The following is a 124,533-nucleotide window of genomic DNA, read 5'->3' as shown; positions in this document are numbered from 1 at the left end:
ATTTCTGTTCGTATTTTAGTTATACATTAAAAAAAAATGAAAATAGGGTCCAGGTTGGGGAAAAAACAGAATTATCTTTTAACAAGCAACACAAACCTGTGCAAGCTCTTCTCTATCTCCCTCCCTCCATCCCTGTCTCTCTGAGGCTGCTGTCTCCCTAAGCCTGTCTGTCTCTCTGAGGATGTTGTCTCCCTAAGCCTGTCTGTCTCTCTGAGGCTGCTGTCTCCCTAAGCCTGTCTGTCTCTCTGAGGCTGCTGTCTCCCTAAGCCTGTCTGTCTCTCTGAGGCTGCTGTCTCCCTAAGCCTGTCTGTCTCTCTGAGGCTGTTGTCTCCCTAAGCCTGTCTGTCTCTCTGAGGCTGCTGTCTCGCTAAGCCTGTCTGTCTCTCTGAGACTGCCTAAGCCTGTCTGTCTCTCTGAGGCTGCTGTCTCCCTAAGCCTGTTTGTCTCTCTGAGGCTGTTGTCTCCCTAAGCCTGTCTGTCTCTCTGAGACTGCTGTCTCGCTAAGCCTGCCTGTCTCTCTGAGACTGCCTAAGCCTGTCTGTCTCTCTGAGGCTGCTGTCTCCCTAAGCCTGTTTGTCTCTCTGAGGCTGCTGTCTCCCTAAGCCTGTCTGTCTCTCTGAGGCTGCTGTCTTCCTAAGCCTGTCTGTCTCTCTGAGACTGCCTAAGCCTGTCTGTCTCTCTGAGACTGCTGTCTCCCTAAGCCTGTCTGTCTCTCTGAGACTGCCTAAGCCTGTCTGTCTCTCTGAGACTGCTGTCTCCCTAAGCCTGTCTGTCTCTCTGAGACTGCTGTCTCCCTAAGCCTGTCTGTCTCTCTGAGACTCCCTAAGCCTGTCTGTCTCTCTGAGACTGCTGTCTCCCTAAGCCTGTCTGTCACAATAAGCCCTTTGATTCCTTAATGACGGGAAAGAAAGCAAAATGAGGAGGAGGTGGGGAGGGGGACAGAGGGATGGGCTCCTTTAAAAAAACACACACGTGCAATCTGTCTCAGAAAGAAAGGAACGCAGTGTGTGCCTCATCAACTCCTCTTGTGTGCTTTGTCTTTGATGCACTGCATATACTACACTCACAATCTTCTGTTCATCTGTCTGTGTGTGTGTGTGTGTGTGTGTGTGTGTGTGTGTGTGTGTGTGTGTGTGTGTGTGTGCGTGCGTGCGCGCGCGCGCGTGCGTGCGTGCGTGCGTGCGTGCGTGTGTGTGTGTGTGTGTGTAAGTGAACTCCAGCCAAAGAAGGCCGCTAACATCAAGAACAAGTCAATTAGAAATGGATTAAGCTAAGGGATTGGGAGCCGTGAGCGTTCTCCGACTCCTGACAGACTGAGTGTGTGTGTGTGTGTGTGTGTGTGTGTGTGTGTGTGTGTGTGTGTCTGTGTGTGCGTGTGTCTGTATGTGAGTGCGTGTGTGTGCGCGTGTCTGCGTGCGTGCGCGTGTGTGTGTGTGTGTGTCTGTGTGTCAGTGTGTGTGTGTGTGTGTGTGTGTGTGTGTGTGTGTGTGTGTAATCGGACAGGAAAGTGAGAGGCTGCTTGTCCGTCCATCTGAGCAGGCAGACAAACAGCAGAGGCAATAGAGTGCGTTCTAATATTAGCTTTCATGAGGCTACATACTTGTTTTGGTCACCAGGTCAAAAAGGAGACACACATGCTTTGATATTGTGCTTAGTGCGTATGGAAACAAACAATTAAAAAGGCATGTCAGTCGTTTATTTTTCAAGTTGGAACACATTCTCCATATCATTTATGACACTTTCAAGCATAACAACCAAATAAATCTGACAAATCTCATACATTTGAACATTAAGAGTAAACTCGATTGGTCATGAATAACTTGGTTCTTCATATAGACGGTTTTGCTCCCTTATTTATTCAGCACTATATAAACTTTGAAATACATAAATAACATTGACTGTGCGTCCTCATATCAATATATAGACATTCAGTACATAAATACATGTGTACAAATGACACAGCATAGAAATATAACTTGATGCATTATGAAACAATGGAAAATATACACATTCCTTGCTCAACCATCATAATAAGTCTTGAATTTCTCACAAGAGAATTGCACAGACCTCTCATTTGAATACATAACGAGCCCTCTGAATATGAGCGAGAACTGAGTGGGCTGTAATTCACAGTAGATAACATTCAGTGCATCCGAGACCTTGTAATACAAGCCATGAACACAAGTCACATGTTCTCCAGATGAACTCGGAGAGCTTCACAGGTCAGAATGGGAAGACGATCATCGAGTAGGCGAGGTGTGTGTATGAAGTTTGTTTGTATGGCTTGGGTCCGCCAGCCGTGTCCTCACACAGCTTATTAAAGTCCACCACATCAAAACACACAACATGCTGATCCATGCCACTGTAACATCCCAGATGCATGAAATCATGAAATTGGTTTTATCGTATCATACGAAAAGTAATATCTGCTCATAATGGATGGTTATCACAAGTGTTGCAGTATCATCACACTGCCAAAGCCCACATATCACTCACTATGTGACCCTACTATCAGAGCAGGTGGGACTGGACCCCATCCCTGCATCTTCATCAACCTCCTATAGCTCAGGTGTGTGACCATGGTTCTGATTCTGGAATAGTGTTGCCAGATCTCATGAGAGAAACAAGCAATCAGGTCTTTATGGGTGGCTTGTCTTCTTCGAAGACCTGGATGCTTGTTTCTCTCGCGAGGTCTGGCAAAACTGCTCTGGAAGTAGGACCTTCACCTACACTCTCAAAACAACATGTAGGACCTGCACCTCCACTCTCAAACAACATGCAGCTGTTCTGTTCATCATGGACCTGCCTGACACTGCCTACACTGACAGGAGAAAGTCCAGACCCCCCCCCCGCCCTCACCTCCACTCGCCCCTTTCTCAAACTAACTGCTGACCAAGTGGCCGTGAATGTTCACCTGACCTGAAACCAAACTGCTGACTCCTTTGACCGCTGGCTGGCACAACGGAGCTTATTTGTGACTCACGTCTACTATTAATAGCTCGGTGCCATTCACATGACCCGTGAAGAACGTCATGTCATGTTCCAGGTCACAAGGCAGACATCGGCACCCCCGAGCGGAAACCAGCCATATTGTCCTTTAAGCAGAGACTACATTGACTTGACATTGGACAAGGTGGAGGAGGTCTAAAGTGTGCGAGGCCCTGTGATGAGCTGTAGTGGTGTGCTGGTGTCACAGGTTAGGGCACCAGGAGTCTGAACTCTGTTGTTTTTGTATCTGTCAGTGTTTGGCAACCATTTGGCAACATTTGGATTAGGATTCGGAACACCTGCTTTATGGCACAATCATAATGCTGAAGTAAGACCTACATAAGAGCTTCACTACACATGCACGAGAATGCTGATCTCACCCTTACGGCATCTCTCATAAGGCGTTCAATCAGAAAAAACACCTTTGTCATTTGTGTCGTAAGGGAGGTACTACAGTACGTGGTCGGTTATTTTAGCAACCATGCGATGTAACAAACCGGGTGGGGGGGGGGGGGGGGGTTCAGTTAGAAAAGAGTGTTGCAAGAACTGATTGTGTTCACGGATGTTGGCAGTGTGGCACGGGATGTCTCCATCTAGTTGTGCCGGGACAGTCCCAAGGCGGTGGCAACGGAGGCCATGAGAAGGGTGGCGCCGGCCAGGACCGCGGTGGCACCCGACCGATATACTTTCTGCCCGTTCAGGGGCTGCACCGGCCTGAACGTCCCCACCATCGGCTTCCCATCGTGGAACTGCAGTGTGGAGAACGCCCGCAGCTGCAGGAGAGGAGGACCAACCCAAGTTTAGTTTGCAGATCACGCTCATCGTATGGAGCAGCAAGAAAGCTGTTTACAGATTAACTGAAGTGTTTCCTAATCTGTTGTGTCATACCAAGGTTTGTGATGTGAGGTTTGTGTTTCTGAACTTGTACTTCCAGATAAGATTATGGATGATGGACATGCTTTTAATTTGAAATCAGAAAACATTTGCAAGCTGAAACATAGGAAATGACTTTTTTTTCCAGCAGGCCTCGTCGGGGCCAGAAGATGGAAAAGTCAGGACACTCAGTCACTCAGTCACTCATGGACGTTTGGCGAGTTTAGTGGATAGGGGCCGTAGCTACTGTAGGCATACTGTAGGAAGGTGGTAGAGAAGCTAGGCATACTGTAGGAAGGTGGTAGAAAATTGGGATTTGAGGGGTGGGAAGGGCGAGTGGCTGGGGGGGGGGGGGGGTGTTGGGAGGGGGAAAAGAAGAGGGGGCAAGCGAAAAAGGGCAGTAGCTATGGATAGGAAACTGGTAGATAGTCGGGAATCAAGGGGTGGCTAGGGGGATGTGGGTGGTGGGAGTGGGCCTACTGTCATAATGCTGAATGCCCACACCACTGTGCCGTGGGCTTAAAGGTTTGCGCTTGTTGGGCATAGAGATAACATATTTTGAAAATTAAAATTCAGTGGTGTTACATCCTGACCTGGTCTTTGCTCAGAGGGATGGGAGTCTCAAACACGGTCCAGATCACAGACTCGGTGCAGGGAGGGGTGGTCAGAGAGCCCTTGTAGCGGTAGTAGTTGGTCAGATTCTGCGGAGATGGGATCAGCTGCCCCAGGGAGATGGGGGCCAGAGATGTGTTGCCATCTGAAGACACACAGGACACAGAGGAAGCATTCAGACACTGGGATGTAAACCCTTTTGGGATTGGTGAATATCTGTAACAACCTACTTGTTGATTTGACGCTTGGCAGGGCACTGATGATGGGGTCGTATTTTTTGTTAGGACTGTTGGACTCCTGCAAATGGAACGTTTGGACACATTGGACACATTTCAACATGTTGTTTCACCTTTCCATCTCACACTCAAGCCAATTTCAGTGTTTCTTATTCAACATCAAATACTGAATTGGTCTGGCACACAAAAAACACAAATATTTACCTCATAGAAAAACCCAAGGACTGCAACTCCAATTGGGTCTAATAGCGCTGCTGCCAGATCGGTGTACTTCTCTTTCATGTGAACAATGTGCAGCTGCAGAGACAGGCAATAGAGAATATCACTGACGCTACCATTATTACAAAGGTCATCTTTTTCACAATGGCTGTACACCCCCATAGTAAATGGGACTTCAAAAATATCATGTTTTTTATCAAGCTTTATGGCCACTGCACACATATTTGTAAAGGAGATTTGGTGCTCTAACAACAGGAGCAGAGGAGATTTGGTGCTCTAACAACAGAAGCAGAGGTGTAACCATGAAATGCTCTGAAATTCAAAGTTGATACAGTGGCAGCAATCTTCAGCTGGTGCTCCCAGCTGAAGGCGTTTCAGCTGCCAGCCACATGCAATTTAAATTTAATTGCAATGCAATCTGCAACATTTTATGTGATTTTTTTGCTGTAAAATTGCGGGAACTGGCAAAAATTGCAAGTTGAGTAAAAACAAGACTAGGTTGAACGTAGTATATGTTGTGCTGTCACACCCCCTCTCCTCTCTGTGTGTTGCTGACTCTCTCTCAATTCAATTCAAAAAGGATTTATTGGCATGGAAAACATATGTTTACATTGCCAAAGCAAGTGTGAAACAAAACAAAAATGCACAATAATAATATAAGACTTAACATATAATATAATAATAATAACATATAATATAATAATAATAACAACACAATTATAAACAAAAATGTAGCACAACTATAATGTTACCCTGTTTTAATACGGAGATGTGTAAACAGAGCTATGTATTTCGATTTTGCAAACAATGTATGTGTACATAAGGCTAGGTAAGAAAAGTTTAAAAGTAGGATATAGGCAGATGAGTTAAAGATATCTGTACAGTATGTAGGTATGTAGGTCTCTGATGAAGACGCTGTCGTGTTGAAACGTTAGTCTGCACCTATTAAATTAATTTCCAGTGAATCGAGTGCTCCAGGTTCTTCTTGGGTTCACCTATTTATTGCTGTTGTTAATAGTCCTGTCATGACAGCACCGACCTCCCTCTGTGGAGGGGCTGAAGGCAAGAGACTCCTTCTACCTCGTTAATATAAATGTTGAAGAGGGTTGGACTCAGGCTGCATCCTTGTCTAACCCCCCCGACTTTGGGGAAAGAAGTCTGTATGTTGTTGTTTTTTCAATCTTAACAGCACACTTGTTGTTGGTGTACATTGAGTTTATGATGTCATAGGTTTTTCCTCCAATACCACTTTCCAACAAAACAGGAGAATAGTTTGCTTTTGTTTTTGTTGATTTGATAATTTGGTAAGAATCCAATTTGGGATTTGCTCAGGACTTTATTTTCGGCAAGGAAGTGAAGGAGTCTGTGGTTGATGATCATACAGAAGATTTTCCCGAGGTTGCTGTTAAGACAGATTCCACGCTAGTTGTTGGGTCGAGTTTGTCCACACTTTTATGGAGCAGTGTTATCAGTCCCTGGTTCCAGATATCGGGGAAGATCCCGGAGCCAAGGACGATGTTAAAGAGTTTTAATATGGCCAGTTGGAATTTGAGGTCAGTGAATTTTATAATTTAATTTAAGATGCCATCAACACCACAGGCCTGCTTGGTTTCAGGTAATTTTATTTGGTCTTTATTTCTTTTTGTGATTGGGGAATCTAGTGGGTTCTGATAGTCTTTTATCGTTGACTCTAGATTTTGCAGTTTGTCTTGTATGTGTTTTTGCTGTTCGCTCTTCTCTATTGGGCCAAAGAGTTTTGAGAAGTGGTTTAACCATGCATCTTCATTTTGGATGGGTAGATCCTTGTGTTTTTGTTTGTTTAGGGTGTTCCAATTTTCCCTAAATTTGTTTGTTTTTATGGATTCCTCAATAACATGTAGTTGGTGTCTTAACATTCTCTACATAACGTTCTCTGTTTGTTCTTACTGTGTTTTTATACTGTTAACAAGGATGTTTCACCATAGTGAGGCATGTGTTCTGTTATCGGGGTCTCTATGTTTTTGGTTGATAAGTTCCTTAATTTCTTTCTGAGGTTTTTGCATTCATTATCAAACCATTTGTCATTGTTGTTAATGTTGTTTTTGTGTTTTCTGTTTTTGATATTCTTTTTTTATATATATATATTTTTATATTATTGAGGCTTTCTACTGCCTTGTTTACCTCTTCACTGTTGCATTGGAATGTTTTTTCCAGGAGCTGGTCTAAAAGTGATTGGACTTGTTGTTGCCTAATCGTTTTTTGGTATGTGTCTACACTGTCTTCCTTCTATTTGTAGTGTTTCTTAATGGTTTGTAGTTTGGTTTGCTGTGGTAATACATGGTTGGGTGTTGATCTGTTCAGATAGATTGTGGTTTTGCTGTGGTCTGAAAGGGGTGTGAGAGGCCTGACTGTGAACGCTCTGAGAGACACCAAGCTAAGGTCAGTGATGAAATAGTCCACTGTGCTGTTACCCAGAGATGAGCTGTAGGTGTACATACCATACAGTAGGAGTCACCTCGGAGCCTGCCATTGACTATGTACAGGCCCAGTGAACGACCCACGTTTGTTTGTGGCTTTGTCATAGTTGTATCTGGGGGGCATATTGGAGAGGGAATGTCTCTAGCTCCTGGTATGTGTTTATGTCCCTGGGTGCTGAGAGTGTCTGGTTCTTGCCCTATCCTGGCATTGAGATCGCCACAAACTACGATGTGACCACGAGTCTGAAAGTGATTTATTTCCTCCTCTAGTGTGGAGAACATGTCGTCATTAAAATAGGGTGATTCAATTCATTTGATTCAATTCAACCCTCGCTCTCTCTCTCTCTTGCTCCTGTGTGTGTGTGTGTGTGTGTGTGTGTGTGTGTGTGTGTCAAAAGCAGAGACTAGTAGAGTAGTTTCCGCGCGTGTATGTGCGTGTGTGTGCGTAGACGCACACTGCAGACAACCCCTCCTCCCCTCCCCTCCTCCCCTGTGTCTGTGTGAGCAGTCTGCCACTGGTTTACCACTGGTTTATACAGAGCAGCCTTCCTTCAGACAAAGCCAGAATTCCCGTCCAGCAAAAATGTGACCCCCCCCCCCGCCCAACTACTACCTAATGGAAACTTTTATCAAAAATTCCAATGCAATTTGTGATGTTTTATGTGATTTTTTTGCAGTAAAATTGCAGGAACTGGCAAAAATGGCAAGTTGTGGAACCTGTTTTGTCGTTTTTGTGGCGAAATCGCGGGAAATTTAAAAAATTGCAAGCCCCCGCAGGAGATTGTTTGAATTTCCATTCATTATTGTGATCGCAAAATCGCAGTTTCCTGGAGGGACTGTTTGAGTTAACTTTCTGTTTCATCTTTATTTAATACGGCAGCCGAATGACCCAGGTGACAATTGAAGATTGTTGCATCTGTATGTGCCATACTTTCTCCACTAAAGATATGTTTGTTTGCTATATTTAAAAAAGTTTCAGCAGTGGAGACATTCACTGGACAGTAAGTGGGGTACAACATGATTATTAATAGACTCAAACAAAAGGTTTGACCTCTGTATATGTGAGGGTTCAATGTCTTTTGACTGATTGAAGTATGTCCGACTGCCTTTGTGTGACTGGTGTGACCGCGTGAACCTTCATTCAGTCATTGTCACAGACAGTAATAATTATGTGACCCGGTTTGACCCGGGCTGCATGTGTGCTCCATGGTGTCAGGTACCTCCATGGGGTACTGCTCTCCGTCGATGGTGTGTTCGGAGCCCGGCCCTCCATTCTTGCCCCAGTGCAGGTGGAACTGCACAGCCTTGTAGCCGGTCACCAGGTCTCCATCTGAGATGGTGGCCAGGTGGGTGACTGCAACCTGAACTGGAGTGGACAGACACCAAGCGTAAAGCGATCGCTGCAGAAGTCTCAAAGCATCGCTGGCTGTCTTTCCCTGATGAAGACCTTGTGGTCCCCAGTCATCATGACAATAAAGCCTTTTTCAATTTCAAGCTTTTAGTCTCTTCTCTCCTTACTGGATTTTGAGTGCCTTGGACGTTGTACATACTTTTTTTCCTCACTGGATTCTTTCAATTCTTAGAGCTAGTATCTCACTTCTCTACAGATTTGATTCCTGTTGCTATTCCAGCTGTAAACCTAATTACTTTGTTTTTCTTAAAGGGCCACTTTGCCGATATCCAACCAGCTTTGTATCATTACAAAATCAGTAGTATTATATATGCAAATGAACAATGTTTAACTTCCCTCCATCTTGTCTGGACCGAGAGCTCCCGTTCATTTGCAGAACTTCCTGGTCCAAATGATGTCATAAAGATGTAATTTGGTTCAAGAAGTTCTGCGAATGAATGTAGAGATACCAATAATCATAGTGTGATAGTGACAGTAATAGTGACAATTGCAGCAGGGAATAGCACGCACAACTCCTGGTTTTTAAGCAGCTTAAATAATAGTGACACCATGGAGTAATAGTGACACCATGGCAAAACTGCTCCAAATGACATCATTATGACATCATTTTGACCAGGAAGTTCTGTGAATGAACAAGGAGCACTCGGTCCAGGCAAGATGGAGTTAACATTGTTCCACAGTACACAATGTCAATATAAGAGGAGCCTACTGGAGTGGCCGTTGTTCTTCAGGGTGCTTCTGAAGCTGTGCTGGTAGTTGCTGAACTGGAAAGGAGTCAGACGTTCGTCTTTCACAGTCTTTCTGGTGACGATGTTGATGGGTGACTGGCCTCGTCCCCCGCACGCTCGGTAGGCGTGGTCCCACTTCTCTGGTGCTAACACAAGAAAAGCAGAGGCGTTAAGAAGCCAGACTACGCTTCACCCTCACTTCCTCCTCCAGCTCTTTCATATTACAACAGGTTTTACTTCTTGTGTTTGACAAATTCACCATTGCACTGATGATCACAGGCGAACGCGGACTGGTAGCACCAATCTGAAACACAGTGAATACAATCAATGAATATGTTGCTATATGAGTACTTCAAAACATACGGATTTTGATAGAATACAGGCTTTTTGTTGGCAAGACAACACTGTCTGTGTGTCTGTGTGTCTGTGTGTGTGTGTGTGTGTGTGTGTGTGTGTGTGTGTGTGTGTGTGTGTGTATTAATCAAATCTGGCTTTTTATCAATAGTTGGTTTATTTTTTCTTCTTGCAAACAGTGAATTGTTTGCGTGTCAGCTGTCCCGGCCATACAAATACGCTAATACACAGGATTTGTCTTCCTATTGTCTAAAGAAACACAGGTTGGCGTTAGTGCTTTATCTTTCCGTGCTATCAGGATAAACACAGACCCAATCTTTTGCATCAGTGAGGTCACATTCTCACATGTTTGTCTGGGGGTTTATTAATATTTCACAATGGGTTTGCATGTGTCCAGCCCATACTCTGAGACAAATATCTACAGCTATCTCACAAATCAAATATTTATGAAAAACACACCATGCCATTGAAAGAAATACGGGAAGGGTCTCCTGGCTCTGTTAGTAGAATTGTATGATGACTTGCCATGTTGGTAAGCTGTTTCCTCCTGCACTGGCATGAAAATAAACTATTATTGAAAATAATGGCTATTGAAAATAAACTGGGCAGGGGGTAAACACCCGGGTGGGTTCAGATTGCATTCAGCTGTGCCATCATTTATTATATTGTTCTCAATAAATAAAGAGAAGCTCAATCAAAAGCTGCCATCTTGCAGCACAGAAATTGCTTATAGTAGCCTATACTGTCTAAAGAGCGCTGGGCACGTAGTCAAGCTTTATACAACATGATTCAAGCCTTAACTCAGTTTCAGCTGTTGATGGCTGCATGGCAACATGGGTGTCACCATGTGGCAAGGTCTTGTAGATCAGTGGTTCTCAAACTTTTTCAGGTCAAGGACCCCTAAAAACGGACACAAATTAGACCACTGACCCCCATTTGATAAGATTTTGTCCCAAGCTCCCCCATCTGATAAGATTTTAGCTTTTGTGACTACCCTCCCACTCTCCTGGCCGTGTCTTGCAGGAGCATGGTGTTGGGGTCGTTAGGCTAATTGGGTGCACCATGGGCCCCATGTACTAATTGAGCTAAGAGGACCTTCAGACCATTCAATCTCTCTCCCTCCTCACCAATGCACCATTTGTTTTGTTTGTTTGTTTAATGTAGTTTGTGTTGTATTTATTTTCCCTTAGTTTTAATTAATAAATTGTTTTAACTTTTACATTGGTGTATGACTCCCCTCAATTGTTACTTCCTTGAGCTGTGTTGTAACATGAGGTGAGTCCTACACCAAAAAATAAATAAAAAATAAACATTAACAATAATTTATTAACTAAAACTAATGGAGAATAACAAGACAACACACACAAAACAAAGAACAAAAGGTGCATCAGTGAGGAGGGAGAGAGACTGAATGGTCAGAAGGTCTTCTTATTTTTTTTTAATTCTTCTGGCCCAGGTAACTTGACCCCAGCATTAGGCTCCTACAAGACAGGGTGGGAGGGTTGTCACACTTCTAGATGTTTTATTACAGGATGTGTATGAAACCCATGACCAAAATAGTCGTTATGTCATTGTGTTTCTTATGTTATTGGTTGGAATATAGAGAAAATAAATGATTAACCCTTTTGATGGGGAACCCCTGGAACCCCCTCAAGGACTCCTTGGGGGGCCCCTAGCTGGCCCCACTTTGAGAACCATTTGAGGATTATAGAATCGAAAACAAATACCAAGCAAGTCACCTGAAATCTGATATAAGCCCCATTTAAAAATAAATCACAGACATCACATGAGCATTCAGTTGAATCCGTTCCCTTTAAGATGCAGGTTTGATCTCTAATAATGTCTCACATTGAGTGGCTGGTATAGCCTATAGGTGCTATGCCCTCAGTATGCCTCATGGGCCATGGCTTCACTTTGGTATGGCAAATGATCATATTAGATCCCCAGAACTTCGCCGTTCTTTGGGTTATTCCTACCCCTTATTGCCTCACTAATGTTTCTACAAAAAGATAGGCTATATGCCTACCTCGGTAGCCTACCTCTTGCACCTCAAGCAAATTCTGACCAATTTCACGCTCGTTTCTGTTGTTAAGATACTGAAACCAGTTTAATAGCCATATTCTGTTTCGGCGTGTATGGCCAGTGGCCACTCACTGGCCAGTCGCTAGCTTTAATCGCAGCCAATCAGATTTCTGTGCGCGCCATTATTCCCTGTCTGACCAATCGGCGCTTTGATCTTTTGTGTCACACATTAACAATTGACACATAACAATGAACGGTGGGCCTGAGAGCGCTGCTGGGAGCCGACTGAGTGAGGAAACTGTCTAGGAAAAAAGGCAATCAAAGGAAAATAAATATTGCCTGCGTGGACCAAAGCCCATATAGGCTAGGCCTATGTAGATAGCCTCCTACCGAGTTACGCTAAACAAAGACAGCCTAGATCTTTCATGTAGCCTAATTGTATAGCATCAGAGCCTCACAGCAAAGTAGCCTACCGGACATCATTGTATAGTCTACTCTAACCTATAGCCACTGCATGACAGCGCAACGCAATTAAGTGAACTCAAAAAGAATAAAGACTTGAAATTCTCCCATAATCAGACAATCAGTCACGTCTGCAGCCATTCTCTCACTGTGTTACCTCCTGATTTTCACTAGAAGAAACACAATGATGAGAGAATAAAAGAGTGAATATTGGTCCTATAAAATATCTCCCCCGGCCACGGGGTCCATATGTCCAAGTGCAGGATGCTGATGAAACAGCGCTGTTCAACAACAATCAGTTTGGAAGGTGCTGCTATTCTTATAGGCTAAATCACATAGGATAACATTCAATAATTGTATTGCCTCCAAATGTGTATTTATGATTTGAGTAGTCACATGACCAAACAGCCTAACGCCTGGGACACACTGGAGACTTTAGTTGGTAGCATATCTCTTCAATCATCATGGCTCGCTTGTCCCAGTTCATTAGTCTCGCCTGTCAAATTATCTCCCCACTTCACAGTTCAATATACGCAGATTTTTGTGGCAAATGATAGAAGCGGTGACTTCACCAAATCTCGACGGGGCTGTTTGATGAATTAACGCCTCTAGCTGCTTGCATTCAGTTTGGAGACAGTGCGCAAGCAGTTCTCTCGATGCGTCTCTCTGCGGCAGGCAGCGGGGACGCGCCGCGCGTCTCTGTCATTGGCTCAGCGTGCTGTGTGCTGAGCTGGGAACAGGTGCATGTGAGAGAATGAGCCGCCCGCCTGAGCTTCGATCCGTGTCCAACCGAGGCGCAGCCCGCCAACTCTGGACAGATAGGCTACTTGAGAAATGTTACCTTTGACGTCCCAGCGTCCCAGCCTGTCCGGCCAGCCAGATCAGCGTGGCATAGCCTCTTTTTGTCTTTGGCAAATTGGCACGGATCGAGCGCGCTGGTTTTGTTGATACTCTATCCCTGCTGTGTCGTGCTGTGCCCTTGAGCAGGGAACTCAGTGGCGAAAGTGCGTGCGCAAGGTGAAGATGTATTACATGTCGCCAGCATGGAGGAATGCCTGGTATCAGATCAGTGTGTGATGGACAGGGCAGGTGTGTATGGCGAATGTACGCAGGCGTTTTGGCGCTGTTTTGGTGCGAGCAGAGCGTCTCTGACTGCCATTAGGAGCTATGTGTCTCTGCTCCTGGCTCACCTTCCTAAACATGCCCGCATCAATTAGCCTACTTCATTTTCTCTGTAGAATATTTTTGTTTTTAATATTTTTAGATTCCAGATTATTTTAGATCCTTAGGATTATGCAGCAGATCAACTTTCTATTGATTGAATTGCCTAGTAGGTTGGAGAGACTGGTGAAAACCAACTTCACAAGCTGTTCTGTTGGAGTGGCTTGTTTATTTATGAATTTACTGTAGCTAACTGTTAAAATAATCGATGTATCTTTTGTACAAAATTAATAATATAATAATTGATCAGCAAGTGGGATGGCTAAGCATGCAATCCACCCATTTGCATTAGATTGATCTAGGCTAAAATAACCTCGCCTCATTAAAAAAAAATCACAAACATTAAGGAGCTCTTCAAGACATCTATAAAAAAATCAATAGAAAAAATAATTTCCAGATAATATTGGCACCGTTAGATAATACATATATCATCATTCAGTTATTCATTCATTTTCTCACAAATAGCCTACAGAACCTGCACATTGGAAATATAATTGTTTTGCATAATAGCATATAAATGGAAAGAGACTCACCACCTGCTCCTGTGCAGACAGTGCAGAAGGATGCCAGGAGAACGGGCAGAATTAGATGCTGCTGCATTTTGGAGCGTCTCTGACTCGACCGAGGGAGGGCAACACAACGACTTGATTTTGCCAATGTGATCGCATTCTTTCTTGCAGGGGGGTCTTCTACTTATCTATCACCATACCCGACACAGGAAAGACACGGTGGCCCCTCCCCCTTCGGGCATTACCTCTAATAAATCTCCTTCACTCATAAATACCTCAAAAAGGGTCTATCAATTATAACCAGTGTGATCATTTAATCAGCCTTCTCATCATGTGGAGGGTATTTAACACGAGATTATCACCAGTGCCTTTTTTCTTCCAGGGGCCACAGGTAGCCAAGGTCAAGGCTATAGCAGCAGACATTTGGCCACCAGAGTATTAGGTGTGGGTAGGGAGTGCTATGTAGCCTATCTGATCGGCTCCCAGAGGTATTGACTAGTCTTTTCCTTTAAATGAAAGGATTGCTGGTAGATTGACTCCCTTCACTTGACCCTTAATCATTCAATCAATCATGGACCATTGAGTCCAAGTCCCTCTGGAAGCTCTTTTAGTTTTACTGAGAGAGAACACACACACACACACACACACACACACACACACACACACACACACACACACACACACACATTTCAGAACCGATGCAGAGAGGATATCGGGTGATATTTTTTAATTTAAATAAAAAGCTTAGTTTCCAGCGCAGTTAAACTTGTTCAGTCAGTGCAAAGTACAAAGTACATGCATGCATACATACATACATACATACAAACATAGGCCTACATACATACATACAAACATAGGCCTACATACATACATACATAAAAATCTGTAATAATCTGTAGGCCTACCTCTTTCGTGAACTTTTCCAGTGAAAACTTAGTACTGCTGGCTGTCACCTTTATTTTTATTGATCATTCTGAATATTGTGAGGGACATTTGGCAAAAAATAAATAAATACTATTACTAATAATAACAATCTTCATACAAACATTAATGAGCTCATTTGCTCATTTTTGCGCATTGCTTGCTTGTTGGTGCTCCTATGCAGCCAAAGGCTGCCATAAAGACGTGAACTTCGTTACACATATAGATAGATGGATAGATGATAAGATAGATGATCGATCGATAGGTCTCCTTTAAAAGATAAGATAAACACAATTAAGAATATAAAATATTGCACAAGATTCAAACAGGGATTGCACAGGATATTCAAGAGTGATGTGTGTTTTTACATGATACAATCTCTCCTTCCTTCTATGGTGCGATGGCATTGCAGGCAGGACAATAGCTCTCAATTAGCCTACATTTAAACATTCTTCATGTTGTGGATTAGGATAGTAATCATATATAGCCTGGTGAGCCTCTGACTGAAACTATGCTCATGATTTTATATCTAAAAGTGTCTTTAAAATACTAGATCCACAACAGTAAAATGATGCTTCTATGTGCACCTGATTTGATTTTGTGCTGGGCTTACTGCAGTGGCGCTCACGTTAAGTTTATCTTGGTAAAATAGCCCCATCTAGTGGACAAGCGGAAGGAAAGGAACAGTGCTTCTCCAGAGATTCAGAGCACAGCATCCGCTGTACAGCCTGTCATGTGAGGGCAGCATCAAGTAGGTGAGGGCATCATTGAATGAATTAAACCAGCTTTAACAATCCTCGACAGGTTGGTGTGACATTCATCCTTTCTAACAAACTCATTTTGCATATGGCAATGCAACAGAAGCTATCATTTTAATCAGATGTCCTCCATGCTTTCCATTTCAAAGTTTCATACTTTCCCCCCGAACGTAATTTCTTGACTGGGCTTGGATTTTGGTGTTACATAATATGACGTATGCTCATGGTGGATGGGCAGTATGACTATCAGCTAGGCTTATACGGCTCTGGGCTCCATCACTCTATAGCTGAAGGTTATTCATAACAACAAATGTGAAATGACAATGAATCTGCAACTGTATCAAATGTGTAGCCATGTGTATCAAGTCAAAACATCCATTCCCTCACACATTATTTTCTAAAATGTACAATTTCCCCAATTTCCTGGAAATTTCCAATTTATTTTTCTAAGTATCCAGACTTCCCAGACCTGCATAGGAACCCTGTTTAAAGTGTTCAAAATAACAGCAATGGTGAGAAGCAGATCCACGATATAATCTTTTATTTCAACCCATAGGATTTAACTTTTACAGTGCATTTCTTTACAACAATTATTAAGTGACATGTTTTAGCCACCACTACAGATCAGATAACTATGTATGTTACATTTCTGGTTTCCTCTTAAAAGATTTTGACTTCATGAACACCGCGTGAAAAGACCCAAAATATTAGACAATGGATAACCACACAGGTTAAACTAATTCAGTGACATTATCCGATCATCCATTGAAATTGTTAGCCTCGTTATCAAACCGAACTGTCGCTGTTAATCTTTAGTTGTCTCCATGTTATTAAGCAGCTAGCTATCCGTACCATTCAACTTACCAAGAGGTGGCCAATTAGAAACCTGCTGCCATTCAAAAGAAAAACAAAGGCTTTAAAAATAGAGAAAAGAACAAACAAAATATGGCACTATTGTCTCAAGGAACAACCAGCAGACACAAACACACATCTTTTCACAATAGAACAATTAATGGGGACCATGGCTGAACTCCCCTATACAGGAAAATAAACTCCAAGCTCTTTGTTCCGTCCTTTAGGACCCGTTAGCATTAACCATCTGAGGAGGAGTCAGTCAGATGGACATCAAGCTTTTATGTGGACATCAAGCCATCCATTCACAAGCACCTCAGCAGACACATGTCACTGAAACTCCCTCTGTCCATCACAGAACACCCACTGTACGTTCAAATGACCTTTTTTCAAGACGGGTGACAACATCGCAGAAACCCAGTAACCTGGTGAAAACTTGCCGTGTCCTGGTGCCTTGTCGTTTAGTATTTTCTTCCTCTTATCACGTCACGCACACATGCCACAAAACAAACAATATGCAGCATTGTATCGACTTTTCCGTCCACACAGATTCCTCAAAAATTCAAATGTTGCAACCTGGCTATACTTGAGAAAAGCATTGATAAAGACAGAGCCACATTGACTGTGCATATACATCATTTTGAAAACACATTGCAGCAATGAACACGTAGACGACCCACCAAATGCACATGAACATAAACTCAATCTTCCAGTTACCCATTACATATTACATTCAGGCTCCAAGAAAAAGATACCACGGCAAAGTAAACAGCAGATGTCTCCCTTTTGCTCAAGTTTGGTCTCAAATTCCCTCCAATACACAACAGCTTGTAGTGCACAAAATAAGAATATAAAATTAGATTTTAAATACTGTAGCAGCAATTCTTTTCTTTTTAAAGTTGAAAGCCTCCAGTAGAACAGGTAAAGGCTTTGGAGTCCCCAACACATAGAAGGGTGACAGATTGTCCTCTGAAGTGGGAGACAGTGTCTATGAGGGGGTGTGTGGGTGTTTGGTGGTGAAGGTAGGTGATCTTGCTGGGGGTGGACAGGGTTGAGATGCAGCCCCTCCCCTGAGGTTGGGGGGCGAGGAGCGTCTCGGACGGGCCGCCGCTAGAGGACACAGTGACCCCGGGGAGGCAGCAGGATGCAAAAATGTCTTTAACCACAAGGGCTTGGTTCTGTTGGAAAACTCCCTCCCAGCTGTCACTTCTCCATCTCAGTCTCTCAGTTCACACAAAGCCTTTTCTCCCCTCAGCTAGACAGACAGTCTCACAGTGCATCTCCACTTTCAAACTAAGCCTCTCCAAGAGTAACTATTCCTCCTCATCGCCCCCCTCCGCCACACGGCGGAGGCCACGGCAGGTCGGGGGTTACGACGGTGGCGCTCGGCTCGTCGGTCCGAGACGGCGAGGACAGAGCCGAGGCGCGGCCATGCTACAGGACGGCTCTCTCAGCTGGAGACTGTGGTGCTCTCAGCTGGAGGCTGTGGCGATTGGCTTCTTCAGCTGCTGGCTGCGGATCTCGCGGTTGCGGGACTCCAGTAGCAGGTCATAGCAGGTGACGCACACCAGCACCTCGTCGTACAACTGTTGGTCCGGGATGGGCAGCTTCAGGTGACAGCAGTCTTTACAGAACACGTTGCCACAGTTCCTGAGGGAGGAGACACAGCAGGTAACATCTGTTAAGAAGATAATAGGAGTCTATAAGCAATAGACCATGGCTATCCATAGGCTATCCTCAGTGTCATCTTGACACTGAGGATAGCCTACGGCTAAAATGGATGTCTTGTTGCTGCTATGTAGAATAAACTTTGTGTAAATCTACTTGTGAGTGCTGCCATGGTCTATTGCTTATAGACTCCTATTATCTTCATGTTCTACTGGGCCGGCACCCTAAGGATTTAAAGACAAGAGTTGAGCGCACCATTTCTTGGACTTGATAACATCTGTTAAGAATACATCATACAAATGTGTTCATTAGCAGAATGGACAGAAGCAGTGTTTCAAGACCTTCCCCAGCCAGAGCCACAATGTTAGTCTGCTAATAAAAGAAACAGAACTGCACCCACGTCCCTTTGTTTTGTTAAGATCGATGAAGACAGTTTGGGAGGTTCTGTCAAGAAAGGCAGCATCATTTGTTTTTCTCCCTCTCTTTATGTACACACACGTTACTTCAATGCTCAGTGTATTTTGCTTGCATAAAACCTTGGAAAAAAAAGTAAAAAAAGTTTTTTGAGTATTTGTCATGAAGTGTGTGTGAGTTTGACTTTATAGAGTGGGACATTTTTCAAAAAACATTTATTGTAAACACCAGCCCCTGAAACCCTTCAATGGTTTTTGAAAGGTGTTAAAAATCAGGTTTTTGCAACTGCCTGACAAATATGAATTTGGCTTTTTTTTATGAGTGTTAGATGCCTCATATTAAATAATAAATAAATGTTACAGTAAACAGAGGATAAACTATCATACTGTATGTGCAGATTAACAGCAACAACATCGAAGCAAACCATGCTAAAGCCCCACCTGCAGTGGTGACGCCTCTTGGCCATCCAGAACTCAGTGTCACAGTTGAAACAGTGGGAGGCCATGTGGTCGGGCACCCACCTTGTGACCTACACACACACACACACACACACACACACACACACACACACACACACACACACACACACACACACACACACACACACACACACACACACACACACCTTTATCAGAACAATGTGTGGTATTTGGATCGTGGCCATAAAGGTGAAATGGAGAACGCAGAGTGTAATAGGGGTTTTGTTTGAGAGGGAGTGGAGAGAGAAATCAAGCTAGAAAGGTCGCTGACCTCCATGTCTTTACGCTCCACTCGATCCCAGCTGCCCTCAGAGAGGCGGTCCTCACTGTGCGTCGACAGAGAGTCCTCCTCATTGCTGTTGTCCGACTCCCGCAGACACGTCTGGAACAGAGAGACCAGGGGAAGGTCAGAAAACAGACAAGGAGCAGGAAGAGAGAAAACCTTTCCCACGGCTAATCAAAAGTCAACATTCACATACACTGCAGACAGCAAAGAGGCATCTAGCACCTGCTGTCTAGCACCTGCTGTCTGACTCCAGTGTCAATACAGAGAGAGCTACTCACAATGTCGTCCTCGTAGTCGATGTCGGGCTCGGAGGGCGGGCTGCCGTACTGTTTGCTCTGCAGCCTCATCTGCAGCTGCCGCACCTGCTGCCGCAGCACCTCCACCTCCTGCTTGTAGCCGGCCTCGATCTGCCGCAGCCGCTGCTGCACAGCATCCAGGGGCACCGGCAGCCCGTCGTCATCCAGGTAAGCCGGGGCCTGGGGCGGGGGAGGGGAGCTGGAGGGCGAGGAGCTGGACGCCGGCAGCAGCTGATGGCCGGCCAAGGAGTAGCTGTTGAGGGCGGCGGCCGGCCCACACAGGGCGGTGTAGCCCGCGCTCTTGACGGCAGACAGCCAGCCGGGCTGCACAGGGCTGCCGGGGCGACGAGCGGCTTCCCTCCGGCAGCACGGAGCTGCGTTGGCGACGGCCAGGCCCTGCGAGTGGAACAGCTTGCTGGCCAGCCGCCGGCTCTGGTAGGAGCTGGGCTGTAAGGCTCGGCTAATGCCCGACTGGCCGGCGCTGCTGCAGGCGGACTGCACCAAGCCCTGCATGCTCTCCCAGTGGGAGCCGAGCAGGGACAGCTCTGACAGCTGGCTCTGGGAGATCAGGTGACGCGCCGCTACCTGGGCACAGTCGACAGAAGCTGCTGCCACAGTGAATACGCTGTCTCTTCCTTTCACTATATCTGTCCTCATCTCCTCTTTCACCTTCTGGGGTTGGACTTGGGGCTGATACGGAGCCTGCTCCTCATCCTGAAAATGATTCTGGCTGATGATTTCTGTCCCCTCGCTGGAAGGCAGGGCCGGGGGGAGTTCTCCCTCGTCTGTCAGCGTCTCTGTCGAGTCCTCCATGGGAAGGAGCGGGGTCAGCTGCTTGCAAGCCAGCAGCTCCGCAGATGCAGGGAGGCCATTTGCTTGGCCGTGGATGTGGCCATTAAGGAGCGTGGTGGGTGCGGCGGCCGTAGGCAGTGTGCCGTTGCAGGGAAGAGGTAAGCATGCCTCTGATTTATGAGTGGGTGATGCAGTGTTCTCGGCAGTCCTGCTGGGGCTCTCGGCCTCCAGCGGAGGTGGCGGTGGTGGGAGTGGAGGGTTAGTCATCTGAGGCAAAGCTTGGTGGAGGATAGGGGGTGGGAGCCTGAGGTCCTTATTGAGAGGGACAGGAGGGAGGGGCAGGGAGGGTAAGGGCTGTGTGGTGAGACAGGTCTCCTCTACAGTCTCTTCACATTCCTCTGCACCTGGATCTGCCTCTGGGGTTGCGGTGGGACTTTGAGTGACAGGTTCCATCTCCGACTCGCTGCTGTCCAGTCCAGTGTTGGGCGTGACCTCATCAGGGTTATCTGCAGAGGCTCCTCCCACAGCGGGTGCGGGCTCCAGGGCAGAGCGACCCTCTTGACAGTGCTTGTTGAGATTGGGATCACTGGAAGTACGCGTGAGGGGCACCCCGTTCTCACAAGCCGACACCAGGTTGTCCATGGAGCGAGTCTTGGGAAGTCTGGCAATAAGAAATAAACCAGGAATTGTTTTTTACACCTGCAGTGATGACAATGACGCAATTCTCTACTTGTGGCACTAGAGGGCAGGCTTGGCTCTCAGTAACACAGATGCTATACAAACATGGCAATGAAAATTTCTGCTCTGTTGACAGTCGAACAGTTTGTGGAGGCTGCACTGTCTAGACAGTACGTAAACAGCTCTGCAGCAGCAAGTCAAGTCAAGTTTATTTGTATAGCCCTAATTCACAAGCATGTCTCAGAGGACTTCACAGAGAATATGTCTAGCTAAATCTAGCTGACACAACAATAGCAATTACAGTAGTAATAATGACAACATGATTGAACAATCATATGATAGAGAGAGCGGCATGCAGAGCGGCCAGGCCAAATGAGCAGCAGCCTAGACAATCTGACTACTCTAGCCGTTAACCTGAACTAACTAGCACACAAGGAGTCTAGCTAATCTACAACCTAGTCTGCCCTATCCTACTCTACTCTAGTCTAGTCTGATCTTAGCCTGAACACTATAACACTCCAGTTTGGAGGATTCCAAAGTGGGAGGTGGGCCCCCCAGGGGGGCTCAAACAGTTTGAAAAAAAGCTGCAAATAAAGCAGGCATGTCCAAAGTCCGGCCTGGGGGCCAATTGTGGCCCGCGGACCAATTTTACTGTAAGTGGCCCTCGGCTTGTCTCTCAAAATATACTATATGTGGCCCTCCACACAGTATTGGTTAATCAAGCAAGTTCAATTTGCATTTTTTCCATTCACCTAACAATGACAGCACTATCATACAGTTTGTAGACAAGCACCAAGTAGGAATAATGCAGGCAGAACTAATGTTTTCAGATGGCAAACAAAATCATTAATTTAATTGTATGTGATTTCTTTTTAAATAACCCATACGATGCGAGAAGCAGCTAGCTCAAAGCCCCCCCCCCACCCCCCCGATATTTTTGGTACGTTTGGACACCCCTGAAATAAAGGTACCTGTCCAGGGAGCGGGAGGAGAGTTCGTCTCCTCCAATGCCGAGGGGGAGGTAGAGCTCCATGGCATCGTCGACAGCTGTGCACGGGGAGGAGGTGGGCAGGTACACAGCACTCCACAGCTGTAATGCCCGTGTGTGACACACTGGCTGCAGCACCTGCAGACAAGGACAAACTCTCAATACAATCATAATGGCACCTACTGTATTACACTATTACTACTGTCCTACTAGTACTAAGGCAGCCTACTACAACTGTCCACATCTATACTTTTCTTTGTTAGAGGCAGTGTTGGGCAAGTCAAGTTGATTTGTATAGCCATAATTCACAAGCATGTCTCAGAGGGTTACTTTCAAAATGTAACATACTGTATTACATACAGTATCACTAGTTACTTTCATTTGAAAGTAATACGTTACTTTACAATATTACTGTCTGTGTATGCATTACTGTGTCTGTGTTTGCATTACTTTCACCAAAATAACAGCAGTAGCTGAATGACATCGCCACCCCGGAACCATCCCGTCAAATCATTTCAACCGTCTTGAAGTCAGTGTAAACCATCAAAAATTCTAAATGTTATCCCTTTCCTTAATTTCCTTAATTACTGTACGAAATGATTGTATCTTCACTTAAATTGATAAAAAAAAAGATCAACTTGTAACTTGTGTTACTTAACAAAGTAACTGGTATAATATTACTGAAATCCTATTGGTAAGTTATATTACTGAGTTACTGCTAAAAGTAATATATTACATTTTTGTAATGAGTTACCCCCAACACTGGTTAGAGGAGATCACTTCACACAGAAGTGATAGAAACGAGCCTGTGCTTAAAGCCCTCAGTTCCCACTGTACTTATAAGGTGAGACACCTAATCCCTCACCAATTGAGCAGCTCATTGGCCAACAGTACAAGGCAATATAATAGTTGTGATGTGCATCTTCCAAGTGGTCGTGTGTGTTAACTTGCTATTCTGAAAAATAGCAGCAACACTATATATAGACAGGTATCAAAAGTGCTAGATACCATGTCATGACTAGGGATGTAGAGAAAGTTCTGGAAGTTCTTGTTCCCGGTGCGAAGCAGAGACCAGACAGAACATGTGCGTTTATAGATGTTTCGTGCCTCCCTCTCCCGAGCATTGTTACACAGGAACGTGCCGTAAAGACACGAGTACGTGTGCTGCACCAGCTTGACCTGGACCACAGGGAAGACATAAGACATAAAACATAAGGAACTCTTTCATCTCCTTTATCATTTGTATAGCACACTCCCTTTCAATGCAACAGCTGATTCATCTTAAAGATTACAACCTGACATCAAGTTTAGCTGACATAATGGATATTTGTGGCACTCTGCTCTGATTGGCTGAGGGACATTCAAGGCCAAATGTAACACACACATTTGACTGTGTAACTGTGTCAATCTAAATATTAACTACTATGCTAACAGAAAATACCACTCATACCACCACTTATGTCTTAGCAGGGGTTCAAGGACTATATTGCATTTTCTAAAAGTGTGGCTTCATGTTACCTAACATGGCCTCCCTCTTCTGGCTTCGGGCTTAATAAGTCATTGGAAAATGTGTACTGTCATTACTAAGAGTGTCAGAGAGAGGTCTACTGCGACTATGAGACTGTAGAAGGGATTTGTACAACACACCAGCCACCTACCAGGAAGGCCTCGTTGAACTCAAAGAGGCAGGGGAACTGTTTGAGCAGCTGGTGAACACAGTCCAGCCACTGCAGGAAGACGGGGCACTGCTCACTCACATCTTCAGCGTTCTCTTGGTGGCCGCAGCGGTCCCCAAACTTATGACCATAGTCCAACCACTCAGTCTCCACCAGCACCTGAAAACCCTGTGGACATGTGTGAAGTCAGTGTCAGAGACACATTTCACACAGCAATGTTAAAGTCAAACAATAGCTATACATGAAACTACATTTTACAACCATGAAACGACGAGGATACTGGTAAGCATTATCTTCATCCAAATGATATCAAGTATCAATATACTGCATTGTAGACTCCCACCTCTAATGTCCTGTAGAAGGGGTCCAGCAGGATCTTGGAGAGGGCCACGATCTGGGGGGTGCGGTCCCACCCGTCCGAACAGTGCACCAGTACAGGACGGCCCTCCCTCTCCACCGCGGAGCACACCAGAGTGGCTGCCTTTAGCATGACGGACAGGTGCTGCAGCCAACGAGTGCTCTCCAGCGCTGAAAGCCAGCTGGACACATCAGAGGGGACCGATTAGATTACTACAAAATCTAGAAAGAGCCCCTCCCTATTGATGAAATGATCCAGAGCCAAGATATACATATAACAGACTGGATAACACCGCACAGCCCTGGTTAACTAGATATACATATAACAGACTGGATAACACCGCACAGCCCTGGTTAACTAGATATACATATAACAGACTGGATAACACCGCACAGCCCTGGTTAACTCGGGGTTAACTAGATATACATATAACAGACTGGATAACACCGCACAGCCCTGGTTAACTCGGGGTTAACTAGATATACATATAACAGACTGGATAACACCGCACAGCCCTGGTTAACTCGGGGTTAACTAGATATACATATAACAGACTGGTTAACACCGCACAGCCCTGGTTAACTCGGGGTTAACTAGATATACATATAACAGACTGGATAACACCGCACAGCCCTGGTTAACTCGGGGTTAACTAGATATACATATAAAAGACTGGATAACACCGCACAGCCCTGGTTAACTGAAATTTTCCAGAGCCTAGATATACATATAACAGACTGGATAACACCGCACAGCCCTGGTTAACTCGGGGTTAACTAGATATACATATAACAGACTGGATAACACCGCACAGCCCTGGTTAACTCGGGGTTAACTAGATATACATATAACAGACTGGATAACACCGCACAGCCCTGGTTAACTCGGGGTTAACTAGATATACATATAAAAGACTGGATAACACCGCACAGCCCTGGTTAACTGAAATTTTCCAGAGCCTAGATATACATATAACAGACTGGATAACACCGCACAGCCCTGGTTAACTCGGGGTTAACTAGATATACATATAAAAGACTGGATAACACCGCACAGCCCTGGTTAACTGAAATTTTCCAGAGCCTAGATATACATATAACAGACTGGATAACACTGCACAGCCCTGGTTAACTCGGGGTTAACTAGATATACATATAACAGACTGGATAACACCGCACAGCCCTGGTTAACTCGGGGTTAACTAGATATACATATAACAGACTGGATAACACCGCACATCCCTGGTTAACTAGATATACATATAAAAGACTGGATAACACCGCACAGCCATGGTTAACTCGGGGTTAACTGAAATGATCCAGAGCCTAGATATACATATAACAGACTGGATAACACCGCACAGCCCTGGTTAACTTGGGGTTAACTAGATATACAGTACAGATAACAGACTGGATAACACCGCACTGCCCTGGTTAACTCGGGGTTAACTGAAATGATCCAGAGCCTAGATATACATATAACCGACTGGATAACACCGCACAGCCATGGTTAACTCGGGGTTAACTAGATATACATATAACAGACTGGATAACACCGCACAGCCCTGGTTAACTAGATATACATATAAAAGACTGGATAACACCGCACAGCCCTGGTTAACTTGGGGTTAACTAGATATACAGTACAGATAACAGACTGGATAACACCGCACTGCCCTGGTTAACTCGGGGTTAACTGAAATGATCCAGAGCCTAGATATACATATAACAGACTGGATAACAACAGGGGGCGGCTGTAGCTTAGGAGGTAGAGCGGGCCGTCCACTAATCGCTTTGGACAAAAGAGGTTGGTGGTTCGATTCCCGCCTCCTCCAGTCTGCATGTCGAAGTGTCCTTGGGCAAGACACTGAACCCCAAATTGCTCCCGATGGTGTGCCAGCACCCTGCATGGCAGCTGCCCGCCATCGGTGTGTGAATGGGTGAATGTACCTACTGATTGTAAAGCGCTTTGGATAAAAGCGCTATATAAATGCAGGCCATTTACCATTTACCATATAACACCGCACAGCCCTGGTTAATTCTGGGTTAACTGAAATGATCCAGAGCCTAGATATACATATAACAGAGTGGATAACACCACACACTAGCCCTGGTTAACTCGGGGTTAACTGGGATTGAGTGACCTGAGGTAAACTTGGGGCTAAGAGGCTGAGGACGGGTGAGCCCCTGACCTACATGTATATCCCTGGAGGCCCCCCTGTGTCATTCATTACACGCCTCTGTCAAAATACCAGGAGCAACAAGGCCCAAAATAACATGACGTGACATCACAGGACATTCCAGCTGCCATGTACATACAGCCACACATGACACATACCCCGTGATGTAAACACACTAGCAAACAAACAGGGGACACATACCCCGTGATGTAAACACACCAGCAAACAAACAGGGGACACATACCCTGTGATGTAAACACACTAGTAAACAAACAGGGGACACATACCCTGTGATGTAAACACACTAGTAAACAAACAGGGGACACACACCCTGTGATGTAAACACACTAGTAAACAAACAGGGGGCACATACCCGGTGATGTAAACACACTAGCAAACAAACAGGGGACACATACCCTGTGATGTAAACACACTAGTAAACAAACAGGGGACACATACCCTGTGATGTAAACACACTAGTAAACAAACAGGGGACACATACCCTGTGATGTAAACACACTAGTAAACAAACAGGGGACACATACCCTGTGATGTAAACACACTAGTAAACAAACAGGGGACACATACCCTGTGATGTAAACACACTAGTAAACAAACAGGGGACACATACCCTGTGATGTAAACACACTAGTAAACAAACAGGGGGCACATACCCGGTGATGTAAACACACTAGCAAACAAACAGGGGACACATACCCTGTGATGTAAACACACTAGTAAACAAACAGGGGACACATACCCTGTGATGTAAACACACTAGTAAACAAACAGGGGACACATACCCTGTGATGTAAACACACTAGTAAACAAACAGGGGGCACATACCCGGTGATGTAAACACACTAGCAAACAAACAGGGGACACATACCCTGTGATGTAAACACACTAGTAAACAAACAGGGGACACATACCCTGTGATGTAAACACACTAGTAAACAAACAGGGGACACATACCCTGTGATGTAAACACACTAGTAAACAAACAGGGGACACATACCCTGTGATGTAAACACACTAGTAAACAAACAGGGGGCACATACCCGGTGATGTAAACACACTAGTAAACAAACAAGACAGCTGGCACACTGGAAACACACACACACACACACACACACACACACACACACACACACACAGTGTACAGACAGACAGCTGGCCAGCCCAGCAGGAACAGGGCAAGATGGTGGCTGTGAGCCTCTCTGTGTGGTGTAGCCTTACTGAGGGGGTGAAGGCACGAAGGGGGAGAGAGGGAAAGTGAGGCAAACGAGCGTGGAGCCGATGATCAGAGAGAAAGGTCAAACGCATCGACTTACTTTCCCGGATCGGGGATCTGGCTGCAGACGGTTCTCAGGGCCTGGAAGCTGTTCCGGATGGCGTGGATGTTGGCCATGCCCATAAACATCACCTCACAGTTGGGGTAGTACTCTAAACAGAAACAAACAGAAACAACACTGAATAAAGGTCACAGGGCATGCTAGGCAAAGAGCTAAGAGATTACTGTGTAAGGCCGTGTGTCGACCTAGCGTCTTTTCATCAGCTCCAACGTCTTTTTTCAGTTGTTTCCAATGAGGAGCGAGCGTATGCGGGCGCACTCGGATGTCTAGAGAAAGTGCGCTGCGCCCAGTGTCTATTTTCACAGTGCTCCAGCGTTTTTGTGGGCCGGCTCCCAGCGCTCCCAGCTGAAAATATTTTAACTTTTCAGAAAGACGCTGGTGTCGGGTGCTCCTTTTCAGGCAACTAATCATATGGAGAAACTATCACAACCGAGACAGAAAGGCTCAATTGTGGGAGCAGATTGGCTAGACACTTAATATTTCTGGTGAGTGTTGAGCTAAATCCCTGTATGTGTGTTGTTAGCTAATGTTAGCTGTCAGCTATCAAGCTAGCTACCGCACTGAACTAAAGTTACACTGCTTCCTTGTATATTGTGCGCTGAGATCAGTGCTCCCCAGCGTACTTCCAGCGTTTAACGGTCGGAAAAAGACGCTAGATGGACACATGGCCTTAGACAGTGCGTGTATTGTGATGGTTTTGTTCGATAATACAATAATGTGGCAATACCTATTGTGTGTGTGTGTGTGTGGGGGGGGGGGGTCACAATATTACATTTTATCCAACTGTAGTAATAATAATAATAATAATAATAATAAATTCAATTTATATAGCACACTTTAAAATCCAAGGACTTCACAAGGTGCTTTACAGATGCATGATAAAAACAATCAAGCAATCAAACAGGGAAAAATAAAAAAATATAAAAAATAAATATAAAGGAACAGCTACTAAAAAGAATAAAAAGATAAAAGGATAAAGACATAAAAATATAACACGTGTAAATGGAGAGGGAGGACCCTAGGGGAAAGCTAAAATAAATACCGTAAATTCCGGACTATAAGACGCACCGGTCTATAAGCCGCGGGACCAAAATTGACTATTTTTTTCTTCTATAAGCCGCACCGGTCTATAAGCCGCGGGTGTTTTGATGTTTAATTACCATATGAAAGGGTTCGTGCACAGAGAGGAATGTCGGGAAAGCGATGGCTGTTTGGGGAAGCTCCCATTTATTAACATTTCAACAAAACAAAACAAAAGTCAGGTCACTAATCCCCAGACAAAATCACACAACAATAGGCTATATGTGCAGCAAACCTGTAACCAGAGAAGTCAAGTCACTAATCCTCGTCTTCCTCTTCTTCCTGCGTACTGAAACCACCAAAGTCCTCATCTTCAGTGTCGGAAACGAACAGGTTCAGGGTGGCTTCGTCAACCACTCTCCTCTCTCCTTCATTGTCACTCAAAACCAACGAACTCCTCTTCATCACTGTCGGCATCGAACAGCCTCTGAAGCCTCTGACGGCCCTCAGCGCCAGCTGTGGCGGCGTCATCCTCTTCATCCCGCAGCAGTCCAGCGTTTTGGAACCCGTTGGTGATTGTGGATGTTTTCACACTCCTATAATATTCCGTGCTGAGACAGTTCCTCCTGCTGCACCGTCCAACGCCTCACCATTGACTCATCGATGCCCAGGTTACGCGCGGCTGCTCTGTTTCCCTCTTTTAATGCGAGATTGACTGCTTTCAACTTGAAAGCTGCGTCGTGTGAATTTCTGCGTACCTTCCCCATGGTAAGTGAGAGTGTTGCTTCTACTGCTCGTTCTCATGCTGTCGAGAACGAGCAAAGCTTTTTTTTGGTGAAAGAATCCTCCAGGGCGCTTCTTGTTAACAGTCCGAGTGAGTGGCAGGTCGAACGTCAAAGGCACTTCATCCATATTTATGATCTGCTCCGGTTCGATGGAATATTCCTTGATCTTCCTTTGTGTGAATTCGCCGAAGTTTGTGATTTTCTCCTGGTAGTCGGGGGAGGGAGTTGATGGCCGAGTGGCCGTTTGCTTACCGTAATTACCATATGTAAGTGGTCACGCACAGAGGGGATTGTCGGGAAAGAGATGGCTGTTTGAGGAAGCTCCCATTTACCGTATTACCGTAACATTTCAACAAAACAACATAACACAACACCACCGTTGTTTATTTTTACAGTGCACACAGTGTCCGCGGTGTGGTGAAAAGAGGGCAAGAGAGGAAATTAAAACAGAAGTGGATTTATAGTTAGAAAGAGTGCTAAAAAAGAGAGATTTTATTTGTATTTTTTTTTTTTTTTTCTGAAAAAATCCATAGATAAGACGCACCGTTATATAAGCCGCAGGGGCCAAAAAACGGGAAAAAAGCCGCGGCTTATAGTCCGGAATTTACGGTAAGTGGGTTTTGAGTTTTGATTTAAAAACGTCAAAGGAGTCTGTAGCCCTGAGTGGTCCTGGGATCTGATTCCACAGCCGGGGGCCCAGTGAGGAGAAGGCACGGTCACCCATGCTTGTGAGTTTGGTCCTAGGGACAGAAAGGAGGTTGGAGCTGCATGATCGGAGTGTCCGGAGTGAGGATTGAGGGGTAACTAGATCTTGGAGGTAGGTTGGAGCAGTGTGATGGATGGCCTTGTATGTTAACAGGAGAAGTTTGTAGGTGATGCGGTGGTTAACTGGGAGCCAGTGAAGGGAGTGCAGAACCGGGGTGATGTGCTCTGACTTGCGTGTTTTTGTGAGAATCCGGGCGGCACAGTTTTGGACATATTGAAGTCTCTGGATGGTTTTGGAGGGAAGGCCAGCGAATAGGGATCACAAATGAGGCGGCCTGCACATCACATTTTCATAAGCTCTCCATCCAAATGATATTATTTACACCTTGCAGTTTGCAATATCATTTGTAAATTGTTGTTTACATTCTAGCAAGTCGTTGCTAGAAATATTTGTGGCTCAGAATTAAACATAATTCTGCACAGTCAAGACTTCATTGTCACTGAACCTTTATTTATTACATTATCCAATCATGAGCCCCAATCATATCATGACTTAAGCATATCGTCCCATCCCTCGATCTTTGCATCAGAGATCAACATGATTGATTAATCAGAGCTAAACCCAATAATAAATAGGCTTGGTAGAGACTGACAGAGATAACAGTTTGTTAAACCTAATAATAAATAGGCTTGGTAGAGACTGACAGAGATAACAGTTTGTTAAACCTAATAATAAATAGGCTTTGTAGAGACTGACAGAGATAACAGTTTGTTAAACCTAATAATAAATAGGCTTTGTAGAGACTGACAGAGATAACGGTTTGTTAAACCTAATAATAAATAGGCTTGGTAGAGACTGACAGAGATAACAGTTTGTTAAACCTAATAATAAATAGGCTTGGTAGAGACTGACAGAGATAACAGTTTGTTAAATCTAATAATAAATAGGCTTGGTAGAGACTGACAGAGATGACAGTTTGTTAAACCCAATAATAAATAGGCTTTGTAGAGACTGGCAGAGATAACAGTTTGTTAAACCTAATAATAAATAGGCTTGGTAGAGACTGACAGAGATAACAGTTTGTTAAACCCAATAATAAATAGGCTTGGTAGAGACTGGCAGAGATAACAGTTTGTTAAATCTAATAATAAATAGGCTTGGTAGAGACTGACAGAGATAACAGTTTGTTAAATCTAATAATAAATAGGCTTGGTAGAGACTGACAGAGATAACAGTTTGTTAAATCTAATAATAAATAGGCTTGGTAGAGACTGACAGAGATAACAGTTTGTTAAACCTAATAATAAATAGGCTTGGTAGAGACTGACAGAGATAACAGTTTGTTAAACCCAATAATAAATAGGCTTGGTAGAGACTGACAGAGATAACAGTTTGTTAAACCCAATAATAAATAGGCTTGGTAGAGACTGACAGAGATAACAGTTTGTTAAACCCAATAATAAATAGGCTTGGTAGAGACTGACAGAGATAACAGTTTGTTAAACCCAATAATAAATAGGCTTGGTAGAGACTGACAGAGATAACAGTTTGTTAAACCCAATAATAAATAGGCTTGGTAGAGACTGACAGAGATAACAGTTTGTTAAACCTAATAATAAATAGGCTTGGTAGAGACTGACAGAGATGACAGTTTGTTAAACCCAATAATAAATAGGCTTGGTAGAGACTGACAGAGATAACAGTTTGTTAAACCTAATAATAAATAGGCTTGGTAGAGACTGACAGAGATGACAGTTTGTTAAACCTAATAATAAATAGGCTTGGTAGAGACTGACAGAGATAACAGTTTGTTAAACCTAATAATAAATAGGCTTTGTAGAGACTGACAGAGATAACAGTTTGTTAAACCTAATAATAAATAGGCTTGGTAGAGACTGACAGAGATGACAGTTTGTTAAACCTAATAATAAATAGGCTTTGTAGAGACTGACAGAGATGACAGTTTGTTAAACCTAATAATAAATAGGCTTGGTAGAGACTGGCAGAGATGACAGTTTGTTAAACCTAATAATAAATAGGCTTTGTAGAGACTGACAGAGATGACAGTTTGTTAAACCTAATAATAAATAGGCTTGGTAGAGACTGGCAGAGATAACAGTTTGTTAAACCTAATAATAAATAGGCTTGGTAGAGACTGGCAGAGATAACAGTTTGTTAAACCTAATAATAAATAGGCTTGGTAGAGACTGACAGAGATGACAGTTTGTTAAACCTAATAATAAATAGGCTTGGTAGAGACTGGCAGAGATGACATTTGTTAAACCTAATAATAAATAGGCTTTGTAGAGACTGACAGAGATGACAGTTTGTTAAACCTAATAATAAATAGGCTTGGTAGAGACTGGCAGAGATAACAGTTTGTTAAACCTAATAATAAATAGGCTTGGTAGAGACTGACAGAGATGACAGTTTGTTAAACCTAATAATAAATAGGCTTGGTAGAGACTGGCAGAGATGACATTTGTTAAACCTAATAATAAATAGGCTTTGTAGAGACTGACAGAGATGACAGTTTGTTAAACCTAATAGTAAATAGGCTTGGTAGAGACTGGCAGAGATAACAGTTTGTTAAACCTAATAATAAATAGGCTTGGTAGAGACTGGCAGAGATAACAGTTTGTTAAACCTAATAATAAATAGGCTTGGTAGAGACTGGCAGAGATAACAGTTTGTTAAACCTAATAATAAATAGGCTTTGTAGAGACCGGCAGAGATGACAGTTTGTTAAACCTAATAATAAATAGGCTTGGTAGAGACTGACAGAGATAACAGTTTGTTAAACCTAATAATAAATAGGCTTGGTAGAGACTGACAGAGATAACAGTTTGTTAAACCTAATAATAAATAGGCTTGGTAGAGACTGACAGAGATAACAGTTTGTTAAACCTAATAATAAATAGGCTTGGTAGAGACTGGCAGAGATAACAGTTTGTTAAACCTAATAATAAATAGGCTTGGTAGAGACTGACAGAGATAACAGTTTGTTAAATCTAATAATAAATAGGCTTGGTAGAGACTGACAGAGATCACAGTTTGTTAAACCTAATAATAAATAGGCTTGGTAGAGACTGACAGAGATGACAGTTTGTTAAACCTAATAATAAATAGGCTTGGTAGAGACTGGCAGAGATACCAGTTTGTTAAACCTAATAATAAATAGGCTTGGTAGAGACTGACAGAGATAACAGTTTGTTAAACCTAATAATAAATAGGCTTGGTAGAGACTGACAGAGATAACAGTTTGTTAAACCCAATAATAAATAGGCTTGGTAGAGACTGACAGAGATAACAGTTTGTTAAACCTAATAATAAATAGGCTTGGTAGAGACTGGCAGAGATAACAGTTTGTTAAACCTAATAATAAATAGGCTTGGTAGAGACTGACAGAGATAACAGTTTGTTAAACCCAATAATAAATAGGCTTGGTAGAGACTGACAGAGATAACAGTTTGTTAAACCCAATAATAAATAGGCTTGGTAGAGACTGGCAGAGATGACAGTTTGTTAAACCTAATAATAAATAGGCTTGGTAGAGACTGACAGAGATAACAGTTTGTTAAACCTAATAATAAATAGGCTTGGTAGAGACTGACAGAGATAACAGTTTGTTAAACCTAATAATAAATAGGCTTGGTAGAGACTGACAGAGATAACAGTTTGTTAAACCTAATAATAAATAGGCTTGGTAGAGACTGACAGTGATAACAGTTTGTTAAACCTAATAATAAATAGGCTTGGTAGAGACTGACAGAGATAACAGTTTGTTAAACCTAATAATAAATAGGCTCGGTAGAGACTGACAGAGATAACAGTTTGTTAAACCTAATAATAAATAGGCTTGGTAGAGACTGACAGAGATAACAGTTTGTTAAACCTAATAATAAATAGGCTTGGTAGAGACTGACAGAGATAACAGTTTGTTAAACCTAATAATAAATAGGCTTGGTAGAGACTGGCAGAGATAACAGTTTGTTAAACCTAATAATAAATAGGCTTGGTAGAGACTGACAGAGATAACAGTTTGTTAAACCTAATAATAAATAGGCTTGGTAGAGACTGGCAGAGATAACAGTTTGTTAAACCTAATAATAAATAGGCTTGGTAGAGACTGACAGAGATAACAGTTTGTTAAACCCAATAATAAATAGGCTTGGTAGAGACTGGCAGAGATAACAGTTTGTTAAACCTAATAATAAATAGGCTTGGTAGAGACTGACAGAGATAACAGTTTGTTAAACCTAATAATAAATAGGCTTGGTAGAGACTGACAGAGATGACAGTTTGTTAAACCTAATAATAAATAGGCTTTGTAGAGACTGACAGAGATAACAGTTTGTTAAACCTAATAATAAATAGGCTTGGTAGAGACTGACAGAGATAACAGTTTGTTAAACCTAATAATACATAGGCTTGGTAGAGACTGGCAGAGATAACAGTTTGTTAAACCTAATAATAAATAGGCTTGGTAGAGACTGGCAGAGATAACAGTTTGTTAAACCTAATAATAAATAGGCTTGGTAGAGACTGACAGAGATAACAGTTTGTTAAACCTAATAATAAATAGGCTTGGTAGAGACTGACAGAGATAACAGTTTGTTAAACCTAATAATAAATAGGCTTGGTAGAGACTGGCAGAGATAACAGTTTGTTGCGGATGTGTTGGGAGACACTGACCCTCACATTCGCAGCCTCCGCCCTTGGCCCGGTTGGCCACTGCAGCGGTGTAGGAGCGAGCGTCCAGGATCAGCAGCTTCTGTGGCACAGTGTTGTCATCGGAGCCAGAGCCTCCGGTCAGCGACGAGTCTGGGAGACACAGACGGGAGGATGGAGAGAGGTGAACTGACGGTAACGCGTGGGCAGAGTTAAAAAGGATGTGGGGAAGAGGAAGTGTGAAAGGGGGACATGATGTAACAGTACTGACTCTATTTGTCCCCCTACGGAAAATCAATATCTTGTCCTGATGACACGGCCACAGTATTACAACTGGGAACGATCACAAGGCAGAGGCCTCACTCTTGCCACCGTGAAGAAAGACAAGTAATTACTCCAAGACTGGAGCAGAGCTACTGCCCAGTGCCCACTCCACTTTACAGCATGTTGATGTGTGCCCAGTGACAGTGTCGCATTTAAGATACCACTACTTGACTCTGCGGCATGCACTTGGGTCCCCACCATACGATATTATCATAATACTTAACTCACAATACAATATTATTGCAATTGTAAAAATATTGCGATATATACCAATTTATTACCTTTTTTCCCAACTGCAAATTATGTCACCAAAGGAAAAAACTTAGTCAACATCTGTTTGATCTAATAAGAAAGTTTCCAGTCTGTTCATCTCACTTCAATCGTTTTCATTGCAGCAAAATGTGATTGTCAAGCTGACAGCTCAAAAAATGCCAAGGGGAATGGACTGCATGTTTCCCAGGACACAGGAAAGTCATGTATCAATGTAGGTATCGTGATGAAGGCTCCTTGCAAGCTCAAATGTTAAATTTATATGTATAGTATATTTTTGATCTTTGCCTAGCCATGTTTAAAGTGTAACTAACCCCCAAAACATTTTTTTCAGCTTTTAACCAATATATATGGCTTTTGGTGTGGTGTGTGAAGGATTCTGGTCAGAATCTCCACATTTGAGACCAAACCTTGTTGTTTTTGTACAAACTGCATCATTTTCAGGCAGCAAAGTGCACTCTATGGGTTCAAACCTGCTTTTTTTGCCCTCCAAAATGCTCAAAATGTGGTACATCCTGACGTCACGGTGTACTCCCCCCTTTCCCACTCATGTAAAACATGTTTTTTTCATGTGATCATTACTGTAGTTCACGCCAGAGCCATAATAGGAGAGTTGCAACATCTCCATTTACTCCAATGGACCCGTTTTTAGTACTAGCCCTTTAACAGGGCAAGGCATCGTGGGTAATCAGCTACTGTGGCTAATGTTAGCGGCTAGTTAGTTATGTTACATGGCAGTAAAACGCCACTGAATGATCAAATTGATACAACTTTTAACCTTCGAGTAACACTGTTTCCATACGGACCACCAGCGTTACTTGTTTATAACGTGGCTATATTTATAACGTTCTCTATCTCTGATACACTGAAAATACTGCCTGTCATACAAAAAAAAAGAAAGAGGGGTTGGGAGGCGGGCCATAGCGTCTCTGTCAATGATTTGATTTGACAGTTCTGGACACTGGAGTTGGTGTTCGCCAATTCTATCGTCTTCCGCCCCCAAATTTAGTGCGTTCTGGCGCTAAGCGAGTGGGTTCCGGGACAACCAGGCTCTCTGAGGCACGTGCCACCTACGTTAACTTTAGGAGCACTGCGGTAAATACAGGCTCTCTCTCTTTCTACTGTGTTATTGTTATTGTGCTGTATGTTACTGTTTCTTGTTTGTGTATCTGTACTCGCTCTGGTGGCAAACCATGTTTCCCCTCTGGGATTAAGAATAAACACCATACCATACCGTACCATACAATATTCCTTGAATGCGAGTTTAACGAACCATTTACATGTCCTCTGCATTCTACATCAAATGAAGACATTACTGTTTGTTTCATTTTGTATGTTACATACTTATTGGCCAAGTTATTAGTTAGTTTATGGACTAGAAATTCTGCCAGGGTACAAGGGACTATAGGCGGCATGAAAAGGAATGGTAATCAACGTTTATTATACCAACATTTATATTTTTCATATTCAAATTGAGTAATTCTTCCCTTCAGATCACACCAGAAACTTTGCTCTAGCTTTAAAACAGCCCACTACAGCAATGTGATGGGGTACATCACCCAAATGTCATATGTCATATTAATCAGATTAGTAATGTTGCATGTGCAATGTGCATCCTGGATATATTTTGTTACAATAGCGTTAGCTCAAATGCTAACATTAAACATTATGTGGATGGACAATGCTAATGCCATTAGTGTCATGTTCTGGGATGTACAGTAAAATGAAAACAGATTTGGGTGATCTAACCTAATCAAAAGCATCCGAATAAAAAAAAAATGAAAAGAAAGTGACCCAGGGGCCGCACTGAGTGAGGTCGGGGGCCGTCAGTTGCCCACCCCTGGTCTATATTGTGTGTAGACTTTGTGCCTCAGAAATGTCAAAACACAGTTGGGGCATAGTTGTGTGGCAAGCTTTTGTTCTCCAATCTGCAATCATGTAATTTGCAAACAAAGGCGTAAAGAGAAAGAAACACTCACTTCCTAAATAGGAACATGTAAACAATGCAGAAAATAAAAGCGCAGTTGTGATTTAAGCCTAATTAATCTGCTCTAAATTGATGACAATCTAGTCGCTGATCAACCACTTTCAGAGGAGTGGAGATACACACTCCCACAACACTAGAGCCAGTACTGCTGACTTGCGTCTACCTGGCTTTAAAACAAACCTAGGTAAGTGCTCTTTTAAATTTATCTGGGCCAAAAATTGGAACATGTTGCCCCTCCACTTAAAGTGTACAAGCAGTCAAGGTGTTTTCAAGAAGAAGGTAAAATTGTGGCTTCTTGATCAAGTCCATGTCTAGGCTATGATGTACAGCTTCTTTTGTGTATTTTGATATGTATGTTTTTTATCTCTCATTGAATAAACCTACAGTATTGAATGCTTATGTTAATTATTTCATGTTTATATTTGTTGTTTTTTATATCCACCTGTTTTAGACCAAGGACCACAATGGAAATAAGTCTTGACTTTATTGTGCTTTATCCTTGATGTTATTATTTGAGATCCGTGTCTGTACTTTGTTCAGTATATTGTATTTCAATTTGTAACCGTCAAATAAAATCAAATCAAATCAAATCAAACCACAATGTATTCAGGCATCATCATCATACATAAAATTGCCAAAGGTGAGTTTTCCATAATTGAAAATTGTGTATTCCTAGCCACTTTTATTTTGTTTAGATTCTTTATTTGTTGCTAGTTCTCATGGACCTAACTGGGTTCAGTTTGGAGGTAGGGAAAATAATAAGTTAGAGCTACTAAAGCAAATCCATAAATACTAGAAGTTTTTTCTTTTTGAGTCACAAGGACAGACAAAAAAAGCAAATGTTAGGATATTTCCACAAATACTCGACTAAGCTTGGAAGCATTCATGAGAGGTAATAAAGTTTGCAGAATCAGATATAAATCAAACTATTGCTTTACCAAAATCACTATCTGAGGAGTCAGGGCCATCCCCGCGGGGTCGGCAGGCTGGTGCTCCACAGGTAACCCTGGCCCCGGGGTCCATCTGACAGGCCTTGGCGATGGAGGTCACCAGGTACTCATCCTCCGTGTTCCTCCAGCCCCACCAGCTGATCTCAGGCTGGCTGCAACGGGCAATCACCACCCCGTTCCTCTGGTGCCTGGGATCCAAGGTGAGGGATCAACAAGAAAGATGATTCCTAACATTTAGAGTTATTAATCCACACTAGATAATAAACAAGGAAAACAATTTGAAGAGACAGATGGTCATATGTCTCTAAACCCACCTGTAGACCACCACCGGGATCCTCTTCCAGGACCTGAAGGAAGCCACACTCTCCAGCTCCTTGTCAGTGATCCATACTGGGACCAGCAGCTTCTGGGGGTAGCTGGAGCAAAGCCTGGAGAGAGGAAGACCAGGAGGCATTTCAAAATAAATACAAATAAATATATTGCTGACTATCCAGCTAGTTAAGGCCAACTTCAGCTAAGCGTGTAAGAAAGAGGGTCTTTTATGCTGTGCTGAGAACCAGATAAAATGGAGCTCTGTAACAGGCGTACGGAGACGTACCCCAAATGTCCTGCTTTTCAGGGTCACTGTCTATCGTATCCTCAATTTGTTCTGTTAACGTGTATAACCCTCAGCGACCATCCCCATATCTTCTCTGCTTTGGGCGCTATTGCCTCACTCCATCTGTCTCTCGTCTCCTCTCCTACACACGTACTCTCTCCTTTCTCTATTCACCTGCTGACTGTCTCAAGAGGGAGGGAGGGAGAGAGAGAGGGGAGAAAGAGATAGAGGGAGAGAGAGGGGGAGAGATAGGGGAGGGGGAGAGAGATAGAGGGAGAGAGAGGGGGGAGGGAGAGAGAGAGGGGGGGCGGGAGGGTGAGAGAGGGAGAGAGAGTGAACTACTGTGCTGAGTCATGGTCCTCAGCAGGCTGTGGCTGGTTTAATTAGCCAGTTGTCCTGTGTATCTCTCTCCCTCTGCAGGACCCGCTCTCTTAGGTGTTCAGGGCAGACTGCCCTTTTTCCGGAGACACACAAGGGCCTGATACACATACACATACTGTACATACACATACATACACATACTGTACATACATACATACACATACATACTGTACATACACATACATACACATACTGTACATACATACATACACATACATACTGTACATACACATACATACACATACTGTACATACACATACATACACATACTGTACATACACATACATACACATACTGTACATACATACATACACATACTGTACATACACATACATACACATACTGTACATACACATACATACACATACTGTACATACATACATACACATACTGTACATACACATACTGTACTGTACATACACATACATACACATACTGTACATACACATACATACACATACTGTACATACATACATACATACATACACATACATACACATACTGTACATACACATACTGTACATACACATACTGTACATACACATACACACATACTGTACATACACATACTGTACATACACATACTGTACTGTACATACACATACATACACATACTGTACATACATACATACACATACTGTACATACATACATACATACATACACATACATACACATACTGTACATACACATACTGTACATACACATACTGTACATACACATACACACATACTGTACATACACATACTGTACATACACATACTGTACTGTACATACACATACATACACATACTACATACACATACTGTACATACACATACTGTACATACACACACTGTACTGTACATACACATACATACACATACTGTACATACACATACATACACATACTGTACATACACATACATACACATACTGTACATACATACATACACATACTGTACTGTACATACACATACATACACATACTGTACATACACATACATACACATACTGTACATACATACATACATACACATACTGTACATACACATACTGTACATACACATACATACACATACTGTACATACACATACTGTACATACACATACATACTGTACATACACATACATACACATACTGTACATACACATACTGTACATACACATACTGTACATACACATACATACACATACTGTACATACACATACTGTACATACACATTCATACTGTACATACACATACATACACATACTGTACATACACATACATACACATACATACACATACTGTACATACACATACTGTACATACTCATACTGTACATACACATACATACACATACTGTACATACTCATACTGTACATACACATACATACACATACTGTACATACACATACTGTACATACACATACATAGACACATACTGTACATACACATACTGTACATACACATACTGTACATACACATACTGTACATACACATACTGTACATACACATACTGTACATACACATACATAGACACATACTGTACATACACATACTGTACATACACATACTGTACATACACATACTGTACATACACATACTGTACGTACATACACATACATACACATACTGTACATACACATACATACACATACTACATACATACACATACTGTACATACACATACATACACATACTGTACATACACACACACCTGAGACAGCACATTATTTGTGCTTGGGTAAGTGCTACAATGTATTTATTTCTGTGTGTGAGTTAAGGAATGGGCATAGTAAGAGGGTTGCTGGCCTGAGAGGTCAGACAGGGGAGAAGCACACACGCGTACACATACACACGCACGGACACGCGTATGCGTATACACACACACGCCGGTATTTTGGAGGGCATTCAAATTTTTCGCATTCCCTGAAGCCTAACCTCACCACCACTATGTCCCAAAATGTAACCATGATCAGCACAAATTCAAATGTCTGCTTCCCCACAGATGTCTGACACATATTTGACTACCATACCAGGGTTTTTATTCCAGTCCTGTACAGACATTTGTACCCCACAACACAGTACAAGACAGTACAGAGATGTGCAAGTTTGCACACAAGCTGTCCTTCAGACAGTCTGTTCAGTCTGGCCACATTGGGGTGACATTGTTTCTAGTCCTGCATCATGATTGCAGCCCTGCTCTCTCTCTCAGAGCCGTCATACTGCTCTTTGAAATGGCATCACTCACTCACTCACCCTTCACTTACTGTCACTCACTCACTCACTCACCCACCCTTCACTTACTAAGAAAACCTTCTGACACTTTGCACTTTGCAGTGCTGCAGCTGTCTACAGAGAGCGTGTCTTGCCATTTATGGTAAAGAGGATGGGCCTGTGACATACTTGAAGTTGCAGTTTATGTCCGACACTCTCCAGGCGTTCTGAGTGTCAAAGCCCATTCTCTTGACCTCCATTTCCATCCTCTGGCGCACATGATCACCTGCACGAGCACGGAGAAGAAGCATGAATGTGGCGAGAATGCAAAGAATAATAAGCTATCTCAGAAGTCTTAATTGTCCTCGCTGCTCTGCGTATGTCTTGGGCGTGGTGTGTGTGCGGACCTGGGCGACAGAGGTGAACGTGCTGGTCCTCGTCGTCCACATTGCCTCCCAGACACCAGGCGTGGTAGGCGAGGGCGAACAGGTCCTCCAGTCGTGACGGGTGAGCTATGGCCCGGTTCAGACGCTTCACCCACTCCTGGCACTGCTTGAACGTTGCAAAGTGGCATCTGTGGAGAGCCCAAAGTGTACCGATTAGGAAGATGAGTGGGAGCCAACAACAAACTGTCTTCATGTGTTCAAACACTAACGGATTCAGATGTCGAGTGTTTCCCCCGCCTTCAAACAGGGGTAAACGTTTGATGAGTGTGAACATTGCGAAAGCTGACCAGCGGGGGAGGGGGTACCTGGCACATGTGCTGCTGGGAACCTGGGACTCTAAAGCTTCCCCTGGCACATGTGCTGCTGGGAACCTGGGATTCTAAAGCTTCCCCTGGCACATGTGCTGCTGGGAACCTGGGACTCTAAAGCTTCCCCTGGCACATGTGCTGCTGGGAACCTGGGACTCTAAAGCTTCCCCTGGCACATGTGCTGCTGGGAACCTGGGACTCTAAAGCTTCCCCTGGCACATGTGCTGCTGGGAACCTGGGACTCTAAAGCTTCCCCTGGCACATGTGCTGCTGGGAACCTGGGACTCTAAAGCTTCCCCTGGCACATGTGCTGCTGGGAACCTGGGACTCTAAAGCTTGCCCTGGCACATGTGCTGCTGGGAACCTGGGACTCTAAAGCTTCCCCTGGCTGGCACATGTGCTGCTGGGAACCTGGGACTCTAAAGCATCACCTGGCACATGTGCTGCTGGGAACCTGGAACTCTAAAGCTTTTTAATTCCATGAGTTAGGAACGCTTCAGATGTCTGCGAGCAGATGGCGATTTCACCCCGCTTTATTCATTGCAAGTGGGTTTTGTTCTTTGTTGCTTTAAACTGTGTTGTTATTGTTGCTGTTTTTTAAACATGTGAAAGCTAGGTTTGTGCTGGTTATATGCTTGCCAGCTGCAAGCATGGCAAATTAAAATATAACAATGGAAAATTAAATGAGATCACCATCTTACTACAACTCAACTAATGTGATTACTAGCTTACACTTAGAAAGGCCTCCTACAGTAGATTTACATTCTCAACAATTCATTAAGACCATTTCTAACGAAGAAGTCCAACAAACAAACGTAGGAGTTCATTTGAAAAACATCAAATCAAATAAAAAACAAAACAATTATACAAACCGCATGTTTATATTAGGTATAGTGCAAAAGTTATAATGCTTTCATCTGAACATATTCAGTTGAAATTACCAAATTAATTCCATTGCTGCCTGCGCAGATATCTAGGCGTATCTAATCTAAACTACCGTATACATTGCAAGTATACAAAGCATTACATAATTAGTTTCTGCTTTTCAACCCATATCAATTATTTATATGGACAAACCGATCTTACCTCTGAAACCAATGGAAAAAAGAAAAAACAAAAGACAAAGTTGGATATAGTTTGTTTTCCTGCTTAATATACCAAGAAAAAAAATCATAGGCTCAAAGGTAGCAAAGATTACACTAAGACGTCCTAGCTTTGCAGAAATAAAATCATTGCTGATGTCTGATGATATCTCTGTTATCCTGGTAAAGCCTGAGCATCAGAATAATATCTGGGGCACAACACCATTCAACTCTTAGTAAACACTAGCAGGCAACATTTAGCGAGCATTGCCGTGATTAGTCCTGCCTCCATGATATTGTCTCCAGCAATATAATAATAATCGTATTTATATAGCACTTTTCATAAACAGAGTTACAAAATGCTGTACATACATAATACTGTAGTAATTAGTTTGGTCGTAAAGGGAGAGGAGCTCGGAGATATAGGTGGATGCCAAACCAGACAGAGCTTTAAAAGTGATTGAAAGTAATTTAAAATGAATTCTAAAAGACACCTGAAAATTGGTGTAATGTGGTCAAATTTTTTGGGAAGCAGTTAAGAACATAATATGAAAATATGACGTCTTTAGTGGGCAAGTGAGGTGCTCTCCTCCTTACCTGACAACTTTAGAGTCCTTGCAGATGATGTGCAGCTGGAACATATCTCTGCTCTCCACACTCTCTATCAGCCTGAGAGGCACCTGTAGGGGGAGACAGAGAGCACACGTGATCAGGCTGACATGCCTCTCAGAAGAAGTCTGTAAAGAGCTTTAATAACCATACCACCCCCTGGCCTACACACGGCACTGTGGAGGAGAAAGAGGCCTGCTGGACTATGTTAACCCTTTCTATCATTAGTTTTCTGTTAAGTATGAGAAGGCACAACAACCAACAGCTACAACCCTGGCTACTAGGTCCACTAGATTGGTTATTCTGCTTGTTATGCTCTGCTTTGTACACAAGTGGAAGCTTTTAGGTGATATTGTGGTGCTGTGGTGTATGACGGCACTCTAAACAGTTACAAAACCATCCACCAAGCTTTGATCTTTGGCCTAGCTCTTCAGCAAGAGCACAAAGTGCACCTTGTATATGACTCACTCACTAAACAACAACCATTTCATGTCAGAACAGAGAATGACTTTGGCACTATAAAGTGCACATAGTGGCACTGTATGTGTATACCACCCATTTTCTCCATAATTGTACTTTGCCAATTCCCCCTGCTGTCCCGGTCGTTGCTCCACCCCCTCTGCCGATCTGGGGAGAGTTGTAGACTAGCACATGCTTCCTCCGATACATGTGCAGTCACAAGTCGCTTCTTTTCAGCTGACAGCGACAAATTTCACCGGCAGGACGTAGAGCATGAGAGGATCACGCTATTCGCCCCCAGCCCAGTGCCGTGCCTCCCCCCCCGGGCAGGTGCCCCGACCGACCAGAGGAGGCGCTAGTACAGTGACCGGGGCTGATACCCCACCCGCAGACATGGCCAATTGTGTCTGTAGTAATGTCTGACCAAGCCAGAAGTACCGCTGCTGGGAATTGAACCCGGGTCTCCACGGTGGTAGGTGAGTGCTTTTACCTCTACACTACCCAGACACAATAGAGTAGTAGTTTATATTACAGTTTCTACAGTTGACTAGCTGCGCCTACAATTGTACACCAAGGTGGCTTTAAAGGAAGTTAATAATAAAATGCAGAGATACAAGCAGAGATTCAACTAAAGGTAAATTAGGATAGTTGTCCATGGTGCACCTTATTCCTGGAGCAGTGTAAAGAACAGCTGAATGATGAAACCTGTCTAGACTGTGGCAGAGGGTGGCGTTATGGTACTCACAGATATCTCATTGTCCACACCTGGGTAGGTCTAAAACACAGTGACACCATGGAGCACACAGAGAGGGGGAGGGGGGGAGGGAGACACAAGACAGGAGGAAATGGAAAAAACTATTAAACCAAAATTCAAACACAAAAGGAAATGAAGAGTTAAAAGGAAGGAGAACATCAAAGAGGTTGAAAGATGAAAGATAGCTGAGGCGGAGTGCATCACACGGTGTGCTACTTGTCGCACATGACCAAAGCCAAATGGAAATCGCGGAGAGAAAGACAAACATGGTCGGGGGCAAAGGGCAAGAAAACAGCTTAGAAGTAGGGGGGTGTGCTGCATGAATGGGGCGGAGGGGGGGGGGGGGGGGTATGGGAGAGGGGTTGTGGCTTGCTGCCGTTCACAGAGTTCATCTGTGCGGCCGGGGTCAAGGCAGGACTCTGCACTGCAAAATATCACTCTGAAATGAGCGGTTAGCTGCTGACACTTGAACTCAGTGCCCTGATCTGACACTCCTCTGGTAAGAAGAGCCAAGGTAAAGTGGCCTGCACATTCGGGTGTCGATATACAGTCTGAAAACAGATTTGTGCTTGCTTTTTTTAGCTGTGTCTTTCTGGAAAAGATGACTGGGGTTTGGGAAGAAGAAGGAATTTCTCTGCCAGTGAATGCAAACAATTAGCCTGTTTGTGTTTGAGCGAGGCCTGACGTCAGTAGGAGAGGGCTGCCGTGCAAGAAGTGCCAGCGGGGCTCGGGCCCGCACAACCAGGATGTCACGTTAAAGGTCTCCTGCCTGGAGATCAGAAGCCCCGCCACTGCTGTGCTACGAGCCAGGTACAAACAGCTTCATGCCAACTTAGAGGGGATCCAGTAGCCCGCCAAGCTGGGCTATGACTAGCAGGAGTTTATAGCTACTGCACCTCATGTCAAATACTACTAGGTTGATTTGCCTTGTTAGTGGCAGAATGCGATGTATAAAATGGATATGGGGGAAAGGGAAAAGTCCACAGCATGGCCTCCTCAGCATGCTATTGGTTTCTCTAGTGGCGTGGCACAGCAGCTGTTGTGATCACACTGACCAAACTGAGCCTCTACTGTTGTGCTTCTTCCAGACTCACATATGTTTACTGTCTTTGATGTGTACAGTACTTACATTGATGACAGAGTCCTTGAACTTAATGTGGAGCCTGTAGTTAGAAATGGCGATGATGGCTTCATCCGCATGGCCGAGATACTCCACCCCTTCCCCCTGAAGAGCTGGGAACGGCACCTATAGGGAAACAAAACAAGCACATTGAAATGCAGTATGCACTACAAAAACATTACACTAACTCTTTCCATGTTATTCTCGGGATTTTTTTGATAGGGTCAGCAGTAGCTCAGGAGGTAGAGCTGTCGTCTGGGAACCGGAAGATTCCCGGTTCGAGGCTGGCTCCTCCTGGTAGTGTGTCCAAGTGTCCTTGAGCAAGACAACTCCTAACTGCTCCCAACGAGCTGGTTAGCTCCTCGATAAGACTAGAAAAGCACTCTATGAATACAGTCCATTGAACATTTATTGTCAACTGGAATTATGTAATCATAACAACTACAGTTCTATAATGAAGCTCTCAATGTTGTCTAAGCTTTTTTTTATGAAAATTGCTTTAGATCTAGCGCTCACCTCAGTAAAAGACCATGTTAACTGGGTACAATGAAAGTTCATGCTTGCATCATTGAAATAAGGGAGTTGAACTGCCTGCTAGGCTGCACAGCTAGTCTCTCAAGTCAGTTGTGTTAGCTCCCGCAATTGACAAATGCCCCCCCTCCTACCCGTCGGTACTTCAGCAGCTCTCAAAGTTGGTCCAAAAATAAGGCGAGTATCAACTAATTTCCCCACTTCCGTGTTCCCTGTGCAGTCGCTTAATAACTCAGACTGGAAAACAAACTAGTCAAATCATACTGTAGCTAGCTACAGTATTTCTGCTGAGCAGAAATGGAAATTGGTTGGATGTTTTTGATTCGGTTTCCGAGGGGAATGCATTTTCGTGAATACCATCGAACTTTCTTCCGGACAGAAGCATTTTTCTTTCTTTGTAAGAAGACGACTTCCTCTGTCCAAATTGTAATGGGCGGAAGTACAGACTGTCTCTGGAGCATTCGAAGATCATTGAAGAGATAGACTGGCTTGAGAGACTAGCTAGCAGCTAAAGTCAGTGCGAGACTTGGCTTAAGTAGAACCTGGACTAACAGACTGAGTGTCCCGCCATCATTACAGAGATCTGAGAGAGGGGACATGGGGGGGAACAGTCCAATTAGCATGTAGTGTTATTATAGAAGGATCATTGTGAGCGTGGGGGCTTTTGGTTGAGCCTGAGCGAGCAGGTAGACAAGAGGACGGACTGGAGACTATCTACATGAGAGCCGACGGTGCAGTGAGGGCTCTCAAACTGTCCATTAACATTCCTAGATGTGTCCATGTGAATACAGGCAGAACCTTCACCCAGGCTCTGGCTGGAACCAGACCGCTGCATTAAGATCATTGGTTCCCATCAGAGGATAATAGAACACCTTTTTCATCTCATTCTGCGGCAGGCCATTTAAAAGCCAACCATGGTGAAGAGACGCACAGCCGCAGTTGCCCACTTCTAAACGATGTCTCAATTCATATATAAAATGGAAGCATCCTACTCAAAGCAAGCCCAACAACCCCACATTAACCAATTCATTATGGTTCAGCAAATGTAATTCGTCTCTTTACGGCTTCTTACTCAAAAGATTTAAATGAAGAGTGACAAACAACATGATATTGAATTGACTTGCTTATCCTTCCATCTAGGGAACATAGACTTAGAATCATCTATATGTGACAGATATCTCCTGAAAGTCTTTATGGCGGCGAGTAAAAAGGCCACAACAAGGCGGTGGCTCTGTCGGGAATCTCCTACTATCAACCGATGGATGGACATCATTAAAAACATTCAACATATGGAACGTATGACCTTCAGTCTAAGGCTGCAAGGACAAAGGTGCTCTCTGGGTAAAGTGGGAAACATACCTGTCACAAAGAGGCTGACAACTTGTCTGGTATTTAATAAATCAATGAAGGGAAACAATGATATAATCCTGTTATAGTCTCCAGCCACCATACTCGCACCCCATCCCCCTTCCTTCCCTTCTCCTTTTTTGTGTTTACTACTTTTATTATGCACTTTACTGTCTATATTGTATTTTTGCTTTTCATGTGCACATGTCACTTTACTGTTCAATGTACCTTGTTTGCATACTTTCTTGAAAGAATAAAGTAAACAAAGAGTGACAAACAAGGATGTCCTTCAATTCAGTGAACTGGAGAGTAATATCTTTATTGTGACTGCTGTTGATCAGTGGGACTTATTGCTATGCAATTGTGTGGGAGAGGCAAAATCATATTGAAAGGCCATTCATAAAACACTCTTCGTGCTGACCGATGAGCAAACAGCAAAGCATGATGGGAGATCAATTACCACTCAAACATCACCGTCTCTCATCTGGCAGATTGAGGATCACATCTAGTCATCACTTCTCCTGAAGGGCCTGCCAGCACTAATGTTGTGTTTGGTTGCTTTACTGTAATCCGTCATTGGGGACACCAAGGTACCATACAAGGTGCAGAGTCATTCAATTCCTAATAGGGACACTAGAGTCTTGCCTAGAGACCGCACGCTGCATTACCTCATCCTGCTTTAGCATGCGCTGCTGAGTCACGAAGAGGAGGACCCAGTGATGCATGGGAAAACAGGGCACGCAGCACAGCAGATGGGGGATTATGGTAAAATAACTAGTAAAAAGAAATCAAGTCCACACACTGGGTTAAGTGTGGAAGTAGGAGGAGCACTCATATACATCACAAAACTCAATCCAATTGGTGGAGAGAAAACAAAGGGCAGGAGAAAAGACCGATGCCACTGATACCTTCCTCTTCATTGGATTATGTAAGAGGTCAGAAAAGCAGGCCTACTTGATTGAGTGACTGGCATATGAGTAAAATCCTCCCATTCAACGTCTACTCAGCTTCCGTTTTATTTCAAACGCAATTAATATAAAACATATTGTACACAGTAATAAAGTCTTATTTTTTTCTTTTTAAAATAGAAATATTCTGGTTTGATGAGTTGTCAAATGCATCAGAGCAGTGAAGGCTCATGGCCCAGAGATTTTAGTTGACATTGCCTTGACATTTATCACTGTCCGCAGGTGTCCAGACAGGATAGGTCATGGCTGCGCTGCACCTGCTATAATGTAGCTCATCTCCTGAAAATGTGAAAATGTGAAACTGTGTGGGTGAACTGGGCCAGGGAGCGCGACAAGGGACATGTGTGGGTGAGCTGGGACAGGGAGCGTGACAAGGGACATGTGTGGGTGAGCTGGGACAGGGAGCGCGACAAGGGACATGTGTGGGTGAGCTGGGACAGGGAGCGCGACAAGGGACATGTGTGGGTGAGCTGGGACAGGGAGCGTGACAAGGGACATGTGTGGGTGAGCTGGGACAGGGAGCGCGACAAGGGACATGTGTGGGTGAACTGGGACAGGGAGCACGACAAGGGACATGTGTGGGTGAACTGGGCCAGGGAGCACGACAAGGGACATGTGTGGGTGAGCTGGGACAGGGAGCGCGACAAGGGACATGTGTGGGTGAGCTGGGACAGGGAGCACGACAAGGGACATGTGTGGGTGAACTGGGACAGGGAGCACGACAAGGGACATGTGTGGGTGAGCTGGGACAGGGAGCACGACAAGGGACATGTGTGGGTGAACTGGGCCAGGGAGCACGACAAGGGACATGTGTGGGTGAACTGGGACAGGGAGCACGACAAGGGACATGTGTGGGTGAACTGGGACAGGGAGCACGACAAGGGACATGTGTGGGTGAACTGGGACAGGGAGCACGACAAGGGACATGTGTGGGTGAGCTGGGACAGGGAGCGTGACAAGGGACATGTGTGGGTGAACTGGGACAGGGAGCACGACAAGGGACATGTGTGGGTGAACTGGGACAGGGAGCACGACAAGGGACATGTGTGGGTGAACTGGGACAGGGAGCACGACAAGGGACATGTGTGGGTGAGCTGGGACAGGGAGCACGACAAGGGACATGTGTGGGTGAACTGGGCCAGGGAGCACGACAAGGGAAAGGGTGCAGCGTATGCAAATTAAACGTGTAGTACTCTGCAGTCAGTCACCAAGGTGAGCCAAATGTAGGGGCACCTTGGACTAGGGGTTCTAAAAGACAGAATATTTAAAATTTCACCAGGTAAATTCAGCATGAATGTTTGAACTTTGGGGAACTTCCATCCACCTTAAACAGTGTCAGTAGTCCGAATAAATAAGCCTAATCAAGCTATAACCATAGCTTGACTTAACTGTGCATGTAAACGTACTGAGTGACAGGCGAGGAGGCCTGATCCAACAAGACTAAGGATGAGATTGACACTCAAAAGAGCGTAGCTGATAATTGTGTAGAAGTTGTTTACGGCTTATGAAATAAGCTGTATTATATTGTTTCACAGTGTAAAAGGGGAGACAGAGAGCCTAAATCATTATTGTATTATTTCTTCCAACCCGTCATGACTCTGGGGATGGAGGCAATTTGCTTTCAGCACTGTCTTAAAGGGACACTACCGATAAACAATGCTGCTTTATTTTACACATGATCTCACACATATCCGAAAATTGTAAACGGTTTTGCAGGCATTCATTCAGTTTGACAGTTATTGAGAGTTGATTTGAGTTCAGTTGTGGACCAGTGATGTCATTCAATAACTGTCAAACTGAATGAATGTCTGCAAAACGGTTTACAGTTTTCAGGTATGTGTGAGATTATGTGCAAAATAAATCCTTTAACAGAAGAATAGTACGCAGCAACGGTGTTCACTGAGTTCTGTTAACTATGAATTAAGTGGTTGCTAAAGTGCTGTACGTCTGTGCGCTGCTCCGCTGTGAAAGGAACTCAGCACCTCCTGCTGCGAGTGCCATAGTTAACATGCTGTGCAGCCGGGGAGCTGCATCAAGCAAGCTGCGTTCCAAAAGTAGGTGCATGAGTCATGGAGTCACTGGCAGGCAGCGAGTGCAGCACAAGATACTGTCACGCTTCCTCTGTGCAGCCTTCAGCAGTGCCATTTCAAAAGACAGAGAGAGGGAGGGTGAGCAAAAAGACCCGTGAATAACATTCTCTGACTTGGCTTGTGAGTCGTGACTTCCGGTCTCAGCAGCCTGCCTGCGAGCACAAGCACGTGCGCGTGCGAATGCAGAGCGGCGCGGGCATTCAATATGGCCAGATAGGGATTGGCCGTTATTTGCTCTGCAGAAAGATCTGGTGGGAGACAACAGCTGTCAGCGAAACCACCAGGGGACGACCAGCGCACAAAGACTAATACAAAGGCAGAGAGAAAATGTGTGACTCCATGTGTGAAAGCTAAAGGGGCGGGGTTAGAGGGACGGGAAGCAAAGAGCAGCTATGATGTGTCCTGCCTCCTGTGTGGGGAGACACAGCAAGACCACAAATAACAGATCTCAACTCCAGTCAAGACACTGAAACAAAGAAATCTTTTAAAAAACCTTGTGGGCATGGGCAATTTTTCTATTGTATTTTTGTATTTAAAACATGTCCCCCCCCCCCCCCCCGACCAACCCCTCCTCCTTCCACTTCTCCAGACAGAGGCATGCTGAGCTCCATTAGCCACCAGACTGTCAGCAAGTGCAAGGCTACAATTTAAGTTGCTCATCACAATCTGGCCACTGGCATCGTCATTATGGAAAAGTTACCAAGCCATTCCTTCATTTATAAATGTGTCCTCTGTAATCGTGTAGAACAAGACAGGAATCAGGATAGTGCATGTATTCCTCCACAGCCCCCATATACATAGACAGACCTCTAAATTCAAATCTGAATTGAATCCAGACAAGTCAACTCACCATGAAGTGACTGACAGACAACCAATCAAGGAGAGTAATCTTTGGGGTGGATCATAAAAAGTCAAATGTAAATTCTGTTCATTACAGAAAAGTTGTAAAACAAAGAATGTTTGGTTTCGATCATCACTGATACTGAGGCAAGGATAGTGTTGTATAAAATTGAAGTTCTATTGATTGGCATTTAATAATCAATAAGCTAGGGCTACACATGGAGGATCTAATTTAGAATAAAAGTGTTTTGGCTGATATAAGGTAAAATAATAATTCGCCCAATTAAATTTGGAAACAGTGGATGTTAAGATGATGCAATCTGATTTATTATGTTTTTGATTTTCATGGTAAAAACACTGCTCAGTGTAACTGAATAGTTCTCTTGGATTATTGCCACGCTCAGATATCTGATGACAAGTTCTAGAAAAGGACTGAGGGAAAGGTGAGAGTGATGCTATTGATGCATCTGAGCATTGAGCTGATCCTCTGCATTAGCTTGCTCCATGTGCATCAGCACATCCAGTATAACAAATACAGAAAGGCCTGAGCCAGACCTTTTTCCACATTATTCAAACACCTGCACAAATCTTCAGACAAGACCGTTGAAAAACACCCGGCTACTTCCTGCTTTCAAATGTGTCCTTCTGTACTTCAAAGGCCTTGTCTAAATGTGGCAATGCACATTTTAAAGACTAAACAATTTGCTACGGCTTCGCCCGCCCTGCAACTCCCTCGCTGCGTGGGCTCGCCTGCTCTATTGGCATGTGTAGCGTGCAATTGCTCAACTTCGTATCACTGATGACAACACAATTGCTCGAGTGACCATCACTGATCTCATCATGGAGTGCTCGAGTGACATCACTCAGTGCACAATGTGCGAAGTTGAGCAATTATTGCTCAACGTCGCATCACTGATGACGTCAGTGAGTGGTCAGTAGTGAGAGAAAAGTAGAGTCCGCGCATTGACTGATGATGTCATAGACACTGACATTGAGTGCTCGAGTGACATAACTGATGATGTCATAGACATTGTGACACCATCAGTGTCATTACTGACCAAAATCATCACAAATCTCACAATGTGGGACCAGACAGACAGAAAGACAGACAAAGCCCACTTCCTCTTTATATGACGATGATTGTTTAACTCAGAGAGCCATATCTGACTAAATACTCAAGGCCATTTGTTGCTATTAAAGTCTGATGTATTACTGGTCAAGTGCGGGCAGCCACTGTAATCATTGCAAATGTCAGTGCCTCGTTAGCCACCAAGTTGTCTAATTAACTTTTGTGTTGAACACTGATAGAGGGGAGGCTGAACGGTTGATAAAAGTTGTCTAATTAACTTTTGTGTTGAACACTGATAGAGGGAGGCTGAACGGTTGATAAAAGTTGTCTAATTAACTTTTGTGTTGAACACTGATAGAGGGGAGGCTGAACGGTTGATAAAAGTTGTCTAATTAACTTTTGTGTTGAACACTGATAGAGGGAGGCTGAACGGTTGATAAAAGTTGTCTAATTAACTTTTGTGTTGAACACTGATAGAGGGAGGCTGAACGGTTGATAAAAGTTGTCTAATTAACTTTTGTGTTGAACACTGATAGAGGGAGGCTGAACGGTTGATAAAAGTTGTCTAATTAACTTTTGTGTTGAACACTGATAGAGGGAGGCTGAACGGTTGATAAAAGTTGTCTAATTAACTTTTGTGTTGAACACTGATAGAGGGAGGCTGAACGGTTGATAAAAGTTGTCTAATTAACTTTTGTGTTGAACACTGATAGAGGGAGGCTGAACGGTTGATAAAAGTTGTCTAATTAACTTTTGTGTTGAACACTGATAGAGGGAGGCTGAACGGTTGATAAAAGTTGTCTAATTAACTTTTGTGTTGAACACTGATAGAGGGGAGGCTGAACGGTTGATAAAAGTTGTCTAATTAACTTTTGTGTTGAACACTGATAGAGGGAGGCTGAACGGTTGATAAAAGTTGTCTAATTAACTTTTGTGTTGAACACTGATAGAGGGAGGCTGAACGGTTGATAAAAGTTGTCTAATTAACTTTTGTGTTGAACACTGATAGAGGGGAGGCTGAACAGTTGATAAAAGTTGTCTAATTAACTTTTGTGTTGAACACTGATAGAGGGGAGGCTGAACAGTTGATAAAAGTTGTCTAATTAACTTTTGTGTTGAACACTGATAGAGGGAGGCTGAACGGTTGATAAAAGTTGTCTAATTAACTTTTGTGTTGAACACTGATAGAGGGGAGGCTGAACGGTTGATAAAAGTTGTCTAATTAACTTTTGTGTTGAACACTGATAGAGGGAGGCTGAACAGTTGATAAAAGTTGGTCTTCTCGTCCAGTCTCATCATCTCTCCTCCAAGCTCTGGCTCCAAGTCCGCTGAGTTGTGACTCTTGCAGTAATATCTTGTAGGGCTGGGCGATATGACTTCAAATCAATTAACACCATTGTTTCCACCTTTTACCTCGATTACAATTAATTACGATTACGATTATTTATTTTATAGACGCAACGCTTTTTTAACACTGCCTTCTAGGGCTGGGTTTAAAAAATCGATATATCGATATTGAATCGATATTCATGTGAAGGAACAATTATCGATACATAAATCCCAGTATCGATCTTTTAAAATGCATTTTACCCCGTTATTTTTTTTTTTTTTTTTTTTACCCGTTAGTCTCGCGTGGTTTAGTTCTTAGCGCAACGTGATCGCAGCCAGATCTCGCAAGATCTCGTTGTGGCTTCAGACTGAAAAAACAAACATGGCGGAGGCTGCTCTACTGAAGTCGCCGCCACATCTCAAAGCAGATGTCTGGCGGCATTTCGGCTTCAAAAAGCAGGAAGGCAGTGAAGAGCTGGACAAAAGCAACGGCGTACAAAGATCTGCGGCCGTACAGCGTTGTAGAAAATGTTGGCTTCAGTTCCGAAGCCTCGTTAAGTCACTTGAACCACGCTACGTGCTACCGTCATGCAAACAACTGAGTGAAGTGGCAATCCCAAAGCTGTATGAAGAGGTGAAAAAGAACGTCTCAACTTCACTGAAGTCAACAGAGAGAGTCGCTATAACTTGCGACAGCTGGACATCCAGAGCTACGGATTCGTACCTGACAATTACTTCTCATTACATCAACAATGACTGGAGGTATGCTTATGCTTACTTAACGTGTGTGTGTGTGGGGGGGGCTAGCTGTAGCTTTGATGGGTAGAGTAGTAGACGAATACATTGAGCTTTGTTTATACAATCTAATGGGTTTCCAGCAAAGACTAATTTGTAACCCCTGTGCTCGGTTACTATTTTGTATTATAAAATGTTAAAATAGTTAATACACTGGGGTGTGTCTGTGCATGTGTGTGTACTGTATACACACTGTATACCTGTATGTATGTATGTATAGCCAATGTAATGAATCAATGATGTATAAGTGATTTAATTATATGAAATCTCTTTTTAAAGATATGTGGCACTGAAAGAGACGCTGTATGAAGCATCAGCTTTAGATCCTCGCTTCAAAGCTCTGCCCTTCTTGTCCGATCGGGCCCGTGATGACACCTTGGAGAAGCTGCTTGTCTGGAGCAAGTGGAGGCATAATGTAAGTTATAGAAATAACTGAGTGTTCCTGTACACTACAGTATTTGTATATGATGGCTTATTTATTATCCTGATCATGAATATTTATTTTATCTTTCAACAGCAACAAGCTGATGGTGATGGAGCTGCTGTGCCTGTAAAGCAGGAAGACGACTCCCTTGGACCAAAGAGATGGAAGGAGCCTTCTTGTGCACTGATGTCTCTCCTGGGTCCAGCCTACAAGCCAAAAGCAGCGGTACCAGCGAGAAGTGCAGCTGAGGAGGCACAGGATGAAGTCAACAGATACAGAGAAGTAGATCCTGTCCCACTCTCTTTGAGTTGTTGTTTACACACTGAGCAAGGGTCACTGCCACACGCTGGTGATAAGTGTTAAAACCAGGTTGAACACTGTTTACAACATGCTGCTGTTCAATGATTCTGTTGTATAGTGGAAATCTAAATTTGTTTGGCTTCTCACAGGAGACTGTAAAGAAAGAGACAGAAGACTGTAAAGAAAGATAAGATGTTGAATGACTATGTTAGTGATGTTTAAATAAAAAATAATTACATGATGTAACTGCTTGCTTTATGGTCAATTCTTAATGTAAATATTAATATTTTTTAATACTGCACCAGGTTAGAGGGTTCCTTGTACAATTTACAGCATTAGTTCTTTGAGAATCTCTTCCATTATCAAAGCAAAACTGGTAGTGTAACTAAAATATCGATATCGAATCGTATCGTATCGGAAATCGTATCGACTTGGGACCTTGTGTATCGGAATCGTATCGTATCGGGAAGTCAGTGGCGATACCCAGCCCAGTGCCTTCATAGTTCTCTGACAAGGTACTGTACTGTTTGTTTGCTCTGTGATTTCACTCGTGCCATGCTTCATGTTGTCAGCTTCACTTTGAGTGAACGCCTGTTAGTCGGATGGGGCGGAGGCACGTAACTGAACATAACACAGTATTCTAAAGGGGACAGTTCAAGAAGGCACGCATTGGGGAAAGTATGAACCTAATTAACAGTAATTAATTGAATTAGTGAATTAATTGAATTAATTGACACAAGCAAGATTAAGCCGGTTATAATTGAATTGACACAAGCAAGATTAAGCCAGTTAGAGGTTCTAAATGTGGGTTTTGATACATTTTCAGTTAATTGCCCAGGGCTAATATGTTGGCAGTCAAAGGGATGCCACTCGACACAATGGCGGCCTGATGGCGGTCTTCACCAGGCTGCTGCAAAGGAATGCTCCAGGAGCCGGGATTAAAGATGAGCTCACAGTCTGGACCAGTGCCACACGCAGCCTTTCAACTCATCCTCGTCTAATCCACAGACTCATGGCTGGGTGTCAGAGCAGATGGAGCGAAGCTCTGGAGCTCACCTGAAGGCTTTCATCCTCCTTCACCAGCTCCTTCTGGGGGAACAGGTCCTTGGCCTTGATGTACTCCAGACTGGGAGGCCCCTCTTCACCCTGTCAGACACAAGCAACACAGAGGTGCTCAGATACATCAGGTCCACAGAGCAGGATGGCACAGCCATCCTATAACCTAGGATAAATCTCAGAAAATGGCTTATACGTACGCACCCCCCCCCACCCCCCTTCCTACACACACACACACACACACACACACACACACACACACACACACACACACACACACACACACATATTTAATTAACATAAAATAGAAACAGGAGAAACACACAGAAGACAAATGATGAGTGAAACTTAGTTTAACCACTGCAATGTCAAATCATGTGTCAGAATACAGGTAGGGCCAATGCAAAAAAACATCAATGAAAACAAACAGCGGTCGACTAAGTACTGTTTGTGTGGTTAACCTCTGATGTCCCTCTGAGTCGAGGCCAGGTGCGATTTCACAATCCTAGCAAGCGTATTCACATGCATCACGTAGGAGGTTAAATATTGACCATGAGAGATGTAACATTCACCTCAAAGAGGCAAAGATCAATCTCACCATAACTTTATCCGATACAATTAGTACTGGTGGTGCTGTAGGAGGAGTTGCATTTTGCAATCCTGGTTGATTAGACCTTTGCAATCAGTTAATTCAGATATCAAAGATATCCCGGATCAGTTAATTCAGATATCAAAGATATCCCGGATCAGTTAATTCAGATATCAAAGATATCCCGGATCAGTTAATTCAGATATCAAAGATATCCCGGCCACCTAATGCCAAGAGTTGCAGGCTTGGACATAGAGTGCCACAGTCACATGAGTGCCACAGTCATGAGCAAACAAAGATACTGGAGCTTTGGAAAATATCTGAATGCAGTTGAATGCAGTTGCTTTCAAAATAAAGTGCACTTTACTTTACAGGCCTAAACATGTACATTAACATACATGACAAGAATTTATTTTACAGATGAGATGCGACTCAACACAATAATTGGCAAACCCTATCAGGTCTGGTCGAGCATATTCCTCCACTAGAGACACTTGGCTAAAAGCCAAGCCATCCCCGCTGTGTCAGCAGCAGTTGGTCAGCTCAGGTGGTCTAAAACGTTTGTGAATATATACAGTATAACATAGGTTATGAGAAACACAAAGCTTGGAAATTTCCTTCGTTATATTGAATAGTTTGAATTGAAAGATAGCCTTTATCTGTGTGTAGGTGGTGGGGGTCCTTTGGAGGCAAGTAAGTGGTATCTACCTAACAGCAGACAGTCTTGTGTCCCTCCCTGGACAAACAACACAGCACACACAATATCATAAGCCATGGTGGGAAACCCCCTGATGGCGGATCATACAGACCTCCAACCATGTGAGTAGTCATTACATCTGCCATCCTCCACTCTCAGCCAGTCATTAAAGCACACGACAAGCATACCGCCCATTGGGCTGGCTGCTAACAGATGGAGACATTGTGCCAGCCATGGTAGCCCCTCCTTTCCAAGTCACCAAATTTGTCGCCCATCTGATTTCAAAGGCATAGAGACCATAGGGATATGATAGCCATTAGCCAAAGCACTAGGTATCTGTGACAAAGATATGACATGAGGATTGAGGACTAACTTTGTAAACAGAAGATGAATAAATGGTCCCAATATCTGGAATTAGCAAAAGGGAATGTCTTATTGCTGCTGACAATTCATTGCTTCAGATATCCTGGCTATCACAAGCCAAGCCAAATATCAAGCCAAACACGAACATAATATGCAATCTGCCATACCTAAGCCAAGAAGCAGAGATGAAACACAAAGCAACTGAGGGGTCACTACATAAGCCTAGTGTACCTACTTCTACATTAATAAAAGGCACTTCTGATGGCAACCAGGAAGGGCTGTGCCATACTGACAAGATGTCAACATCCCTTATGAGATGCAGCAGCATCATTACCCTCTACACCAGGGATGTCAGAGATACAGCCCGCGGGCCGGATCAGGTTTCATCCGGCCCGCGAGATGTTTTGGAATATAAAAAAACAAAAACAAAAACAAAAAATATTATTATTATTATTAAATTCGCACCCCATTATCATGAACTACGTGTGGCTAATAAGCAAGCTAAGAGTTCATTCATAAGTTAATTAACCTGCACTACAAGGAAGTATGTCAGTAGGTCATCAGGTGTAAACAAAGCCGCCATGATGCCACGCTGGAATTGAATCGCGCATTCAGCTACCTACCAAAAAACAAAAGAATCAACAAGATCAGGCGCGGACTGCATAATCGGGCACGTCGGGCAAATGCCCGGTGGCCTGGCCTGGCCTGGCCTGGCCTGCAAAAAAGAAAAAGAAAAAAAAATTGTGCCCGCAGTCAGGCCACTCACTGAACAGCAGGCCAGGCGCCGCCTACTGGTTTACTAGTGGTTTTATTACTTTATTCAGGGTTAAAGTGGGTGCATCTCATTGTAAAATTGGACTTGGCCCAAATTGGGCTTCAAATTACTATGAGCTCCATGCACCAGCATCATTAGGCTCTACACTGATATTACTATGAGCTCCATGCACCAGCATCATTAGGCTCTACACTGGTATTACTATGAGCTGCTCCATGCACCAGCATCATTACGCTCTACACTGGTATTACTATGAGCTGCTCCATGCACCAGCATCATTAGGCTCTACACTGGTATTACTATGAGCTGCTCCATGCACCAGCATCATTAGGCTCTACACTGGTATTACTATGAGCTGCTCCATGCACCAGCATCATTAGGCTCTACACTGGTATTACTATGAGCTGCTCCATGCACCAGCATCATTAGGCTCTACACTGGTATTACTATGAGCTGCTCCATGCACCAGCATCATTAGGCTCTACACTGGTATTACTATGAGCTGCTCCATGCACCAGCATCATTAGGCTCTACACTGGTATTACTATGAGCTGCTCCATGCACCAGCATCATTAGGCTCTACACTGATATTATTATGAGCTCCATGCACCAGCATCATTAGGCTCTACACTGGTATTACTATGAGCTCCATGCACCAGCATCATTAGGCTCTACACTGGTATTACTATGAGCTGCTCCATGCACCAGCATCATTACCGTCTACACTGGTATTACTATGAGCTCCATGCACCAGCATCATTACCCTCTACACTGGTATTACTATGAGCTCCATGCACCAGCATCATTACGCTCTACACTGGTATTACTATGAGCTCCATGCACCAGCATCATTAGGCTCTACACTGGTATTACTATGAGCTCCATGCACCAGCATCATTAGGCTCTACACTGGTATTACTATGAGCTCCATGCACCAGCATCATTAGGCTCTACACTGGTATTACTATGAGCTCCATGCACCAGCATCATTAGGCTCTACACTGGTATTACTATGAGCTGCTCCATGCACCAGCATCATTATGCTCTACACTGGTATTACTATGAGCTCCATGCACCAGCATCATTATGCTCTACACTGGTATTACTATGAGCTGCTCCATGCACCAGCATCATTATGCTCTACACTGGTATTACTATGAGCTGCTCCATGCACCAGCATCATTACCCTCTACACTGGTATTACTATGAGCTGCTCCATGCACCAGCATCATTACGCTCTACACTGGTATTACTATGAGCTCCATGCACCAGCATCATTACGCTCCTGCTAATGCGTGGTTCCATCCAGCAGGCACTCAAGGTGTAAGTGAGGGGGAGGCTATTTTCTAACATAATGTGGTGACACTGAATTCAATATTTCACCTGACCTTGACAAGAACAACAAAGCTGCCCACAAGAAATGTAAAATGTGAAATATAAAGCATTTGAACATTACATTAATTGGACTTTAATTTCAATTAGCTACTGTAGTCTAGACTAAAACTAAAACCTCAATCTCAGATTGGTAAACTTGTCTGAACTCATCCAAATCCCTTTGCTGTGCAATCCCACTAATCTCCTGACTTTTGACAGAGGTCAGCCTTCAGCATGGACTGAATTAGAGCTGGGTATTGGTTCAAATTTCAAGAATCGATTCGATTCCGATTCACAAGGTTGCGAATCGATTAATTTCGATTAGATTCCGATTCGATTAATTTCAATATCGATTTGGTTAGTGATACCAAAACGTGTTTTTTGAGCTGTACCCTGAATTACATGACTGTCCAGTTATGTAACACAGGGGTTCCCAACCTTTTTTGCGTCAAGTAGATACATGGGGAAAAAAAGTTGGAGACCTGTTGTCAATTTTAATGGTTTTAGTAACACATATATTTACTCACCAGGTGGTGACAAAGGGAAAATAACAGCCTTTTCATCTGTCAATAAAGACACTTTCACAATTATGCAGTGATTTGATTTCAGCCTATATAATTTCTAAAAGTAGATATTAATGATCAAACATTTCCATTCATGTAGCCTACAGTATTTATGTTTTTGTTTCAACTACAAACATAAATAAACGTCAACTTGAAACTATGTTTCAACTACCACACACAGCATAATATTTTAGCCTGTTTATTATTATTTTTTTTATTTTTTTTATCGATCTCTGGACATATGAATCGATAATCGAGGATTAAAATAAAAATCGATTAAAAATCAGAGAATCGATTTTAGGAACCCAGCCCTAGACTGAATGACGAGGCAGCTTTCTTCTGAGACTGGGTGGAGTGGGAGGACCATGACAGTGTGAGGCGCCCTGTGAGAGTGAGAGTCAGGTCATGACAGATACATCTCACACACTGTTGCCGGGCAGTCTAACACCAGCCTGCCATCCGGGCGGGAACAAACTCATTTGCTATTCTTAGGGAATAAGTTTCGCCGGGATGGGCCAGACTGAGGCCATAAATTAGATGGAACAGGTATTGGTATAGAGCCGCTCCCTCCAGAAATTCAATGCCAGTCATTAGAGAAGAGCATAATTATACTCCGTCATCTGAACGCACGCGCAGTCACACACACACACACACACACACACACACACACACACACACACACACACACACACACACACACACACACACACACACACACCTCCTAGGTCAATAGCCCATCAACTCCCCTGGTTCACATTTTCCTGTCCACTTGCTTGGTAGATGACTTTGCACCATTTGCTCAATACTCTGTTGCACTCCTCTTAACTCATTCACCGCCAGTTTAGGACTGCCAATATTTAGCACAGGCCAAAGATTTTCATAATTGTTGGTCATCTTTCAAGACCCACAGTAAATTATCTATTAGCACCAGAGTGATTTGCAATACCTCAAAATGAAGATGTACGTCTCTGGGTTCACCAGGAAAAAAAAGTGAGCTTTTAGCATGTTCTGTACTCTACTTATAGCCATTTATATACACCCTGTTTTCCCCCAAAATGTCTCTCTGAGAAAAGAAATTGCAGAAAATGGCATTTATGTATTTATGCACACAATCTCATGCAGAACTCGCTCTCAATTATTTTATTTTGAACTGTATTGACATCAGACATGTAAATATTATTTGTTAGGACACAAATGACAAAAAAAAAATATATATATATATATATATACACATGAAGTGCTTTTTTTTTACATTCAACAATACAGTTTACTCGGTGTGAGTGAGTGTGCAGACAGACAGACAGACAGACAGACAGACAGACAGACAGACAGACACACCGACAGACAGACAGACAGACAGACAGACAGACAGACACGCACACGCACACACACACACACACACACACACACACACACACACACACACACACACACGATCCCCCTTTTAGATTTCTAACCCCACATAGGATAAGCAATAACCACGCCCTGTGGCGCTGGGATTGGCCAGGAGCAACACTGGAGGGCACGCAGCCCAGCGATTACATGAACCAACTGAATAGCTCTTGAGAAAGGACAGCGGGCTGCTCTGACTCCCGCTTCTGCCTTGTGCCTTGCTGTTGTGTGTTTATTTTTGCACCCGTCCTCGTCCATGTCTCCCTGTCATATCTTCCCTGCTATCTGATCGTTCCCGTTTTCCCCTCGGCTATTCAACACGTCCTCACCGCCCTCGCAAACTGATCGATCATTTCCTCATTCCTCCGATGATCAAACACATCTCTTGATTACTTTCTCCCGGCTGGCACAGAGGAAGTCGACTCCAGCTCGTGCAGCGCGCCGAGGCGCGTTTCAATGGCGTTTCTCCTGTCTGCACAAGGAAGCGTTACCAGTTTTCTGCTTTTCCTCCTGCTCAATTTCAAAACAACAGCTGCGGTATGTGTTTGTTCACGTGTTGTCTTAGATGATAGGGACCTGATACCATGTGACAGGCTGGGGAAGTGTTTAAACTACGCCCTGCAGTAATAAAAACAAAAACACGTCAAACACGTCATTGGCGGGGAGGGCTATTTCTGATAACACGTCAAAGACGTCATTGGCGGTGAATGAGTTAAGAGGCCTGCTAGAACAGAGTGTACTTTTAAAGGAACAGCTAACCCTAAAATCCAAAATACATATATTCCCTCTCACCTGTAGTGCTATTTATCCATCTATATCGTTTTGTGTTAGTTGCCTGAGTTTTGGAGATATCGCCCGCAGAGCTTCTGACTTCTCTCCAATACAATGGAACTGGATGGCACTCAGCTTGTGGTGCTCAAAGTGCCAAAGAAATACAGTACATTTGAAAAACTCAACAGTAATGTCTCTTTCCAGAAATCATGACCCCATTACTCAAGATAATCCACAGACCTTGTTATGAGCAGTTTCAACTATTTTCTTTTGACCGAACTACACCCACTAGCTGCTAGCTAGTTCCTACATGAGACTGCAAAAGAAAATAGTTCCTACATGAAACTGCTCACAACAAAGTATGTGCATTATATTGAGTAACCGGGTCATGATTTCTGGAAAGAGACATTGCTGTTGAGTTTTTCAAATGTATTCTTTTGGTGCTTCGAGCACTACAAGCCGAGTGCCATCCAGTTCCATTGTATTCAAGAGAAGGCAGACATCTCTGCGGCCAGGCCGATATCTCCAAAACTCAGGCAAATATCCCAAAACGATATAGATGGATAAATAGCACTACAGGTGAGAGGAAAAATATGTATTTTTGATTTTAGGGTGAGCTTAAAGGAACACTCCGCCCATTTTCAACCAGCTTTGTATCATTAGAACATCAGTAGTATATCAGAAAACTGTAAACGGTTTTGAAGTCTGTCATTTAATTTGACAGTTATTGAGTGTTAAAGTGTGGACCAGTGATGTCACTAACTCAAATTAATAACTCATTAACTCAAATCAACTCTCAATAACTGTCAAACTATTCATCATTCATCTAGTTTGACAGTTATTGAGAGTTGATTTGAGTTAATGAGTTATTAATTTGAGTTAGTGTGGACCAGTGACATCACTGGTCCACACTTTAACAGTCAATAACTGTCTAATTAAATGACAGACTTCAAAACCGTTTACAGTTTTCTGATATACTACTGATGTTCTAATGATACAAAGCTGGTTGAAAATGGGCAGAGTGTTCCTTTAATCTCTCGAGACAGACTTTCGACTTGCATGGGAAATCTGTCGGCAGGCTCTGTCAAAAGGGGTGTAACAGCGCTCGCACGCATGCTGCGCTTCACTCAATCAAAATTAAGTGGATGTGACCGGTGTGTAGATGGTAGATCTTGCAGGGAGCGGAAAGGGATTTTCTTCCGCTGCCGACCGTGCCTCTTGAGTTCCTGTTGCACCACATTGAAACGGGGCTGCCCCCAGAGGTTAAGAGAAAAAAAATAGTTTTTTTTGTTTGTTTAACCAATGGGTTCCCAGATTGGGGTGAGCTGTCTCTTTAAGAGGGGAAAATGGCTGAGCAGAACTACTCGAGATGTTGTACCGCTCGAATAACATACACAAATAGTGCAGTAGTCGTACCGTACCGTACTGCAGCTGCTACCATTATGTATGCCTAATGTTTAATTGTATGTCTAACAAGGTACATGCTATTTGCACCTGTATGTCAATTACGTCGAATTTAAAATGTCTGAACACGTCTAACGTATGCACAATGCCTAATGTTTAATTGTATGTTTAATAAGGTACATGCTATTTGCACTGTATGTCAAATACGTCGAATTAAAATGTCCGAACATGTCTAACGTATGCACATAACATGTGCACCTATGTGCAATGAATATGCCACTGACTTGTCTTATCGCTATTCTGCCTCATTGCCTATTGCTGCTTAGTATTGCTTATTGATGCCTATTTCTTATTGCCTATTGCTCATTGCTTGTTGCCTATTTGTACTATGTCGTAAACGGAGTCCACAGCACAAGAATTTCACACGTGATACTTGTACCATGGAGTGACAATAAAAATCTTGAATCTCTTGAATCTTGAATCTCTTGAATCTTGAATCTCTTGAATCCATGACAGACAGACAGACAGACAAACAAGACAGACAGACAGACACGCACTCTATATTATACGCCATGACAAACAAGCCATGGCTGACCAAAATGAAAAGTTAAAGAGACAAAAATAAGGACAGAAAATGACAGGGGTATAGAATATAGATTGAGTTGTGCCTGTGTTTGAGAGTACAGGCATAACATCAGCGTAGCAGTGCTAGGCTAGGAGGACTTTTAGCAAGTGGCACTGAAAGCTGTCCTGCAGAACAACCCCTGATTGATGACACAGTCTGGTGTCTTCAGCCACACAGTGACAAGTCCTGCGTGACAGACAATTCACAACAGTGACAAGTCCTGCGTGACAGACAATTCACAACAGTGACAAGTCCCGCGTGACAGACAATTCACAACAGTGACAAGTCCTGCGTGACAGACAATTCACAACAGTGACAAGTCCTGCGTGACAGACAATTCACAACAGTGACAAGTCCTGCGTGACAGACAATTCACAACAGTGACAAGTCCTGCGTGACAGACAATTCACAACAGTGACAAGTCCTGCGTGACAGACAATTCACAACAGTGACAAGTCCTGCGTGACAGACAATTCACAACAGTGACAAGTCCCGCGTGACAGACAATTCACAACAGTGACAAGTCCTGCGTGACAGACAATTCACAACAGTGACAAGTCCTGCGTGACAGACAATTCACAACAGTGACAAGTCCTGCGTGACAGACAATTCACAACAGTGACAAGTCCCGCGTGACAGACAATTCACAACAGTGACAAGTCCTGCGTGACAGACAATTCACAACAGTGACAAGTCCTGCGTGACAGACAATTCACAACAGTGACAAGTCCCGCGTGACAGACAATTGAGAACAGTGACAAGTCCCGCGTGACAGACAATTCACAACAGTGACAAGTCCCACGTGACAGACAATTCACAACAGTGACAAGTCCTGCGTGACAGACAATTCACAACAGTGACAAGTCCTGCGTGACAGACAATTCACAACAGTGACAAGTCCTGCGTGACAGACAATTCACAACAGTGACAAGTCCCGCGTGACAGACAATTCACAACAGTGACAAGTCCTGCGTGACAGACAATTCACAACAGTGACAAGTCCTGCGTGACAGACAATTCACAACAGTGACAAGTCCTGCGTGACAGACAATTCACAACAGTGACAAGTCCCGCGTGACAGACAATTCACAACAGTGACAAGTCCTGCGTGACAGACAATTCACAACAGTGACAAGTCCTGCGTGACAGACAATTCACAACAGTGACAAGTCCTGCGTGACAGACAATTCACAACAGTGACAAGTCCCGCGTGACAGACAATTCACAACAGTGACAAGTCCTGCGTGACAGACAATTCACAACAGTGACAAGTCCTGCGTGACAGACAATTCACAACAGTGACAAGTCCTGCGTGACAGACAATTCACAACAGTGACAAGTCCCGCGTGACAGACAATTCACAACAGTGACAAGTCCTGCGTGACAGACAATTCACAACAGTGACAAGTCCTGCGTGACAGACAATTCACAACAGTGACAAGTCCTGCGTGACAGACAATTCACAACAGTGACAAGTCCCGCGTGACAGACAATTCACAACAGTGACAAGTCCTGCGTGACAGACAATTCACAACAGTGACAAGTCCTGCGTGACAGACAATTCACAACAGTGACAAGTCCCGCGTGACAGACAATTGAGAACAGTGACAAGTCCCGCGTGACAGACAATTCACAACAGTGACAAGTCCCACGTGACAGACAATTCACAACAGTGACAAGTCCTGCGTGACAGACAATTCACAACAGTGACAAGTCCTGCGTGACAGACAATTCACAACAGTGACAAGTCCTGCGTGACAGACAATTCACAACAGTGACAAGTCCCGCGTGACAGACAATTCACAACAGTGACAAGTCCTGCGTGACAGACAATTCACAACAGTGACAAGTCCTGCGTGACAGACAATTCACAACAGTGACAAGTCCTGCGTGACAGACAATTCACAACAGTGACAAGTCCCGCGTGACAGACAATTCACAACAGTGACAAGTCCTGCGTGACAGACAATTCACAACAGTGACAAGTCCTGCGTGACAGACAATTCACAACAGTGACAAGTCCCGCGTGACAGACAATTCACAACAGTGACAAGTCCTGCGTGACAGACAATTCACAACAGTGACAAGTCCCACGTGACAGACAATTCACAACAGTGACAAGTCCTGCGTGACAGACAATTCACAACAGTGACAAGTCCTGCGTGACAGACAATTCACAACAGTGACAAGTCCCGCGTGACAGACAATTGACAACAGTGACAAGTCCCGCGTGACAGACAATTCACAACAGTGACAAGTCCCACGTGACAGACAATTCACAACAGTGACAAGTCCTGCGTGACAGACAATTCACAACAGTGACAAGTCCTGCGTGACAGACAATTCACAACAGTGACAAGTCCTGCGTGACAGACAATTCACAACAGTGACAAGTCCCGCGTGACAGACAATTCACAACAGTGACAAGTCCCGCGTGACAGACAATTCACAACAGTGACAAGTCCCGCGTGACAGACAATTCACAACAGTGACAAGTCCTGCTTGACAGACAATTCACAACAGTGACAAGTCCTGCGTGACAGACAATTCACAACAGTGACAAGTCCCGCGTGACAGACAATTCACAACAGTGACAAGTCCCGCGTGACAGACAATTCACAACAGTGACAAGTCCCGCGTGACAGACAATTCACAAGAGTGACAAGTCCCGCGTGACAGACAATTCCCAACAGTGACAAGTCCCACATGGCAGACAATTCGCAACAGTGACAAGTCCCACGTGACAGACAATTCCCAACAGTGACAAGTCCCGCATGGCAGACAATTCACGACAGCACTCCAAACTCTGTCATTAGATGTGCAAATAAACACTAGGTGAGCCACCTTGTTTGTTATTTTTGATTCACTGCGTGCTGTCCACAACCAGATACGACCAGCTTACAACCAGATACAACCAGCTTACAACCAGATTCAACCAGCTTACAACCAGATTCAACCAGCTTACAACCAGATACAACCATCTTACAACCAGATAGGACCAGCTTACATTCAGATACACCCAGTTTACAACCAGATACAACCAGCTTACAACCAGATACGACCAGTTTACAACCAGATACAACCAGCTTACAACTAGGGATGGGCGGGAGTACTCGGGTACTCGAGTACTCGTTCATAACGTCAGTACTCGAGTAACGTTTACGCTGTTCGGGTACTCGCCCCACTCCCCAGTAACCCTTTAAAAATTGTCTAAATCTACGCATGCATCGTTATGTGGATCTGGCAGCATGAACTGCACGGGCGTCAAGTCAGCCAGAATGTACAAGTATGTCATCCGCTTTGTTGCTTTCAAAATAAAAAGCTTATTGTAACGTAAGTTGTAACCTTATTTATTTTGAGTAATGCGTTACAGCCATAGTTTCACATGATATAACATCACAACGAGTATTTTGATACAAGGTTTGCTGCGTCGTTCGTTGAAATACCCTTTTCTCCTCCAACGTGCATAAATAAGCTATTTACTTTTGTTTAAGTAACGTTATTTTGAAAGTTTTAACCGGAAGTTTTCCAGCTCATCCCGAAAATGGTGGCTGAGATGCACGCTTCTTCATAGCGCATGCCCGATAAAACTCATGCAAAACTTTGCAGTAGTTTACTGACTACACTGTCGTTTCCCATAACGTTAAGTCACAAGAAATGTGGAGAAAGAATCACTTTTTGGGAGACAATCGCTTCATGGTGATCACTATTTAGCTGCAGCTGTAACGTTAATCACACTGGTCAGTGGTCAGTTTTCACTTTTTGGCAGAACACCGGACCTTGTAATCCGTGGATTTACGTTAGTGTAATAGTGATCATAAAGTAAAATGGATGATACTGGACAATGGACATGTAGTGGAATTGAGCCTTCACTTGTTTCACAACACTATTGTCCGCTCCGAAGTGCTAATGCCATCTGTCCAACCATCGGAGATGCTGTCTGAGGTAGGCTTTAGACGTTCGCTTAGCGCGCCGTCACCTCACCTAATATCACAGTCAGTCAGTCCCTCTCCTCACATGCTCCAGGTAACGGTTTCTCCATGCAAAAATGCAAACGTTATGTGTGAACAGCCCCACACACAGCAGATTACCCCTGCTCCGTCATTACCATAGTAATCACACAGACCAGACAACCAGTCTGGTTGTAAACTGGTCCTATCTGGTCCAGATAGGACCAACTTACATTCAGATACACCCAGTTTACAACCAGATACAACCAGCTTACAACCAGATACGACCAGCTTACAACCAGATACGACCAGCTTACAACCAAATACGACCAGTTTACAACCAGATACGACCAGCTTACAACCAGATATGACCAGTTTACAACCAGATACGACCATCTTACAACCATCTTACAACCAGATACAACCAGCTTACAACCAGGTTACAACCAGATACAAATACAACCATCTTACAACCAGATACAACCAGCTTACAGAAGATCAGAGCAAAAGAAAAACGCTCTCGCTTCCAACAGAGACAGGAAGATGGAGAACATCGTGTCCTGTGCCCAACACGTTTTTGCTTCGTCACTGCTGAAGGCCTGCACACCCTCCCCCACCTTTGTCCAACAAGCAATCAAAATTCTGGATCTGACTGGTGCGTGCACGCACCTACACACGCACGCACGCACCTTCACACGCATGCACGCACCTACACACGCACGCACCTACACACGCACGCACCTACACACGCACGCACCTACACACGCACGCACCTACACACGCACGCACGCACCTACACACGCACGCACCTACACACGCACCTACACACACACGCACGCACCTACACACGCACGCACCTACACACGCATGCACACAAAAATAGAGCACATAGGCTAAATTCTCCTGATAACATACATTTTCATAATATTGATACAGGTATGAACTGACTGAACTGGTCTGACATGGCAAAGTTAACACTGTACAGGTCAAAATGCTCTGATCCTTTCCTGAAAGCATGTGTGTGAGGCGCTCTTCCACAGGGATTACTGTGACTGTGTGGAAAATAGAAAAAGGTAGACAGTAGGACAGCAAGGTAGCCAGTGCATGTGAAAATTGTTTCAATGGTTGGGTCTAAAAGAAAGAGCCTGGTCTTCTACCTGCTCTATTTGTAAAGCGCCTTGAGATCAATCTTGTTATGATTTGGCGCTATATATAAAATGTATTGATTGATTGGCTGATTGACTGATTGATAGCATACATTAAGTAGAGGAATTGAAAAATACATTGGCTTCATGTATAAGAGTGTGGTTGCCATGGATACAACAACCTCTCTCTTCTTCCATAATGCCATTGGAAACAATGTGCTGCCCTTACTCCCCAGATTATTTCCTTAATCTGACAAGGGTTTTGTCCTAGATTTGGCCAGATTAGAGAGCAACTACGTGCTGCAGAGATGACCTCTGTGGAGGGCCTGCACATTCACTTCCGCTTTGAAGGGTCTTCTTATTTACACATGTTTGGTCTTATTCACTGAGGCAGACAGGATCTGAAATGTGACAATAGCACAGGGGTGGATGGAAACAGAGAGGCAAAGAGCACATTGAAAGGATAGCACAGATTGAAAGGCTGCAGAGATGCCCGCCGATAGAGAAAGAGAGACTTCAACAAAGAGCAAGCGAGACAAGGACGTTTTGAGAGGCGACTTGTCCAGTGCAGCCTAACTAATGGGTCTAGTCTGGGATGACAGATTATGATAAATCCTTCTAAACATATCTCTCCCCTGTGCACCCTCTTTCCCCTCCAACTACCTTATTTATAGATCACCATGTTCTAAATGATCAGTCCCAGTTTAGTTTTAAGAATGAGTCGTACTCCCAAGAGCTGGGAATATAAGCCTGGGTAGGGTTTTCTATAAGGAAAGAGCTTATGTCTCTTGTCAAATACAAAGATGTAGAAGTAACACTCTGTTGTACACCGAGCGGTATATCTTTCTCTGTAAACATGTTTAAGACACCTAGGATGAAGACATGCTGCAATTACCTGCTTAGTAGGAGGAGCAAAGGCATACACGACAAGCAAGGCAAATGCTTGAACAAGAACACAAAACAAGCGGACAGGTGACAGTTCAAGACATTGAGACAGCTAAGAGAAATGAACAAGCAAGAATATATCTGATACTTTAGCAGGGTGAGTAAACACTACAAATAAAGAGAGTCCTGAATTTGGGGCCTAGAAACTGAGAATAGAGTCCAATGTGCCAGCTCAATGATTCCCTAGTCTAGTGCAATGGAAAGTTCATCCTTTTATCATCTTGTTGCCTTTGAACCTCTATCAGGAGGCTGGTGATGACTGAGTCAAATACTAGGGCTGTGCAATTTATCACATTTTTATTACAATTTTGCCTTCCCACAATTATGAAACGAAGATAATTGAGATAATATTTTTTTATTTTTAGCCCATTTTTTCCCATTTTTTATGTCTTTGTTTTTCAGTTCAAATATATTTAAAGTTTGAAGAAATCCAGTATTAAAAAGACAAGTTTTTTCAAGTTCAATAAATGCATGAGTCAATGGGTAATCGTGTTAAATAACCGTGATCTCAATATCAGTCAAAAGATAATTGTGATTATGATTTTTGCCATAGCAGCATAGTGATCCTGCCACATAGTGACAGGATCTTGGGTGCGTTTCTCCCTTGGTGCCAGGCAGCCTGGGTGGCATAACCCAATAGAAACAACAAGGGATGCAGAATAAAAGACATCCCCAAAAAGCTACTGGCTCTAGTTGCAGAAAGAATATAAGAGAGGGCTACGACGCTCTGGATCAAAGTTGAAAACTTAAAAAAGAAGGTGCTCTTTGGAACTCAAAAGGGGAAAGTCCATATACAAATTGAAAAAAGTCCAAGGCAACTCTTCTTATGATTAAAAAGCCTTTATTCTATCTTGGCTAGTTCAAACACTCCAACATGTTTCGGCCTAAGCCTTCATCACGGACAATCAAGCTCTAGTTGCACTTTTGATTAATTTAGCCAGTAGCTATAATGTATCGGAGTCATGGAAAAATCTTCAGCAATTAAGACTTTTTCTAGTTCGATTTGGTGCATCCAACATTGCAGAGGGAAACAAATATGCCATGTGGAGGATAGAAGAGACAGTAGCTGAAGATGCCTTTTTTTCCCGAGTCTCGCCACCTTCAAAGGCCAGTTGAAAATATGGCTCAGATCAAACCAACAATGTGATCACAATTAACATTTGCCATGTTTTGCAGCATGCTCTGTGTGTTTTATTTATTTTACTTATTTTAGGTTTCACTAACCTTTTATACTATTAATTTTTTTTTTGGTACTATTAACTGTGTGTTTTAATCATTTTTGGTTTTACTAACTTTCTGTACTTTTAATCTTTGTTGTATTATTAATTTTTCTTTCGCTTTCATGATTACACCAACCTGCCATGGGACTACAGGTGGAAACTAGCCCTTGGGCTACAACCTGGCATATTTACTGTACGGCTGTACTGTTCATCAATGTGTAAAGTCCCATTCTTTAAATAAATGAATCTGAATCCACAGCTGGAAAACAGCAGTGGTGATGATGCAAGAGCAGGCACAACACTGCACCCAGCCCTGTTTGACATGGGCAGATTGAAAGAGCTGTGATCCACCGAGGTAACAGAGGACGTTGATTCTAAATTATACAGACACTGAGAAGGAGGACCGCCGACTCAGCTGGAGTACAGGCAGTAAAACACATTAAAGTGAGGTCATAAATTGTGTAACGCCTGGCCAGATCTAGAGAAAGGGCTATGGAGAAGAGGACCAGGCAGCCATACTGTCCTTCATCCACCTGACAAACAGCACACGTTGTTCAAAGCACCACATGATGAGGGTTCATTCATGGCATGGAGAAAAGTGAGAAATGGCAATGCTAATTAAAGGGGACTTATCCAAAGATTCACTTACATTCTTGCTGGGTTGAAGGGTTAGCGTTGAACAAGTTGCAATAGTGTTAGCTTTACCTTCTGTTAGCAATGCCTTGTGTTAGCATTACCTTGTGTGCTGCTAAAAAGCCAGGAATCCCTCACTAAAGGTTGTCTAGATAAGTTTGAATATGTACAGTTGAATGGCAGAATTTTGGCTGTGGTGAAGATTCCAAAAGGCCATCTTTTTAAGGGTTAGGGTTAGGTTTCATTTGTCCTTTTTTAAACCTGTTTTTTGTACTTGTACTTTGTACTTGTTAAAGGGGCCATATTATGCATTTCTTAATTTTGTATCATATATATGTTGTTACAATCTTGGATGGTCATATTAAACGTGAAATCTCGTAGACGAGATGGTATGGCATTTGTGCGAGAGCCGGCGGCGCACGTTACAAGTTTCAGAACTTTTTGTAACGTTAGTCCAACTTGCTGACTTCTCCAAGTCCTCATTTTTGTTTGGTCCGTGTAGCCTTTGCTAGGAGAGGCCCAGCTATAGTCACAAGCATTTGGGAAGTTAGCTAACTAGCTAACGCTACGTTAGCTGTTGTTGCGGCTTGAATGATGTACCGACAGCCTGCAGTGCCGACAGCCCGCAAGCAGAACCAGCTGAGCGAGGTGGCGTGCAGCGTGTCGGTGGGCCGGATGGAGCTAACCTCTCCCAGCCCCCACACCTAAACCTAACCTCGCTCAGACCCTAACCCTAAACCTACCTCTCCCACCCCCACGCCTAAACCCAACGTCGGCATAGCGGGTGGACCCTGGGGCGTAACGTTACGGCGGCCGTGGTAAATGATGCCCTGCTCGGCCACCCGCCGAAGGAAATGTCCCGGCGCAGCCCAGGCCTAGCGGAGCTGTTGATAGCTAGGGGGATATTGATATATCAATTGATAGCTTGCTTGTTGTTACGTCCAATTCACATTTTTCATCAATGGTCAAATTTGTTTTGACAATCCGTTGCTCGTTGATATAATTGTTTTACAACTACCAAATTTAGTAGCCAAAGCAGAGATCGCCTGTCTGTTTCTGTTATGCATGACTATCTAGATAGATAGATAGATAGATAGATAGATAGATAGATAGATAGATAGATAGATAGATAGATAGACAGATATTGTAGCTTTGCGTCTGGCTATAACGTGTAGGAAGGAGGAAGACTGGAAACGACGAGCGGGTTTATTCCCTGCTGCACCAAAACACAGAAGAAGACTAAAATTCCCTGCCACAGCAAAACGCAGAAGAAGACTAAAACAGAGCGTTTCAGACAGAGGGTGAACTGAAGGGGGCCGTGAGAGCCAGTACAAGATAAACAATGAGTTTTTTGAACTATGAATGATGCAATAAGCTACTCTAGTGGAGGCCAACAATAAAATAATAATACATTGTATTAGCAAAATATGGGCCCTTTAAAGTTTTTACTGTCTCTAAAGCATACTAGAAATATCGGCACTCATTTCTAGCGTGCATGCTCACCTGTAGCTCACACGTGAAACAACTGTGCGCCGCGGAGCAGAACCCCCGGCCACCTTATTATAGTAGTGAGATTATAACCATTTTCAAAAGTGCTATACAATTGAACACTCGTGAGGACTGAGGATTCCGAATAGTAGCGGATGATTTGGATGGCTATTCAAAGCTTCATAAAATAGCAGTCCTTTCAAATAACAATGCTACTCCTGATGCTACAGATTCCATTTGCAACCATAAAACCCTGTTACCTGTTGCTAACTTATTGTTAGGAAATTAAAAACTGCAAAAATCTGCACTTTTTCAGACAACAATGTAGAAGTAGCAAAACGTGTTTTTATCCTGCGTTTATCCAATTTGGAAAGTCCCGTAAAGTATTTGGGAAAAATAAAACTCATAGGCAAAATAAACTCATAGGTAGGCTGGCAGGTTAAAGTGAAAGATGTGGGTTGTGAAGCAGAAAGTGGCTAATTCAAATTGGAAAGTTAGCCCTAACTGTATATCCAAGTAACATTATCTGCCTTAGTTTCAACTATGGGATGGGCTCAGGACCATAGGATGGGTTGAAGACCTTACTTTGTGGTGGAAGGAAGGTGTGGCTGCTGATTAGGAGGCCTTGTTGAAAGGTCAGAGGTTGATGTGGACCAGACGGGACGGGAGACTGAGACCACCCCGTCTGGTTCCTGAACTGTCTGCCAGAGCACCTGCTGCACATCACTCAGTCTCTTATACTGTATATAGCCCCTGTACATCCCAATAGCAGAACTGCTGCTGAACACAAAGTCCTCTGCTGCACTGAGCATACAGCTAACAGCCACTGCACAGCTCTCAACAACGCACGTGTTCCTCCCCCTGCCTTCCTGCTCACACGCCCTCTCTTCTCTTCCCAGAGCGGACAAACGACAGCAAAGGCAACACAGTAGCTTTTCATCATCTTACGCATGAGGAGAAGCCCAGCTAATTCAATGATTGCCATGTGGTACGGGGGTCGACGTCGGTTACTTAATAATAACTGCAGCGCTCACGTGTGTCGACCAACACCCCTCCCACCTCCCCCTCCCCCCATCCCCCAGTGATTGGCAGGCAGGCAAGGTAGAGAGTAGGGCATCAAAAAGGCAACCAAAAAGCAGCCATCACAAAGCAGACACACAAACATGAAAATAAAAGGCTGTTGACTTACAAAGCAGTTGAGCATGGAGCAGTACACCCTTCCTGCCAGGCTCATGACGAGGAGAGGCAGGGCTGTGCCTGGAAGACACACAGCCTGTGGAGCAGGAGCACGAGCAGAGCACGCGGAGCCGGCATAACCATTCTTCCCCCAGCCGGAGCCTCTCCACCCCCCCTGTCTGCTCCAACCCCCCCGCGCCTACCACCCCCTCCCCCCACCTTCTGCAGGTTACCCACCCCACCCAAGACCTTTTGCACGTTAGCCCCCCACCCAAGAGGGACTAGAGCTATGGGTTGGCAACAACAGTCCCGACTCTCATTCAGGAACCCCCCGCCCCCCCCACCATCCCTAGGGAGGGGAGCAGAAAGCGAGAAGAGTGCACACCGGGGTCCCTGTTGCACTGCTGAGAGGAAAAGGATAGTCCATAAAGGTACAAAATAAACGCAGCGGTCCAGCGGATCAGCTGAGGAAGAACTGCCGGGGAGACTGGAGTGAGGAAACGGCTGCAGATGTGCCTTCTGAACTGGAGCAAATGGATGTGGGGGGGGGGGGGGCGTGAGAGAAGAGGAGAGAGCAGCACAGAGACAGGGAGGCAGAGAGACCATGAGAGAAGAGGAGAGAGCAGCACAGAGACAGGGAGGCAGAGGGAGCTGCCTGATGCTAAGCTCCACCCTCTGCATGCGCATCAGCCTCTCTCTCCCACATTCACGTGCTCCCTCTCATCCCTTACTCCTCCCCCACTCCGCCTTCCTCGTTCACCCTTCACCGAGATCTCCTCTCATAAGCATGCGGTTGGGCACACAGTGTACTGCTGGCAAACGGAGGATGCTCCGGCCGACATGGACACGATGCCCCATCTAACAGCGGCACTTTCTAAAGCGCATGCCATCTGCTCGCCGCTGTCTGCACATGCCTAAGCAAGCATTATGCTTACGCCCCACCCAGGAGGCTCTCTTTGCGAGGGTTTACTTGCTGTGTTAACATTGCTGGCTTAAGCAAAAAAAATAAACTCATGCACGCAGACAGAGGCACAGAGCATCAGAGAGAGACACCCCATCCAATGGTTTTGGTCGGTCCTCCATCACAGAGCCGTGGCTGTGAGTGATCTAGTGCAGAAGGGAAATACGTGGCAAGGCAACAGAGGGAGGGAGGGTGCTGCGAGCGGAGCGTGTCTATGCGGAGATCTCCAGTGACACAGCATTCTACAGCCGAGCATTCTCCCTCTCCCCTTTCTCTGAGCAGGTCTTTGGCAACGTCTGATTATCTGCAGCACATCGTCGCACTGAGCAGGGCTTGCAGCACCCTCTTCTGTATGTGTCTATATTGTGTATAGTCAGTGTCCCCCACACCTAAGAGAAGGGGAGGGTATGTGTCTATGTGGTGTATACAGTCAGTGTCCCCTACACTTAAGAGAAGGGGAGGGTATGTGTCTATGTGGTGTATACAGTCAGTGTCCCCTACACCTAAGAGAAGGGGAGGGTATGTGTCTATATTGTGTATAGTCAGTGTCCCCTACACCTAAGAGAAGGGGAGGATATGTGTCTATATGGTGTATACAGTCAGTGTCCCCCACACCTAAGAGAAGGGGAGGGTATGTGTCTATATGGTGTATACAGTCAGTGTCCCCCACACCTAAGAGAAGGGGAGGGTATGTGTCTATATGGTGTATACAGTCAGTGTCCCCTACACCTAAGAGAAGGGGAGGGTATGTGTCTATGTGGTGTATACAGTCAGTGTCCCCCACACCTGAGAGAAGGGGAGGGTATGTGTCTATATTGTGTATAGTCAGTGTCCCGCACACCTAAGAGAAGGGGAGGGTATGTGTCTATATTGTGTATAGTCAGTGTCCCCCACACCTAAGAGCAGGGGAGGGTATGTGTCTATATTGTGTATACAGTCAGTGTCCCCCACACCTAAGAGAAGGGGAGGGTATGTGTCTATATTGTGCATAGTCAGTGTCTCCCACACCTAAGAGAAGGGGAGGGTATGTGTCTATATTGTGTATACAGTCAGTGTCCCCCACACCTAAGAGAAGGGGAGGGTATGTGTCTATATGGTGTATACAGTCAGTGTCCCCTACACCTAAGAGAAGGGGAGGGTATGTGTATATATGGTGTATACAGTCAGTGTCCCCCACACCTAAGAGCAGGGGAGGGTACTGTATGTGTCTATATAGTGTATACAGTCAGTGTCCCCTACACCTAAGAGCAGGGGAGGGTATGTGTCTATATTGTGTATACAGTCAGTGTCCCCCACACCTAAGAGCAGGGGAGGATATGTGTCTATATTGTGTATACAGTCAGTGTCCCCCACACCTAAGAGCAGGGGAGGGTATGTGTCTATATTGTGTATACAGTCAGTGTCCCCTACACCTAAGAGAAGGGGAGGGTATGTGTCTATATTGTGTATACAGTCAGTATCCCCCACACCTAAGAGCAGGGGAGGGTACGTGTCTATATGGTGTATACAGTCAGTGTCCCCTACACCTAAAAGAAGGGGAGGGTATGTGTCTATATGGTGTATACAGTCAGTGTCCCCTTAGTCTCACTGGCCAGCCTCCTCTCCCTTCCGTCCGAGGAGTCTGGCGCCGCAGGTCTCCATAGCGGGATTGCGATGGGCGGCGCTTAGCGGCAGTGCACTTGGAAAATAGTTTCCAACAATCCAATTTGCCGTTTTCACCGTGTAGCAAGGAGCTAGCGTGTAGGTTTCTGCCGTTAGCTTGCTAGCTAGTTAGCGTTGTTGTTTTCACTGAGGCGGCAGGGCACTATTTACAGCGACACACAGGGAGGAGGGAGCGGAAGCCGCTCTGATTGACATGGTCGGAGCCAATGACAGAGTTTGTAATAAGCCGGGAGCGGACATCCGGCTGCCACCGAAACAGTCGCTCCAATGGGGAGCAGCTGTAGAGCAGGGGAGGGCTTATCCCTGTTGCCTGTTTCCGTGGCGCCAGACTCCTCGGAGGGAAGGGAAAGGACTCTGGCCAGCGAGACTAATGTCCCCCACACCTAAGAGAAGGGGAGGGTATGTGTCTATGTAGTGTATACAGTCAGTGTCCCCTACACCTAAGAGAAGGGGAGGGTATGTGATGTGGTGTATACAGTCAGTGTCCCCTACACCTAAGAGAAGGGGAGGGTATGTGATGTGGTGTATACATTCAGTGTCCCCCACACCTAAGAGAAGGGGAGGGTGTGTGTCTATATGGTGTATACAGTCAGTGTCCCCCACACCTAAGAGAAGGGGAGGGTGTGTGTCTATATGGTGTATACAGTCAGTGTCCCCCACACCTAAGAGAAGGGGAGGGTGTGTGTCTATATGGTGTATACAGTCAGTGTCCCCCACACCTAAGAGAAGGGGAGGGTGTGTGTCTATATGGTGTATACAGTCAGTGTCCCCCACACCTAAGAGAAGGGGAGGGTGTGTGTCTATATGGTGTATACAGGCATTTGCCCCTTAAACCTAGAGGGGGGCACACAGCTCATCCTGCCTCTTACCCCAACCTCTTCCTGACGGGAGGGTTCACTCACCTCTGGTTCCCATTTCAACCATTTGGTGTCTCACAGGATTAATTTAGCCAGGGTAGGAAGGGTAATTGTAATTATTACTGTTAATTGTAACTCCATCCAGAGCAAGCATGTCAGTGACCCCATCCCCCACAACACCTAAATTAATTTTGGCCAGAATTAATTTTGACCAGAATTAGCTACTGTTTTTCAGCGCACTTATAGGTGATCTGATAATTTTAGTCCCGCTCAAAGAGACTTGATTTGGGTGTCAGTCATGCTGCTTTTTGTTTGCCAGTGACTATGCAGTTTGATTTGTGTCTGTGAAAATGAATATGGGATGACATGGACCAATTTGACTACGCCTTTGCTCATTTAACTGCCATACTGCACACTCCTTTGGAGTCAATAAGACGAAGGCAGGGGCTTCCGGGTAGTGTAGTGGTAGATTCCCTGCCTACCAACACAAGGGGCGCAGGTTCGAGCCCCAGTGTTACCTCCGGCTTGGTCAGGTGTCCATACAGGCACAATTGGCCGTGTCTCTGGGTGGGAAAGCTTAGCTGGATTAAGGGTATGTGTCCTGGTCCAGGGATGCAAACTAATGGAGAGTTAAAAAGGTGACAGATACCAAGGCAGACAAAAAAAAACATTCATTAAGTGCCCTATTTTGTGATCATAAAGAGGACTAGTTTATATCCCTGCCTGGTCGCCGCACAAGTGCCTCCTCTGGTCGGTCGGGCACCTGTTCAAGGGGGAGGAGAACTCGAGGGAATGGCGTGTTCCTCCCGCGCGCTACATCCTGCCGGTGAAACTCCTTGCTGTCAGGTGAAAAGAAACAGCTGGTGACTGCACATGTATTGGAGGAAGCATATGCTAGTCTACGACTCTCCCCAGATGAGCAGAGGGGGTGGAGCAACGACCGGGACAGGGAATTGGCCATGTACAATTGATTTTAAAAAAAATAAGGCAAAGGCAGAAATTAAAGTCCATTGAGAGTGGTCTTGCATGCTGCTATGATGGGCCACTGTTATCCATAGCTACAGGTTACTGTAAGTCTAAATATGTAGGGACTGAATATGCAGAACCTCGCAACTGTCTGCGACTGCAATACATATCGAATCGGCACCCAAGTATCGTGATAGTATCGAATTGGGACATAAGCATATTATCCCTCCCCAGCTCCCCTACATATACAGTATACTGTAAAGAGAGAGAGAGAGAGAGCACCATAAGTTGCGGTAGAGGCATGATGTATGGTACTACCGTGCAGCGTGACTTCAATCTCATCATGTTAAAGGACTATGGCATCCGCTGCTGCAAAATGCACTTTCACAAATAAAACACAAGTACCTCAGAGATTTATTTTCATGTCACATGTAAGCCTCTGACTCATCACATGTATTTTCCTCTAGCTTAAACGACTGGTGAAGCGTTATGCATAACAGCAAAGTCGAGTCATGCCAGCCTTAAAAGAAACCACATGATCCATCCATGCTGGCATGTCTGCTTATTGTTTGCCAGTGAATTAAAGCTTGCTTAATGCTTTTAGAGTGAGGAACGTGTTCAGATGTAACTGTGCCACAGTTGAAAATATTACATTTCACCTAACTGCATTTATCAACGTATATTATTTTATTTGGATATTTTAATTGCCAACACAGATTTATATTTCTATCCCATTGTGTTAGAAATGGGACATCTCCAAGGCTGTTCCGAGTTCTCTCCTGAGTAACTTAAACAACCTTGGAGTGGCCAATTTAACCTGGAAACATGCCAATCAAATCTATCATGACTCAGTCAACACAACAGGTCCAGTCCAAACATTGAGCTTCAGTCTCCCGCTCTGCCCAGCCCAAATGCCCACAAACTCCCGATATGGCCTCCTGTTTCTGTGCTTTTATTTTAGGAAAGGAGGGCAGACACTCGTGCAGAGTGTCTGCCTGCATGTTGACACGCAGCTATCCCAGTAGTGCTGCACAATTAATCGAATCGCAATTGCAATCGCGATGTCAGCACGTGCGATTACATAACCGCAAAAGTGTGCGATTATTTTATTTTTTTCACGTCTTTTTGAGTGTGTGTGTGTGTGTGAGAGCCTCCTCTAAACTAACGTTACACGCGACGCAGCAAACACACGTTTCTCTGCCATCACACTGGGCATCAATACTAGCGGGAGACTTCTCCCATGCACTCCCGCAAATAAGTAATGTTATGTGCAGCAAGGTTACATATTATCTACCGAGAGGGCGAGAGAGAACATCCATGATCGCTAACAGCAAGCTATGCTAATAACTAGCTAGCCGTTCGTTCAGAAACGCATGTAAACAGCCGTGTGATCAGTGAGAACATCAGTAAAATAAGGAGAGAGCTGCAGGTGCTTATGCAGAACTAGTGCGCGATTAAGTACACAGTGGGGATGACCCGCTGTGATGAAGAATATAACGAGATTAACAAGGTTGATAGCGCAGCTGCCAGCACTGGCAGCGTCACCTCCAGGCTAGCTAACTAGCCTGTCACATGACGCCTTCATGGTCCCTCGTTAACTCATTCATGGCCAGTTTAGGACTGCCAATATTTAGCACAGGCCAAAGATTTTCATAATTGTTGGTCATCTTTCAAGACCCACAGTAAATTATCTATTAGCACCAAAGTGATTTGCAATACCTCAAAATGAAGATGTACGTGTCTGGGTTCACCAGAGAAAAAAAAGTGAGCTTTTAGCATGTTCTGTACTCTACTTATAGCCATTTATATACACCCTGTTTTCACCAAAAAGGTCTCTCTGAGAAGACAAACAGGAGAAAAGGCAATTTTTGTAAAAGACACAATCTCAGGCAGAACTCGCTCTCAATTCTTTTATTTTGAACTGTATTGACATCAGACATGTAAATATTATTCGTTATGACACAAATGACAAAAAAAAATATATATATATATATATATACCGTATATATATACATGAAGTGCTTTTTTTACATTCAACAATACAGTTTACTCAGTGTGAGTGAGTGTGCAGACAGACACACAGACAGACAGACAGACAGACAGACAGACACACACACACACACACACACACACACACACACACACACACACACACACACACACACACACACACACACACACACACACACACACACACACACAGAGAGTTCTGTCCACAGCTGCTGCTGGATCGCACCTCTTCCCAGGGAACACTACTGATCGCCCCGCAAATTAGCATAGGAGGGGAACACCAAACTGGTGTTCAGCGTCTAGCCTCCTCTGCCTCTGCATCGTTTTCCTCCTCTCGTTCGGGCTGGGACGAATGCTGCGACACAGGAACGGGGTCGGCTTGGCTTTGGGACCAGGCGCTGGAACCGGATCGATCATGTTGGTTTGACTACCGCGAACAATTCAATTCAGGTTCACCCTGTAGCAGAGGCGACCAGCGCAGCGCGCCGAGGGGTGTTTCAATGGCGTTTCTCCTCTATGCAACAGGCAGCGTTTCTCCGTTTTCTCCTCCTCTTCCATTTCAAAACAACAGCTGCGGTATGTGTTTGATAACGTGTTGTCGGCTTGTCTTTGAGGCTAGGGACCTGATAACATGTCACAGGCTGGGGAAGTCTTTGAACTACGCGCTGTACTAATAAAAACAAAAACACGTCAAACACGTCATTGGCGGGGAGGGCTATTTCTGATAACACGTCAAAGACGTCTTTGGCGGGGAATGAGTTAAAAGTCTGCAGATGCACGTTCTCACCTCTCTCTCTCAAGAAGCGTCACGTGAGTGTGGCGTTTAAGGCCATCTGTCGCTACAAAATAAATAAACGGGGTGTATCATTCATTAGTATTGCTGGACAGACATGTAACTAACTTTGCAACTTTGCTGAGCCATCTTCTATGTGCTGTAACACAGTGCAGTTTCTATTTGACTGGTGTTTCTTTTTTACATGTTTGGGACAGGCAAATGTCTCAAAATGTTTTAATTTTTTGTAAAGATAATTTAATTTCAAATTGTTTTATTTTTTTTAGTTTTAATATATTTTAAATTGTAACATATTTCATGTATTTTAGTCTGTGATATGTGAAACCGTGGTATTTTTGTCCAAGGTTATCATACGTCAAAAACTCATGCCGGCACATCCCTAGATACCTCTTGTTTATGATATCGCAATCACAATCGCAATCGCAATATTGTCCACCCTAATCGCTAATCGCACCTTTTCCCCAAATCGTGCAGCACTATATCCCAGCAGGACATTATGAAGACATGAGACATTAGGAAAAGGGTTTATATAGAGCTAAAATCTATTCAAACTCTGGCAGTTCAAAAGGTTGAACATTTGTATCACAAGTGCAAATATCCATGTATCACAATGTGCAAAATAAGTGCATATTTATTTACAGTGCATATATATATTATGCATTATATTATATGTATATACAGTGCATATTGCTGTGTGTGCATGCACATTAAACATTTAGTTTTCAATCTTTTATCGAACAATAAACATACAAGACAAACAGGCTCAGACACAGGAAAATAAGTAATAATAATACATAAATTAATTAATTAATAAAAATAAAAATACATACATCTTTGACATTTAGCATTGTAACATGGACCTACCAGCCGCATAAGGTGCTTATGTGCTTGTAAGAGATACTGCATTTGGGATCTTATACAAGGCGTCTGTGGGAAATCAGCTGGGCAAGCCGTCCCACCCCTAACCTCAGTCACTAGTCATTTTTAACCTCGTCAAAGTAGGTTAAAAACGGGTCTCAGATAGTTGAGAACTTTCCAAATGACTTGGTTCTCAGGAACCGGAGTCTTTCCATCTGTATAACAGAGACCATGTCCATCAGCCACACCTGGAAAGAAGGTGAAGGTGAAGAATATGCTGCAGGCATATTTTGTAGGCCTTAGAGTTCCAGTCAAATATTTTGGCCCAGAAACTCCTTGTTGTGAAGGGCAAAACCAGAAGGCATGAGATAGCGTGCCCTCTGACACCTGTCACACAGCGGTGAGACAGAAGGGAAGAGCTTATGTCATTTATGCTTGGAGTAGTAAAGACGGTGAGCAACTTTAAATTGGATCAGCTGGTGTCTACTCTTTTTTTTTTTTTTTCCCAATTTTCTATCCCATTTCTATCCCCCGTTAGTGCTAATTTTTTATTTATTTATCCCGGTTGCTGCTCAACCCTCTGGGGAGAGCCGAAACTGGCTCCATGCTTCCTCCGAGACATGGGCAGTAGCCAGCCGCTTCTTTTCACCTGACAGGGGAAGCTTCACCGGTAGGACATAGCACGTGGGAGGATCACGCTATTCCAACGAGTTCCCCTCCCTCCGAACAGGCGCCCCGAACGACCAGAGGAGGCACCACATCAGTGACCAGGATACTGCATGTTTTCGTGAAGGGGTTCCTATATGAAGGAAACCGCCAGGGGGCACGGGGAGAACATGCAAACTCCACACAGAAAAGCCCTTTTGACGACTCCACCCGGGCGGCGGGCACTCGAGGACATGCGGACGGGCACGCATTCCTTCAGCGCTCACAGCGTCCTAGGTGGGAATCGAACCCAGGACCTTCTAGCTGTGAGGCGACAGCATTACCACTGCACCACCATGCCCCCCTAGCTGGTGTCTACTATTAACTGAGCAGAGTTGTACCACAGACTCCTTTCCCATATAATGTCAGATAAATCAATACCAAGTTCACATGCACATTACAATTTGAAATGATTCACGCGGTAACCTGTAACTAATTCGGACCAAGTACAAAAACACACATTTGCAAATATGCAATGTTACTGGCATACAGATTTATTGATTTTTTTCAAAAAAAACAAAACAATTGTAGGTAAAATAATCTCAGCATGCATCAAACACCTGCACTGCCGATATTATTATTGTGTTTGTGGCCCCAAATTCACTATTGCTCTGTTAGCTGTGACAACTCAATCATAGACATATCTATTTTTCTGTCAGAAATCACATTTTCCTATCTAAATGTACCTTGCCCACCAGAGCTCATTTTGTCCTCAGTGAAAAATAGATCCTTGGTGCCTTGAAGTTCTACTGAATCGTTTTATGTCTGTGGACATTTCAGCCCTTCATTCCCTGCACTTGAGCAGTATACTTAATCAATGCTCAAGTTTGGAGGTACAAAGTGTGTTGCCAATGAAATAGGGTTTGGGCTGTGGAGGAAACCTTTTGACATCAGGAAGTTCCAAGCTACCACAAAGCTGAGAGTTGAAGACATAACTCGAAATACATTATGCTGATGATAGTGCTCTTGTGGTACCCAGTCGATTAGCTCCTCTGGACAAACTTGCAGTGGCTGTGACAGCAGTAGTGGCTGCACCCGAAATACTCATATTTAGCCATCACAGGTTCTCCACTTGCCACTGACATGTACTTTCAGGAGGCTTTAAAGACCCTGGAAACAAAAATGCACCAAAACCTTCCAACTGTGTAATTTGGGGTCCTATCTGACTAATTGTAAGTCTCAAAAAGTAGGAGACATTTGTTTCAACCCAAATCCTAAATATCATCATTTCCCTGACAATCCTTGTTTGCACTGTTTGCTGAGGCAGGGTTTAAAGTGGGTGGTGCTTATGGCTCCAAAATTACTACCATCCGACGTCACTTGGGGATATCCAATCATAAAGTAGCTTGCAGTTGTCCGTTCTTACAAAACCTGTGTCCCCGCAGCCTGCTCGGTCTGCCCCTATCGAATGGAGCGCAGGGGGGCCACTGCGTCTCGACAGACTCTGTCTGAATGTGGCTGGCCGTGGCAGAGTGCTGCTCGACCAGCATTTGAGGAAGAGACTCGGGGCTCAGCTCCAGGCAGACACATCGCATTTCTTCTTTAAATGCGTGTTTCAAAAGTCTGATCGCCACAGTTCTTTGTATGTACATTAAACACATATGCTCATGTTTTTGTATCTGTTTGTGGGCCATTTTCTATGATTTTATTACATTTATAGGTCTCGGAGGAAAACAGAGTCAGAGCGAGCCCTCTGCGCTTTCTCACACGCGCACGCACGTTCAATGCATACATGCCCACACAATCCCCGACGGAGACAGAACACAGCAGACTGGAGAATTATGCTTACATTACATTGCGTCATTTGGCAGACGCTTTTATCCAAAGCGACTTACAATAACACATTTTTGTCAACAATAGAGAAATCAACTATGCAACACAATCTATGACAGCTACAACTTCTGAAGGAATAGTGGTAAAGTTGTTTTTTTGAGAGAGAGAGAAAGATGTTAGTTCAAGAAGGGCCCAGATGGAGCAAGAAAAGGTGTGTTTTTAGTCTTTGCCGAAAGATCGGCAGTGATTCGGCTGTCCTGACCGAAGGTGGGAGCTCGTTCCACCATTGAGGTGCCAGGGACGAGAAGAGTCGCGAACAGGATGAGTGACTTTTGAGCCCACGTAGCGGAGGAAGGGCAAGGCGTCCTGCACTGGTGGAGGAGCGGAGGGAGCCGTGAGAGGTTTGGAGCCTGACCATAGATTGTAGGAGGAGGATTGTAGAGGAGCTGTCTGGTGTACTGCCCTGTAGGCCGGTAGCAGTGTCTTGAATTTGATACGTGCCAAGATGGGAAGCCAGTGAATGTCCCAGAAGAGGGGAGTGACATGAGAGAATTTGGGTTGGTTGAATACCAGACGGGCTGCAGCGTTCTGAATGAGCTGAAGCGGTCGGATGTCAGAGGCAGGAAGGCCGGCCAGAAGCACGTTGCAGTAGTCCAGGCGGGAGATGATAAGTGACTGGACCAGGGGTTGTGTCGCTTCCCTGGTGAGAAACGGACGGATTTTGCGGATGTTGTACAAGGAGAACCTACAGGAGCGTGCTGTCGCAGCAATGTAGGCCGAGCAAGACAGCTGGTTGTCAAGGATCACCCCAAGGTTCTTAGCTGCTTAGTTTCTCCATGACTTTCAAACCTAAATTTATATACTTTGCGATGTTCATCATCGTTCAAATTTGGCTGGTGGCTTATCAACATAGGTTCCTGTGGTGTGATGAACTCCAAAATGCATATTTATTTTTGGTTTCTGAAGTTGTAGTTTATCAGTTACAGTCTATTAGTAGAACATTATACATAAGGTATTTAATGGATACTGAAAATTAGGGGTGCACCGATCACGTTTTTTGCCACCGATCACCGATTGCCGATCGCCTATGGGAAATATCTGCCCAACCGATCATCGACCGATCACCGATTACCGATATATAAACTCCTCAAAGAAAGTTTGGAAACGTTATTTTAGGTCGATTATTTCTCCCCTTTAATAATACCAATTGGCATTGTATTTTATATCGTTGGAAAGCCTGATTAGTGATAGGGCTTTTTTTTATTAAAAAAAAGAAAGAAAAAAAAATTGAATATAAAAAAATATCGGCAATCAGCCGATCGCATATTTGAGGTCAAAATCGGCCGATACAGATTGCTTGCCGATCGATCGGTGCACCCCTACTGAAAATGACTTGGCAGGTCCGTGAGCTACTTCAGATTACATCTAGACCACTGTCATTCACAACCTGCTCAGATGTTTGCAAGACTACATCCCCCAGAGAGCCCTCACCAGTGGGCTGATAATTTAGCTTATTGCTCTGTCGGAGGACCCCAGAAGCTGGGAGATATGTCTCAAGAAATACGGGCTAAACCCCAACCCCCTTGATAGTATGACTAACGATAGCTTACACTAACATTATTCTAGGTAGCTAAAACATTAGCAGGCTAACGCTAGCAAGTAAGACTAACTGGACATTTGTCCTTAATGAAAATGATTGTAGTGCACTATTATGGAAGTTTCCAAACGTAACAATGATGACTTACCATACACGTCATGGTTCCAACGAGTTGCTCGGCTGCTGTTTTACCTGGCTCTGAACTAGACCGGAAGTCTGAAGCCCACTGGACTAGGCGCCGCCCTAGGTCTGGGCGCGGAAACTTGTCTATATTCTGTTGCTTTCTGTGCTCGCTCTGCCTCTCTCAGCTCTGCAGCAGCACTATGCAGCACACGTAATGCCCCATCACCCCCGCTCTACTCAGCCAAAACACAGGCCGTTTCTACATGTTTAGAAGGGTAAGACTGCTGAATACCCTGGCCTGATTGACTGGGCATCGTCCAGACTTAATGTGTGGAAATGGCTTGTGACTTCTGACCATTCTGCCTGGAGTGAGAGGCAATGTGCATCTTGCATTGGACCCTACAGCCACCAGAGAACCAGCACAGAAAGCAGTAGCCAAGATCATCATCGAATACAATGGTCTATCAAAAATAAGTAAGTAAATCACAATGTACTATAACGTATATTAATGCAAGCTCCCCAAGTCATATTTTCTTAATGAAAGTTGCAATAAACAATGGAGGTATAATAGTAAGCTGATAGCCTCAATAGAAGAGTGCCTGAAATGCAAATAAAAATACAGCCTAAATATAAAACTTACTGCAGCAGTTCCCAACCTTTTCCAAATCATTATGGCCCACTTAAAAATCTCTCAAATATTTGCGGCTCACATCCGACCGTAAACAGTATGGAGGCCAAATAATGCATTCTAAGAGCACTTTTTATTTGAACGATAAAAGGAGCTGTCCATCAGCACCACACAGAAACCAGAAACTAAAAGTGAGCAACAGGCTAATTAATGAATTTGATTACAAATGAAATAACGGTATCATTCAACAATGGAAAAATGCATTCTCATACATAATAATATTGATTACATTTTTTCCACAAAGATCGTACTGTTTTGCAAATGATTTGGCGGCCCACGTGCAATACCTTCGCGGCCCACAGGTTGGGAATGGCTGACTGACTGTATACAAACAAAACAACATCCATTTAAATGACTGAACATGAGGAACAAGGGAACCAGCCACTGGCAGACAGACTGCCTTCAAAAGTCACAGTAAGGTCAAACAGTGCTAGAAGCAAAAGTCCTTTCAAGGAGAGTTGAAGTCAAATGATCATTAACCGCAACCTGGAATGAACCCTCCAGCCTTAACTACAACCCTCACAGAGTTTCTGGTGTCTAATCAGCAGAGCAGTCAGGTCTCTGTCTCAACCCTGGACAAAACACACAGGTGACTTCATCCTTACGTAACCAGGTGACATCATAGGGCAGTGACACAGAAGCTCCCATCTTTACAATGTACCTGCACACTGACCTCGCTCACTCACACCTCTCAGGCCCTAAAAGGCAGCATGGCAGGCAGTGCATTGTGGGTAGCCAGGGCATGGTAAAATAACCCCATTGTTCTCCTTTCCATGATCGTATTATCTTGCTGACAACACAGCAGCGTGGACAACAGTGTGAACTCAATACTTCCCATTTAGTTGCAGCCAAAAAGCAAACATGGCACACGGAGGCTGGGAAGCAATTAAACACTGCTTCACAAGACAGGATTAAAGGGATCGTATTACCTGTGGAAAAGACTACTGCAACACACTTCTTACAATCCAACCTGAGAAAACAGTCAACAACATCTGAGCACAGACAGGGCTAACATTAGCTATTGGGCCTACAGTAATGGCAGCTTAATGTTGCCACTACACTTTATTCTTCGATATTTCAAATGCATATAGTACAAATTCTGCCAATCCCTGTGCATCTGTGAATCATAACCATCCAAAACCATCATCATCAAACTGGATTTGAGATGGGACTAGCTCAGGTCTGGACAGTTGTATGAAGTGCCTCATTGTTTAATCCCATCAGCACTGCCACCAATTAAGCCCGGAGCTGGCCTGCCTGCCTGCCGCACAAAAGGTTGAAGCCTGGGCAGAGGACCATGGACCATGGCAGCATTCTGTGAACCCAGCCAACCAGAACCTCAGGACACAGATCATTCCGTTACACTTCCTGTTTCTGCCCCATAAAAGCTGCACCAGTATTTCCACTTATAGCTCCACCTATCCTGTCTGATGTAGATTTAATGTACATCCAATGCACAACAAAGAGCGGAAGGACATGCTGTATGCCCACGCACATTTACTAGGTCCTTAGGAGCATGGTATTTATTAAGTCCACTCCTTAGGAGCATGTAATTTACTAAGTACTTAGGAGCATGGCATTTACTAAGTCCTTAGGAGCATGACATTTATTAAGTCCTTAGGAGTAGGGATGCACAATATTTATCGGACCGATAAATTATCGGCCGATATGGCCATTTTGCGTTATTTATTATTCCAATAATGACAATTTAGCCGATAAATAGCCCCCGATAATACGGCGCCAACTTGGTTTGTTTTGCATCGGAAGCGGAGCATTGTTGTCGCGTGCTCATCACAGGCAGCTGCACGAAACATGGCCGCCTCCAGTGTGACTGTTCCGTTTCAGTTGATAACAAAACAACGCTATTGCAATTTACAATACATGTCCCGCAAGGTTTCTGAGATGAGGGGAAGTCTGAGCTGGCGTTACATTAACCCAAACGTGGGGAGGAGGCAGCGGATTTGTTTAGCGTTAATATACAGTCAATGGCATTAACGTTAGCTGTTGTGGTGGCTAACGTTAGTTAGCTGGTTGTGGCCTACCTAGTAGTTCAGCAGGCAGCGGTCCTCAAGCTTGTTGTGACCAAACATCCCCGCATTTAAAGCAATTCATACTCCCAGAGCTGGCGTAAACTGTAGAGAAGCTCATGCTTTACCAGAAATGAAACATCCAGGGTTTGTGTCTTAACTCCAAAAGCAACCCGCTAACGTAACGTTTCATGTAAGCTAACGTGAAGCTAACGTAGCTAGCTAGCTGCTGGGCAGTCATGATCTAGTTATATAGAAACCAATAATAATTTGATTTTATTTAATTTTTATTTGTCTCGAACCAACAGGTACAGATATCACAATAATTTGATAAAAATATATATATATAAATGTATAAAAAAGAAACGTATAAAAAAGAAAGAGAAATAACAATCAACAATATGATATAAAGTTTGGTCCGAGAAGGGGCAGAAAGAAGCAGTGCTTATCTAGTCCTGCCCCTTCCTTACAACATTATATTGCACTAATAGATTCTCACTCTTAGTAAAACTCTAAAAAAACAGAGAAGACAAATTAACAGTATTCACAAAGAATAAAATAGGTCATATTCGTAAAAAGAAACAGTATTATTCAAGATGTTCCTCTTTATTATATATGTCTATGAATGTATGTTTATAATCGCATTTAAATTTTTAAATGTTTTTACTAATTTTTATCGTCTCATGAAGGCTGTTCAAAAGAGAAACCCCACAGACCGAGATGTAAATCCGCTAGGGTGTTTTAGGAGCAGTTTCCCTCTTAAGTCGTAGTTAGCATCTCTGCCTGTGAACATTTTCTGGATGTTATTAGGCACTATATTGTTTATTACTTTATACATAGCTTGTGCTGTTTTGAATTTAACCAGGTCCATAAATTTCAAAGTTTGATTCTTTAAAAACAGAATGTTAGTGTGATGTCGATAACCAGCATGATGGACTATCCTTATCGCTCTTTTCTGTAATGTGCAAATATTTTGTAGGTTGGTTTTATAGGGGTTACCCCAAAATACAATACAACATATAAGGTACAATGAGTGTGCAGTACAGGGTATATAGTGAGATCTGCTTCAAAAACGGTCTTGCTTTACCCAATATACCAACACTTCTGGCTATTTTTAACACAGATATCTTATGTGGGGTTTCCAGCAGAGCTTGTGGTCAACTATGATGCCCATTGTCGATTTCCAAGTCGAGTTCTGCATTTGTTTTTTGATTTCCAAATAGCATAACTTTAGTTTTGCTAAGATTCAATGATAGTTTGTTTGCATCGAACCAACATTTTAATTTGAATAGTTCTTTATTGGCAACCTCTAAAGCTTCTGGCATACTCTTCGCGCCCAGCCAAGCGCATAGGGCGCACGGCGATTATGACGACATCGCACGGGGCGTGTCGGGGGGCGAGGCCATGGAGATTTTTCTATCAGCGCGTCGGTTTTGCTGCCTGTGCCTGTGAGATCTCCGTGGTAGGCTATCAGCGGATATCTGCTGTGATTGAGTCCTCACCGTCGTAAAGTCGCCTTCGAAGCATGCTGTTCGATTATAACGAACTAGTTGTGTGGCTTAGCCTTCCCAAATGTGGAGCGGTCGTTTTTTATAATTTAATACATAGAATTGGGAACGTTACATTAAATTTCATTCAGACTGCCTGGAGCTGCGCACTGAGTATGTTCTGTTTTGGCCCGCGCAGAGTGCGCGCGCCCTCCTCTGAGCCCCGCCTCCAGCGCGTGCGCGAAGAGTATGCCAGAAGCTTAACAGCTGCTGCAGGTCATCCCCAGAGCATAGGATATTTGTATCATCCGCAAAGACAACAAATTTCTAAATTTTAGACACTTTGTAGATATCATTAATATATCAAATGAATAATTTGGGTCCTAAAACTGACCCTTGAGGGACCCCACAGATGATATTTGAGCAGCCTGATTTGTGCTGACCCATTTGAACAAATTGTTGTATCTTGCTGATGTAGCTTCTCCAGTCAAGGGCTACCCCTCTGACACCATACCTATCCATTTTTTGAAGTAGAATTTCATGATCAATCGTGTCAAAAGCTTTTTTTAAGTCAATGAATATTCCTAGTGCATATTTCTTTCTATCTACTGTATACAAGTGTTTATTTCCTCAACTAGCTCCATTAGTGCCATGGAGGTGGATCTAGCAGATCTAAAGCCATACTGGCTATCCATAAGAATGTTTTGTTTTTCAATGAAATTGTCCAGTCTTTCATCATATCGTTTTTCAAGTATTTTTGAGAACTGTTGTAGTAATGATACTGGTCTATAATTGGTGAAAATATGTTTATCTCCGGCTTTGAATATTGGAATAACTTTAGCTATTTTCATTTTCTGTGGAAATATTCCCGTTTTGAATGACAAGTTGCATATGTGAGTTAATTGGTCTCCAATTGCCTCAATTATTTTCTTTACCAGGTACATGTCAATTTCGTCTCCATCTGTGGACGTTTTATTTATACATTTATTTACTATGTCAATAATTTAGTTTTTTTTCACAGTTCCCAAAGACATTGACTCTGTAATACTCTCTCCACCGTCGTGCTCAGCAAATATCTTCCCAGGGGTGTTTATTTCCTCGGCTAGTTTAGGGCCCACATCAACAAAAATGTTGTTCCATCCACCACCTCGTTCATTATGGAAATTGTCCTGTCTTTGTCTGTGAAATGATCTGGGTAGGTTAGGTCAGTTTTTCTTTTTCTCATAATACTATTTAGTATGTTCCATGTTCCTTTAATATTATTTTTATCTAATAATTTGGTATAATAATCCTTCTTACATAGCCTCATAATATTAGTTAGTTTATTTTTGTATTTCTTATATTTAAGCTCTGCCTCTTTAGTTTTATTTTTTATAAATAACCTGTATAGAGTGTTCTTTTTTTGCAAGCATTTTGTATACCTTTTGTCATCCACGGATTTTCTGTGTATTTGCTTTTATTGCTGTATTGTTTTAGCGGACAGTGTCTATCATATAATGCATTAAATGTTTCCAGAAATAATTCATAAGCTATGTTAACATCTGATTCATCGTATATATTCTTCCAATTCTGATCCTTCGTTTTTGAGTGCAGTTATTGTTTCATCGGTTCTTATTCTCTTATATCTCGTTTCATTTGATTTGATTCTTCCTGTGATTGCATTCATAAATTAAGAAGACCGGTAGGTGATCGCTAATGTCATTAAATAATAAGCCACTTATTGCATTATTTGCCAAGTTGTTTGTGAATATGTTATCGATTAGTGAGGCACAGCTGGATGTTATTCTGCTTGGTTTTGTGATGGTTGGAAATAGGCTCAGACTGTGCATTTTTTCAAGAAATTCTTCTGTCTTTTTATTAGGGGTGGGAATCACCAGATGCCCACGATACGATACTAAAACGATACTTGAGTCACGATACGATAGTATTGCGATATTGCGATATGCTAGTATTGCGATATATTGACTATTGCGATATTTCGATATATTGTCTAACTCCTTTTCCTACCTTTTCCTTGACCTCACCGGAAGTAAAACATGCAGTGTTTTTTTGTTTTGTTTTGATTTTGCCCCACACGTAGGCTACATTATTAAGCTTCTCTGGACACAATACGCCACTGCAGGTGCGGACTGCAACATCGGGCGCTTCGGGCAGATGCCCGGTGGCCTAGCATGGCGTGCATGGCCTGCAAAAAAAAAAAAATAATAATAATAATATCGATACCTGGCATCCAAATATCGATACAATATCATCAGGCAAAATATCGTGATACTATGGTGTATCAATTCCCCCCCCCCACCCCTACTTTTTATGTTTGTTACAATTTAACAAATCAATATTGAAGTCTCCCCATACATATTTCACCTTATTCTCAGCTGTGGAAAACAGCCTTTCCATGTTGTTTGTGAATGTGTCAATATTGGTCCCTGGTTTTCTGTATACACAGCTAACCAATATATTTTGAGTTTTTCCCATACATATTTCAATCGTGACACATTCCATTACATCATCAATAGCTGTTGACATGCTATTGACAACCTTATAAGACAGTCCTTCATCCATAAATAGAGCTACACCACCACCCTCTTCCGCTCTCTCTATTGATACAATGGAAGTCGTAACCTTGAAGTGTAAAATCAGAGCCCCTGTTTGGGTCAATCCATGTTTCAGATATAGCTATGTTAAATGGGGTGGTAAATTCAATTGTCCTAAATAATCAATTCTATTCTGAAAGTTTGCGTATAGGCTTCTACTGTTGAAATGAATTATTGATATACCATGCTCATAAGTAATAATTTAATTGAATTGTTGATCTGTGTAGTAGCAGCAGTTTGTGTTAATGTTGTCCAATAGATTGTAGTCCGGGTCTAAGTTTTCGTCAAGGTCCATTGGCATTGTCATTGTGTTCAAGTGTTTTCAGTTCCAGATGTTTGTGTTGCGCTTTGTCAGATGGTCATTTATGTAGACGTTTGATCCTTTTAGTTTCCTTCCTTGTTTCAGCAGTGCAGTTTTGTGTTTTCTGTTGGCAAACCTCATGATGAAAGCTGGGATGTCGTTCTCTTTTCTCCGGGGGAGTGGGTGGCATGCCTCGATGTTGTTTAGGTCCACTTCAATACCTTTGGTTTGAAGGAAGGCAGCCATCTGTTGTTCCGTGGAATTGCCGTCCAGTTCATCAGATTCTCTCCTCCCATTGGCAGAGGTCACTGCCCGAGCGTATGATCGAGGATTAATGTGTAGCCCAGTGACAATCACATCATTCATCCGAGAATATTGCTCCAAGTCATCCACTCGGGTTTCCAGATGTACTATTCTCCTCTCCTGCTCCAGCTTCTGTCCTTTGAGCGGTTTTATTTCACCCAGTAGCTGCGTGATGACAGAATGTTGCTTCGTTAGCGATGCCATATCACAGGTCATCATGTTTATGGACTCTTTTATGTCCTCCAGATCCTTTTGAAGCTGTTTCAGTGTCATATTGATCGTTGGTAGGCGGACCGTAGCAGCTCTAGATTACAGACAAATCACACTACCACGGCACCGCAGATCTGATGTAAACAGACTGATTGCAGTTCGCTGCGCTAGCTGGCTAGCTAGCAGCGACCAAACCTCCAGACAGGACGGCAGCATCGATCTGGCCACTGGGGCAGTCACGAAAAAGATGATGGTGGTGGGGGGTTGTCGACAGGAGCTTCTGGCTTCTAGCCTTGGCGCAACCCCACTGCTGTTGGCTCCAGGCAGCTCTTCAGAGCAGAGGTTTGGTGGTGTACCGATGGCAACAGCCACTAGCCACACCGGTAGCTAGCTGCGGCAGCTAGCCGATAGCAGCGGGCCCCAGCAGCACTAATCCACTGCTGGTGGGCTGAATCGTGTAGAACAGGGGTTCCCAACCTTTATTGTGCCAAGGACCGGTAGATACATGGAAAAAGTTGCGGAAAAGTCGCGGACCGGTTGTTAATTTTAATGGTTTTAGTTACATATATATTTACTCACCAGGTGGCGACAAAGGGTAAATAACAGCATTTTGTATTGTACTGTATGTAGCCTACAGTATTTATGTTTTTGTTTCAACTACAAACATAAATAAACGTCAACTTGAAACTATGTTTCAACTACCACACACAGCCTATAATATTATAGCCTATGTTTATTTTAAAAAATCCATTGCGGCCCGGTACCGGTCCGCGGCCCAGTGGTTGGGGACCACTGGTGTAGAATATTCACGGTGCAGAGAGTTCCATGCTCTTGGAAGAGATTTCAAGGCTCTGATAAGAATTGTCTCGTTTACCCGACTACTTGCTCGGGCTAATCACAGTATCGTTGCGTTAGTAGTAGGCAGGAGTCAGCGTTTGCGTCAGATTAAATCAGATCAAAGCGTCTGATCGTTAAAAACATGAAGTCGATTTGAGCCTAAGATATTTAGAAACAAGTGGCTAAAAAGTATAGCGCCAACTTAAAACTCAAAACTGTATAAATGTCAAGATAAGACAGAGCTAGCTTGGCGGACAAACACAACCTTGACGCATGCACAAATGCATGTAGTAAGGAAAACAAATGCGCACATTTGCATAAAAAAACACCAGTCAACATCACATAGTGTCTTTTCTTTAATCTAGAGGGAGCATTTTTCAGTAAAAAGTGAAACGACACATATGATGGCTTATAGTGAGGCTTTCCATGCCTGGCCCATTCACTTCAATAGAACTGGCCCCAATGCAAAATTCAGACAGCCCATTTAGTTGCCTGCCAGTAACATGCCAATAAGAGTCTAAATTACTATGCCTTTTGTGTTTTATCTGCAGACTAAGCAGCTTTAGGCTTTCAGTTCTATAAAAGCCTTTATTTTTTGTATTGACTATTGAGTGATACACTTTACTAAAACAATCATATTATATCAGAAATGTTGTTTGTTTTGTGTTCACAATAGCGGTGTCAGTTAGATTTGGTTAGGTCAGAGCTATGGAATATTAAATCATCCATCTTTGCTCACTACATCTGCCCTTTCTTTATTTCTTTCCACCCCCCAGGTGTGGATAAAATACAGTTTAAGAACTTTTTTTTAATACAAAAATGTGAAATAATTAGCAGTTTATCGTATTGGTTATCAGCCAGGAGAAGCATATATTTATCGTATCGGCTATAAAAATCCCTATTGTGCATCCCTACTTAGGAGCATGGCATTTACTAAGTCCTTAGGAGCATGGCATTTATTAAGTCCTTAGGAGCATGGCATTTATTAAGTCCTTAGGAGCATGGCATTTATTAAGTCCTTAGGAGCATGGCATTTATTAAGTCCTTAGGAGCATGGCATTTATTAAGTCCTTAGGAGCATGGCATTTATTAAGTCCTTAGGAGCATGGCATTTATTAAGTCCTTAGGAGCATGGCATTTATTAAGTCCTTAGGAGCATGGCATTTATTAAGTCCTTAGGAGCATGGCATTTATTAAGTCCTTAGGGGCATGGCATTAAGTCCTTAGGAGCATGGCATTTATTAAGTCCTTAGGAGCATGGCATTTATTAAGTCCTTAGGGGCATGGCATTAAGTCCTTAGGAGCATGGCATTTATTAAGTCCTTAGGAGCATGGCATTTACTAAGTCCTTAGGGGCATGGCATTAAGTCCTTAGGAGCATGGCATTTATTAAGTCCTTAGGGGCATGGCATTTATTAAGTCCTTAGGAGCATGGCATTTATTAAGTCCTTAGGGGCATGGCATTAAGTCCTTAGGAGCATGGCATTTACTAAGTCCTTAGGGGCATGGCATTAAGTCCTTAGGAGCATGGCATTTATTAAGTCCTTAGGGGCATGGCATTAAGTCCTTAGGAGCATGGCATTTACTAAGTCCTTAGGGGCATGGCATTAAGTCCTTAGGGGCATGGCATTTATTAAGTCCTTAGGAGCATGGCATTTATTAAGTCCTTAGGGGCATGGCATTAAGTCCTTAGGAGCATGGCATTTATTAAGTCCTTAGGAGCATGGCATTTATTAAGTCCTTAGGGGCATGGCATTAAGTCCTTAGGAGCATGGCATTTACTAAGTCCTTAGGGGCATGGCATTAAGTCCTTAGGGGCATGGCATTTATTAAGTCCTTAGGAGCATGGCATTTATTAAGTCCTTAGGGGCATGGCATTAAGTCCTTAGGAGCATGGCATTTATTAAGTCCTTAGGAGCATGGCATTTATTAAGTCCTTAGGGGCATGGCATTAAGTCCTTAGGAGCATGGCATTTACTAAGTCCTTAGGGGCATGGCATTAAGACCTTAGGAGCATGGCATTTGGGGGGGAGGAAAGGGGTGGCAGGGGAGGGCTGTAGAATAGAATAATGGATGCCTGCAGTCACACTCACGTGCCCCAACGACACTGATCCCCAGCGTTCAGCATGGGCTATATAAAAATATGTACGTAGGATATACATAAATCACTACAGACTCATGTAAAATGAAAGAAGAGTAGGACTAGTCTTGCATCATGCAAGTTATATTTGTTATATTATTACTGCCTTTAGGCACATGATTGCAGCGTGATTAGACAAACTAATCACTGCTTGTCTTATGTACAGGAAAACCTGAGATTCAGCATTTCCACCCAAACTCTGTGATTCAAAGTCTTTAGTGCATGCAGCAGCTTGAATAAGCTTAAAGCTTTCCCTGTCTTCTGCTTCAGTGTCATACATAATACAGAATAAAACCCTGGTATCACCTAAACTGAGTTGTGTCTCAGAACTGTAGATCCACTAATGCCCACTAGGGGGCGACCAGCCTGTGCAGATAGAGATGAGACACACTCCACCAGCACAGTAGTACATACCAGTCAACCAGATACAGGAACAGCTAAATGGGCTAATCCAATTGAAACAGTTGCTTTCAATACCAACTCTAGCAGATTGATGCCATGCTCATTATGGGTGGAAGTCTACTTTACACCATCACCACTTAGGCTACAGCACAAGGATTTTATTTGAGATTTGAGTCATTTAGGTAGGGTACTGGGTAGGGGTTCAGTGTCTTGCTCAAGGACACATGGCGACCCCTGTCGCCCTATGAAGTACTGATGTCTTCTAGGGTTGTCAAAAATATCGATAGTATCGATAAAAATCAATACAATTTTTTTTAAATGGATACAATACTCATTTGCAACAGGTATTGATTGATAGTATCGATAAGTATACTAAAAATTTGAAACGGACACAATACTCATTTGCAACAGTATCAATATCAGCACTCAGCAGTACTTTCTCTTAATAAAAAACCAAACGTACTACTGATTTCTCCCTCCCTGTCATTGGTGGGTATCTGTTGCTTCAACAAGCTCAGTGTTCTGATAGGCTGATGACTAGAGCAGGGGTAATCTGCTGTGTGAGTGCAACATTTTTAATTAGTTTTATCAGGCCTAGATTATGGAGAAGCGTGCATATCTCCATCCATCTGTCTTTGTTTCTTTTTTATGCCTCTTGATGTGTTGTCATCCCCCCGCGTGGTATCGAAAATGGTATCGAGTGTCGATATTTTCTTGGGTATCGGTATTGAAGTAGAAATTGTAGTATCGTGACATCCCTAGTGTCTTCTATAGTTCTAGATTATGTGAATGGGAAGCAGCGGCTAACAGGTGGTCCACTCCATGCTGTGTGTGGATGTGGTCCTGAGAGTTGTAGAGGAGACATGTGACAGGAAAACATCAAAGACTTCGACATCTGTTACCTGCCACACAGCACTTTCACTGATACAGCAGCTCCTTCCTGACTGAAACAAACAGGATCATAAAACTTTAGCCCCCGTTGAGGAAACTACTTGTGAAGTGAGATGCTGCCTGAGGAATAAATTCACCCAGTCGGAGCAGAATAAGGATGTACCGGTAACATGAGATTTGACAGTACGGTACAGTATGGTAACCTGACGCTGCCAGATGGATGTAAGTTGGTTCACAGTTGTTTCACAACCAACATCCATCTGGGTTTGGCCAAGCTACCTTGCTGAAGAGGGCGGTCACTTTTTTCAAGCTACTTGGCAGGTGATTGGATGGACCGTCTGTCTGTCACCATCTGGGCGTGCCAACGCCAACCAATCAGATCGACTTGCCTTCATGACGTAGCAGCGGCAGCGCCTGGTAAACAGCTAGGACTACAATTGCTAAATAGTTAGCATGGAGGTCGCAGATTTTTGCTGTTTTTGTAAGGTGAATATTGGGTGCAAACATTGACTATTCAATTTGCCAAAAGAAAGAAGAATAACTGCAGATGTCTGACTGAGGATGAAGTGCAGGTAGGCCATTTTAGACGTTAAATGTAACTGATTGGATTAACTGATGTTACGCTAACGTTAGCAACATTTGCGAGTTAGCTTGGCAGCAGCAATCCACAACTAGCTAGCAGCCGCCCCGGCCTCCGGGCGGGCGCCGCCCGTGCCGGGGGCCCCTCTCCCGGCCGTGGACACCCAGGGCAGCCACCGCCCACGCGAGGGGCTCTTGGCGTGGGCGGTGGCTGTGCTGGGTGCCCGCGGCCGGGAGGTTGGGGTGCTACGTCTGATGATTAATGTTAACGTTAACAGCGATTAATTACTAACACATATCGTTGTTCGTTTCTTCAGGGAACTGATGACACGATATGACACCGAGTGGCACGCACCCTGGACGGCTAACGTCATGGAGACGCAACGCTCTCTAGCCTCTATGATCATGGCAATAACATCAGCCAAATGCTTTGATACAATATAATGATTTAACGCTACTATTTAGCATTAAGGACTGGTGAATTTTAGCATATCTGTCAGTGGAATGGTAGATGTTTAAGGATGACTGGAGAATGTTATTTGCTTACTTTTGTGATCATAAACTAAACGGAGAAAAGACGGCCGTGTGGTGTTGTTGTTACTTGTTACATAATCTGCTGGTCTTGAGGCACGATTGGATAAAATGATAAGATGATGTAAATTCATAAAGATGTTGATGTCAGATGAATCTGCGAAAGGGAGCTGCCTGGAGCCCAGAGGACGTCAAGGTACCAAGGTATGCACAGAGAAGAGGAAAAACACCCTTAGGTTAGTACAGTAAGTACACCATGCAGCATGTATTTGGATATAATCTGAAACTTTAAGAATGGTTCCTTGTTTATTTATTCCTAGTATTGGCTCCCATGCCGTTTGTTTACCCCCTATCAAAAGTGCAAGTGCAAAATCTTAAGCTATGTTCTATCGATAAACCAATTTATCGAGTAACAGCTCCAAAATATCAGACATAAAGGACTACAATATGCTTTTGAGAGCTATATTCACACTTCACAGTATAATTTATGCAAGCGTCATACGGGGGAAAATATCAGATAAACTGATTGTTATATCCTGAGATCTTTAATCTCGCCTGTATAACATAATATGTCACTCGGACACCAACGTGAGTTAACGTGGTTTATTAAACAGCAGCCAACATTCCAATCATGCCAGTCATAGCAGAATACACTGCGTTCAGCTACGGTAACAGTAAAGGGACAATACATCACACTGATCTTTGCAGTTCTGTGTTGATTAGCTAATATTTCAGTGGCATTTTGATTAACGTTATGATTTATTTCTATTTGGAACAAAAATGATGGTTTAACAGATTACATGTTTACTGGGCAGTGGTGAGAAGGGCTTTGTGTTTGTGTGACTCTGGCGTGAATGGCTAACGGCTAGCCATTCACTAGCCTTACAGCTAGCTGAGTTCTCCCAGCCTAGCAACGGTCTGAAGGCTATCTCCCCAAATTCTACAACAATGTCTTGTTTACTAACGTTCATAGTTGATAACGTTACAGCAATACAGTTACCGTTTCGTACTCACTGTAAGATCAAGTGTTTAACGTTTATGTTAGCTTATTGTTTTGAATAGAATGTTTGACCAGCCCACTGGAGCTAGCCTCGGTAGCCGCCGCCATGTTGAATAGTGAAAGAACTACAACCCAGAGGCGCTTCTCGGTGGCGTCACACCCGGTCTCGCCTAAAGCCCGCCTGTAGCTCATGCTGATTGGGTCGCCTGGGCGCTAGGGCTGCACGATTAATTGTATTTTCATCGTCATCGTGAAAATGCACGATGAACACATCGCAAAAGTCACGTGTTATCGCAAAAAAAAAAACTGTGCACCTGAATGCAACATGCAAGATACCGGCTGAATAAGTGTCCAAATGTTCATGTCATTCTGGCCAATACTCCACTTCTGTTATAACATTTCAGTCTGGAATATGGAATATCTTTCAATAATCGTTATGACTAAAAGGCTAAAAGTAATCTCATGTATAAGAAATGACTGTTCTACATTGAAGTAAAAATGTAAATAATTAACTTGTTGGTTTTGGAATTTTTTTTAGCTTCAAGAGTGCATTTTTGTTCGTATGACCCTCAACACAGGCTTTGAGAATCCCGTGGCACTTATTGATACGTATGCTTAAATTAACACACTCATATTGCAAAATGAATTTAGGCCCTCACTGTAATACTTCAGAAGTTGAATTTGAAGTTCAGCATGAATACATTTGTCATTTTTTGTCTTAGATTTACCTTTGTGTGTTATTGCAATATAAAACTACATAATTGAGAATTGATTCTAGATTCTGGAATCGAGAATCGTTGGAATCGAGAATCGATTCTGGAATCGGATCGTGACCCCAGGAATCGGAATCGGATCGTGGCTTAGCCGGATCGGAGCACCCCTACCCATTAATATTTTTGTTTATAGCATTTTTTTATTTATCGCAGGTCATATCGTCATCGCAATATTGAACAGTGTTATCGCACATCGCAGCTTTTCCTCATATCGTGCAGCCCTACTGGGCGCGGGCCGGTTTAAACTCCAATCTTGAGCCGAGGTCAGACGGAGGTGGGATTGTGAATTTGTGGAACAATGCCGCCCCCATCTGGCGGAGTCAGGCTAACAGTATGGTGCGGTATCTACCAAAAATTTAAGTAATAATATATAATATAAGTATTAATTTAATAATTTTTCATTCCCATTTTAATTAAACCTACTATGGCCCATTGCTTTATTTATATGAGAACGTTTACACACGAGTCCTGAGTCCTCCATTGTGAACTTATTTGTAGTGACGTGTGGCGGCGCCGGCATGCATATTGTGCAACATATCATGGGCATAGTATTACAGGGAAAGCATGGTTGCTTGATATCGCCGCATAACTTAAAACAGCATTACATCCCTAGTGCAGAATATGACTACTTCAGCCCAAATACTGAGCCCAGATAGGGCTGACTATGGCTACATTGATCATTCCAATTATTAGACACTGTGAATTATTATTCACAATTATTAGTCTTAATGATCATTACATGAGTAACAAAATTATTGTATTGCATTTTATGCATCTTATCAACAGCTTAACTACTTTATTACTGAAGTGGGAGCTGTTTCTATATTTCCAATACACCAATGGTATTATCATTCATGGAAACTGGGATATTAGAATTGATTAGATGAAAGTTACATCTTTGATAAAGTGACAAACAAAACTGAGTTAAGTTGAGTAAAATGTAAGTTGTACTCACACAGTACATTATGTAACAGGGACAGAAGGAATGTCAAAGATTTAACAACACCCTACATTTTGTTTAGGCATGCAATATATGTTACCACACCACTTCCTGTGTGAGAGTGAAAAAGTCCCGACTTGGCATTTTCACCCTAAAGGAGGACATAGAGGCCTGGAGCAGCAGCTAGCTTAAAAACAATCAGGAGTCACCCAGTCAAGCAGATGACCATATTAGGGATGGGCGCGAGTACTCGGGTTAGGTACTCGAGCACTCGTTCATAACGTCAGTATTCGAGTAACGTTTCTGCTGTTCGGGTACTCGCCCCACTCCCCACCTCTTTAAAAATGGTATAGAAGATCTACGCACGCATCGTCATGTGGATCTGGCAGCAACCAGCAGCAACTGCACGGCCGGGCATCATGTCAGCCAGAATGTACAAGTACGTCATCCGCTTTGTTGCTTTCAAAATAAAATGCTTATTGTAACCTTATTTATTTTGAGTAATGCGTTACAGCCACAGTTTCACGCCATATAACATCACAACGAGTATTTTGATACAGGGTTTGCTGCTTCATTCATTGAAATACCCTTTCTCCTCCAACGTGCATCAATAGACCTTATTCACAGCGCGGCCATCTTGGATTACGTCATCGCACAGGGTGGCAACGCATCTGAGCCTGCGTTACAACCCATGTAAACAATGGAGCGGTAGTCCCAAAACCTGAGTTCTGTTCCACCAATTTCTTTTGATCAAATTGATAAATGGGCAGATGACAACGTCAACATCCCCAAAACGATTCAAAAGAAGGGCTACAGTAACTGGATTGAAGGGTACATCCACGATATTCAAGGTAAATTAGGGTGCAACGTTACTGTGTACAAAGACTTGCTATCTGTGCAGTGCTTGCTCCGCCGTCATATTAACTTCACTTATCGTGATTTTTGCATGTTAATCATGAATCAATCTAACACATTCATTTGTAATCTGACAACTTTAGTAGCGCTAACATTGCTGACATCGTCAGTTAGCTGTAAGTAGATATTGGCCACTTGTAGGTGCTATGACGTTTCCATGCTAACATTGTTTTATTAAATGGATGAATGAGCGTTATTCTATCATTAGTAGCCTACTTTTCAGATAGGTTTAACATTGAAGGATACGTTCATATCAAATTACATAGCCTGGAAGCAATTGCTTCCAGGCTATGTAATTTGATATGAACGTATCCTTCAACGTTACATAGCCTGGAAGCAATTGCTTCCAGGCTATGTAATTTGATATGAACGTATCCTTCAATGTTAAACCTATCTGAAAAGTAGGCTACTAATGATAGAATAACGCTCATTCATCCATTTAATAAAACAATGTTAGCATGGAAACGTCATAGCACCTACAAGTGGCCAATATCTACTTACAGCTAACTGACGATGTCAGCAATGTTAGCGCTACTAAAGTTGTCAGATTACAAATTAATCGTGTTAGATTGATTCATGATTAACATGCAAAAATCACGATAAGTGAAGTTAATATGACGGCGGAGCAAGCACTGCACAGATAGCAAGTCTTTGTACACAGTAACGTTGCACCCTAATTTACCTTGAATATCGTGGATGTACCCTTCAATCCAGTTACTGTAGCCCTTCTTTTGAATCCTTTTGGGGATGTTGACGTTGTCATCTGCCCATTTATCAATTTGATCAAAAGAAATTGGTGGAACAGAACTCAGGTTTTGGGACTACCGCTCCATTGTTTACATGGGTTGTAACGCAGGCTCAGATGCGTTGCCACCCTGTGCGATGACGTAATCCAAGATGGCCGCGCTGTGAATAAGGTCTATAAGCTATTTACTTTTGTTTAAGTAACATTATTTTGAAAGTTTTAACCGGAAGTTTTCCAGCTCTTCCCGAAAATGGTGCCTGGAGATATTCTCCCGAATGAGAAGCACGCTTCTTCATAGCGCACGCCCGATAAAACTCATTCAAAACGTTGCACTAGTTTACTGACTACACTGTCGTTTCCCATAACGTTAGTCACAAGAAATGTGGAGAAAGAATCACTTTTTGGGAGACAATCGCATCATGGTGATCACTATTCATTCAGCAACAATGGACATGTATTGGAAATCAAATGCCTTCGCTTGTTTCACAACTTGTCTGCTCCAAAGCGTTAATCCAACCATCGGAGATATTGTCTAAAGGTAGGCTTTAGATGTTAGCTTAGCGTCACCTAATATCATCACACTCAGTCCCTCTCCTGACAAAAAATGCTCCAGGTAGCGCTTTTTCCATGCAAAAATGCAAACGTTATGTGTGAACACTGAACAGCCCCATACACAGCAGATTACCCCTGCTCAGTCATTACCTCTAGTAATCACACAGCCCGCGCCCCCCGCGCGAGTACTCGAGCACTCGTTCATAATAGAAGGAGAGTACTCGACTATTTAAATTGCTTAAAATGCCCATCCCTAGACCATATCTGTGTCCCCACCCTCACAGTGTGATTGGCTCACCATGCTGTCAGTCAGTGCTGCGATCTGGGCACTCCTCTTCGGATCCCTCCCTCTCCTCCCGTCTACCAGGCTCCGCTGTGCCAGCGACGACCCCTGCCAACATGAAAATACACAACCTTCAGACATTGTGCATGCATACATGAGAGAGAGACAGAGACACAGAGAGATTGATTATACATTACACAGGTCTGGATTCCAAAACTGAGTCTCTTGGGCTAAAATACAACAAACAGAATGAGAACCAGTAGCAAAAGGAAACATGCACTTTGGTCTTGTAAGATGGTCTCATTATAGACTACCCAGATATTTTCAATACAGTATTAGAGATACATCACTGCAGGCTCCGCCCGCGCCAATAATGGATCTCTGCCGGTCTCCTAAATGGTCACGTGGTCGCCTCTCCCCTTGAAGTGTTGTGAGAGAGAGCCTGGTGACACGGGGTTACTACTGGCCTAGCAAGCTAGCTTGAGGTAGAGATCGTGAGTTCCCAAACTCCACACAAACCACACATATAAACACAAAGCTGCCCCTTGTTAGTTCAATATAGTTGTAACTAAGATAGTCGATTAAAAAAAATTCCAACCACAGATTTAGCTACTACATTTTCATCGAACTTCACATGCACGGTGGCTCAGTGGTAGAGCTGTCGCCTCGCAGTCAGAAGGTCCTGAGTTCGATTCTCGCCTGGGACACTGCGGGCGCTGTGGTTGTGTTCCCCCCATATCTTCAGTGCCTACTGCCCAGGTGGGGTATCTCGTCGTAAGGGCCCTTCTGTCTGTGTGGAGTTTGCATGTTCTCCCCGTGCTCCCCCAGGGGGGTTCCTCCGTATATAACCACCCCCCCCCCCCCCATTAAAAACATGCAGAAGATCAGATCGTCATCGTCATCCGACCAGTGACGACAACATCCGAAGTCGGTCCCCGGGCGCTGTACGAGAAAGCGACCACTGCTCCTGGCCTGCCCCCCGGAGGAAAGGACAAAGCCAGGATGGGTTAAATGCAGAGGACAAATTTCACCGGCCACCGTCAGCATGTGTGTGTTTGTGGCCCTCCGTGCATGTGTTGATGTGTAACCGTGTGACAATAAAGACGGGCTTGTCCGTCTGAAATCGTGTCTGAAATCGTGTTTATGTAGTTTTAGCTAATCGCTCCCTGCTAACATGAGCTCCTGTTGCCAAATCCCGTGAGAGTGTGTTGCTGAGACAGAGCGAGAGTGTGTTGCTGAGACAGAGACAGGTTTTGAACACATTTTATTTTCTCCTGATCTGTCCGTCTGAAAATGTAATTTTAGTGTCAGAATGTTCAGAAGATATGTGGCTTGTGGAAAATGGGCCCAATATTTACTTTGATGACTATGGGGGCGTCATAGAGAGCCAAAGTTCCTGCTTCAGCATGGTACCATAGATTTTCATCCACCATTTATTATTCCATAGACATTTCATAAAATGCTTATAAAAATAGTTTTACTTGTTCAAACCAAATGGTTGAGCTATACTGTATTTAGAAACAGGAGAGACCACAGAACATTTCACTTGGACCAAAATGTAAAAAAATCGCGGATTTAAAGAAAATATTTTTTCTGTGTTGTTTTTTAAGTTTTGGTCCGAGTGAAATGTTCTATGGTCTCTCCTGATTCTAAATATCGCAGAATTTATGGTTTGACCAAGTAAAAAAAAACTATAAGCATTTTACAAAATGTCTATGGGAAAATAAATGGTGGATGAAAATCTCTGGTACCATGCTGAAGCAGGAAGTGACGTTCACTTTGGTTCTCTATGATCTGAGATCACGTTCACTCCTCCCATTGACTCCAATAGACTCAGGCCCTGCTGCATGTCTACAAATTAGGGCAAGTCGATGTAAACCCTCTCATCCATAGCCCTGTTCCAAATCGGTCCCTATTACAGAAAATAGTGGAATATATTGTGTGTTCTCAACTGTTAATTTGATTCACTATATTCACCTTATGTCCCAACACAGGGGTCAGCCAGTTACTTCCTATTGTGTTTACACTTCCTGTGACAGTACAGTACTAGTGAGCAGGTAAAACAGACGGTGTTTTGAACAGGAAGTCATATACAACTGGGTCAAGTGGGTGGGGCTACATAAGGTGAATAGTCCACTGTAAAATATCCACAATGCTGAGCAATTTCTAGTGAACAGAGAATGTGCCCTATTTCTCCCACATATCACAATGCAATGCTGTTGTGTTTACCGAAGGAGAAAAAGAGTGACGTAGTGTCAAAACTAGTTTGATCGTCCTTCATCCCTATAGTTCACTATTTGATAAACACTGCATGGGGAATAGTGAGTGAGTGAATGAGTGAACCATTCTGAACATGGCTCATGTTTGTACTAGTGCAGCAGACAGGACAGACATGCAGGCACAGGCATGAGGGATGCATGGAATCCCTGGTCCAGAACAACTGACATTACAATGGGACAAACTCAAATTCACAGGAAAGACAAACTAACTTACTCAACATTCCTATTTAGTTCAGAAAAGCCTTGTCAGCAGCCAATTAGTATGGGTGGGGGGGGGGGGGGGGGGGGGATCGATACAGCATAGTATCGCAATATTTTGTGGGAAATATTTCGTATCGTATCGCCGAATGCCAAGTATCGTGATATATTTTTTTTTTATACAAAATGTCAAGTGCATGCAACATTTATGACAGGCTTTTATGACAGTGTTGGTCAGTCTGTCAGCTTGACATTTTACTGCAATAAAAATGATTGAAGTGAGATGTACAGACTGGAAAATTTATCTCATTAGATAAAACAGATTTTTCCTTTGAAGACATAATTTGCAGTTGAAAAAATGTAATAAATCACAATATATCGCAATATCGTTATACTCAATATATCACAATACTAGCATATCGCAATATCGCAATACTATTGTATCGTGATTCGAATCGTGACTATGAAGTATTGTGATAATATCGTATCGTGGGGCATCTGGTGATTCCCACCCCTAATGTACCAATTAGATAACCTCAGAATATGAAGGCAGTAGAGGTCGACAAGTTGCTTGATTCTGCTCCACATACCTGCCAACACTTTAACTGGTGTTCGAGTTGAGCTGGCTGGATGAGTTTCCTCAGTTCATTCAAATATTGAAAATGTAAATGGTAGCATACAGTGGCTAAACCAAGCCTACACTACACAGTGCATTGCTAGTGGCTGCAGAGATAATAATGCACTTGCAGTTGATGAAAACAACTTCCATCAGTCCAGTCTGAAACACAACACCTGCTTTATTCTTAAATGAAAAGTATGAAAAGTTAGTTACATTTCAACATCGCATTGCCTTCTCTTCTTGTGCAAGAACAGCCTGATCATTACAGGGGCGGAGGACTCAAATACCCAACAATGCAACTCACTGCAAGATTACAATAAAGAGAGTACACAGACACTGTGGTCCCTTCTGTGTTACAAAAGCTGACCTACTAACATTACATTGACTACAACAACGAGGATACAACTAGGAACTAGCTTGAAATCCTTCTCACCAAGCAGTGCTGGCTCCTCACTTCCCCACACTAGTTTTTCCCCTGACACACCCCCTTTTGCACACAGCTCCACAAAAAGAAGAGGAAAAAATCAGACTAAAAAAAATATTGTTATCAATTTGGACTTGTCTTACCTGAGCAAAAGTGAGGAATCAGTGGCTTTCTTTCACTGCAAAGTTTATTGCTGAAACTTTTCCTACCTGTTAAATTTGAATTAAACCTAAATTGCTTGCGAAGTGGTAGTACTCTCCGTCTCCAAAACTGGTTGTAATCCAGGGCATGACATACCTCTCTCCCTCCCTCCCTCCCTCCCTCCCTCTCTCTCTCTCTCTCTCTGTCTCTATTGCTTACTCTTTCTCCCTCCCACTCTCTGACTTAGTGCCAGGCTTCAAAGTGAAAACTAAAGAGCCAGACGAACAGGGCATACACTCTGGATTTCACCCACTACCAGCACCGTCTGTGTGTCTCATCTCATCAACAGGGATGGCTATATCATCATCACTACCCAGCTTATTAGTATTAAACAAACAAACCAAAGCAAAGTCAGTCATAATTGATTTTCTTTTTCTTTCTTTTTTTTGGGGGGGGGGGGTGAGGGAACAAAATGTGTCATGTAATGGCAATGTAACTGTACATAGCAAATGTGTACTTATCAATATTGTGCCATAGGTTTTATAGGGCAACTATATTAATAACTTTTGATTAAGCAAGATATACAAGATTAGATAAATTTGACAAACTTATGGGAGAGTCAAGACCAAGTGAAAACAAAGGAGATCAAAAAGATGCAAATTTGGAGTCAGCAGTCCTTGGCATATACTAAATAACCTGTATGTTTACAAGAGTAGACAGCGCAAACACAGCCTGAGTGTTCAAATAAAGATGAAATCCTACATTCTGTTTGCTGACAGCAAAATGCTTCCTCGAGTCAACTGATTACATTTCCAATCATCAATATATCAAATGTTTTTCTCTCAAACTGACTACAATGCTTCCTTTAATTTAGGGGAACAAAACAGACATACAGTAGTAAGAAAACATTACATGTAGTTTAGACAGTTACTTTTCTTCACTAGTAGGCATACAGTATGTAACGTTTGTCCTGGCACCTTGTATCATCAGTCTGGTCCTCGGACATTTGCCAGGTAAAATCTTTGAACACAAATAACACCCCTGACTTTTTTTCTTCTTGTTGTTGTTGTTGGCAAGCGGCTGTATAATTTGGGGGGTGAGCTCATGCCAAGAAGTGTAGCCTATTGTCCAACAATGCATTATTCTCAAATGTCCAGTCCCGCATTCACTTTCTCTGCAGACCACAATTTCCAATCAACCTGAGATTACAGGAACCACTTCTTGATATCTCTGATTTTCTGGGCTTTTTTTTGGGGGGGGGGGGGATACTGGTCAAAAGAAAGTTAAATTGCCAATCACAATTGTGCCCCTAGAGACACCCGCCCTCAATTTGACACCAGTTTATTGGAGAAATGCATGCAAAAACTATATGCTGGAGGCTGGAACTGGTGTGTTAATAAACAAATGAATGTTAAAATAACGTTCCTTGCAGTTTTAGGCTACATCCTCACTAGGCCGTTTTCCAGAAAACGAGCAGAATACGTTAATTTAACTTGGGATGCACGATATGGATTTTTTTCAACCGATACGATAACCGATAAATATCTGCTTCTCCTGGCCGATAACGATACGATATTATGATAATTATTATAATAGATATATATAATTATTATTTTTTTAAAGTTCTTGAAACTTCTTTAAACCTGTATTTTATGCACACCTGGGGTTAAAAAAAGGATGTAGTGAGCATACAGCATAGCTCTGACCTAACCAAATCTAACTGACATGACTGTGTGTGTGAACACAAAACAAAGAACACTTCTCATATAATATGATTGTTTTAATAAAGTGTATCACTCAATTATAGTCAATACAAAAATAAAGGTTTTTATAGAACCGAAAGCCAATGACTCCTTAGTCTGCAGATAAAACACAATGACAAAAGGCATAGTAATTTAGACTCTATTCTCATGTTACTGATCTGTTCGAATTTTGCATTGGTGCCAGTTCTCAGTGGATGGTAGCCTAGGTCCAGTGAATGGGGCAGGCACTATAAACCATCTGTGTCGTTTCACTTTTTACTGAAAAATGCTGCCACCTGATTAAAGAAGAGACACTATGTGATGTTGACTGATGCTTTTTATATGTAATGTGTGCGTTTGTTTTCCTTATTATTGGTCTCCAAAAAGACAGCTCTGTCCAGCAGCTGCAGTAGCTAGCGTTACCTCAACTCCAACGTCCCTTTGGTTTATAGTGGGAGTGGGACTCCTGGCTAGCGCGGTTAGTTTAACATTAGCAGGTTGTTTTATACACAATCCCTGGATGTTTCATTTCGGGTAAAGGTGTTTCCATTAGTTTCTATCAGGTTTCTATACGTTTACGCCAGCTCTGTGAGTATGAAGTGCTTTTGCGGGGCTGTTTGATCACAAGCGGTTTGTCTGCCAAGCGGGGGAGCCTGAAGTGTAGCCCGCGCTACGTGAGCTAACACTCGCTAACGACAACAGCTAACGTAAACAACAAACAAATCAACAAATCCGGTGCATCATCGCCAGGATTGGTATAACGTAATAGTATAATAATAATAAGTATAATAATAATAACAGCTTAGACGTTTCCCCTCCTCTCGGAACCCGTGCGGGACATGGATTGCAAATTGCATTAGCGTTGTGATCATCTGAAACTGAAAAACAGCAACATACTGACAGCAGCCACGTTTGGCCAGGCAGCGCTGCAGTCGCAGCTGTGACGTCACGAGCATACGACAACAATAGTTCCGCTTCCGAGGCAAAAACAAAGCCTGATTATCAGCTGTTAATTTATCGGAATAAAGGCCATTATCGGAATAATAAACAGTGCTTAAAATTCACTTTGCAAACTAGGGGGGAATTCCCCGCTTATGTTCTTCAGATAGGGGGGATTTATATTTTATAGATTTTGGGGGGGATCTATAGACTTTGGGGGGGATTTTTTCAGGCGATACTATAACCGACAAATACCTGCTTCTCCTGTCCAATGAGCGATAATACTGTAATTTCACATTTTTGTATTTAAAAAAGGAAGTGGTTTATGCACACCTGAGTCTAAATTACTATGGCCTTTGTCATGTTTTTTCTGCAGACTAAGCCATAGGCTTTTGGTTCTATGAAAGCCTTTATTTTTTTGTATTGAGTGATACACAAAACACTAATGTCATATTATATCAGAAGTGTTCTTTGTTTTGCGTTCACAATAGTGATGTCAGTTAGATTTGGTTAGGTCAGAGCTATGGAATATTAAATCGTCCATCTTTGCTCACTACATCTGCCTTTCTTACTGTCATTACTGGCAACTAAACCTGTTCGAATTTTGCATTGGGGAGAGTTCTATTGAAGTGACTATAACCATCTGTATGTTGTTTCACTTTTTATTGAAAATGCTTTCACCAGCTTTTCCCGGCTGCTTTATGAGAAACGTCATTTGAGTGGCGACAACATCGTTGACATCACTGGCACTCGGCATAAAGAGGATTAACGTTATTATTAACGTCATTATCGATATCAGATTCTTCATCGTCAATAACATAACGCTAAACATCACTGACACTGACGTTACTCGGTGTTGACGTTTCAGCTAGAAGTGCCTTGTTGTTCGACTTGTCCTGTTTGTTTTTTCTGAGCAGGTCCCCCTTCTGAGGACGTAGTTTTCCTTTTTAGCCAGCGATCTATCATGTTTGCAAGCAGCTGTCTGTATCCACCGAGAAATCAGCAGAGGAGCGTTGATGTCGAGAGAGGACTGAGGGACGTGATATTTTGTTCCCCATGATGGCGAAGGCTAGGCGAAGGCATGGCCCGCCCCTCTCTGCCTCTGATTCGCCTAGCATCAAACGTTCATCCAATCACATTCACTTGGCTAGTATCCTGCATCTCTTTCTACAGTCTGTGCTCAGACTCGGTGGGTCAGACAGACAGCCGTTTTGCTTGCTAACCACCGTTGCACACAAACATAGATCGGTCTGCGCAAACCATTGCGGGATTACTCCCCCTTTATAAATTGAAAATATGCGGGAATTCGGGAAAATGTGCCGGATTCCCGCAATCCCGCGCAGAATTTTAAGCCCAGATAAATAATAACGCAAAATGGCCATATCGGCCGATAATTTATCGGTCCGATAATTATCGTGCATCCCTAAATTTAACCTTTGTGTCCATACTAGCCTTTCTCTCTGTCCACACAGCTTCCCTGAAAACGGCTATATACAGTAGCCTATATGAATGAATGAATGAATGAATAATTATTTTATTTGCGTGTCATGCCACATTGTGGCCCATCCCACATGGGATTATATGACACAGTTACACAAAATATATACATTTTCTTTTTCTTATTTTATCTATACATTTCATTCCTCCTCATCAACCAAGCCTTTTCTAAGAAAGTGGCAAATGCAAAAGTTTCATATTGGAAGAGCCGTATGAATTTTTCAGAGTCTTCCAACCACACAAATTCATTTTCTTTGTCTACCTTATTAAAAAAAACTCTGCCTGATAGTATTATAGAAGGGACAATAGAATACAAAGTGTGTTTCGTTTTCAACTTCTTTAAGTTCACACAGACTGCACAGTCTATCCTCCTCAGCAGTGCCCACAAATCGGCCTGTCTCAATATGAAGGCCAAGTATGCCAGCTCTGATTTGAGCACATAGAGAGCGCTTTTTCTTAGACAGATTATACAAAACATAATTCTCTGTGCCGTACACATTCTTTATTTCATAGAAGGTGCGAAGTTTTGGTTTGTGTAACATATATCTGATGCCCATTTATCCTTTACTTTCTGAAAAATAATGTCTTTCACTACACTAATAACTATGAGTTGCTTTCTGTGAAAAACATCTTCCAACCCAGCTCTTAGAAGGACATCATGCATGTCCCTAGCCCATGCTCCGTTTACCATCATATCCCACTCAAAGACCTTTCTAGAGATTCTGTTGGTATTCAGACCCAGTATCCTATTCCAAAGTCGCATCATACACATACTATAAATAACATAAGACATCGTTTGTTTGTTTTGAAAAGTAAGTAGACTCCTTTATATGAACTGCAAATAATTAATTATAGACTTGCGTGCATATGGCGTGGGACAACACCTAAACAATTAATTTCCTACAGCTTTAGGCCTATAATACATATTATCAGATACAATAAAATAGAATAAACACTCTTTGAAAATAAACCAAGAAATAATCATAACGTATTGCCGACTGGCTCATGCCATTTTAGTTGGCAGCGAAAATGCACGTGAAATATGAATAGACATTCATTTCAAACTCCTCTTCAATTCTTAATGGATTTAATTCCTTTAAATGACCATAATCTCAAGATTGATAATTCATAGATGATTCCCTTTAATTATTTTATTTTACAGTGGCACGTCGTCGCAGGAGAGAGAGACACACTGCAGTAACACTAAATTATCGAAGATCAATTGATAGGCGGGCTGCTAGGCTATAGGCCTATAGAATGGCATAATCAAGGCACAAAATAGAATTAAAACTCATTTAAATCATTTGACATCCTGCCATGCCTTACACACTCATATGCAGGCTCGTACATGTCAAATCATGTCTTCAATAGCACTATGCCTGCAGCATACTGTACATGAAATTCATTAATTCAGCTAATATGAGTTTTATCAGAAATCTGCACTTAAGTAATGGTACGAGCCCTATTTTTATGCCCTGTTGAGTTGTAAAAATGCATGCTAATTCCCGCACTGTCGTCTGGTCACTGAGAGATTCATAAAGAAAGATTAATTTGAGTTCAGCCTATATCAGTCACCAAAGTATAATAATGTGAAAACTGCCTGACAGTGAAGACACTGCAAAGAGGAGCTGGTCTGAAGTCAAATTTGTGATGATGGTAGATCACATTTTGTCCTATTTATGATGTGGATATACAGTTAGTCTATTTATGATTTATGATGTGGATATATATACAGTTAGTCTATTTATGATGTGGATATATATACAGTTAGTCTATTTATGATGTGGATAGATATACAGTTAGTCTATTTATGATGTGGATAGATATACAGTTAGTCTATTTATGATGTGGATAGATATACAGTTAGTCTATTTATGATGTGGATAGATATACAGTTAGTCTATTTATGATGTGGATAGATATACAGTTAGTCTATTTATGATGTGGATAGATATACAGTTAGTCTATTTATGATGTGGATAGATATACAGTTAGTCTATTTATGATGTGGATAGACAGTTAGTTTTGGTAAAAACCCACCATGCTTCCATGTTTGGGTCTACATACTGTACATCTATAGTCAACCAAAAGATCAGACACCAACATGGGCAACTATGAGGATCCCTTGTAAGCAGCACCACTTCCTTACTTTTGTTTTTAAAGCATAAACATTTACCTGGGTAATTGTTTTACCCAGGTCTTATGTCTTATGTCCTAGAAAGGTCAAATGTCTTATGTCCTAGAGACATTTTGGCCCAGAGTCCTGCACCGGGTCGGGGTTCCGCGGGGCCCCGCCGGGTACCCGCAAAAAAACGTGGGGTGCGGGTAAAAAATACACTTACACTCCGCGGACGGGGGGCGGGTGGAACAACAACAACATATGAGCCATGGATGTTTTTCTGTTGCACTCAGACTGAGGCAGGGGGTGTGTCTGGCAGGGGGTGTGTCTGGCAGCTGGTCTGAGTGGAAGAGGAGAAAAGTTTCTGATGCACGTTTTCCGCTTTGTTTACATAACCGGCATAGTTTCAAGTATGCGCATACCGTGCATTGTGTGACGCTATATGGACTGCACAAAACATTCAAAACTCAGCTGCGGAGTCAAGGTGATTGATTGGAGACAATACGAGCCGGACAGATACTGTAATAGGCTAACATTAGCCTCCACTATAACATAGTACCATACACACTGGCTGTTTTCATAGCAACAGGCAACAACATCTCATGGATGGATACCGTGAAAGTGGAGAGGTCTCATCCCAACGTGGATTTACGTTCCTGCAACAGCGATCATAAAGGCAGTATGGATTATACCGGACATATATATTGGAAAAGCTGGTAAGTCACTTTGCTTGCTGTAACTGTTTGTAGTGTCTGATAGCAGAGCTATCCAGCTGGTTAGTCAGCTAGCAGCTGCTAAAACCTAATTAACGTACATCAGCTGACGAGTCTCGGCCAGAAAGATGTTGGCACTGCAGATTAACGGTTATTATATATATGCGGTTCCGGGTCGGGCGCGGGTCTCATGTCTGCGGGACGGGGTGGGTTGCGGTACTGATTGATCATATGTGCGGGTTCGCGGAGCGGGGTCGGTATTGCACGTCGCGGGGCCGGGCGGGCCCGGGTCTTGAAAATCAGACCCGCGCAGGACTCTGCTTTGGCCTGGTAACAATAATTGATACTGAGAGGTTTGAAAAGGGCTGAATGCTGTGTTGTGACAGTGGATCTCCAGGATAGCCAATGTTTGTGTTTGACGGCCCTTCTGAAATCCTGAAAAGTGGGAAAAAAGGTTATACCGAAGATCACTTTGCAATCCCTTGTTGCAGTGGGGAGCCCAGTGATTAAATGCTGTTGCCTTATTAATCACTTTGTTTACAATACAAAGTGATTTATTTGATTGAAGTAAATGAACGTAAAATTAGCTTTTGACTGAAAGACTATGTGCCAGTGTGCCACAGTAAAATGAGTTTGTTCACATTTGGGATGATTACAGACAGGAGTAAAATAGTTGTGTATTTTAGTTATGATGGGCTGAGAAAGTTAAGTTTGCTAAATATTCACCAGTAGGATGATAACCATGATCAAATTCATTACAATAACCGTGATAATATTCCTTACGATAAGTACGCTTTGAAAAACATGGTAAATACTGTCCATCATCAGATGCAGACGTGCAGCCTTGGAGAAATGATTTCATTGAGTGTATCAATCCTTTCTGGGTCTGAGTTTTCAATGTAAAACTTGGTGAAATGATTTCTTGTATTAGTACTTTAAACAGCTTTAAACAGTAAACATACAAAAAGTAAACATGAGCTGGTAATTTCTCAGTTTGAATGAAAGATGAAAGATTTTCCTCATGTGCAACTAGATTTATAGTGCAACGATTCTGCACAGCATCAGAGGTTATTGTTTAGTCTTTCAAATAAAGGCTTATCTTTTTTCAATTAATAGTGTAGCCTTCATGGGTCATCATGGGTGGACCGTGGGACCGTCAATGAGGAGGAGCAAGTCCTGAATTGTTTCAGATTTGTCACCGATGGTGAGGGCAGAATGGGTGGCCACTGTAATAGCTGCACGGAGTGTGATCTGTACAGGAGTGAAACAGGAGACCATGGCGATGATGTGGAGGATGATGTGACTGAGGGGAAGCGAATGATTGGCAGTTGTTGATGTTGATGAATTGGTTGTCTGTGTGACAGGTATAATTTAGCCTAAACAAGAATGCTGTGCCAGTGACGTTGAAGAATGACTCGAGCCAGGAGAAGGGGATGGAATGTCTGATGGTGCACTGAGGTCTAGGCCTGTAGTAGTTCGATATAAAATATCAGGTTTAAGAGCAGGGTTTTTGAGGATAGGGGTAACAGCAGAGTTGTGGGTTGTGAGAAGACAAGTCTTGACAGAGGCAGAGCAGGAAGGGATGATGGGCTCTAGATGACAGGTCTTCATGCCCATCAGTTCACACATTTTATTAGCCTAAGACATCATGCAGTAGCAGCTGAATATAAGAGATAGTTGTGGCATTGCACAAATGTCCCCACCCTTTCGGGAAATCATAGAGCACATTTCTAGGATGCTAATCAGGGTCTGGCGAAATGGAAGAGGTTGTAAAGGTTAAAATGCTACCCAATTTGCCAAATCGGTGCAGTAAGATAATGATGTTGAATAGGCTGCCAATGAAACCTTTAACGAGATGATGCTATTATTAGCAGGATTGAGATGATGCTATTATTAGCAGGACTGAGATGATGCTATTATTAGCAGGACTGAGATGGCTGCATACAGACACTAAAGACAAATTCCTCGTATGCAACTTGCATACTGTGGCAATAAAAGTGATTCTGATTCTGATGGTATTATTAGCAGGACTTTGGAAAGTCCCATCCCTCATGACCAGCCCGGTATCCCCATAGGGGAAACCCAGGACTGTTTCTCTCAGACTGCTAGCAACTGTTCTCAAGTTACGTACACAGATGAGATTGTCAGCTAAACTTTAAACAGCTGACCCACGAGTCACGACAACACTCGCTAAACCTAGTGTGTGTGTGTGTGAGAGAGAGAGAGAGAGAGAGAGAGAGAGAGAGAGAGAGAGAGAGAGAGAGAGAGAGAGAGAGAGAGAGAGAGAGAGAGAGAGAGAGAGAGAGAGAGAGAGAGAGAGAGAGAGAGAGAGAGAGAGAGAGAGAGAGAGAGAGAGAGAGAGAGAGAGAGAGAGAGAGAGAGAGAGAGAGAGGGAGGATGTAGTACGTATAGTAGTGTGTACGTGTGCGTATAGTAGTGTGTACGTGTGTGTTTGCTAACGTTAGCATGCTAGCTACCGGATAGCTAACGTTACATTACTGGAGGCTGGTTTGTAATATTCGCTCATTTGGAAACAAAAACAACAAAAACAACCAAAACGACGTAGAGGCCACATATTCAGCAATAGCATGGCGACCCGATAACACCTCGCAGACCGATACAATGTTCAGAAGTTGCTTCATTTTGAAAATTAAATCGAGTTACTCACTCAGAAAGAATCAGCTGATACAACGGTGACTCAGTAGACTACGCACGACTTCCGCATTCCCGTGTGATGACATCTACGTCAGCCAATGGCCAGAAAAAAATCCGAACATACTGGCCCAATGGCGCTGCAGAGTTTCTAACAGCCAATAGGGGTTTACAACAGGTAGGTGAGTGACGCGCACACACCCACAGCACAGCCAATCATGTGCGACCATAGGTCCAAGGTGCACCAATAGAAAATCACAGCGCGGCACAATCTGTCCGCACAGGCACGCGCGCGCACGCACACGCACACCGGCCAACCAGTCATACCGGTTTTCAAATAAACTACCAAATAATAGGCTAATAATATAGGTTAATGATAGGCTAATAATAGGATGATGATGATGGTGATGATAATAATGATGATGATGATGATGATGATGATGATGATGATGATGATGATGATGTGATGATATAATTATTATTATTATTATTATTGTTGTTGTTGTTGTTGGTTGTTGTTGTTGTTGTTGTTGTTGATGATAATATTATTAACTTTATTTCTGTTGCACTTTTCAAAACACCGTTACACAGAGCTTTTTAAAGGAGTAAAAAAATCAACAGAAAACTCAATAAAATGAAGGTAAAATCAATTAAAAACCTTACACAGACACTGGCATGTGTAGTGTGACACTCACAGTTTGCAGCACTGTATAATATGGCCAGACACAATTTTTGTTTGTCAGCATTGTCTTGCCTGGGCCTGATCTCATATTATGCTCTCTGATAGCAGTCAACAGCCTCACAGCCCTTGACCTCAGCCCTACTGTAGGACTATGTAGTTACATTCCAGTCACATTATTGTCCCCTGCTCAGCTATGACCCCCCCCCCCCCCCTCATCTGGCCCACTTGAATTTTTGCAAGATAGCAAAATTAATATTGTAAGTGTGCAGTTTACATTTAAGATATTATTATCAGGTTATTTTCTCTTGCCGGAGTCTGTCATGTTGTGACGATATGCTCCCAATACACAAACAGCAGGGAATGACCACTCTCTGTGTGAAGTCATGTGTAAGAGATGAAAGTCCCTGTCTAGCCTGTTGTTTTTTGTTTTGTTTTGTTTAGTTTTTTAGTCTGTCAATGCTTAAGTCAATACGAAAATCTGTATTTAATATTGATTAAATTAATCATCATTCAAGAGCAGCAATGAAAAGTGACTTATCAATCATTGAGAGGGACAGTTCAGAATCAAATAATATGCAATTTGAACATTCTTCACTGGGATATGTAGCCTACTACTGGTTAGCAGAGAGGTCAATACTCTAGCTCCATCTAGTGGCGTAAATCATAACACAGGGGAAATTCTCAGACTGATGTGGTGACTGGAAATATTTGTTGTTGTTGGTGTTTGTACCATGCTTTGATGAGCATCTGTCATTTAAGCAATATCACACGAGAGGGAGTGCTGTTGTTGGCTAATATCGGCACTGCTGTGATTCGGTCGTAGCCGAGTGCCGAAGATAATCACAGCAGTGCCGATATTAGACAACAACAGCACGACCTCAAGTGTGATATTGCTTTTATACAACAGTTCTATTAAACAAAGCTGATTAAAAAAATTACAAAAAGCTGAGAAAATATATGATTTCTCTATTTATTCCTCCGCCAACAAAAATAGTCCCTCTTTCTGCTTTGCCGAAAATGTAGCCTAACCAGCCTAATTAACTGCAGGCTGTCTACTTTACTACTGTCTACTCTACAGCTGTGAAGCATTTTGTTGATTAGGGCAGCTGTGAAGCGGAGTGATCTACACACAGTGAAGCGCCAGTGCGTTATCATGAAATATCAGCACTGGTAGGATCCCTCTTGTCCAATCAAATTGCCCGGCCGGAACTAACTGTTGTATAAATTGCCAACAATGTTCTTCACTTGAGTTAAGTAAGGGATAGTGAATTTCAGATACTCGAGTGAGCACAGTATGCCTTAATTATTGTTTCCCCATTGTGGATAGCTGCCTCTGAGGATGGACAAATGTTCCGAAACAGAGTAGGATCGATGCTCAGGAGAGATGACAATGCCAGTGTTGTTGAATCCTTGGGTTCCGAGTGCAGCAGGGAGGTCGGAGGTGGACAGGTGGGTGTACATCCCAAAGACCAATCATAGTTGGTCCTCGGGCCAGTACTTATCTGTACACACACAGGCCCGACACTGATTTGGATCTTTGTGCTGGTGAACTGCAGCCTGTCTACAATCACAGCATGGTGAGAGACTTCAACATTATGACATTATGCCAATTGAGTCAGATTGTAACTGATGAGATGATTGTTTCTCCAATGAACCAATTTAGTCATTTAAGAGAGCCAGAGTCAGCCTGAAGTAACAATGTGAACACGGATGAAGTTATACTGATGTGTATTTTCTTCCTTTGTAGACTAGCTACACAGATAAAGGGGAGAAGGTAAGATACAAACTGCTAGATGACATTTTGTATGATGTAGCTTGATACTATGAATCTAATATTATACTGGTACTTTTGATGAAGAAGAATAGTTCATTAAACACGACTGGCTAAATGTTGTATATTAATCAAAGAAACCCTTCAGAAATCCCGAGCTCTTTGGGATATTTATAATGTGATTTCATTTGCATTATTCCAAATCTAAAATTCCTGTGGCATTTAAAACAAAAAACAAAACAAAAACATTATTCATCATTCAATATAAAACGCAGGATAGTGGATAGTCCTTATCCACTGTTATCAATGTAACCAAGAGTTGAAAAAACCTATAATATTCTTTCAAATGTACCATAATATGTTTTCATTTTGAGCTTTCAATCATTTAGCAAGAGTAGCTGTCACTTTTTACAAATGGCTTTTGGAATGTAATTATTCTTCTCCCCCCTTATAGCATGACAGGGGAAAGTTTGTCCGGTTTCATCATTTGACTTTCTGGGTTGGCAATGCCAAACAGGTCAGTATCCATACTCTGCACTGTCTGTCCTCAAGCTGTAGACGACAAATGTATATTTCTAAAAAGTTTATATTCTTCACCTGTTTAAAATGAACTCTAATCGAAGAATCGCACACGTTTCGTTTTAGTACAAGAGTATATTGTTTGTCTTTTTATATATAGAGAGAGACCTTACAATGGTTCACTTAATAACTGTAAGTTCCAGTTCCAGATACATACTGTATAAAAGAGACACCAGTTGTTTAATCTTTGTAGAAGCTCAGGCCAGCCTTATTCTATTAGGTAAATGTTGACATTACCTTCCCAGTAACAGATACAGTTCAAAGTTATAATTGTAACATGATAGGTTATTTGGAAAGCTATAATCACTAAATAAGCGCTATCTGAATCCAAATGCTGATACATTCAGTTTACAGAATAGGAAATATCTGAGTTATCTGATTTTCTTTGTATCTATGCAGGCAATGGGCAGGTCTTTAGAGAGTAAATAACATTCCTACTTCAAATACTTACTCAATAGTTTATTCAACCGATTGATACTGATTCAGCACACAGGTCAGGCGACACAGATTGAGCAATCTCACCCAGTCAATATCTCTCCAGGCAAGAGATTAACTCGCATAACTATATATCGGCTTCGTCAAAGTTGATCAAACATTCCCTTCACAATGAAGACAATCTCATCGTTTTCTAGGCAGCCACATACTACTGTGATAAGATGGGCTTCGAGGCTTTTGCCTATAAGGGTTTGGAGACTGGCAGCCGAGAGGTGGTGTCCCATGTCATCAGACAGGAGAAGGTATGTCCCATGTCATCAGACAGGAGAAGGTATGCAGGTTAACATCCAGTGTTGATCTGGAAATAAACACTCACAAATACTTGAATGTATATCCAGAATTAAAATGGTCTTATCAACAATCACAAACCCTCCCTGTCACCTTGCAGATAGTGTTTGCATTTGTATCTTCCCTGAACCCCGGAAATGAAGGTAATAATAATAATAATATTTTCTTTATAGAAAAGGATTTTGAATACTTGAAGTTACGTGAAAGATGAAATGCTGCCTTAGTGATATAATCTGTCATTTCAACATGCTTTTGTCTTTCCTCAGATATAGGAGAGCACTTGATGAAGCATGGGGATGGAGTGAAAGACATTGCTTTCCAAGTGGAAGACTGTGACTTCTTGATCAAGGTAAAAGGAGGAGGAGGACCTTTGACTGTGATTCACTGATGGATATGTACACATATGTGCTATCTCACTACATGTTATTCATATGAGGAATAATGGTCATCATACCATGTTTTTGAACTTGCTCTGGTGTGTGTGTGTGTGTGTGTGTGTGTGTGTGTGTGTGTGTGTGTGTGTGTGTGTGTGTGTGTGTGTGTGTGTGTGTGTGTGTGTGTGTGTGTGTGTGTGTACGTGTGTACATGCGCG

The 124,533-nt window shown here is 43.2% G+C and overlaps 3 protein-coding genes across 4 annotated transcripts in view; 1 reads left to right on the top strand and 2 right to left on the bottom strand.

Annotated features, from left to right (window-relative positions):
* Positions 1 to 3,581: 3,581 nt before the first annotated feature.
* LOC310787614 (carbonic anhydrase 4-like) lies at positions 3,582 to 14,250 on the bottom strand (the record flags this gene model as incomplete). Its single annotated transcript, XM_083649092.1, is given in 9 exon segments — positions 3,582 to 3,761; positions 4,455 to 4,618; positions 4,704 to 4,770; positions 4,914 to 5,006; positions 8,605 to 8,750; positions 9,505 to 9,669; positions 9,783 to 9,827; positions 14,116 to 14,188; positions 14,191 to 14,250. Coding segments are annotated over 9 exon segments (993 nt in total).
* Positions 14,251 to 16,314: 2,064 nt separating this feature from the next.
* Positions 16,315 to 106,861, bottom strand: mtmr4 (myotubularin related protein 4). Of its 2 annotated transcripts, XM_083633227.1 has the most exons (19): positions 106,819 to 106,861; positions 57,191 to 57,280; positions 46,451 to 46,567; positions 45,313 to 45,342; positions 44,097 to 44,179; positions 42,071 to 42,237; positions 41,853 to 41,949; positions 38,819 to 38,932; positions 38,493 to 38,692; positions 34,998 to 35,126; positions 27,771 to 27,882; positions 24,243 to 24,438; positions 23,882 to 24,067; positions 23,232 to 23,402; positions 22,207 to 22,361; positions 19,748 to 21,218; positions 19,455 to 19,565; positions 19,145 to 19,233; positions 16,315 to 18,272 (listed from the first exon to the last, which is right to left on the bottom strand). In XM_083633227.1, the coding sequence occupies exons 1-19, from the start codon at positions 106,819 to 106,821 to the stop codon at positions 18,095 to 18,097; spliced, it is 3,699 nt and encodes a 1,232-aa protein (XP_083489353.1). In that variant the 5' UTR covers positions 106,822 to 106,861; the 3' UTR covers positions 16,315 to 18,094. The 2 variants fall into 2 exon arrangements, with proteins under 2 accessions (XP_083489353.1, XP_083489354.1); XM_083633228.1 differs by lacking the exon at positions 45,313 to 45,342.
* A 15,318-nt stretch (positions 106,862 to 122,179) lies between these two features.
* hpda (4-hydroxyphenylpyruvate dioxygenase a) overlaps positions 122,180 to 124,533 on the top strand; it is a gene marked incomplete at both ends in the record, with an annotated part of 7,470 nt that continues 5,116 nt past the window's right edge. Inside the window, 6 exons of the mRNA XM_083642301.1 lie at positions 122,180 to 122,257; positions 122,556 to 122,582; positions 123,034 to 123,096; positions 123,791 to 123,895; positions 124,042 to 124,084; positions 124,208 to 124,290. Of these exons, the coding sequence (XP_083498427.1) occupies positions 122,180 to 122,257; positions 122,556 to 122,582; positions 123,034 to 123,096; positions 123,791 to 123,895; positions 124,042 to 124,084; positions 124,208 to 124,290 (399 nt within the window). The remainder of the gene's footprint in view (positions 122,258 to 122,555; positions 122,583 to 123,033; positions 123,097 to 123,790; positions 123,896 to 124,041; positions 124,085 to 124,207; positions 124,291 to 124,533) is intronic.

This window comes from Poromitra crassiceps (assembly GCF_964638095.1).
Source record: "Poromitra crassiceps genome assembly, chromosome: 1".
Lineage (NCBI taxonomy): Eukaryota > Metazoa > Chordata > Actinopteri > Beryciformes > Melamphaidae > Poromitra > Poromitra crassiceps.
This window is presented reverse-complemented; position numbering and strand designations above follow the sequence as displayed.

Excerpts from the sequence above, each read along its gene's own strand:
- mtmr4 (XM_083633227.1), bottom strand. Across the intron at positions 38,693-38,818 it reads ATCCCGGTGGTGGTCTACAG|GCACCAGAGGAACGGGGTGG; the intron begins GTGGGTTTAGAG and ends CTTGGATCCCAG. Across the intron at positions 24,439-27,770 it reads CAGATCCCCGATCCGGGAAA|CTGGCTTTCAGCGCTGGAGA; the intron begins GTAAGTCGATGC and ends TGATGTGTCCAG.